We start from the raw sequence: 103,601 nt of genomic DNA on the forward strand, positions 1-103,601 counted from the left end.
GTGTTTAACTTCATCAGTCAAGGTTGCAAGGTCCAGATCATATGAGTTGAAACTTTATTGCTGGAACAGCGCAGCAGGTCAGGCAGCATCCAGGGAACAGGAGATTCGACGTTTCGGGCACAGGCCCTTCTTCAGGAATGAGTTTTCCAGATTACTGGTTTCCCAATGGCAAATGCCATAAAAATGAGTAACTGCTGCGAGGGGTTCAATTTCCAATTCCGTTAAGGATCAGATTGTGGAAGGCCAGTCAAAATACCAATGGATAGCGTGATAGTTTTAAATGAATTGCAAAATAGGGACCTGGAATCTGCGGTGCATTGAATTGTGTTGTTGCTTTTGTTGTATTTTGCGATTACAGCTTCAACTCACATGTTGAAGGTATTGTCCCTCTTTATTCCAATAACTGACTCCTTTATATATACTGCGACATTAGATTAGATTTTTAGATTAGATTACTTTACAGTGTGGAAACAGGCCCTTCGGCCCAACAAGTCCACACCGACCCGCCGAAGCGTAACCCACCCATAATAGGTCCATCAACTTTAAAACGTTGTCTGCCTCTTTCTCTAATGAGTATTTAGAGTATTGACATTTTTCTCGGTGATCTGTCGGCGGTGTGTTAGTGGAGGTCACATTTGCTTCTAAATCACAATGTCCATTGATTCAAGTCCCAGTCCGGGATTAGAAATTGAAAAGGAAAATGATTTCGGGCTCATGTTTCAGTGTAATAGTGGAGTAGCCCAAAACATAAACCGCACTCGCAAGAGGTAGGGAGTTACCCCCCACAGTACAGGCCCACAGTGTCCCCGCATCAACAATAAACCGTTGGCCGGTGATCCGGAAGCAGTCCCGCCGGAACCGGAGGTTGGCGGCATTTGAGCCAAGATGGCGACTATTTTGCGTAGTCTCCGTGCCGTTTCCAGGGGCAGATCGTTATTCCGGCTGTATCAGGTAAAGTTTGACTGGTTTTTCTTTTGCACACCCTCCTCTCAATCCCCGAAGTTTCTGTGATGGTGTTTCGTCAGTCAGGAAGCGGTCAGCACGTAGCGTCCTCGAGACCCTGCAGGAAAAGGAGAGTTTCGATTCTGTCGCGTGGATCGCTGAGCAGACCGTCAGAGACAAAACGTAGCTTGGTTGTTGGTGAGAAGGACACTGGCCGTACAATCTTTCATGGATGCTTGGCCTTTGTGCACCACTGCACGGTGTCCTCGATGTGACTGCACTGGTGAAGAAACTGTTACACATCTACTAAAATGTGCCTTTGCAAAGAATATCTGGCAAGACATGCAGTGATTTTTGTTGAGGTTCGCTCAGAGCAGTTCTGTGATTCAGTACTGTGTGCTCTACGGGGCTGTTTTCAGGGACTCGCACTGAGACAAGCATTGACTGTGCCTGGAAGACCACCAACTCGGTGAAAGACAGTCTTCATTCTGCCTGAACCTTGTTGATCTCCCAGGGTAAAGAGTTGACCGCAAGCAAATGTTGCAGTTTGGTATGTTCGAGGTCCAGCATTAAGTGCTGAAGGATGCATTAAAGCCAAGGTGCAGTGCGGAACGATCACCATCTAAGGTCCTTCTGCTGAAGTGTAAACTGAGTCTATTCAGTTACTGGATTAGTGGTGCGGAAAAAGCACAGCAGTTCAGGCAGCATCTGAAGAGCAGTAAAATTGACGCTTCAGGCAAAAGCCCTTCATCAGGAATACAGGCAGAGTGCCTGAAGGGTGGAGAGATAAATGAGAGGAGGATGGGGGTGGGGAGAAAGTAGCATAGTGTATAATAGGTGAGTGGGGGTGGGGATGAAGGTGATAGGTCAGGGAGGAGGGTGGGGGATAGTAGCAAAGACTACAATGGGTAGATGGGGGTAGGATGAAGGTGATAGGTCAGAGAGGAGGGTGGAGTGGATAGGTGGAAAAGAAGATAGGCAGGTAGGACAAGTCATGGGGACAGTGCTGAGCTGGAAGTTTGGAATTGGGTTGAGGTGGGAAAAGGGGAAATGAGGAAACTATTGAAGTCCACATTGATGCCCTGAGGTTGAAATGTTCCAAGGCGGAAGATGAGGCGATTTCCTCCAGGCGTCAGGTGGTGAGGGAGCAGCGGTGAAGGAGGCCCAGGACCTCCATGTCCTCGGCAAAGTGGGAGGGGGAGTTGAAATGTTGGGCCACAGGGCGGTGTGGTTGATTGATGCGGGTGTCCCAGAGATGTTCCCTAAAGCGCTCTGCTAGGAGGCGCCCAGTCTCCCCAATGTAGAGGAGACCTTATCGGGAGCAACGGATACAATAAACGATGTTGGTGGATGTGCAGGTAAAACCTTGATGGATGTGGAAGGCTCCTTCAGGGCCTTGGATGGAGGAGGTGTGGGCGCAGGTTTTGCAATTCCTGCGGTGGCAGGGGAAGATGCCAGGACGGGAGGGTGGGTTATTGGGGGGCGTGGACCTGACCAGGTAGTCACGGAGGGAACGGTCTGTGCGGAAGGCGGAATGGGGTGGGGAGGGAAATATATCCCTGGTGGTGGGGTCCGTTTGGAGGTGGCAGAAATGTCGGCGGATGATTTAGTTTATGTGAAGGTTGGTAGGGTGGAAGTTGAGCACCAGGGGGGTTCTGTTCTTGTTACGGTTGGAGGGGTGGGGTCTGAGGGTGGAGGTGCGGGATGTGGATGAGGTGCTATGGAGGGCATCTTTAACCACGTGGGAAGGGAAATAGCCTCCTTCTTTAGAGACTGCAATCTGGTGTGTTCTGTGGTGGAACTGGTCCTCCTGGGAGCAGATATGGCGGAGGTGGAGGAATTGGAAATATGGGATGGCATTTTCGCAAGAGGTAGGTTGGGAACAGGGACCCCACCCCTCCAACCATAACAGGGCTTCCCATGTGGTTAAAGATGCCCTCCAACACATATCATCCACATCCTGCACCTCCACCCTCAGACTCCACCCCTCCAACCATAACAAGGACAGAACCCCCTTGGTGCTCACCTTCCACCCTACCAACCTTCGCATAAACCAAATCATCCGCCGACATTTCCACCACCTCCAAATGAACCCCACCACCAGGGATATATTTCCCTCTCCACTCCTTTCCGCCTTCTGCAAAGACTGTTTCCTCTGTGATTACCTGGTCAGGTCCACGCCTCCCAACAACCCACGCTCCTGTCCTGGCACCTTCCCCTGCCACCGCAGGAATTGCAAAACCTGTGCCCACACCTCCTCCATCCAACGCCCTAAAGGAGCCTTCCACATCCATCAAAGTTTTACCTGCACATCCACCAACATTGTTTATTGTATCCGTTGCTCCCGATGCGGTCTCCCCTACATTGGGGAGGCTGAACGCCTCCTAGAGAACATCTCTGGGACACCCGCACCAGTCAACCACACCGCCCTGTGGCCCAACATTTCAACTCCCCCTCCCACTCTGCCGAGGACATGGAGGTCCTGGGCCTCCTTCACCGCCGCTTCTCACCACCCGACGCCTGGAGGAAGAACGCCTCATCTTCCGCCTCGGAACACTTCAACCCCAAGGCATCAATGTGGACTTCAACAGTTTTCTCATTTCTTCTTCCCCCACCTCAACCCAGTTCCAAAACTTCCAGCTCAGCACTGTCTCCATGACTTGTCCTACATGCCTATCTTCTTTTCCACCTATCCACTCCACCTTCCTCCCTGACCTATCACCTTCATCCCCACCCTCACTCACCTATTGTATTCTATGCTACTTTCTTCCCACCCCCACCCTCCTCTCATTTATCTCTCCACCCTTCAGGCACTCTGCCTGTATTCCTGATGAAGGGCTTTTGCCTGAAGCGTCGATTTTACTGCTCTTCGGATGCTTCCTGAACTCATGTGCTTTTCCAGCACCACTAATCCAGAATCTGGTTTCCAGCATCTGCAGTCATTGTTTTTACCTGGTCTATTCAATTAGCTGACCGTCGCGTTGTCACAATGTATGTAAATAGTATCCTGCATGAATAAGAAGTGCCTTTGTTTTTGCAACTGCAGGAAATGTCAAATTCCAATGTTTGTTTTATTTTGATATGCAATGACTGTACAAAACTACTTTCGTAGCTGTGAGCATACTTCATTCAGAAAAAAAATTTCTGTATGTTTTTCAAATTAAAAAATCATTATCGCTCTCCATAGTTTTAAACACTGCTGACCTTCTAACTATATTTATTGACCTCTGATTGACTGACAATTAGGAATTACACCACCTTCACAAACATAAAACAAAACTGTAGATGCTGGAGTTTTGAAGTGTAAACAGAAATTGCTGGCGAAACTCAGCAGGTTTGGCAGCGTGTGCAGGTAGAAAGCAGAGTTAACGTGTCCACTCTGAAGAAGTCACCAGACTCAATGCTAACTTTGCTTTCTCTCGACAAATGCTGCAGACTTGCTGAGTTTCACCAACAATTTCTGTTTTTGACATACACAAACATCTTCAAGCTGTTCATCTTCCATAAGAGCAGCAGAATAATACTCTTCTGCTATGTTTCCGGATTTCCATATTCATCAACAATATCCAGGTGCTATTGATTGGTGTCTGCTTCAATCAGTTCTTTGAGAATAAAATGTTCCACTTGAGCATTACACAATATAACTGTTTCGAGGATATTGAGTCATTGTGAAAATTAAATGGGGATATTTTCTGTAATTTATGCTATGAATTGGTCAGATTGTTCATTTTCATAACTATACCACTTCTTTTGCTGTTTGTTTTAAATCTCTGATGTTTCATCCTCTATCAGCAATCACTGGTCATCTAGTCTCCCCCTTCACTTTATAACTTTAAAACCGTTGATCTACGTAATCAATTCAGCTTTTGTGAAACAGCCAATATTTCTTTCCTATTTGTATTTTCTCTTAACATCCAAGTGAATTTGTAATGTATTGCACCCTCAATATCCTTCTTATAATGTGAAACCTAAAACTGTACATAGCATTCCAATTGTTATCTCACTAAGGTTTTCTATCTTTTCACCACTTTGATGATTGAAGCTGAAAATCACACAACACCAGGTTATAGTCCAACAGGTTTATTTGGAAGTACAAGCCTTCAGAGCACTGCTCCTTCGTCAGGCATCTCGTGTGGCACGATCATAGGACACATAAATTATAGTAAATCTCCAAGAAGATCGTGCATATTGACATGTTTACTATAAATTCCTGTACTATGATCTTGCCCCACTAGCTACCTGTTGAAGGAGCAGCGCTCTGAAAGCTTGTACTTCCAAATAAACCTGTTGGACTGTAACCTGGGGTTGTGTGACTTTTAACTTTGTCTACCCCAGTCCAATACCTGGCACCTCCACATCTTGATGTTTTAAATACTTATACCCCTTCTGTGGCCTTACTTGAATGTTGTTTTTAATGTACACTCCATGTTATTCAACATCTCCTTTGCTGTGCCCAAATCTACCACTTCATACTTACATTTGCTACTCTTTTGCCTATTCTACTATATTTGATTTGTAATTTTGATCTTAGAATTATTAAGATGCCTCTTAGTTCAGTGTGATCAAGAAATTTGGACACATTCCTAACTCTACACCTAGATATTTGGTTTACTCAGTTGACATAAGCAGCTCCAGAACAGAACTCTGGGAAGGTGCTACCTACCACCAAACACTGTTGGAACTGGATTTTGTTTTTTTTTGGTTGAGGTGAAAGAGGTCTGATCAATAGAGTGCCCACTGTTTCATCTTAGTGAATCAAACATCAGATTTCATTCATGGACATCCGATGAGAAGGCAGCCATGCAGTAGTGCAAAGGGGATGGATCTCCATGTGCTTTTGGAAATATAGGCTGGAATATCATGCAGCTGTGTTTTATCATAATTATGATTAGGTGAGGACGGGTAAAGACTCCCCTGTTAAGCCATTCCTTGTTTGACAGTAACAGGTGTTGGCTTTAGAATTTATAGAGGATGTATATTCTAATTCTTCTGTGTTTTGAGACAATGAAGACTTTACTCAGACAGGTTCCCTTCATCTAAACAAAGAACAAAGTAAGTTTATTAAAACTCTGTTCCCCAAGCTAAAAAAAGACGAGGTAATGCACACCATTCATATGATCACATGCATTTGCCTAAGCTTGCACACCTGCACAGAAGTAGAATTGGAAATCCATGAAAGTTAAAGCAAGGGAGCATACGTTTAGCTGGACCTCAACTGGTCTTGACAAATATTGACTAGCTGTTTCTAATTATTATCTCTTCATCTTGAGAAATGTATGTTTGAGCACACATTGAAAATTGACCAACTGAAGACTCCGAAGACTCCATTCCTTAGATCAATGCCAAATCTGTTTCCAAACTGTAAAAGATCAATTCCTGTACCTTCTGGCTGAAATCAGCTCTCAGACCACATAGATCCTCTTCACCCATTTCTGTCAATGTAGGTATGTGAAAAGATTCTGAAAAGTATCGTTCTCATTTTAAGTATGATTTGTGGCCTTGCCAAAGTGCTCTAAAGCAAATTTCTTTTCTTACATCCCAGCCTTTTCTCAGTTTGATTCCATCCACCTCCAAAACTTGCTCAATCCAATGCTCTAATCATACACATTATTATCACTGATAAGCTTAACCTTATTTAATGTTTCTGAAGAAGGGTCACTAGACTCAAACATTTACTCTGTTTTCTCTTCACATATACTGCCAGACCCGAGTTTCTCCAGCAATTTTTGTTTTTGTTTCAGATTTCCAGCTTCCACAATTCTTTGTTTTACATGTTTCTTGATGCCTGGCCAAACTGTACTCTTTGTAAGGTACACATTTATTCACATCAGTCTTCAACAAACTGTCTGATATCTAGAACCTAATCCTCTTTACTTCCAACATCAGTGGCTCGCCCTTCAGCCAGTTTGGTTTTGTCCTCTGGGACTTTTTTTGGAAACCACACCTCATTGCTTTCAAATTTCCAACACTTAATAGTGTTGATGCCGCTGAAAACATTTCTTACTGCTTAGTGTTCACCATTTCCTCTTTTCCTTTTATCATTCTCAAAAATATCTGTCGCCCTGGAAATGCCAATTATTAGAAGGCATCCAGTTGTTGTAACTGAATCTCCAAGGACTGTCTTTATTGAGGGAGGTAATGTAACATTGTTGAAGTGCTATTGTTTGAATAAAGTTCAGTTCTTTAGGAAGTTAAAAAACGTATATCTTATACTTCAGATTCTTTGATAAATGTATATGAATAACTTTTTAAAAGAATCGCTTTGACTTTCAGGCTAATCGAATTCCAGTTTTGAATTATGCCAGCCACAATATGATAACCGTACCCCTTTGGTAAGTTCATACCTTTCAGCTGACTTCAGAATAAGAAAGCTTTTCTAAAACAATATGAATAGAAACAAAGATAAAGAATTCTTTATTTCTTTATAAATAATTCTTTTATTTATGCAACACACATGATATTAGTATAGAGTATTTGGAGATCAAACCCAAATTCAGAGAGACACTGGAGATGGGAGTTTCAAGGTGGTTTACTCATTTTAAGGTTTTTTAAAATGTGTCTGTATGTTCAGTTGTCATTAGTGATATTATGACAACTGATTAGGTGGAGTCACTGTGGAAGAGTGTGATGCTGGAAAAGCACAGTCGGCAAGGCAGTAGCTGAGTAGCAGGAGGTTTGACGTTTCAGGCATATAAGCCCTTCATCACTCTGCTCAGGTTCTAAGAACACCTGGGTAAATATCAAGAATGAAATTTTCAGTAATGTCTTATGTTTATTATGTTTCTGCTGTTTGTAGTTAAACTTTCTCATACTCATATTGTCAAACAAATCAATAGAAATAAAATGTATAGTGTCATTGATTTTTAAGGGGGCACAGAGATGCCTGCTTTAAAATTTAAACATCGCCTGCCAGTTACCTAGCATTTTTCATGGCAATGTTCACTAGTTAGTCCACTTGCCAACCAATCAGTACTCCTCTCGTGCAATATAAATGTGTGTTTTCCCTTTGAAGTAATGCTGTTGTTAATTGGCTAGGTGAGTGTGAGATGAAAACCTTTGATAAAATATGTATTTTTCCCACCAGTACTCAGGTTCTGTACCAGATATCTGTTTGGAGTATCAAATGTTTATGCATTAAATAATAGCCATCTGACCTGTATTAATGGGTTGAAGAAGTTGTTGTCATAATGATATTGGTGTAGCAATTGAGAGACATAGGTTCAATTTACATACAGTTTAATAAAATCTGGAATTGAAAGCTAATACCAGTAATGATAACCATGGTAATTATTATCAATTGTCGTTTTTTTTTTAAAACTATCTAGTTCACTAATGCTCTTCAGGAAAGGAAATCTGCCATCCTTACCTGGTCTGAGCTCTGTCATTTCAGAGCCACAGCAATGTGGTTGACTCTTAACTTCTCTTTAACTTCTCTTAACTTCTCTGAGTGACTGGAAAGTCACTCAGTTCAAGGAAATTGGGGATAGGCAAAAAAGGCCTGTTAAAATACCAGTGATGCCTACATCCAATGAAAAAAATTTAAAATAGTATAATTATGTTAACAGTCTGTCCTAATGATGTTGGATGCATATAACCTATTAATATTGCTGGATACATAAAATGCAATGTGTGTAATAATCAGATTAGTTCTGATCGTTATTCACTAATTGTATTCATGAAATGTAAGCGTTTCTGCCTAAGTCCACAATATTTGCCCATCCCTATGGTGGTAAACTAACTTTTTGAATCACTGCAGTTTTTGGGATATAAGGACACCCACAGTGCTGCCCTTTTTGTAGCGGTTTGATACAACTGAATGGCTTGTTCAGCTATTTCAGAGGGGAGTTAAGAGTCTGGAGTCACATGTAGGCCAGACCATAGAAGGTAATCAGATTTCCTTCCCTAAAGAATATTAGCGGGCTTAATGAATTTTTGCAACAATTGGCTGTGACGTGGTCATTGATTTTAAAAGGGTCCCAGCGATGACCTGTCTGTTTTAAAATTTAAACATCGCCTGCCAGTTAACTATCAATTGGTGCATTTTCCATGGGAATGCTAGGCGAGCCTTGAATTCAAATTTCACCATCTACTATGATGGGATTCGAACATTGGTCTGGAATTTTTCTAATCCAGTGACATTATCATTTGTTCTCCCTATATTTATTCATTGTATCTCTAAGTTTGCTGGTCCACTTCTATTCAATCATGAACACCAGTATTTAATGATGGCCTAACATGACACTGGCAGTGCTTTGAATTCAAAGGAATCGAATTAGGCCTTTTCATCTTGAAGACTATTGTTTCTGAACAATGTGCTGTGTATATTTCCTATTTGTAAAGGCTGGATATTGCCCAATTCCTGCTAGGGGCTGTCTTGCTTCATTATTGGAGGAGTTGTGAATGAATACATGATGGCACAGGAATTTTTTTCTTATGTAAAAGTCCCTTTTCTGTCACCAACTCTCCTGTCATTCTAGATCAAGCAATATTAACTTGCATTTATATATTGCATTCAATGTACTGATCCAAGGCATGTAATCAGACAAAATTCGCAGAGCCATAGATGTAAGCTATTTGGACATGCGTTCAAAAATTCGAAAGTGGTAGGTTTTAAGGGCCAACTTAAAGGAGAGGAAGTCTCGACAGCTCTGGAACCAGTGGGGGAGCACAGGAAATCACAAGAGGCAGGTGGAGGATTGCATAGATTTGTGGCTTGTAGGGTAGGACAGGGTTACAGACTTGGGTAAAGCCGATAAAGAATTTGAGGATGATAATAAAATTATGGTTGCTTAACTGGGAACAAATAAAAGGCTCAAATGTGATGGGTAAACAGGAGTAAGAATACAGGCTTATGGAAGTTTGGAAGCCACAGAGAAACGTATTGAAAAATGAGTTGGGAGGCAATGCAAGCATGATTTCTTTGTTCGTAGTAGCAGATGAGCTGATATAGGGGCATAAACAAGTAATATTAATAGGCAGAAGTAAATTGAGAGAATATGGAATGGGAATATCACACTGGGCTCAGAGGTCACCAAGGTGGTGGTTTTAATTTTGTTCTATTCACTCATGGAATGCTGATGTTGCTGGCTGGGCCAGAATTTATTGCCCATCCCTAGTTGATCTTGAGAAGGTTTTGTTTTTGTTTCACTTTCTGTCCCTCAATATAAGTCTGCCCTGTCACACAACATTTATTAGGGGAAAATCACTATCCTTTTGGACTAACCTGGTATTGTGTGATATTTTAGTGTGCTACTAAATAATTTGCAAACATTCTTTGCAAAAATGTCCACATCTCATCATTACCTTTGATTTTACAATGTAATATTTCACTCAGTCAGTTGTCAACAAGTTCTTTTAACAGTCAAGAGTGTGGTGCTGGAAAAGCAGAGCAGGTCAGGCAGCATCTGAAGAACAGAGGAATCGACATTTCGGGCAAAAGCCCTTCATCAGGAAGGGCTTTTGCCCGAAGCGCCGATTCTCCTGCTCCTCAGATGCTGCTTGACCTGCTGTGCTTTTCCAGCACGAGACTCTCGACTCTAATCTCTAGCATCTGCGGTCCTTACTTTCGCCAAGTTCTTTTAGCATGCAATTTGCTTTAGGCACTGAGTTTAAAGCAGTACACAGCAAAATTCTGTGGGGCTCAAATCATTAACAGCAATGCTATTTGGTACACACTCTGCAATTTGAATTTCTGTACTAAAGCTAGTCTTAAGGTGAAGGTGCCTCTTATTGTTATTTCAGTCTCTCCTTAGTTTTCAATGTGACAGGCCTCTCCAGATATTAATAAATCTTGCTTTAAACTGCCCTTCCCACACTTTTGTTCATCTTTTGAACTGCTGCAATCCATTTGGTGTAGGTACGACCACTCTGTTGTTCAGAAAGGAGTTTTGAGATTTTGATGCAGCAGCACTGAAGAGATGGTAATATATTTTCGAGTCAGCAGACATTAGTTTAATGGTGTTACCTCTAGACTACTCCCCCCACCACCACACCCACTCCAGTTACAGGCTTCGCCCCCACTCCCAGCTCCACACCTACACCGGGTCCTAGCTCCCAGCCCTGCCGAGTTTTCACCATCCCCCCAGATCTTCCACTTACTGAGGACGAACAATCAGTCCTCAGCAAAGGCCTTACCTTTATCCCCCTCTGTCCACGCATCAATGAATTTAATACGCATCGTGACGTCGAACACTTCTTCCTCCGCCTCCGAGCTTACTTTTACAATCAGGACTCCCGCCCACCTTCTGAGGATCCCTTCACTCGCCTCCAACACATTCCATCCACCTGGACACCCCGCACTGGCCTATTACCTCCCCTCGACCTCTTCATTTCCAACTGCTGCCGAGACTTTTACCGCCTCAAACTGTCTACCCCCTCCCCCATTCCAAACTCTCACCTTCACAACACGCAGCCCTCCACTCCCTCTGCTCCAATCCCAACCTCACTATCAAACCAGCAGATAAAGGGGGTTGCAGTGGTAGTCTGGTGCACTGACCTCTACACCGCTGAAGCCAGACGCCAACTCGAAGACACCTCCTCTACCGCCCCTTCGACCGTAACCCCATCCCCCATCACCAAACCATCATCTCTCAGACCAGACAGAACCTCATCACCTCAGGAGCTCTCCCACCCACAGCTTCCAACCTCGTAGTCCGGGAACCCCACACCGCCCGATTCTGCCTCCTTCCCAAGATCCATGAGCCTGACCACTCTGGCCAACCCATTGTCTCAGCCTACTCCTGTCCCACCGAACTCTTCTCCACCTACCTCGTTACTATCCTATCCCCCCAGTCCAGGAACTCCCCACTTACATTCAAGACACCACCCATGCCCTCCACCTCCAAGACTTCCATTTCCCTTGCCCCCAATTGCCTCATCTTCACCATGGACATCCAATCCCTCAACACCTCTGGCACGGTGGCACAGTGGTTAGCACTGCTGCCTTGCAGCGCCAGAGACCCGGGTTCAATTCCCGCCTCAGGCGACTGACTGTGTGGAGTTTGTACGTTCTCCCCGTGTCTGCGTGGGTTTCCTCCGGGTGCTCCGGTTTCCTCCCACACTCCAAAGATGTGCAGGTCAGGTGAATTGGCCATGCTAAATTGCCCGTAGTGTTAGGTAAGGGGTAAATGTAGGGGCATGGGTGGGTTGCGCTTCGGCGGGGCGGTGTGGACTTGGGCCGAAGGGCCTGTTTCCACACTGTAAGTAATCTAATCTAATCTAATCTAATCTACCATGACCAGAGCCTCCAAGCCCTCCGTTTCTTCCTCTCCTGACGTCCCCAACAGTACCCTTCCACTGACACTCTCATTCGGTTGGCTGAACTGGTCCTTACCCTTAACAATTTCTCCTTCGAATCCTCCCACTTCCTCCAGACGAAAGGGGTAGCCATGGGCACCTGTATTGGCCCCAGCTATGCCTGTCTCTATGTCGGCTCCGTAGAACAGTCCATTTTTCATAGTTGCACCGGCACCTCTCCCCACCTCTTCCTCCGCTACATTAATGACTGCATTGGCGCCACCTCATGCTCCCGTGAGGAGGTTGAGCAGTTCATCAACTTCACCAACACATTCCTCTCTGACCTTAAATTTACCTGGACCATTTCTGACACCTCCCTCCCCTTCCTGGACCTCTACATCTCCATTAATGATGACCAACTTGACACTGACATTTTTTACAAACCCACCGACTCCCACAGCTACCTGGATTATACCTCTTCCCACCCTACCTCCTGCAAAAATGCCATCCCGTATTCCCAATTCCTCCGCCTCCACTATATCTGCTCCCAGGAGGACCAGTTCCACCACAGAACACACCAGATGGCCTCCTTCTTTAGAGATCACAATTTCCCTTCTCACGTGGCTGAAAATGCCCTCCAATGCATCTCATCCACATCCCACACCTCCGCCCTCAAACCCCACCACTCCAATCGTAACAAGGACAGAACCCCCCCCCCCCCCCCCCCCCCGGTCCTCACTTTCCACCCTACCAACATTCGCATTAACCGCCTCATATGCCGACATTTCCGCCACCTCCAAATGGACCCCATCACCAGAGATATACTTCCCTTCCCACCCCTTTCCGCTAAGACCGTTCCTCCATGACTACCTGGTCAGGTCCATGCCCCCTATCCAGCCACCCTCCCGTCCTGGCACCCTCCCCTGCCACCGCAGGAATTGCAAAACCTGCGGCCACACCACCTCCCTCACCACCATCCAAGGCCTCAAAGTAGCCTTCCACATCCAGAAATCAATGGCATTTATTGGATCCGTTGTTCCCGATATGGTCTCCTCTACATTGGGGAGACTGGACGCCTCCTCGCAGAGCGCTTCAGGGAACATCTCTGGGACACCCGCACCAATCAACCACACTGCCCTGTAGCCCAATATTTCAACTCCTCCTCCCACTCTGCTGAGGACATGCAGGTCCTGGGCTTCCTCCACCGCCATTCCCTCACTATCCGAGCCTGGAGGAAGAACACCTCATCTTCCGCCTCGGAACACTTCAACCGCATGGCATCAATGTGGATTTCACCAGTGTCCTCATTTTCACCCCCCCCCCCCCCACCTTACCCCAATTCCAACTTTCCAGCTCACCACTGTCCCCATGACCTGTCCTACCTGCCAATCTCCCTTCCCACCTTTCTGCTCCACCCTCCTTTCTAACCTATCACCTCCATCCCCACCCCCATTCCCTCTTTGCTACCTTCTCTCCAGCCTCCCGCCCCCATTTATCTCTCCATCCTGGAAGCTACCTGCCTCTATTCCTGATGAAGGGCTTTTGCCCGAAACGTTGATTTTCCTGCTCCTTGGATGCTGCCTGACCTGCTGTGCTTTTCCAGCACCACTCTGATCTAAACTCTTGCCCCAGAGACCTATGTAGTGTTGCGGGGACTAAAGGTTGACATTTGGCCTTTAGCATGGCCAATACACCTAACTTGCACATCTTTGGACTGGGAGGAAACTGGAGTACCACACAGACACAGGGAGGATTTGCAAGCTCCACACAGTCGCCTGAGGCTGGGATTGAACCTGGGTCCCTGGCACTGTGAGGCAGCAGTGCTAACGACTGAGCCATCATGCCACCCACTGAGCTGTGGGTGGCGCTGTGGGATTGTCCCACAGGCTGACAAGCAGGGAGCAGGCTGGGGAAGGGGCAGGGAAGGTGGATTCAAGTCCCAGCCCTGCTGCAATCCCAATTCATTAATACTGCAAGAGGATGGTGATTTTCCCCTAATAATGTTGTGTGACAGGGCAGACTTATATTGAAGGATAGGGAGTGAAACAAAAACAAAGCCCATGCCCACTTAACAAAACCAAATGAGTGCCTACTACTGGATTCCCTTCCATCCAGCACTCTTCAAACATTCCCCTACCCCAAAGAAAAAAATACATAGTTGGGAGGAAGTTGATCTGGAATCTTCAACTTGCACTTTGAACATTATGATGTCTTATGGCATTAGGTCAAATACAGGTGAGGAACCCTCCTATTGACTACGATGTATTTCCTTCCTTGGCTGATGAATCCATGTTGACCAATAGTTGGAAGAAGCACTGAAGGTGGCAAGGGTGCAGAATGTAATCAGGTTGGAGGATTTCAATGTCCATCACTGAGTGGTTCAGCAGCACGACTGATTGAGTTGGTTAAGTCCTAAAAACCACCAAGAGTAAGTGAGGGAACCAACAAGAATGATAAACATACTTGATCTCATCCTCAACAATCCCATGTTGCATCTGTCCATGACAGCATCAGTGAGAGTGACCAGCGCACAGTCCTTACAGAGACAAATTCCTTCCTTCACACTAATAACACCTTATGTTGTGTTGTGTGGCACTGTCATCATGCTAAATGGGACAGACATTGAACAAATCTAACAATTCAAGACTGGGCATCCATGAGGCATTGTGAGCCATCAGCAGTAGCAAATTCTTCTCCTGTGCAATCTGGGGGGCCCATCATATCCCCCACTCTACCATCACCATCAAGCCAGGGGATCAAACCTGGTTCAATGAACAGTGTAGGAGGGCATGCCAGGAGCAGCACCAGGCATTCCTAAAAATGAGGTACCAACCAATGCCAAATTGCGTAAGCAGAAAGTGATAAGACAGAACGAAGCAATCCTAGAACCAACTGATAAGATCTAGGCACTGCATTCCTGCCACATCCAATCATGAATGGTGTTAGACAATTTAAACAACTTTGGAAGAGGAGGCTCCACAAATATCCCCATCTTCAATGATGGCAGTGCCAAGCACATCAGTGCAAAAGGCAAGGCTGAAGAATTTGCAGTAATCTTAAGGCGGAATTGCTGAGAGGATGATCCATCTCTGCTTGTTCCAGTGGTGTCTCATGTCACAGATTCCAGACTTCAGCCAATTCAATTCATTCCAACTGATATCAAGAAACAGTTGGAGGCTCTGGATACTGCAGAAGTTATTGGATCTGACAAAATCTTCGAATAGAACTGAAGACTTGGGCTCCAGAACTTGCTGCATCCCTAGTCAAACTGTTCCAGTTTTGCCCTCAGTCAAATAGTTCAATACTTTTCTGGGTGATTTCTGACTTTTGGACATGCACTGTTTCAGCACCTGAGGAGATGCAGAAGGTGAACGTTGTGCAACTATAGATGAACATGCCCATTTCTGACGTAATGATGGAGGGATAGTCATTGATGTTTGGGCCTAGTACAATCCCCGATACACTCCTGAAGAGATATCTGAAAGTCTGAAAATTAAATGTATAGATCACACGAGTGGATAAATTATCTATGTTCGTTTTGATTTCAGTAATGATGATATGCTGTTGTCGGTAAAGCAATGATTGTTTTTCCCTTCTTCTGATCTGGTGAACCTGGATTTTTTTTATTAGGACATTTTCTTTTGAGTTTTCTTGGTTATTTTTGTCTTTCACTCACCAGTGGGAAGGCTAAGGACAGATATTTTCAGTGGAGGTTTCTGATCTCTCTGCACTAACATTTGAACAAACTGCAACTGGACTAATTCAAGTGCTGTTGTCAGGCAACATTTCCTCAGAAGTTGGCTCAGTGATGTATCAATCTCACTACTCGAACAGCAACAATGTCTTAGACAGCTAAAAATGTGCACCACTTAATATTTTGCAAAAAACACTCTTGGTATTCTAGCTATGTAGCAGCCCAACTTCTGTTTGATTTATAATCCAAAAAGAAAAATATGTGGACCTTTACTCTGCTGTTGTAACTTTAAGTATGGTTGAGTTTTTGTAAAGTTCAGATGTTGTGTGTACACAAAGTTAATAATTATATAATGCAATATCTTTATTTAACAGTGGTAAAAGACCAGCATTGATGCTGTCAACAGGAATCTATATGAGGTGTCCACATTATAGCACAGCTCCTCTGGTAAGATTTCTAGCAAGTTTTTGTAGTTGTGTTTGGTGCTTTACTTAATCTATAGAATCTGTCCTGTATAATTTTAATTAGAGTCTGTTGATGGGGAGAAAAAAAGACATACAGTCAGAGCTTTTGTCTTCCAGTCATCAGACAGATGCAGGAATGTCAAACTTCAAAGGGAGCAACAATTTATACTACATAAACGAAGGGTGATGATTGGTTGTTGAAATGTTGCCCTGGAAAATGTACCAAGAAACCTGTTCCCCAGACTTTTCCTAATTCCATTTTACAGTAGAAGACAGTTCCCTGTGTTTGTGTATCTCTAGCTCATTTGCAGGTGTAAGTGTGCCATATTGTACACAAGCTGAAAAATATGTTGCTGGAAAAGCACAGCAGGTCAGGCAGCATCCAAGGAGCAGGAGAATCGACTTTTTGGGCATAAGCCCTTCATTCCAAGAAGGGCTTATGCCCGAAACGTCGATTCTCCTGCTCCTTGGATGCTGCCTGACCTGCTGCGCTTTTCCAGCAACACATTTTTCAGCTCTGATCTCCAGTCCTCACTTTCTCCATATTGTACACAAGGCTGATAACCAATTCAAAATTATCAGTGTAATCTATGGCATATTCAGGATTATTCAGTCTGCACCCTTCTGTCCTGTCGTGTAAATTGTTCTTCATTTAGCAATTTGGCATTCTTGCATCTGTACTGATGAATATAAGAGGAAAAGCTTTGACAATGTTTTTTTTTCAAGCAGTATTCAAATTTTATGTTACCAAATAATTATTAGTTGATTGTCATGAAATCTAGACCTAAAGTTCAAATATAACATCAATCAAAATAGAATTTTTAAATTGTACATTCATCATACCCTATATATGAATTATTTTATGAGAAACAGAAATATGTGAGAACCTTTTCAGAAAATGCTGAGTTTGAGTAGAAATATGAATAATACCTCTGTATTTATAACAATGTATCTTGGGCATGTACATCTGTGGAAGTTACGACACAATCAGTTCAGTAAGTCCATCCCAAAGTTACCTTTGATGTGAAGAAATATCATACCACGTTTTCTCACCCTATTACCAAAACCTTCATCCAAACATGAAAAATCAGAGGGAATGTAGGTTCCAACCCTGCTTTGGAAAGCCATGTTTTGAATTTCTTCCTCTGGTGAGAAGCACAAAAACTACATGCACTACACTAATTAATATCCTTTTAAGGGTTTATATAGGCTCAGAATTTCCCCTCTGGTTTTGTATTCAATATTTCTAAAGACAAGTTTTGAGATTATTAGTTTGAAATACTGCCTTTAACACCTGTAACGCTATGTCTCCATTGGTCTGTCTTACCAATATTTCTTACCAACTTCCTAAATTGGTCTCATCTGCAAACGTCAAAACAAATATCTTTAAATCTTATATCCAAATCATTGATATTTACAGTGAATAGTCTTTAGACATAGATGGCAGAATAACTTTGATGACAATATTTTCAGTTTATTGAAAATCATTTTAGTTTGCAGTCATTCTGGCAAATGTACAAGTAAGAAATCTTTATTTGTTCAGTTTTCATTACCCGTCAATGCTTCAAAATCACCCATTTTGTCAGACTAAAACTTAACATAGTTGTGAAGCTGTTCTGCAGTGTTGATGGTGCAACTTTTAAATAAGTTAATATAAAATTCTGCTGATGCCTTACCTGCTTGTTTCAGGTTGGGATCACGATACTCAATTTTTTAAAGGAAGGGTAAAATGTTTCCGGTGTTTTGGTCAAAGTTAGTTTCTCAGTTAACATTACTAAAATAGATTGACTATTTTTTATTTGTTGGAATCATGGTATTTACAAATTAACTGTTGTCTTTACCTAAAAGACTCTGAATACATTTCAAAAGTAATTCATTTTCTGCAATACATTTTTGGAATATTCTGTGGTATGAAATGTGCAATATAAAGAAGAAGCTATGGATGATTAAAACATTTTCTAGTTGCCTCTGTTTACTTTGTACTTTATATATCGTGCAGATTTAAATCTGTCATGTTTTGAAATACTTGCTCCTTTGAAACTATGAGACTTTTCACTTTAAAGAAGTTGTCTTTGTAATTAATTATTTTGTTTGGATGCTTTATGAATTTGTTATTGCAGGTAGCAGTAACAGATGAGCCTGATGCCCTATATAGGAAGATTTCTGTGTTGGTAAAGGGCCATGATAAAGCTGTACTGGATAGCTATGAATATTTTGCTACACTTGCTGCTAAAGAGCTGAATATCACTGTTGATAAAGTGTAAGTACATTGTTGTTCTTACAAGCAGCATTTTGTATCTTTTAGAATTTAATTTGTCAAATGGATTCTTTTCAAAATTGCACTTGCTTTCCTTTCATTCAAAAACAGTACAATGACTCAGGCAATAAATCTTCACCCTCCAATTCTTGACTTTTCATGAGTGGGGAACATTTCGCCCTATTTTGTCTGTCCAGACATCTCATGATTTTGAATGCTCCATCAGACCTCCTCTCAGCCTTCTCTTCTCTAATCTATGTTCATAACTGAAATCACTCATCCCTGGAGCCATTCTTATAAACTACTTTTGCATTCTCTCCAGTGCCTTCACATCCTTTCTAAAGTACAAGGTACAGGATTACAATGAGAAGCCAGGAGAATGGCACACAGTGAGCTACTCGTTTGGACAGCTCACATAATCATTAGCTGAATGGCCTCCTCCTAAGCTCTAACAATTCTGTCATTCTGATTCTCTGATTTTTAAATATCTTACAAGCAATAAGTCTGTATTTTTTGATTTTGTGATTTTTTTCTTACCTCATCTCTTGATTTAGCTCTTTTGTCCAAGTTTGGATGAAGATGAATAAAGTTAGGAGCTGAGTTGCTCTCACTGTCCTCAAATGAAGCATCAGTGATAAGGCTAGATATTTTCTGATTAACCTGTTCAGAGATGTTATTACACATCTGTGACGCAGATGGACTTGAATCGTGTCTCCTGGCTCAGAGGTAGGGACACTACCAATGCACCACAAGAATCTCAATAGTGATCAGGTTACTGCTCTGTGATTATCACTTGACACCGGCCATCACAAGTGATGACAAGACTAAGAAGTTGGCAATTGCCCAATTAAAATTGTCAAGCACGACAAATCTGTCACATTGTTGGATAGGCACCAGTATAATTGATGTACTGGAACCTTGGCTAGGGTGTAGTTGGTTCTGGAGCAAATCGTCAAAGTTCATTGTGCTTTTGATATCATACCATTGTGCTGCTTTGAATTACTGCTCAACATACATGACTACTGATTTGCCAGCTGAAGGAACACAATTGGTGATAATTAGCAATGGTGTTTCAGAGTCTATGTTGAGGAGCCCCAGGGTGACTCCCTGTCAATTATATGCCACTATGCAGTCATCTCTGCAGGTTTGTCTTCACCAGTGGGACAGGACATACCCAGGGATGGTGATGGAGCATTGGATTAGGGTGCACATTAGGTTGACACAGTGGCTCAGTGGCTAGCACTGCTGCCTCACAGCGCCAGGGACTTGGGTTCAATTCCAGCTTCGGGTGACTGTCTGTGTGGAGTTTGCACATTCTCCCCATGTCTGTGTGGGTTTCCTCCGGGTGCTCCAGTTTCCTTCCACAATCCAAAGATGTGCAAGTTAGGTGAATTGGCTGTGCTAAATTGTCCACAGTATTCAGGGATGTGTAGGTTGAGTGCTTTAGTCAGGAGTAAAATGTAGAGGAATGGGTTTGGGTGGGTTACTCTTTGGAAGTTTGGTGTGGGACTTGTTGGGCTGAAGGGCCTGTTTCCACACTGTAGAGATTCTGTGGATCTAAGGTTCAATTTGGTGAATATAATGGAGTAAGACTGTTGGATGATTATTCTGTGGAACAGTGCTCCCAATTTTGGCTCAGACTAAATAAGGGGCACTTTGATGAGTTGATAGGACAGGATGTGCCATTGTAATTTCATCTGTATGTCCACACCAGCCTGTTCAGCATTATTCTTCCCGATTTTTTTCCGAGCAGTTAGTTATAATTGAATGACTGGGTAGACCATATCTCTGGGCAGTTAAGAAACAATCACAGGTCAGGCTGGCAAAAAATGTGTTTTTACAATCCAGTAGTTTCCTGGTGACTATCATACATACTAGCAGTATATCTTGTGTCTGCTTTGCCATTTTTGATACTTTATGTGCAGGTCTGGAACATTGATTTTCACTTTATTGATTTTACAAATGCAAAGTCTTTTTTGGGAAGTTGATTTGATTTTTTGAAATAAAACTTTTTTTTTTAGGTATGAACCTGTAAAGAAAATTGATAGAATGACACTTCTCAAATCTGTTCACATTTTCAAGAAACACAGAGTACAGTATGAGATGCGAACATACTACAGATGTATAGAGGCAAGTAAAAAGCAAAATATCAGTAAAATCTGCGATGTAGTAAAAATCCATAAAATTTCAGCTAAGACAGAAAACATTCCAAGTTCAAATAATTTTGAACCATTCCATGGAATGAAAGTGAATGTAATTTTTGTGATTATATCGAATTCTGTTTTTCTCTGGTCGTCTTTTCACTTACTTAGAGCAACATAATTGTTTGATCAGAATTTTCAATTCCCGGACAAGGCTGCATTTGGGGAAATTCTTGGCTAATAAACTCAAATCAGGAATGTCTCCTTTTGGGTTTGGGTCGGGAATCTGCAGAACATATTTGGGAATGAAATAGCATGCACTATTTCTCACAATGCAGTTTTTTCACAAATTTAAAGACCAGAATTTTTAACTTTTTCCATCGACTTAACAGTTCCCCGCTGTTCTAATGAGTTTATCTACTTGAGCATAACTGTATCTAATTTTAACAATCCCAAAAGGACACTGATAGGTTCAGGGAACCTATCTAAAAGGGTGCTTTACTGCTCCCAAAAATTCCACAAACTTCTCCTGGTAAGTGTAAAAGTGCACAAGATATGTTTTAGACATGCCAGTTAGCAGGAATTGGATCTGAGTGAAGACGACTGCATTTTAATTTGTTGCAGAAATTTAAAGTTTGGAACTTTCTTCTCCACTTATAAAATCTAGATCTACTGATCACTTTTAATTCTGACTTTGATAGTACCTTTGTTTTGTATCCCTTAGTTTTTTTGTTAATCAATGGTGGTTTATGAAGTTGGGACACAGATCAGTAATAATCTCATTAAATGGTGGAAAAGACTTGAGAAACTAAATGTTTATTCATGTTCCTGTATTCCAGTATGATATGGCTCCTTATACAGCTTGCTGATATGTTTTAATGCATGCCTGGAAATACTCTCAACCCAAGAATTAATAAAAATGTATCAGTGGCTAGGCCAGCATTTGTTACCCTATCCTAGTTGCCCTTGAAAAGGCGTGATGAACTGTTGTCTTGAACTGTGCAGTTTATGCGCTATAGATAAACCCACAATGCCATTAGGAAGAGATTTGCAGGAGTTTGACCCAGTGACACTGAAGGCACAGCAATATTTTCCAAGTCAGGATGGTGTGTGGCTTAGAAGGGAGCATGCATGCAGGTGGTGGTGTTACAATGTATCTACTGCCCTTGAAGATCCATTCATAACATGTAATTCTAAACTACAATCAGAGAAGGAACATCCACGGCAGAGATGTTCCTTATGTCCATGGTCATATTCCTTATCTTGGGTGGGAAACTGCCTTCATTATCAACAGCAATTGCTTTAATTGCAGAATCCAACCCATCATGTCTTTTATCCTATCGTGCTCATTAGATATTCTCGTTTACTCGTCAGCCTGCTTGAGTTGACTCTCATTCATATTTTTAATCATTCTTGTAGGCGAAAGAAAATGGACAAATTCAGTCATGTTTAGTGAATGGTAAATGACAATTGTGATTAATAGGCCCCAATAATTGCATCTCAACCTTTTCTCCCTTCCTTTACGGCAGTTTTACTCTGTTCTTCAAAGATAGTCAGTTCAGTCAACTTGCATGCTCAATTATCTCACGCACAAATTAGTTTGTTATAGTTAAAACAACAACCAGTACATTTAGTTCAGTCAGTGAGACATTTGCTATGTTTTAAAATATTTCTAAATGTATTTAGCCAATCTGTTCTCACATTCCATCATCGAACTACAGTGCCTAACTTTGAATGCTAACACATCTCACATTTTCCATTCATATCCTACCAAGCGTTTCATAAGAATTACACTTAATTATTAATAAAAATGTGCTGTGATTTCTGGCATAAACAGCTGGACAGGACATTCTAATAACAATCCAAATGTGAAATTTCTTGGTAGTTGATATGTGCAAAGGTAAACTTGCTGTCTGTTATAATGAGTTAAGATTATCTGCAGTTTGAGGTTCTAGCTGTGACAGCCTTGCCTTTTCAATATCAAGGAGACAATGTTTCATTTTCTGCAGATGTAATCTTTAATTTTTTATGCAACCCTTTTTCATTTTATAATGTCACATACCCACAGCTGACAAAAGAACAGGCAGCCTTACTTCTAAGCATTTTTAACTGTCAGTTTTAGCAGGCAGGAAAAAAAAAATCAATTTCTTCCCATTTAGGATAACTGCAAGTATGTGGTTGATTGACTTCTACCCATCACATAATGTTATGACTGGAAATTTAGTAAAGGTGTCCTTCTGTGATGTTACTTTACTATACTATGAGATTCACGCTCCAAAGTGCTGCTTCCAAATGCATGTTGTTCACCAGTCAGTTTCCTTACTTTTTGTCAACAGGTCTAATAATCAGAATTTGTTGTCTTTTGTTAATTAATTTTTATAGTTTTTCTTAGAGGAGCAGATCATACTGTTGATTAGTGAGGTGCCCTCAACTCCTTTTAAAAATTCTTCTTTTGGGGAAAAGTACTTTACTGGTGCCTAATACTTTATGTAAAACATAATTGAATTGAATGTATCACATGAGGGTGGTTTAGAAATCTTGCTTGCTGTAAGATTGAAGAATTTCAGCTTATTTTTAATGCTTTTTTTTTGCTAGATCAAACATTTAACTGGAAGCTCTGCCAATGTGTACTTGGAATATATCCAGCGCAATCTTCCAGAAGGTGTTGCAATGGAGGTGACCAAGGTCAGTCTTACATTGGTACTCATACAATTATGTTTTCTGTCATGTAAATCTTAAATTAAAGAAATTTCTTTTCCTTTTCAGACTTTGATAGAAAAGCTACCAGAACATATTAAGGAACCTATTTGGAGAATTCATTCTTCTGAAAATGAAGGCAAGCCAGATAGTTAAAGTCCATGAACATTCTCCTATAACTGTTCATTGTATCTATTTTAAAACATCTTACTAAATGAACTCTTGTCAAAGTTTTTCACTTTTGTGTTGGAATATCTGGTCTGTGTATCCTAAAATAAATTTTTTTTAAAAACTTTGCATTTCCCTAGACTTATAGGCAGCACCTGTTAGAGCTCCGAAAGCACAACAACTTGGTAATATATTGGAAAGTAATGAAATGTTTAGGCATTTGTCCAAGTAACCTGAATTAGAAATGACTAAAAATCAATAATTAGTTGTTTGCAACTAACGTTACCTAGACAATAGTTCAGAGGATGACTAGAGATTAATGTGGTGACGGGGGAAGGGAGGAATTAACTTGCTGGCTGCACTGTGTGGCACAGGTTGGTGCTATGCAAGTATAACTACAAGAATTTCTGTCTCATCTCCAATGTATTATTTATAATAATTAGGGTTTCATTGTTAATCACTTGGTATACTGACTTTGTTTTGGTCTGTAACTTCAGTGTACTTGTGGAAATTGCCCTTTTGACATAACTGATAATTGGAGGAACTAACTCATATTTAGCCACCATGGCTGATGTTAAATGCAACCTATGTGGAGACATGAGACAATATGTTTTCAGAGGCAAAGCAATAACTTGAAGTATACATTAAACAAGATGCTGGGTTGGTGTGGATTAGCAGGGACAGCTAAAGGCTCAAATATATAATTCCTTGAAGATGCATATAAAACAGGATAAAGCCCCAAATAGTCGATAGTATCTTCAATATTATAAATAGGAGCACAGTATCTAAACAGGAATTGATAAATTTGTGTAAGACAATGGCTAAGCCAAAGCTTCAGGATTCTATGTAAATTTGGATACACATAGAAAGAACATAATCAAATAACTGGTATCAACTGGGTGAATTTCTGTTTTGACCAGCTAGTCATATTACAGTATGTGCGTGACTATTGCCATCAAAAGGCAAGACAAGTAAGGACTGATGCAATGTATTGAAAAACGCAATAAAAAATTGATTAGGAAGGAGTCAATTTGGAAGTGATTAAGATTTTTTTTTTAAAAAATGGAGTATGGTTGGCTGCCTTTGCTATAGTAAATGGTTGAGGTAGAGGTCTTTATACTTTAAGTGAAAAACTGGATAATGTTTGAAGTAGGAGATAACAGCAAGACAATACAAATGTTCTTTAAATCGCTCTTAATAAAGAGCCAACAGATATGTACTCTAAATGGCTTCTGTGTTGTAAATCTTAAAATGTATCGCTGCTATGCCTGCAGTAGTATTTATTTTGCCAGTTGTCTTTTTTCATTCATTCTCAGGAAATGGTTATGATGTCAAGGCCAGCATTTTTTTTCGTACGATCTAATTGCCCTAAACGATTGCAATAGCTTGAGAAGGCTTAGATTAGATTACATTACATTACAGTGTGGAAACAGGCCCTTCGGCCCAACAAGTCCACACCGACCCGCCGAAGCGAAACCCACCCATACCCCTACATTTACTCCTTACCTAACACTACGGGCAATTTAGCATGGCCAATTCACCTGACCCTGCACATCTTTGGACTGTGGGAGGAAACCCACGCAGACACGGGGAGAACGTGCAAACTCCACACAGTCAGTCAGTCGCCTGAGGCGGGAATTGAACCCGGGTCTCTGGCGCTGTGAGGCAGCAGTGCTAACCACTGTGCCACTTACTATCAGTCAGTTTGACAAACTAGGCTCTGACAGAAGGCAGCTGAAAAACAATGAGTTTGGTGCGTGGTTGGAGACACGTGGTTGGTGCGTGGTTGGCCTTTTTGAAAAGTTTAGCCATCAGATTAGCTTTTTATTAAAATAATGAGGCTTTATGTTCACTCTTTACTGGTGGCTTTGTCTTCTTTGACATTTCTAGATTTTGATTTAACTGAATTGAACTGAAATAGATTTCGGGAGATGTGAGGGAGTTCTGAAGAAAGGTCACTGGACCAAAAACCATTAACACTGCTTTCTCTCCACCTATGCTGCCAGACTTGTGTTTTCTCAAAAATTTCTGTTTTTGTTTGTGACAAGGAACTTGTTTTTACACAGCAGAGTAGTATTGACCTACAAATCACTGCTTTTGTTAGTGGTAGGAGAGGCAATTAATAATTCCAAATGGAAATTAGATTGTCACCTGAAGGAAATCATCTCCATATCAGGGCTATGGAGATAAAGCAGGAGAATTTGACTTAAGGATTACTATACAGACAAGTGGCATGGACTAAATGTCATCCTTTAGTAAGATTATGATTCCCAATTCAGATTTCTCTCATGGCTACGATTTCTAGATTATTGTTTTGGCTCAAGGGTACCAGTCCAACAACATACCCATATGTAAATATCAAATTTCTCTTTTCCCTTTTCTAATGAATTTCATATTTTTGAATTAGAGTTGGAATGTAACTAATTTCAAAAATATAGACAGTTGATTTTCTAAACAGATTTTAATGCACATTTATATTAGCTGGGTGATAAACTGCCTGAGAAATACAATATGCTGCTATCTGAACTTTTCCACAATTTCCGATCTGGAATTAAATTTCAGGAAACAGCTTACAAAGATCATTATGCATCATGTTTCTCTTTATTTATATATAAAAAGTTTCTGCACTTATGTACTACTTTTAACATTGCAAAACTAGTTAATCGGACTAATGAAGTTAAAAGTAAATGTGAAATAATTGCTTTATGAATAAGGCCATTATTATTTAAGGAAAAAAAATCAGCTAGCAGCTTAAATTAGAAGAGTCTGCATATTTTAAATTGAGAATTATTTACTTCAGATGGCAGATGTTCATATCTTATTTCTACATCTTGAACATGTGCAATAAATTTTACGAGTACCTTTGAAATGGAAGTTGTGTGCACATAAATGGATATTTAACTAGATCCCTCAGTATTTCAATAATTTATGAAAATGTTTTTAAAATTTAGACAACAGTTTTGGTTAAAAACAGTACATTAAACTCCCTCCTTTCTTTGCTCAAAGTTGGTGATTAAATAAAATCAAAAAGAAATTCTCACATTTTGCTGAGATGATTTCTGATGGAGTGGGATGTATTTTATTATCTAAAAGAGAAGCTAATCTGTGTATTTAAGTGAGACAGAAGATGCCAGATTTCTGTATTTTGAATCCATAAAAGTAAATCCTTAAATTTTAAGATTTAAAGATTTGAAACTTTTGAAAATATTTCATGGGCTTCTATTTTTCCATTTGTGTTTGTAATTAAAGGAAGTTTTAAAAGATAGAAGAACATTACCAAAGTTTGAGCTAGTACTTGTATTACAAACAAACTTAAAACATTTCTAAGCCAGTTGTAGGCTAGCTGAGAATCTCATAGCTGAAAAGAAACAGTGAAGTTTCTTTTGCAACCTTAATTTAAATTCATATAATCCTACTCTACAATATGTCAAGTATTGAAAGCAGTACATTTTTACTGTGTTCAAAACTCTTGTTCACATTTAGTTTATATATTTAGATTCTCAGCATTCTTTCCGGTTTATTTGATTTCTTTGATTGGGCAAAAACTTGGCAGATAGGAAAATGTGAGGTTATGCACTTTGGTAGGAAGAACAAAGGAGGGTAATATTATTTAAATGCAGAAAGACTGCTGAAGTTTATGAAAGAAGGATTCGCAAGCCCTCATGCGTGAATCACAAAACACCGAGCATCCAAGTTCAATGGGTAACACGGAAAGCAAAATGGAATGTTGGCCTTTGTTTCAGAGGGAGTGGAGTATAAAAGTAGAAAACAGTTGCCAAAATTGAGGCACTAGTCAGACCAGTATGAAAGTTAAATAAGGGGGGCAAAAAAGGAAAGACATACTGGCATTGGAGGTAGTCCAGAGAAGGTTCACTAGGTTGGTATAAGATTTGGAACAACTGTCTTATTACAAGAGGTTGAGTAGGTTGGCCTTGTATTCAATAGAATTTAGATGAATGAGAGGTGACCTTATTGAAACATACTTGATTCTTAAGGGACTTGACAGGGTCAATGCAGAAAGTTTGTTTCCCCATGAGTAAGGACCAGAGGACATAATTTCAGAGAAAGGGGTCACACATTTAAGACAACGATGAAGAGGAATTTACTCAGTAGTGAATCTGTGAAACTCTTATCACATACGACTGCCAAGACTGAGACAGATAGATTAGTTAAGGAAATTGGGTTATGGAGGAGAAGAGGCAGAAAAATGGAATAGAGAGTTATCAGATTAGCTACGATCGCAGCCATGAACACCTTCCACTCCAATGAAGTATGGTTTTATGGACCTATTGTACACTAAATTGATATTCATTAATGTTTTCACTATATACCATTGTATGTTATTTCTCAAATAAATCTAATAGGAAATGTTTCCAGTGTACTAGTTGCTCAAGTATTGTAGTACACATTCAATTATTCCCTTATACCCATAAATGTGTAGTATTCTTCTGACCTTCTCAAAAGAGATGGGTACAGGCACTGTCACCCCTGTAGGACAAAATTTCAAGTGTTGAATAGCAAGCATTCATAAAGTTCAAAGTTTGTGCGAAGATTTGTAGCTCGGGTGCTCGTTGTTGTGGTTCTGTTCGCCGAGCTGGAAGATTTTGTTGCAAACGTTTCGTCCCCTGGCTAGGCGACATCATCAGTGCTTGGGAGCCTCCTGCGAAGCGCTTCTTTGATGTTTCCTCCGGTGTTTATAGTGGTCTGTCCCTGCCGCTTCCGGTTGTCAGTTTCAGCTGTCCGCTGTAGTGGTTGGTATATTGGGTCCAGGTTGATGTGTTTGTTGATGGAGTTTGTGGATGAATGCCATGCCTCTAGGAATTCCCTGGCTGTTCTGTCTGGCTTGCCCTATGATAGTAGTGTTGTCCCAGTCGAATTCATGTTGCTTGTTGTCTGCGTGTGTGGCTACTAAGGATAGCTGGTCGTGTCGTTTCGTGGCTGGTTGATGTTCATGTATGCGGATTGTTAGCTGTCTTCCTGTTTGTCCTATATAGTGTTTAGTGCAGTCCTTGCATGGTATTTTGTACACTACATTCGTCTTGCTCATGTTGGGTATCGGGTCCTTCATTCTGGTGAGTTGTTGTCTGAGCGTGGCTGTTGGTTTGTGTGCCGTTATGAGTCCTAGGGGTCGCAGTAGTCTGGCAGTCAGTTCCGAGATGCTCCTGATGTATGGTAGTGTGGCTAGTCCTTTTGGTTGTGTTATGTCCTCGTTCCATGGTCTTTCTCTTAGGCATCTCTTAGGACTAGCCACACTACCATACATCAGGAGCATCTCGGAACTGACTGCCAGACTACTGTGACCCCTAGGACTCATAACGGCACACAAACCAACAGCCACGCTCAGACAACAACTCACCAGAACGAAGGACCCGATACCCAACATGAGCAAGACGAATGTAGTGTACAAAATACCATGCAAGGACTGCACTAAACACCATATCGGACAAACAGGAAGACAGCTAACAATCCGCATACATGAACATCAACTAGCCACGAAACGACACAACCAGCTATCCTTAGTAGCCACACACGCAGACAACAAGCAACATGAATTCGACTGGGACAACACTACTATCATAGGGCAAGCCAGACAGAGAACAGCCAGGGAATTCCTAGAGGCATGGCATTCATCCACAAACTCCATCAACAAACACATCGACCTGGACCCAATATACCAACCACTACAGCGGACAGCTGAAACTGACAACCGGAAGCGGCAAGGACAGACCACTATAAACACCGGAGGAAACATCAAAGAAGCGCTTCGCAGGAGGCTCCCAAGCACTGATGATGTCGCCTAGCCAGGGGACGAAACGTTTGCAACAAAATCTTCCAGCTCGGCGAACAGAACCACAACATTCATAAAGTTCATGTGTCTCATCTTTATTTATGGTATGCACTATTGGAAAACTGTCAGAATTGATCTTTCTGGGGTTACTAATATTGTTGGCGCAACTTGTATCTGTACTAATGTGGAACCTTTCTAGCCCTCCACAACTAAGTGTTTTGCCATGTGGTTTATCTTTGGATGGGGTGAAAGTTGAAGACAGTGCAGTAAAAACCTATTTTACTTCTGATTATATGCAAGGAAGTATGATAATGAGCTGTAAGCAGTGTGGTAAACAGAAGACCACTTTATCTTTGTCTTGTAAGTCCAAGCAATATCTTCACAGATCCTGTGTTCCTGCCAAATTCTCACCATCGAAAATACTCAGATCAGAGACATGACTACTTCATTTAGAACCATCATAAACATTTGCTCATTCAAAAAAAAGATAACTTCAATTTTATTTATAAAAACTTGTTTGTAATAGCCAGGGGTACCCATATCAATAAAGACTGATGCAAGGAAATGTTACTATCTGAAAAATGTGTTGCTAGAAAAGCGCAGCAGGTCAGGCAGCATGTAAGGAGCAGGAGAATCGACGTTTCGGGCATAAGCCTTCTTCAGGAATCTGAAGCTTATGCCCGCAACATCGATTCTTCTGCTCCTTGGATGCTGCCTGACCTGCTGTGCTTTTCCAGCAACACATTTTTCAGCTCTGATCTCCAGCATCTGCAGTCCTCACTTTCTCCAATGTTACTATCTGGCTCCCTTTCACAACTTAAAACAGTGCAATTCTTCACAGATCTGTGAAGAAACAAGTTATTTATTCCTTTAAAAAAAAAGGAATTTACACCATCTCTTCAATAAATGTCAGATAATATACTTATTCCAACCAAATACACACAAAGCAAGAATAAACCACAAAACTGTCCTATTTACTTTATCCTTCCAAATAAGACAATTTATGGTAGATTCCACAATCACCAGTAACCTGCTTGCACAATACATACGTACTGAAGTGAAGGAGTGCTACTTGGTTCACATAGCTGCTGATTGCTCCAATATGGACTTCTCAATCTTCAAATGTTGATGCTTTACTTTAAAAAGTCCGAGCCCCAGAGGAAAGGCATTTCGTCAATTAACTGAATAAAATAGATTATCCAAACAAAATAATGCCTGCCTGTCTGTCTTGTTTGGATCGAGGTTCCCCTCTAAACAAAGTCAACTTAATGTAAAAAAACTAAATATAGCCCCTACAACAATGAATCTGCTTAGTAAACACGTCTAATTTAAAAAACGTTCTAAACGTACCTGTAACTTTTCAGTCTTTTATCCAAAAGTTGTTTACCAATTGAAAAAGACCAGCTTTCTTTGCCTTCAGCAGACTTCACCCAGTTGATGACAACTGCGGACAGAGGGTGGTGATATGAAACCTCCACCCATTTCGCAAAGACCCCACCCAACCTGTTAAAGGCCATATTAAAAAAAGTGATATGGCCATTCCACACAGTCAAGTGTTTTCTCTGCATCTAAGGAAATCACCAACCCCTGAATCTATCATTACGGACAAACTTGGACCTAATATTGGGGACCTACGACCCCTTAAAGCCTGTCTAGTCCTCTTCAACAATATGGGGCAACACCTTTTCCAATCTTAGTGCCAGGATCTTGGTCAGAATCTTGACATGTGAATTGAGTAGAGATGGACCTGTATGAGGCACAATCCTTAGGAACCTTCCCCTTCTTAAGAATTAAACTATTAGTTTCTCTCAAAAATGGTGGTAGGCATTAATGCATATAAGGAGTGACTGTACATCTCCAAAATTGGCCCTGACGGAATCCCTATAAACCACACCCAGGAGACCTTTAGGGCCAGGTGCTTTCCCACTCTGAAGTTGCTTAGTTGCCTCCTATATTTCACGAAGTGGGGATGGCAAAAAAAAAAACCCAGTATGCCTTGGCTGTTAGGCAGAACTGTCCACAGCAGTTTTACAGAATCACCACCATCTTGCTGAGTCCCCAGTGAATTATTTAATTATCCACCACCATTCACAACTGGATGTGGCAGGATTGCAGAGCTTAGATCTGATCTTTCGATTGTGGGATCGCTTCGGTTTGTCCATCAGTTGCTGCTTATGCTGTTTGGCATACATGTAGTCCTGTTTGATGGCTTCACCAGGTTGACACCTCATCTTCAGGTATGCCCAGTGCTGCTCTTGGCATGTATTGCTGCACATTCAAAGGGACCAGGATTGATTGCCTGGTTTGATGATCATGGTTGAGTTGAGAATATGCCAGGTCATGCAGTTACAGATTGTTCTGCTGCTGTTGATGGCCCTCAATGCCTTATGGATGCCCAGTCTTGAGCTGCTAGATCTTTTCATAGTCTGTCCCATTTAGTGCAGTAATAGTGCCACACAACACAATGGACATTATTCTCAATGTGAAGCAGGACTTAGTGTCCACAAGGACTGTGTGATGGTCACTTACTGATCCTGTCATGGACAAGTGCATCTGCCGCTGGCAGATTGAGAAGGATGATGTCAAGTACATTGTTCCTCGCCACCTGCCACAGACCCAGTCTAGGAACGGTGTCCTTTCGGACCTGACCTGCTCACAGTAGTACTGCTGCTGAGCCACCATTAGTAGACATTGAAATCCCCCACCCGGGGGCATTTTGTGCCTTTGCTATCCTCAGTGCTTCCTCTAAAGTGTTGTTCAACATTGAGAAATACCGATTCATCAGCTGATACAGGACAGTACATGGTAATCAGCAAGAGGTTTTGTTGCCCATGAGACCTCATGGGGTCTGAAGTTAATGTTGAGGAAGCCCAAAGCAACTCCCTCCCAACTGAACACCACTGCTGTCACTTCTACTGGGTCTGTCCTACTGGAGAGACAGGACAGTTGGTAAGATATGATTCCATGAGTGGAACTGTCAGCCTGCTACTTAGCTAGTCTGAGAGACAGTTCTCCCAATTTTGGCACTAACACCCAAAAGAAGAGAGATGGGCTTTGCAAGGTCAACAGGGCTGTTTCTGCTGTAGTCTTTTCAGGTGCCTAGGTCAGTGCTAGGTTATGCATCCAGTTTCACCTCAGACTTTATAGCAGTTGGTACAACTGAATGGCTTGCTAGGCCATTTTAGAGGGCAATTGAGAGTCCACCACATTGCTGATTCAAATTACATATAGGCCTGACCAGGTGAGGATGGTAGATTTCCTTCCCTGAAGGCTATTAGTGAACCGTTGCATTTTTCCAACAAACAATAGTTTCATGGTGATCAGTAGATTCTTAATTTCAGATTTTTAAATAGAATTCAAATTCCACCATCTGCTGTGGCAGGATTTGAACTCAGGTCCCCAGAAGTTCGGAGTTTCTGGATTAAAAATAATACAGCCAATGCCTAACCTATGTACTATTGAATTTGCAGATATAGTAAGTGACATTTTTTTTTTAAATGATAGTTGCCTGCCCACAGGATAAACAATGTTCAAATTCTCTTGATTTATGCAATATTGTAGGTGCAACATAATTTCAACTGAGACAGGCCTTGACCAAAAGCGACTGTGCTCAAAAGACTCTGGAATAAACATGCTGCAGAATCCAGACAGGCTGCAGCTATAGAAAAAAAAAGTGCAACTGACCCAGCTGCTGCTGACAATACAATGTACATTTGAATTAGAATTGAATAGAATTAAATCAGAAGCATCAAGTTGTTTATGAGACACAGGGGGCACCTCACACCCTGATTTGGAAAGGGCTGTCTGACCTACATGCACACATCTCCAGGAATGGAAGCTCAAGGACGACTCTGCCATCAACATGTCAACGTCTGGTTGGGTCTGATCGATCAGTCTGATGAGCCCCGAGTAATTTATTGGAAGATCCTCCCAAAAAGGGCACAAAGACACCTAAGTGTAAGAATCGCTGCAACACCATCCTCAGCAGTAACTCAAGACCAACCACAGAAGACCAGATGATCATCGCCACTTGGATCAAGGCCAAGATCTAGTGTGATGGAAATGATCAGAGTTACGTTAAAGCACAAGATAATGGATTAAGATTTATAGTGTAAATTGTTAGTTTTTAGAGTATTTTATTATATTGTTAAATAATTAACTAGATTTTAGTCAACTTGCAGTTTCTTTGCTGGGTATAAGAGTGTTAGTGTGGCAGGCACAACATGCATTAAAGATTGAGAAGATTTGTAGCTCAGGGTTTGGATGTAGGTTTGCTTGCTGAGCTGGAAGGTTCATTTCCAGACATTTCATTACCTTACTAGGTAACATCTTCAGTCGGCCTCAGGCAAAGCAATGTTGAAAATTCCAGCTTTCTATTTATATGTTTGGGTTGGTGATGTCATTTCCTGTGAAATCAGTTCTGGTTCCTTTTCTCAGGGGGTAGTAGATGAGTTTTGATGAAGCATAGCATTCCAACCAGAACTCAATTCTCATGATCATCTGTTTGGTTTGTTCTAGGATGGCTTTGTTGTCCCAGTCAAAGTGATGTCCTTCCTCATCTATATGTAAGGATATTAGAGAGAGTGGGTCATGTCATTTTGTAGCTAGTTGATGTTAGTGTATCCTGGTGGCTAGTTTTCTGCCTGTTTGTTCAATGTAGTGTTACAGTTCTTGCAAGGTATTTTGTAAGGATATTAGCTTTGCTGGTCTGTATAGGGTCTTTCAAGTTCATTAGCTGCTGTTTTAGTGTGCTGGTGGGCTACCATGATGCCAATGGGTCATAGTAGTCTGGCAGTCATTTCAGAGATGTCTTTGATGTAGGGAGAGTGGCTAAGGTTTCTGCTCATGTTTTGGCTGCTTGTTTGAGTTTGTTGCTCAGAGTCAGCCGATTGTGTTCATTGGGTACCTGTTCTTTTTGAATACACTGTATAGACGATTTTCCTCTGCTCTGCATAGTTCTGTGCTGCAGTGTGTGGTGGCTCATTGAAATGAGCTAATACAGCTTAATTTGTGGATTTTGGGATGATTGCTGCTGTACTTCTATGTGGTCCATGTGTTGTTTTCCTGTAGACACTGATTTGGAGCTCCCATTGGCTGTTCACTCTACTGCAACATAGAGGAATGGTAGTTTGTTCTACTTTTCCTGCTCTTTAGTGAATTTTATGCCAGTAAGGGTATTATTGATGGTCTTAAAGGTTTCCTCTAATTTGTTTCATTTCATGATGAAAAAAAAGAGTGTCATCCACATAGCAGACCCAAAGTTTGGGTTGGATCATTGGCAGAGCTGTTTGTTAGAGTCCCTGCATTACTGCCTCTGCTACGAACCCTGATAGAGATCCCATGGGTGTTCTGTTGAGATGGCTGTAGGTTTTGTTGTTGAAGGTGAAGTAGGTGCACTTGCTTGATGATACAGTCCTTGCTTTGGTTCTACAGTGTTTCCTTGGCCAGGTTGTTGATAACCAAATTTCTGAAAGTGAACCTTCCAGCTCAGCAAGCAAACTTACATCCAGAATTACAATTAGTTTCTAACTGGCTGTCAGATCTTTGTAGGTGTTACTTGCAAATTCTTTCAACAGAAAAGAATGGCATAATGTAACTAATATTTTGTTAACCCAAAGAAAAATCATTGTAAATATTAATGATTTAATTAACTGCAGTCTTTAAACCTGCAAAAGTAAATTGGACTGTCAGGATTCACAGTATACAATACAGCATAGAAGAGAGGCATATCTGAAGTCCTTAAAATAGAAAGATTACAAATGGGTGAGCGAGTTAAGAATGGTTAGTTTGAAGAGTGGCTTTCACAATAGCAAACTACCATTAATAATGACAGGTAGATGGCCAAAGTAATGGACTACAGTTGGAAGTGGAGCTCAAAAGCCACAATACCAAACTTTCTCCCCACTCAACAGAAGAGCCGTGAGCACTGTAGAAGTGCACGGAAATTATTCTAAAGGTTTACAGAACAAGTAAATTGACTTTAAAAGTGAAACTTTACAGAGCTCCTTCTGCACACGTCCTCCATTAACACGGGAGAAACTATCGTCAGGGTCGACCAAAGGAAATAACCAAATTCAGGGTCATACACAGTAATCTTGAATATCCAGCTTTAGGTTATTGACAACAATCTGTTTATATTTTAGAGTTGAAAAGATAGTTTCATATACACATCAGACTGCAGATTATACCAGGAATTCGTGATAAACTGTGGAATACAGTGGCAGCAAGGAGTCAGGATGAAGTCAACCTGGAGTGAGGGAAAAAAAGAGGGAGAACATACCTCATAACTACTGTCGTGATAAAAGGCAACTGAATGGAATAAAACGAGTTTGTTAAAGCACGGAAACCCCATTCCCCTCTCTCTACCTAAAGGCACGAGCGAAAAGGAATACTCTTTCAAATGGGTAATGTTCCACATTTCTAACGGATAACAACAAGACCTAATCAGTACTCTTCCACACTGAAAAGAGTGAAAGGTTTGTCTCCTTCAAGACCGAGGGGGAAGGTCAGTCAGGGAGATCCCGGCTCCCGATTGAGTTCGGGTTTCGGTCGTGGCTGTCGCCCCCCCACACCGCTCAGACAGCGACATAAAGGAAGGAACCCTCTGACACATACTTGCCTCCATTGTGTGGGAGAGATTAAAGGCAAACAGTGCGCTCTATATTTTTTATTAAAGTTCCCTCTCAGTCAAACCACACGCAGCTTAAAAATGGATTTTAGTTTCCCAAAAAAACCCCAGTGACGCAAACTGAAAGCAAAATAGCAAACTGCGCCGTCGTTCAAACAAACCTGAACACAGAACTCCTCTCTCGTTGGCATTTTAGTCACGATTCATTGCCGCCCTCCCCTTCAGCTGAAGCATTTATTGCACGGTGCCTGTGTCCGTCAAACCGCCCTGTAACTCGATTGGGCAGGGTTAGGTTTCAGGGAGGACGGCTGAGCCAATAGTGAGAGTCCGTGTTGGGATGTGGAACCGGGCTGGGCTTGGGAAAATGTCCAATCAGCTAGCAGCAGGCGCATGTGGGTTGAGCCAGTCAGCATCGCGTGCTGCGGGTGGAAATGGGAAAAAGAAAGAGACAACACCTGGGGAGTAATTTGACCAAGAAACAGAAAAATCATCTGCGGGAATTCGGGGAGCAACACCCCTTTCATGATGAGTGAGTCTACCTGCTTTAAAATCACATTGTTGACTTCCGCTTTCACTCTTGCACCGATGTTTCAGTCTCCTGTCTTCCTGAAGTGTGATGTTGGAATAATGTGAACTTATCGAAGGAAAGATATACAGTACTGACATTGGAGATAGTGCAGAGAAGGTTCATGAGCCTAATCCTGAATATGGAGGAGCTCTCTTATGAGTGGTTGTGTGGGTTTGGCCTGTACTCATCAGAGTTTGAAAGAATGAGAGGTAACCTTATTGATTCTTAGGGGACTTGACAGGGTGGGTATGGGCGAGTCTAGGACCGGAGGGTACAGTCTCAATGTGGGATCACATATCTAAGAACATGAGTTCAACACAAAAAAAGCGTAGGATCAAACAATTCAGCCCCTCAAGCCTGTTCCATTATTTAAATCATGGTTGATCTCAACTCGGCCTCAACTGCATTTTCCTGCCTGTTCCCCATAACTCTTTACCTGTTACTAATTCAGAAGCTGTACTATCACGTCCTTTACATTTATTCAGTGTCTTGGTGTCCATTAATTCCACGGATTCTTGATCCTTTGGGAGAAGTAATTCCCTCTTCATCTGTTTTAAATCTGTTGGCAAGAGGCTTTTGCCTTTCGGAGGCTAGTGAATCTTCATAATTCTTTACCACAGAAGGATGTAAGAGTAAAATCACTACTGTTTCAGAGAGCCATGAAACCTGAGGGTCACCACGCCTCAGGCAAGGTTGAGAAAGTGGGACCTTCATAGTAACCTCAGCTGGTGTGAGAATTGAACCTGCGCTGTTGAGCCAAAGAGACATATAGCACAGAAACAGATCCTTAGGTCAAACTTGTCTATGCCAACCAGATATCTCAACCTAATCTAGTTCTGTTTGCCAGCACGTGGCCCATATCCCTCTAAACCCTTCCTCTTCATGTACCCACCCAGATGCCTTTTAAATGTTGTAATTGTACCAGCCTCCACCACTTCCTCTGGCAGCTCATTCCATACACATATCACGCTTTGCATGAAAAAGGTGTCCCTTCGATCCCTTTTTAAAGTTTGCCCCTATCACCCTAAACCTATGCACTCTAGTTCTGGACTCCCCCACCCCAGGGAAAGGACTTTGTCTATTTTCCCCATCAAGTCACATTTTTTCACGAACCAGCTGTGATGTTAAGTATGTTCAAGGCTGAGATGGATTTCTAATTGGTGGAGGAATTGAGGATTGGATAGGGAAATTGCAGAAAAGTGGAGTTGAGGGTTATCAACTTCGTCATAGTCTCATTGGATGGTGAAGCAGACTTGATGGCCCGAATTGTCTGCTTCTGCTCTGATATCATATGGTGTTATTGTTTGTTCTGAAATTCTTTGTCCCTTGCATAACTATCAATACCTGTAGTCTCCTTGCATCCGCTTCACATCTTACTTTTATATCTATCATTGTGTCACCAACAAATTTGGCAACCTTGTCTTCCATTCCTTCAAATAGGTCAAATTGTGAAGCAATGAAAATTGTAAGCAATTGAAGTTCCAGTACTCATTCCTGTGACACACTATTACATCTCATCAACCTGAATAAGATCAATCAATGCCTACTGTCTGCTTCTAATCCACTAATCTGTCCATGCCAATATACTACACGATATACCATGAGCTTTTATTTTCAACAATGACACATGATTTGACAACTTCTGAAATGTGTTCTAAAAATCAAAATGCGTAAATCTGGATGAGCTGTGCTGGAAGGTTCATTTTCAGACGTTTCGTCACCATACTAGGTAACATCTTCCGTGAGCCTCTGGACGAGGCAATGCTGTTGTTTCCTGCTTTCTATTTATATGTTTGAGTTTCCTTGGTTTGGTGATGTAATTTCCTATGGTGATGTGTTCCCCCCCACCCAAAAGAGGGTGGTAAATGGGGTCCAAGTCAATGTGTTTGTTGATAGAGTGCCGGTCGGAATGCCATGCTTCTAGGAATTCTCGTACTTGTCTCTGTTTGACCTGTCGTAGGATGAGTTTGTGGGCTACCATGATGCTAAGGGGTCTGAGTAGTCTTCAGTCATTTCCAAGATGTCTTTGATGTGGGGGAGAGTGGCTAGGGTTTCTGGACCTGTTTTGTCAGCTTGTTTGGGTTTGTTGCTGAAAAATCGGGAACTTCAAGCTAGCGTCTACAGGAAAACAACACATAGAGTCATAGAGATGTACAGCATGGAAACAGACCCTTCGGTCCAATCCGTCCATGCCGACCAGATATCCCAACCCAATCTAGTCCCACATGCCAGCACCTGGCCCAGATCCCTCCTTACCCTTCCTATTCATATACCCATCCAAATGCCTCTTAAATGCTGCAATTGTACCAGCATCCACCACATCCTCTGGCAGCTCATTCCATACACGTACCACCCTCTGCGTGAAAAAGTTGCCCCTTAAGTCTCTTTTATATCTTTCCCCTCTCACCCTAAACCTATGCCCTCTAGTTCTGGACTCCCTGACCCCAGGGAAAAGACTTTGTCTATTTATCCTATCCATGCCCCTCATAATTTTGAAAACCTCTATAAAGTCACCCCTCAGCCTCTGATGCTCCAGGGAAAACAGCCCCAGCCTGTTCAGCCTCTCCCTGTAGCTCAGATCCGGACCAAATATTGAAGTACAGAAGCAATCATTGCAACATCCACAAATGAAGCTGCATCAGAACATTATTTCAACGAGCCAACTCACACTAGCACAGAGGCACTACGCAGAGCGGAGGAAAATCGCCTATACAGTGTATCCAAAAAGAACGGATACCCAATGAATATCATCGGCCAATTTCTCAGCAACAAACCCAAACAAGCACCAGCAATGCTTCGTCTGGAGGCTCACTGAAGATGTTACCTTGTACGGTCTGAAAATGAACCTTGCAGCTCAGCGAGCAAACCTACATCCAGAACCTTAACCTGAGCTAAAATCTTCTCAAAATTTGCTAATGCAGTAAATCTGCCAAGATCTCCTTTATCTGCAACACACAATTCTTCTTCAAAGAACTGCAATATTTAGATTGAAAATTAATATCTTGAAATTATGAGAGTGCCCTTTTAGCATGCCTTTTAACAAAAATTCTAACATTTTCCCTATGGCAGATGTTAAACCAATTGGCCTGTAGTTTTTTGCTTGTTGACTTCTCTTGTTGACTAAAGGAGATACATTTGCAATTTTCCAACCTGCCACAATTCAAGGTTGTTTTGAAAGAAAATTTAAAATCAACATATTGCCTATCTCACTTGGGAGTTCTTTTAAGAGCCTAGCATAAAGATGTTTGTCAGTTTCCAGTTCCAACAATTTACTCAGTAGTACTTTTGAGGTGATTGTAATTTTCCTGAGTTTCTCACTCCCTTTTATTTCTTGATTTATAGTTGCTTCTAGGATGTTACTTGTATCCATTATAAGGAAAATTGCAAAATACCTATTCATTTCATCTGCCAAGTCTTTATTTTTCATTAAGCTATCTTGCAATTCTGTGTAACGTTTAGATATTGTTTTGCAGGATTTTGGAAAAAGCAGCGCCAGCTCAGATTGTTGATCTGGTGAGTTTTGAATACTATATTTGTGGATTCTTTGTAGTATCTGGAGTAACTCTGAAAGACAGAACGCTTCATGTGCAAGTTAAAATTAATTAAATATTGAACAGCTAGAAATGAACATCTCTAGAAATGTCTGGATAAAGCACACAATCTTTGATATACTGAGAGTGCAAGTTGTTTGGTGTGACTGTTTGTTAAAACAATGGTGTAAAGCACTGATATTTATTTTAATGGTTTATTACATTTAAGGCTAGAAAAAACTAAGACATTTTCACAGAAATAATTTAAGTAAACAGTACACCAAGACAAAGACAACTGGTGTCAGACCAGGTTACCACAAATGATCAGAGTGCACTCAAAGGAGGTGGAGGGTATGTGAAAGAATTCCAGAGCATGGGAACACTGATAGTTAAAGAAACAACTAGTGTCAGTAGAGTGAAGAGAGTGGGAGAATGTCCAGAAATGCCGGAAGCAGACATTATGGGGAAAAGTTTAGGATCGGAGGCACTCAGTGCTAAGAAAGTGTAAAACCATCTGGGAATTGAACACTGGAATGAAAATTGAGATGGTGAGACAATTGGAATCATTGTATGCTTGCAAAGATAGGGATGATAATAGGTAAGGAGGAGTTAGTGTGGAACAGGATCTATAGCCAATAGACTTTTTAGATGGGTAAAAGATGTATGCATTGCGGAGGAAATTGAAATAGTGGAGTTTGGAGGTGAGAATGATGTCAAGGTTTTGCCGGCAGTTGGGCTAAGGTAACTGGCCGAAAACATCTTTACGATGGAGAGTATGAGAGTCAGAAACTCACTGAATTTTTGAATAAGATGCCAAAAATGTAAATAGTTAGCTTCAGTCTAAGACAGTGGCTCATGATGTTAGTGCAGTTCTGTTTTAAAGTGTTTGAAGATCATGGTGACTGCAGATATTCTTTTTTTTGTTCATTCTCAGGGTGAGGGCATTACTGGCTAGACCATCATTTATTGAACATCCCTAATTGTCGAGAGGGCAGTTAAGAGTCAACCACATTGCTGTGGATCAAGAGTCACATGTAGTTCAGACCTGCAAGGATGGCAGTTTCCTTCCATAAAGAACATTTGTGAACTAGATGTGTCTTGTCTGACAATGGGCAATGCTTTTGTTAAAATTTAATTCAAATTCAACCATCTGCCATGGTGCAATTCAGACCAGGGTCCCAGAACATCACCTGGGTCTCTGCATTAACAGTAAAGTGATAATACCACTTAGACTATTGTTTCCCTTTACCATTCTCACAATTATTTTTATCCGAACAATTTCAGGCCGACAGCTCCGAGCAGTCTGATTCAGGGAGCGATGTAGAATCTGGTATAGAACGGATGACTGCCTACCAACATCTGTGTTCCACCTTAAAAAATGTTGCAGAGGATCTGCACTCTGATTCTGATAGTGACAGTGAAAGTGAATTTGAAGAAGTGGTGAAGGAGACGACTCAAGATGATGATGATGAGGAGGAGGAGGCGGAAGAGTATGATGATAATGAAATTAGTGACAAAAATGACCCAGAAGAAAGAGGTATTTTCGTAGTTATTTCTATTTTTTGGGGTTTTTTTCTACTAGTTGTGGAATGTGGGCTACACTGGCTGGGCCAGAATTTATTGCCCGTCCCTTAGAAAGGTAGTGGTGAGCTGCTTTCTTGGACTTCTGCAGTCATATGCTGCATATTAAATAACTGGATGGGAAAGGACAATCTTACGGAAATAGCAAATCCATTTTTTATTTATTAGATCAAGATACATTAAAAAAATTATATTCTGATATTGAAAAATCTGTCATCATCATGACTGTTTTTCAATTTTCTATCTTGGTTGTTGCTCATTGTTAACAGATGCATTCAATAAAGCTGAAACGACAAGCTCTACTACAGGGGAAGAATTTGCCAAGAATGAGGTGGCACACAGTGATGAAATTGAAAACGACAATGACCTCGAAACTGATTTCACTGATGTGAAAAATGAAGCTAAATTCTGTTTAGAAAGTAATTTAATTGGAGATGAAAGTCAAGGTGAAAGTGAAGAAGTTGCTTATGTAAACAGTTTTGAAGGTAAGAATTTCCTGATTTCCATTTATATTTGCAATACACCCCCTTGGTTGAGTTCCATAGTCTGCCACTTGAAAACTTTAATTGAGATAGTTATATTCTACAAAGTTAATGAATGTGAATTGAGTAGGTCAATAAACATAAGATGACTGCGATGCATACATTGTAGCTTAGGTATTCAATATGAATTATAGTTTTTGTTTCCATTTTCAGAAAGTCATAATTTTTCTTTAAACCAATAGAACAGTCCAGCTGCCTTTGGACTAGCTGAATTCCAGTGTAATAACCTCGGGGCTTTCCTGAAATATGGAAGTTTAGTTATTGAACATTGTTATTCTCTAAGCTTGCTTAACACAACTTTGTTTTTTCATTCAGACCCATTTAAGCAACATATGGACACAGAGCTAGAGGAAGATGATGTGAAAACTATAACAAAGGTTCATAGTACAACACAGTCCAAGGTAATTGTCAACTAATTATTTAGCCTTTGAATTTTGATGAAGTTGAATTGCTTTAGTTTTCAGAATTTCAGTTTTCTAGAGCATGATTTATCATTAGTGTTTAAGGGTCAATTGGCTAAGGACATTTGATATATTCTCATTGAGGAAAGTAGGTTAGTATAAATACTACACTTGTGCAGAGTTAATGTTAAGGAGGCCATTATGCTCCAGCTCTTGACTGGCAAAACCCATCCGTAGCTATTGGTAGTGCTCTCTTACTATTCTGTGCCCATTATTTGCTGCAAAAATATATTTAGATTGTTTTGAAGATTTGGTCAAATTCTTAGTTCTGAGCAATTGGGATTACAGACAGTATGTAAACTCTGACATCCTTTGACATTAACAGAAGCTTAATACTAGTTTTGCACAAATAAATTACTAGTGTTCACTGATCGTGTAGTTTTTTCAAAATATAAAATGCAAGTTTATTTCAGTATTTGATGGTTAAGCATTTTTTAATGTAATTTGAATTGCAGGCTTTAAGTAGGCTCTGTACAAAATTATTTAAGAATTTAAATTCTTGCTCGTAGGTGAACAGAAATTTGATTCTAAATCCTCATTTAATAATTTTATGTTTTGATAATTAAAAGGCACAGTATTTCAAAAGGCTTTTTCCAAGCCAATATCTTTTTTTTTGTCTTTTTACAAGTGGACTACCCTTGGGCAGTTAGTATGGTCCAGTCGCTTACCAAAATATTCTCTTATTAAAGAGTTGTCAGATGACAGTTCAAAAAATCTCCATCTCCATAAACCCCTGGAAACAACATGGCCTACGGTCAATGCTCAATTCCTTTCAACAGAGGATCAACTGAATCAACAAGAATTTTTCATGCCACTTCAACAAGGACTCTTCCGAATAATGAATAATTACAGAGACATATATTATCCAGAAAGGACTGCTATTGGAAATGGAGAGCAAATTCGCCGTGTCTATTGTTTACATGTGATGAATCATGTGTTGAAAGCAAATTCACAGGTGCTGAGCAATAATGCAAAGTACCAAGAACAAAAGGCAGAAATTGATGATGGCCTAAGGGATCAGGGACTTACAAGACCTAAGGTAATGATTTTCTTAATATGAGTACAAAAAGTGCTAGTAACACCACATGGGGGTCATTTTCACACAATTCTGTCAATAGATAAAACATTGGTATGTAATTTGAAACATTTCTAAAGAGAGAAATTGGTGAACCAGTTTTCATGGTATAATGTCACAGGTGACTAATAATATGAAACTGTGGCACTTACAGCAAGGCTGCCTTTCTGATCTGGAGGCCAATGACCTACATTAACTGCAATTAGTAATGGAAATGTATGTAGAAACGTTTAGCATGCTAGGAGACTGTGTTCAAAGCTCGTAATTATGAAGGAAGAATTAGTGGTAAAATGATTAAAAATATTCAGCAAAAGTGCATTTATGAAAAGAACTAAAACTCAATGATAAAGGTAACTATTGCATTAGATTAAAATTACTAGGGGAATAAGAAGTCAAAGGAAATTACTCTTAAGGTTGTACTGGAAAAATTAATTAAAATTAAAATTGATAAGTTCCTGGGACTTGATGGTATACATGCAGAATATTGAAGGAAGGGCTGTAGATGTCATTAATAATCATTTTCCAGAATGTTGTAGATACTGGAATGGCTTCTGCAGATTGGAAGCTAGCAAATGTGACCCCACCTTTTTAAGGAGGGAATAAGAGAGAAAACAGAGAACTACAGACTTGTCAGCTTACATAGATTCTAGTATTTTCCCTAGAAACTATTATAAAGGAGGGGATAAATGAACACTTGAATAATAATGATGATTGGACATAGCATGGATTTGCGAATAAGGACTCGTGGACAAACTTGAAGTATTTTGAGGAGATTCCTAGCAAAATTGAAGGGGAGACAATAGATAAAATAAACTTGAATTTTCAGAGGGTATTGGTAAGGTTGCCTACAGGGAATTGTTAGCAAGATTGAAACACGTGGGATGGAAAGTCATGTACTGATATGGATTAAGGATTTGTTAACAGACAGAAAACAAGAATGGGAATAAATGGGTTATTCTCACTTTAACAGGCTGTAGGATACCACAGGGATTATTACTCGAGTACCAGCCATTCAAAGTATATACCACTGTTTTGGATGTGGGAACCAAATTTAATATTTCCAAATTTGTGAATAAATCAAAGCTAAGGAGGATTTTGGTTTGGGAGGAAATTGTAATGTTACTTTAGGAGGTCTTGGACAGGTTTGATGAGTGGACAAGAACAGGACAGGTGGAATATAATATGGAGAAAAGGTATGGTAAGTTGAAAGGAGGAATGAAAGTGCAGAGTGTCTTGTTAAGTGGTAAGAAATTGTTAAGTGTAGATGTACAAAGAGACTGGTGTCCCTGTCAATAAATCACTGAAGGCTACATGTCGGTTGCAGAAAACTATTAGGCCAAGGAAATGTTAGCTTTCATTGTAGGGTGATTTGAGTAGCAGATAGTGAAGACTTGCTTCATTTCTGCAGAAGCCTGGTTACATTGCAGCTAGGGTAATGCGTGCAATTTTAGTCTCGTTTTCTTGGGAAGGGAAGTGCAGCAAATGTTCACCAGACTTCTTGTCAAAGGAGTGGGACTGTATTGTCAAAAGAGATTGGGCTAACTGTTTCGAAGAATGAAAGGTGATTTCATTGAAACCTAATATTAAAAGGGATAGACAGGGTAAATAAAGATAAGATGCTTTCCTAGTTAAGGAGTCTTTATGGAAGAATGCAATTTAAAATAAGGGAGTGCCACTTAGGACTGAAATAAGGAAAAATTATTTTAGTTGCATTCTGAGACTTGAGAATTTTCTACCCAAGAGGACCGTGGAAGCTCAGTTTTTGACTATGTTTAAGGTAGAGTTTGATAGATTTCTGATTACCAATGGCGTCAAGAGTTATGGAATAATGTGGGTCAAAGCACTGAAGTGTTTGGTCAGCTATGTTAATCACCACTTGAAGGACCACAAGGATGGCAGCGGCCAAGAATGTACTATGGGTGGAACTTCAATATTTTAATAACAAAACAGATAGGAGTGAACATCAAACAAGCTAAATGGACACAAACTCCTGCCTCCACATCGAGGATGTCCTCTATCATGTGTGGCACAACCACCATCTGAATAGAATAGATTATTAATAGATATAACAACTCGAGACATCCCTGAGATGCTGTAAGCCGTCAGCAGCAATTTGTTGTCCCCCTTGACCTGCATATTCCTACACTACACCACCAAGCCACAGTAGCAATGATTCACTGAAGAGTACAGGAGTAGCACTCCGTGCATCTAAAAATGAGGTGCCAACCTGGCGAAGATACAGTGCAAGACTAGTTTGCCAACCAGTGGATTAGATCTAAGCCCTGCAACATCAGAAGTGCCAGATGGGTAATCCATCTCAGCCTCCACCTGAGGTCCCCAGCATTGCAAGTACCAGTCTTCAACAAGTAAGATTCACTCCACATGATTTAAGAAATACCTGAAGGCAATGTATACTGAAAAGCTTATAAATTTTCACAACGTTCCTCTATAGTATTGAACATTTATAGTCTAGAACTAGCCATAGCCCTAGTCGAGCTGTTCCAATGCAGATGTAACATTGGCATCTACCCAGTAATATGGAAATTTGTCCAGGTATTTCCTGTCCATAGCAAGTTGGATAAACCCAGCCTGTCTAGTTACCATCCCATCAGTCTTCTCTCAATCATTAGCAATTCGCTGGAGTTCCAACAACACTCGAAGCTCAACATCATCCAGGACAAAGTAGCTCACTTTATTGGTACCCAATCTAATACACATGCAATGTTGACTCTCTCCACCATCAATGCAGAGTCATCTACAGTATGCACTTAACGGCATCTTCCAAATCCACAGCCATTACCAACTAGAAAGACAGCGTAATCTAGACAAGGGAAGCCATTCCTGCAAGTTTCCCACAAACTACACATTATTCTAAATTGACTTGAAATGTCTAAAGGGAAAATTAGTCCTTGATTTCCTGAAATCACCTTACAATTTTTTTCTCCTGATCGAGACTCTGCATAATTTTCAGAAAGTAGGTGAAAAGAAAATTACTGATATACAAAACATTTTTTGTAATCTTTTCTCGATCCAAATAAATATCCATATGTTAGTATTCCTTAATCACTTTTCTCAGCTATTCAGAAACTGATTAGGGCAAAAGAAGAGGTGGACAGGAGAAAATCAATCCACGTTTTTTAAATGTTTCTTTTTCTAGTGTTGGAGCAGATTTACTTGGTTTCTTGGAACAGTTTTTATAAGTTTTGCATTGTTTTTGGAACTTTAAAACAAAAATCAGAGAAACAATACTTTGAAGAGGAGAACAGAAGGGAGAGGGCAAGAGTCAGAGTCTTAGGAGAGTGACCATGTGGCAAGGTCAGAGACTCTGCTCTAGACATCAACAAGCAAACATTAAGCTGTGCATTTTTACAGCTCGCTAACCATGAAATTGCACAAGTTTCCTGGAGATTAGTCAAAAAAAAACAAAGTGCAGTTTCACAGCTGACCTTAGGAGACCTAATATCAGAATTGCATACTGCAGCTGGAAGAGATCAGCGGTGATTTTAGATTTTGATCAGAGTTTGATTTTGAGACTTATAATCTTAATTTTTTTTGGAAAATCTATAATAGTGAGTAGGGTGAGTTTTTTTTTGTCTTACTTGATTGAATTTTAATATAAAAGATGTTATCCTAGAGCAGTAAGACTGTGCTAACGCTAAGTTTTAGAGCAGTGTGTATTTTTGTTCTTAAGTATTTTTTGGGTCTGTAGATTGTTAAAGGGGCAGAGGATGCTTTTAGTACAGTGATATGCTCTTTCAGTTGGATATGGGAGATCCGAGAGCATTTCAGTGTTCCTCGCGGCTATGTCTGCAGGAAGTGTGTTTGGTTGCAAATCCAATTGGAGCACAAGTTGAGGCAGTGAGGAGTTCGCAAAAGCAGGGGGTGAAATGGATGACCGTTTTAGGAGAATGAAAAAACTGGCAGTTTTAGTCACACAGATGGGTTACCGCTAGGAAAGGAAGGAGAGGTAGACAGGTAGTGCAGGAGCCTGTTGTGGTTATCCCCCATCTCAAACAAGTATACTGTTTTGCATACTGTGGGGCGATTGCTTCTTGGGAATATAGCACTGGCAACCAGGTTTCTGGCACCATGATTGGCTGTACTGTAATGAAGAGTATATCAGGTTCCAAGTGATTTGATTGTGATAGGAGTCCTTCTAATCAGCAGCTGTCAGAAAAACATCAGAATGGCATGTTGCATCCCTCATTCCAGCGTCAAGGATGTCTCTGAGCAGGTACAGAATACACTGAAAGGGGAGAGTAAGCAGCAGAAAGTCATTGTTCAAGGATTGTGTAAAGATTTGTAGCTCGGGTGCCATTGTCGTGGTTGTTGGTGTGATTGTGTTGGCTGAGCTGGGAAGTTGATTTGCAGACGTTTTGTCCCCTGTCTAGGTGACATCTTCAGTGCTTTGGAGCTTCTGGAATTTATTTGGTTCTGTTTCTGCTGCTTTCTGTTGCCAGTTCTGGTTGTTGGTTGTAGTGGCTGGTTTATTGGGTCTAGGTTTATGTGCTTGTTGATGGAGTCCACGGTTGAGTGACATGTTTCTAGAAATTCTCTGGCTGTCCAATGTTTAGCTTGTCCTATGATTTTTGTGATCCAATCGAATTTGTGGTCCTTGTCATCTATGTGTACGGCAAAGACTGCAGAAAACACTCTCTATAAGGCAAACAAGCTCACAACCAGCAATCCACATCCACGAACACCAATTAGCCACTAAATGTCACAATCAGCTGTCCCTCGTGGCCGTACACACAGATGACGACTACAAATTTGACTGGTACAACATAATGATCATAGAACAAGCTAAACAGGGCAATCAAAGAATTTCTAGAAGCATGACACTCAGTCAAGGACTCCATCAACAAGCACATTGACCTAGATCCAATAGATGGTCACTACAATGAACAACGAGAAGCAGCAGAAACAGAACCAGATAAATTCCAGAAGAGAGGGTACAGCAGCGCTTCACAGGAGGCTTCAAAGCACTGAAGATGTCACCTAGGTGGGACAAAATGCCTGCAAATCAACTTGCCAGCTCGGCGAACAGACCCAGAAAGTCATTGTATATGTTGCTACCAACAACATAGGTAGATAAAGGGATAAGGTTCTGCAGAAAATATATAGGAAATTAGGCAGAAGGTGAAAACTTAGCACCTTGAGGGCCTTGTTGATCTTTTAGGGGCCCTATTATCTCCTTTGTTACACTTGTCCTTAATGTATTTGTAGAATCACTTTGATTCTCCTGAATCTTATTTGCCAAAGCTATCTCATGACCCCTTCTTTCACCTCTTGCTTTCCCTCAAGTATATTTCTACTGCTGTTATGCTCCTCTAGGGATTCACTTGATCCCAGCTGTCTATTCCGTACATGTGCCTCATTTTACTTGACCAGAGCCTCGGGTTTTCAAGTCATCCAGCATTCCCTACACCTATCAGGCCTGCCCTTCACACGAACAGGAACATACTGTCTCTGAATTCTAGTTATCTCATTTTTAAAGGCCTCCCACTTTCCAATTGTCCATTTACCTGCGATAAGCCTCTTCCAATCAATGTTTGAAAGTCCTTGCCTAATAACTGTCAAAATTGGCCTTACTCCAATTTAGAACTTCAACTTTTAGGTCCTATCTATCCTTTTCCTGAACTATTTTAAAACTAATAGAATTATAATCACTGGTCCCAAAGTGCTCTCCCACTCAGTCACTTGCCCTGCCTTATTTCGCAAGTGAAAGTCAAGTTTTGCTCCATCTCTAGTTGATACATCTACATACGTAATAAGAAATTTTTCTTGTACATACTTAACAAATTCCTCTCCATCCGAGCCCTTAACATTATGGCAGTCCCAGTCTATGTTTGGAAAGTTAAATTTATATTAGATTCCCTACAGATTAGATTCCCTACAGTGTGGAGATAGGCCCTTTGGCCCAACCAGTCCACACTGACCCTCCGAAGAGTAACTCACCCAGACCCATTTCCCTCTGACTAATGCACCTAACACTATGGGCAATTTAGCATGGCCAATTCACCTGATCTGCACATTTTTGGACTGTGGGAGGAAACCAGAGCACCCTGAGGAAACCCATGCAGACACAGTGAGAATGTGCAAACAGACAGACAGACAGTCACCCAAGGCTGGAATCGAACCTGGGATCCTGGTGCTATGAGGCTGCATACTAACCACTGAGCCACCATGCCGCCCACATCTTTCCCAAGAAATTCTCTTGGGAAATTCCTCTACCATTACAACCCTATCTGAGATCTCATTAAAATTTTGCTTTTCAATTTCCTGGGGTCCTATAGAACAATCACAGTAAGGTGGTCATCCCTTTCTTATTTCTTAGTATAACTTAGTATAACTGATATAACTTCATTGGATGTTCTCCCAAGAACTTCCTGCCCAAGTACAGCCATAATGTTATCCCTAACCAAAAATACCACTTCCCCCTTCTCTCTTGCCCCCAACTCCCCCAATTCCTATCCTTTCGATAGCATGTATACCCCAAAACTTAAACTGCCAGTCCTGCCCTTCCCTGAGCCACATTTCTGTAATAGCTATGATATTCCAATGCCATGTTTCCAACCATGCCCTAAATTTGTCTACGTTACTTATTAGGCCTCTTGCATCTAAATAAATGCAGTTTAATTAATCAGTCTTAACTTGTTCTCTGACTTGATCTTGCCTGTGCTTATTATTTGACTCGCTTTTATTCCCAACTGTACCAGCCTCAAAGTTGTCCCCATTGTCACTATATCTTTGGGTGGCGGAAACCCCACTGTGGCACCAGTTTAAAGCCTCCCAAGTGGCACTCGTAAATTTCCCAACTAGGATATCGGTACCCTTTCAAATCAGGTGGAACCTGCCTTTCTGATACAGGCCACTTCTACCCTCGATCTGGTCAGTGCTGATGAGTTGGACTGAAGGGTCTGTTTCCATGCTGCATGACTGTAGTTCACTAAATCCTATTACTGCTTGTATTGTCTTGCATATAGAGATTTTGGGCAGAGTTTAATAACTCCTGAGGTGAACCAGTTTGCTAATTGGAGAGCCAGTGGGTACCTCAGTGGCTGTTTCAGGCTCCTCCAACCTGGTTCAATGTCAGTTGGATACTTTAACTGTTGACACTTGAGTCTTTGACATCTTCAGGCAAATGTCACACCTGCGAGAATGAAAGCCAATCTGAATTCAACGGTTGGTGTTATTGGTACTAGACAATGAGAGAGATGACCACCTCCCAGTGGGAAGGCCCTTTATACCCCTCTCCCAGGCTGGAGAGATCTTGCGAAAGAGAAAATGCTGGAAAATCTCAGCAGGTCTGGCAGCATCTGTAAGGAGAGAAAAGAATTGACGTTTTGAGTCTAACTGACCCTTTGTCAAAGCTAAATACCTCTCTATTTCTCCCTTTTTTTTTTGCTTTGACAAAGGGTCAGTTAGACTTGAAACGTCAGCTCTTTTCTCTCCTTACAGATGCAGCCAGACCTGCTGAGATTTTCCAGCATTTTCTCTTTTGGTTTCAGATTCCAGCATTCGCAGTAATTTGCTTTTATGAAGAGATATAGCTCTGTGTTATCTGTTAGACTTTTACAGATGTACTCTATGTGCATTGTTTAAAAAGATTTTCTTTTCCTCTATGACCACTAAAGCTAATACATGATGTTATTTCATTGCCATACTTATCCTGCTGAGTTTTATTCTGTGTGAACACAATACTTGGTTAAACAAATAGTCTGAGTCGCTCTGCAAAAAATGAGTAACAATTTATTGTTTGAAACAGACTGTTTTACTTAGTAGCACATGAAAATTCTTAAATGTTTTATGCTTTGACAATCATTCATCTGAAAACGTAGACTGAATTGCTACTACTTAAATAAAGCTTGGTTGAGAACCTATTCATTGCAGTTTAAAACATTAATGAAGTCCATAAAAAATTAGTATCAACAGTACAGTGAATATAAATGTAAAGAAACTGTTTGCAAGTTTCAAGCAATGTTGTTGATCCAAAGTTGAAATTGACTATTGAGCATTACAGTTGGCACCCAGTAGTTTTAATTGTGCAGAAAGTATTCAGTGTTCCACCTCTTTTCACATTGAGAAGCTATGGAACTTTGACATTTTTAAGAACAAAGTGTACTGAAATGTTTGCATGCTTTAAAAGTGATAAATTTCTGATTGAAATAGGAGAATGAGATGTGTTGAGTGAGAAGCCAATGTACATTATATTTTAAAATGTTGGAAAACAAAAATACTTGGTGTGGATGTGAACACTCCTGACGTTTCTGCTTTGTATAATTATTTGTGCCATTGATATGGTTCTGAGTAAAACTGATGCAATTAACTTAAAGAATTATATACTTATGGATGAATGCTTACTGCTTTTGTCTGGAAATTTGACAAATTATTAACCTATTCACATTAAATAGGTCAAGACCACTACAATAAGCAAGGAATTTCAGTTACAGGTATTAAATGTTTAAGAACATTAACCAATGTAACTGTAAAGTCTTGGTGGTTTCCTGAATTGACAGTAGGTTTGATGGGAGCCTGACCATAAAGAAGCACAGACTTTCACAATGCTCTCATATCTGGGTGCCACTCTCTTAATGGGAAAGTGAAGACTGTTGATTAAATTTTTTTATCTGTTAATTGCTGCTGGCAAATAATGTTCTTATTCACTTATCCTGTGAATTAAATCAAAAGTCATAATTTTTAAAAAGAAAATGTTTTTTTCTCCCAGGTACTTATTGTAGTGCCATTTAGAGAGTCGGCTTTAAGAGTGGTGCAAATCTTGATTAGTCTTCTTGATGTGAAAGACAAGCTGGAAGTGAGCAACAAGAAAAGATTTAAGGATGAATATGGCTCTAGTCCAGAAGATAAACCGCCAAATCTAAAACGACCTGAAGATTATGAAGCTATTTTTGCTGGCAATATTGATGATCACTTTCGAATAGGTAATTAGAGTTCATTGTTTGGCTATGTTTCTTGGAACAGATTGCTGGAGGTTTTAGCCTGAAGGTGCCACTCCACATGAAGCATGGCTAACCAAGACACTTCCCTACTCTTATGGTATGGATGTATTGGAAGGATTTACAGGCCAATAATCAATCTGTTTGGCATACTATGAAAGCACCTTTTGTGCCCATCAAGTCCTGGAGTGGGTTTGAACCTAAAAACTGGGTCAGAGGAATGCTGGGCCATGCAACACCTCCACCTACCTCAACTCTAAAACTGAATTTATTGACCTTGACATTGAACATCGCTAGTGATATTCTGAACTTTCAGTTTATTTTGCTCCAGATTTTATAGTAATAGGCCAGCTTTTTGTTCTTTTTGATCATTGCAAGCCAAATTATTCCTCCCTTTATCCTTTTAATCTAATTTTTTAAATGATGGCCCTTTACCCATCATTCTTTATTGATGAATTGAATTATATGCTTTCATCGCGATTTGGCTGAGAGAACTGAGATCATTTATAACATTCTAACTGCAATTGTCCAACTTTGCAATTGATGTGGCTCCTCCTGGGATTTCAGGGTAGGCACAATAAACACGTTTGCTATGTTTTGTTGTTGAGGCAGAAGTAGTGACAATATGCTTATTATTCATAAATTTGTGTGTACATGTTTCTCTTAATCAGGTGTGGCCATTCTTCGTAGGAGTATGCGATTGTATGCACCGTTTTATTCTAGTGATATCATCATTGCTTCTCCCCTGGGCTTGCGGACAATAATCAAAGCTGAGGGTGACAAGACCAGGGATTTTGATTTCCTCTCTTCCATTGAAATACTAATTATTGACCAAGCTGATATCTATCTTATGCAAAATTGGGAGCATATCGTGGTAAGAAATGTGACTCATTGGCTTTTTTTGGTGGATTATCTGGGGGAAGAAAATGTTTTTTATTTAGAATATGGATATTTATTTTAAGTTAGTTTAACAAACTGATTGTCAAAATGGTGAAGGTATACAGGGGAACCTTGATTATCGGAACGAGATGAATGGGCACTATTTCGTTTAGATAATTGATTATTTGGTTGATCGATTCAGAGCCTTTTCCTCTGGGCTCGGAGTTTTCGATGCTCCCCGTTCAGGAGATTAGCAGCAGCACAGCACCCGAGCCCTCGCCTGCCCCACCCCCCCGAAAAAAAAACCCTGTCCAGCATCGCCCACCGCCTGTCCCCCAACCCCATCCAACATCACCCACCGCTTGCCCTCCAAACCCCATCCGACACCGCCTAATGCCCATCCCTAAACCCTGTTCAACACTGCCCCCTGCCTGCCTCCCAACACTGCCCACCCCCACATCCCACATGACCCCCATCCACCCCCCGCCCCCACCCCCTCTCTGGGGCAGCCGGACCAACTCCAGCAAGACTGCTGCTGCTGCTACTGCCTTTTGGGAGGTGAGTCTCCAAATAGTGCGCGTGTACACACACACACACTTTTTCCTGTAACTTTTTGACAGGCTCCACCTTTGTCCTGTACAGGACAATGTTAGGGAGATTATCTGGGGAAGCAGGGGGTTTAGGGTACACGTCTGTGTAGACCTCCAGGCCAAGTGTGAGAAGAGAGATGGGTGGGAGGTCAGTCCTTTAGAGACAGTGTCTGTGCTCCCATCAGTCCAGGACTGTTCTCAGCAGCACTTTTAATCACTATAAACAAAAGACGTGATCAGTGTTGGACACATATCTTTGATGTAACGTTTCTGTCGGGACCTCTAGATCTCCTTCGGATAATCCAATTTTCAGATAATTAGTTTTCGGATAATCGAGGTTTATTCAGTTTATTTCTCAGCTTGTTTTAGTACTTCTACATTGAAATGGAAATTAAAGTTGAAGGAGCTCTAATTTTATTACTTAATGAAAAATAGTTTAGTTTAAACCAAACAGCCACTGCAGTCTTTTTATCAAGCATGTCTGTATGAAGACAGTGAAGAAGATTTTGACATCTTTGCCAAAGCTTCCTAAGATTTTATTTGGCTGCTTCTAAATTCTACAGGCAAATAGATTACAAAAATATGCTAAGTGGGGGAATGGACTAATAAGGAGCCAAAAGGGGGATTTATGCAGAGGCAGGAAGTATGGCTGAAGTTTTGAATGGCATTTGCCCATGCCAAGATAGATGATGTTGCATAGATTCTGATTAGATTAGATTAGATTACATTACAGTGTGGAACCAGGCCCTTCAGCCCAACAAGTCCACACCGACCCGCCGAAGCACAACCCACCCATACCCCTACATTTGCCCCTTACCTAACACTACGGGCAATTTAGCATGGCTAATTCATCTGACCTGCACATCTTTTGGACAGTGGGAGGAAACCGGAGCACCCGGAGGAAACCCACGCAGACACGGGGAGAACATGCAAACTCCACACAGTCAGTCGCCTGAGGCGGGAACTGAACCCGGGTCTCAGGCGCTGTGAGGCAGCAGTGCTAACCACTGTGCCACCGCGCTGCTCACGGTGGAGGAGTCAATTTACATTCTGTTCTGAAGAAGGTTTTGTTCAGTTATTTGGTGGAGGGGGATGGAGACAAAGTGAAGCTGTTCACATTTGTGCAAGGATTGAGAACTAAAAGGCACAGATTTAAGAAGTTGGCAAACCAAGCGATAACAGCAAGCCCATTATGCGAATTTTTTTAAATTAACCAGTGGAATGTGGGCTTTGCTGGCTGAGTTAGCATTTATTGCTCATCCCAAGATGCCCTTGAGAGTGTTAGTGAGCTGCCTTCTTAAACTGCTACAGTCCATTTTGTGCAGAAAGACCAAGAATGCAGTTAGAGAGTGAGTTCCAGGATTTTGACCTAGTGACGCTGAAGGAATGATAATATATTTCCAAGCCATGATGGTGAGTGGCATTGAGGGGAACTTGCAAATGGTGATGTTCCCATGTATTTGGTGCTCATGGAGTCTTGATGGTGCTGACTATAAATCCTTGGTGAATTTCTGCAGTGCAATCTGTAGTTGGCAAGCACTCAGTACTACTGTGCATCAGTGGTAGAACAAATGAACATTTGTAGATGTGGTGTCAGTCCATAAGCTTGTGTTGTTCTGAATGGTGTCAAGCTTTGAGTGTTATTGGATCTGCGATTATCCAGGCAAGTGCACATTATTCCGTCACACTTTGACTTGTGACTTGTAGATGGTCAACAGACTTTGGGGAGTCATGAGATGAGTTACTCATTACAGCATTCCTAGCCTCTGACATGATTTTTTGGCCACAGTATTTACCGTATATACTTGTGTAAAAAGTCGATTTTACGTAAAGGCTTAACCCCTTATTTTGGCTAAAAAATCTTGTATTTTCTACATATCTTGTGTAAAAGTCGACCCTACAATATCACATTATAAACCTCTTACAAAGGAAACTGCATGTTCCCATTAACCCACTTAAGCAAAATCGCATTCATTCATTCATACCAGTAATTCTCCACATCGCTCTTTGTTTATTTTATTGCGATTCTATTCATTCATTCATCACTCTACTTAGCCCACTTGGTTACTACAGCACTATTCAGACTAGTACTCTGTCAGTTGGTTAATATCGCACTTTGTTCACTATATATCCACGAGTTAATATTGTTAAAAAGTTAATCATTTTAATTGTGCCATCATATCTGAATAAAAGTGAGATAGATGAGCTATATATATCTTTAATTCTTTTGACAAATTTGTTAATTTTGCTGAGGTTTATATTATACAAGAGTAAATGGGAGGGAAATGGAAGAATTTGGCAGCAAAGTTCAAGATGCTTCCGCATTCAGAATTTAATAAATGTTTCATTTTAATTGTGCCATTATACCAGGCCGTGACAATGTTAACAATGTGATTTTGCATTATTTCACTGGAACTTCGACATGTTAAATTTTCATACCAGTATGTATAAATATAATTTACTACCAGTAATTCATTCTTGTTTCTCTTGCTTTTATCAGGTAATTACCTTTACAGCAATTCATTGCGTTTTTCTTCTTTACCCAGGATTAGTTGTGCAAACAAGTTGACTTCTGTTAATTATATGGTATTTCAAACTGCAACATGAATTTCAGCTCCTCAAAACTAGTACCCGTGTATTAGTCGACCATATAAATTGAACCTTTAAAACTAGTCTAAAATATTCAACTATTACACAAGGATAATACGGTACAGTATGAGTCCAGTTCAGTTTCTGGTCAATGATAACCCCAAAATCATTGTGGCTCACTCAGAAGACAAGCATGAAGGGGAAACTGGCTACCTGCATTGTAACCATGCTCTGATTCAATTTAGAACAGCTTCTATCACTAAGGTTTCTTTGTCTAATGTGAATGGGGGCGACATGGTACTGGATCAGTACTGCAGAGGCTAAAAGGTTTGAAAGAAATCTTGGCATATCTCTGTGTCAATCACTTTTAATACACCATGGTCACGCTATCTAATTTCTCTTCCTTTACCTTGTTACCTTCCTTTACCCATATCCCAAGAACAGATCCGTATTCAGAAAGCATTGTATAATTTTTCAAATGATTCCTGTACACAAGCCTTAATATGGTATAAGTTCAGCCATTTTCAGTGCCATATTCTCACTTGTTGCAGCACCTACTGAAACATCTTAATCAGCAACCCCATGAGCCACATGGAGTGAATTTTTCCCGAGTGCGGATGTGGAGTCTGAATAATTGGTCCAAGTATTACAGACAGACTTTGATTTTCAGCGCATTTCAGGATCCACAGATTAACGCTATTCACAGTAAACACTGTTTCAATTACAGAGGACAGGTTTGTTCACTTTTAATTTTTTTGTTATTGGCTATTGTGGATTTTGGGGAATACTATTCAATCTGACTTGTAAAAGCAAAATCCAGGGCTATGGGAAGAAAGACAACAGGAGGTCTTAGCGATCTTACACAGACACGTTATTTAGATTGTCCTCCGGTATTGTAACCAAATTGTAATTCTAACCAAATGCTTCTTACTCATTCTGTCTTAGGTCTGAGCTGGGCTCTGTTTAGATTGTTTCTTCAGGGTCACTTTTTTTTACAATCTAAGTGTCAGATTAAACTGTAGAATAAGTGATCGTTTTCCTGTCATTGTTTCCTGGATGATGAGGTAAATTCCTAAACAATGTCCAGGTATCCAACATCATACTTAATACATTCCATGTGAAGTCACCAGATAATTTTCAGTGTACATTTTGTTCCATTTTGGGGAAAGGTTTTACTTCAAAGAAATGAGAGAGCATAGGTTTAAGGTGAGGGGGGGAACATTTAAAAGGAACTGGAGAGGCAACTTTTTCACAAAGAGGGAGCTGCCAGAGGAACTGGTGCAGATGGGTACAATTAAAGCATTTAAAAGACATTTTAAAAGTCTCAGATACAGTCACACATAGATGGGTTAACTCCAGGAAAGGTAAGAGAGGTAGGCAGTTAGTACAGGAGTCTTCTGTGGCTATACCCATTTCAAACAAGTATGTTGATTTGGAAAATGTAGGGGTGATGATTCTCAGGGGAACATAGTACGACCAGGCAAGTTTCTGGCATTGAGACTGGCTATAATGCAAGAGGGGTGCGTCGGGTTCCAAGAGATCAATTGTGTTGGGGGATTCTCGAGTCCAAGGTACAGACAGATGTTTCTGTGGCCAGCAGCGAAAAATCGGAATGGTATGTTGCTTCCCTGATGCCAGGATCAAGAATGTCTCAGAGAGGGTGCAGAATGTTCTCAAGGGGGAGAGGGGCCAGCAAGAGGTCATTGTCCACATTGGAACCAACGACATAGGAAGGGAAAAGGTTGAGATTCTGAAGGGAGATTACAGAGAGTTAGGCAGGAATTTAAAAAGGATGTCCTTGAGGGTAGTAATATCTGGATTACTCCCAGTGCTACGAGCTAGTGAGGGCAGGAATAGCAAGATAGAGCAGAGGAATGCATGGCTGAGGAGCTGGTGTATGGGAGAAGGATTCAAATTTTTGGATCATTGGAATCTCTTTTGGGGTAGAAGTGACCCTTACGAGAAGGACGGATTGCACCTAAATTGGAAGGGGACTAATGTACTGGCAGGGAGATTTGCTAGAGCTGCTCAGGAGGATTTAAACTAGCAAGGTGGGGGGGATCCAGGGAGATAGTGAGAAAAGAGATCAATCCGAGACTGGTACAGTTGAGAACTGAAGCAAGTCAAACAGTCAGGGCAGGCAGGGACAAGGTAGGACTAATAAATTAAACTGCATTTATTTCAATGCAAGGAGCCTAACAGGGAAAGCAGATGAACTCGAGATGGTTAGGAATATGGGACTGCACTATCATAGCAATTACAGAAACATGGCTTAGGGATGGGCAGGACTGGCAGCTTAATGTCCAAGGATACAAATGCTACAGGAAGGATAGAAAGGGAGGCAAGAGAGGGGAGGGAGTGGCGTTTTTGATAAGGGATAGCATTACAGCTGTGCTGAGGGTGGATATTCCTGTAAATACATCCAGGGAAGTTATTTGGGTGGAACTGAGAAATAAGAAAGGGATGATCACCTTATTAGGATTGTATTATAGACCCCCTAATAGTCAGAAGGAAATTGAGAAACAAACTTGTAAGGAGATCTCAGCTATCGAAGAATAATAGGATGGTTATGGTAGGGGATTTTAACTTTCCAAACATAGACTGGGACTGCCATAGTGTTAAGGATTTAGATGGAGAGGAATTTGTTAAGTGTGTACAAGAAAATATTCTGATTCAGTATGTGAATACCTACTAGAGAAGGTGCAAAACTTGACTTACTCTTAGGAAATAAAGCAGGGCAGGTGACTGAGGTGTCAGTGGGGGAGCACTTTGGGGCCAGTGACCATAATTCTATTAGATTTAAAATAGTGATGGAAAAGGATAGACCAGATCTAAAAGTTGAAGTTCTATATTGGAGAAAGGCCAATTTTGACAGTATTAGGCAAGAACTTTTTGGGGGGAGATGTTTGCAGATAAAGGGATGGCTGGAAATTGGGAAGCCTTCAAAAATGAGATAACAAGAATCCAGAGAAAGTATATTCCTGTTAGGGTGAAAGGAAAGGCTGATAGGTATAGGGATTGCTGGATGACTTAAGAAATTGAGGGTTTGGTTAAGAAAAAGAAGGAAGCATATGTCGGGTATAGACAAGATAGATCGAATGAATTCTTAGAAGAATATGAAGGCAGTAGAAGTATACTGAAGAGGGAAATCAGGAGGGCAAAAAGGGACATGAGATAGCTTTGGCAAATACATTTAAGGAGAATCCAAAGGGTTTTTACAAATATATTAAGGACAAAAGGGTAACTAGGGAAAGAATAAGGCCCTCTGAGATCAGCAAGGCCGCCTTTGTGTGGAGCTGCAGAAAATGGGGAGATACTAAATGGGTACTTTGCATCAGTATTTACTATGGATATGGAAGATATAGACTGTAGGGAAATAGATGGTGACACCTTGCAAAATGTCCATATTACAGAAGAGTAAGTGCTGGATAAACCCCAGGACCTGATCAGGTGTACCCTAGAACTCTGTGGGAAGCGAGAGAAGTGATTGTTGAGCCTCTTGCTGAGATATTTGGTTCATCGTTAGTCACAGGTGAGGTGCCAGAAGACTGGAGGTTGGCGAACGTGGTGCCACTGTTTAAGAAGGGCGGTAAGGACAAACCAGGGAACTATAGACCAGTGAGCCTGATGTCAGTGGTGGACAAGTTGTTGGAGGGAATCCTGAGGGACAGGATGTACATGTATTTGGAAAGACAGGGACTGATTAGAGATAGTCAACATTGGCTTTGTGCGTGGGAAATCATGTCTAACAAACTTGATTGAGTATTTTGAAGAAGTAACAAAGAGGATTGATGAGGGCAGAGCAGTAGATGTGACTGTATGGACTTCAGTAAGTCGTTCGACAAGGTTCCCCATGGGAGACTGGTCAGCAAGGTTAGATCTCACGGAAAAAAGGGAGAACTAGCCATTTGGATACAGAACTGGCTCAAAGTAGAAGACCGAGGGTGGTGGTGGAGGGTTGTTTTTCAAACTGGAGGCCTGTGACCAGTGGAGTGCCACAAGGATCTGTGCTGGGCCCTCTACTTGTTGCCATTTACATAAATGATTTGGATGCGAGCGTAAGAGATACAGTTAGTAAGTTTGCAGATGACACCAAAATTGGAGGTGAAGTGGACAGTGAAGAAGGTTACCTTGAATTACAACAGGATCTTGACCAGATGGGCCAATGGGCTGAGAAGTGGCAGATGGAGTTTAATTCGAATAAAGGCGAGGTGATGCATTTTGGGAAAGCAAATCTTAACAGGGCTTATACACTTAATGGTAAGGTCCTAGGGAGTGTTGCTGAACAAAGAGACCTTGGAGTGCAGATTCATAGCTCCTTGAAAGTGGAGTCGCAGGTAGATAGAATAGTGCAGAAGGCGTTTGGTATGCTTTCTTTTATTGGTCAGAGTATTGAGTACAGGAGTTGGGAGGTCATGTTGCGGCTGAACAGGACGTTGCTTAGGCCACTGTTGGAATATTGCATGCAATTCTGGTCTCCTTCCTATCGGAAAGATGTTGTGAAACTTGAAAGGGTTCAGAAAAGGTTTACAAGGATGTTGCCAGGGTTGGAGGATTTGAGTTATAGGGAGAGGCTGGGTATTTTTTCCCTGCAGCTTTGGAGGACCTTACAAGAGGTTTACAAAATTATGAGGGGAATGGATCGGATAAATAGACAAAGTCTTTTCCCTGGGGTCGTGGAGTCCAGAACTAGAGGGCATAGATTTATGGTGAGGGTGGGCAACATTTTCACACAGAGTGTGGTACGTGTATGGAATGATCTGCCAGAGGAAGTGGCAGAGGCTGGTCCAATTTAAGAGGTATTTGGATGGGTATATGAATATGAAGGATATCGGCTGGGTGCTGGCAGGTGGGACTAGATTGGGTTGGGTTATCTGGTCGGCATGTACGGGTTGGACCGAAGGGTCTGTTTCCATGCTGTACATCTCTATGACTATTTGGACAGGTAAATGGATGGGAAAGGTTGAGAAGGATATGGGCTAAAAGCAGGCAAATGGAATTAGTTTAGGTTAGGAAACATGGTTGGCATGGATATATTGGGCCAAAGGGCCTGTTTCTGTGCTTTGTGACTCTATGAACTTATATTTCACCTTGATAAAGTAGCACATTTTCAATAGTAATTTTCAAATTTCCAATCAACCTTGTCTGCCATGGCTGTTTGGTTATGATGCCAAGGAAAACTGAATTGGGTCTTTATCTCTCTTTTCCATTCCACAAAAAGAAGTTTCTCCTTCAACAGATAGTTAGTTTCTATCTAGTAACTTATCCACTGTATAGCTATGATCATGAGTGTGTCGCCTAGGGAACTTGTATTATTTATATGTTGCTATGTTTGGTATACAGCCTATAGGTGCACTAGTGCACTGCTTTGCCATATTCTCAACCGGACAAAATTGGAGATTTTGTTTTTGTCTTTTAGGTGACTGTAAGTAACCTACCTAAAACTGGTTCAATCTGCCATGTTGTTATGCAGTTGCCACACGTTTTCCAACGACTAGATGTCTCCAGCTTCACAGATCTGCCTGATGCAAGGTAATTATTAAATTCAGGGATTCTCTTCCAGTTCGAAGTGCACTGAATGGGGTTTGAATTATATTCACAGAATCCCTACAATGTGGAAACAGGCCCAATCTTCTGTATTATCGAGGGTTTGATGTGGAATGGTCTTTGACAAATTATGCACTTTACCATTTCAGCTACCTTTACTCAGTGTTCCAAAGTCAAACAGCACAAATAGTTGCATCATAAAAGTTCACCTATTAAAGGCTTCAATATCAAACTTGGAAGAAAACCTGTTTGATTTTTCCAGTTCTCACAAGAGTTATAATTTTGTTGTCTGAATATGTTGGTAATTTGTGGAAGGTTACAAAATTCTTTGTACATTTGGGACTGACTGAGTTCATAGAATCCCTACAGTGTGGAAGCTGGCCATTTGGCCCATCGAATGCATACCAATTCTCAAAGAGCATTCCACCCAGACCCACCCTGTCGTTATAACCTTGCAATTCCCATGGTCAATCCACCTAACCTGTACATCTTTGAACTGTGGGAGGAAACTGGAGAAAACCCACGCAGACATTGGGAGAATGTATAAATCCACACAAGATAGTCGCCCAAGGTTGGAATTGAATCCAGGTCTCTAGTGCTTGAAGTAGCAGTGCTAACCACTGAGCCACCATGCCACCCTAAGTTCATTGCAGAAAACTTGTCTATCTCAACCTTGAATATATTTAATTGCAAGTTCCCATAACCCCCTTGGGTGGATAATTTGAAGATTCATGACCCTCCAAGAAAATAAATTAATCCTATTTCTGTCTTAATTGAGGCATCCTCTTCTGAAATTACACTTCCCCATTCTAGATTATAGCAAAGTTAAAGTTTTACTGTGTGATAAAAGGCCCTTCAGCCTGTCATGCCCCCAGCAATCTATTCTAATCTCATTTTCTAGCATTTGGTCTGTAACCTTAAATACTATGGTGTTTCAAGTGTTCATTTAAATACTACTGAAGTGTTATGAGGTTAATATTGATTACCTTCCAGTCCTCTGGCACCCTTCCTGTGGCCTGAGAGGATTTGAAAGTGAATACAGATGCAAAGTATTCGTTAAAAACCTTATATCTTCCAAATGAACAGTTTGCCACTTAGTTTGAATAGACCCTACTCTTTCCTTGGTAATACTCTTAGCCCTAATATTCTGTTTGGAAAATTCTTTATTTTACCCAGCAGTGCTTTTACATGCCTCCTTTTTTGTTTTCCTAATTTCTTTTTTTAAAAACTCCTTGCACCTTTTCGAGGGATTCTGCTGTTTTGAGCCTGCTTATCTACCATAAGCTTCCTCCTCTTTATTCAATCCTGTACATCCACTGACACATGCCCCTCACAGCGCCAGGGACCAGTGTTCAATTCCACCCTAGGGTGACTGTCTGTGTGGAGTTTGCATGTTTTCCCCATGTCTGTGAGAGTTTTCTCCGGGTGCTCCAGTCTCCTCCCACATTCCAAAGGTTAGGGTGGATTGGCCATGCTAAATTGTCCATGATATCCAGGGATGTGCAGGCTAGGTGGGTTAGCCATGGGGAATACAGGGTTACGGGGGTATGGTAGGGGTGTGTGTCTGGGAGGCATGATCTTCGGAGGGTTGGTGTGGACTCAAAAGGCCAAATGACCTGTTTGCACATTGTAGAGATTCTATCCAGTGTGTTCTCAACTTCTTATCACTATCCTTTATCTTTATCCGGAACATGTTGGCCCTGTACTCTCACTATTTTGTTTTGGAATGGCACTAGCTGTTCTGATGGATGCTTTCCTGCAAGTTGCTGCTCCCAGTCCACTTTGTCCAGATCCTGACTTATAATGTTAAAATCAGGTCCCCCAATTCTGAATCATTTACTCCTGATCCATCTTTGTCCTTTTCAGTGACTACCTTGAATTGAACTGTGTAATGGTCACTATCATTGAAGTGTACACCACTCCCAGGAATCAACCTAAAAAGCTGCTGTGAACTACCACTGTGCACTTCCTGCAGTATAATCGCCCTTGAGAAGTCCACATAATCAATGTACAAAGACACGCTAAGTAATAGAAATATAATTCAGGGTGGGTAGATTATTTACATAGACTTTCATAGTTTATTTACAGCATAAATCACATAAATAATAAGACAACTTTGCATTAAATAAAACTTCGCAATAGAGAGTCTTCACACTCTCACTCTCAACTGACTCCTCTGATGTCGCAGAGAACATAATAATATAGTAAACTTCCTGTACAAATTTTTGCCACTTTATCGAGAGTTCTGGATGTAGATTTGCTTGCTGAGCTGGAAGGTTCATTTCCAGACGTTTCATCACCCAACGAGGTAACATCTTCAGTGGGCCTCTGTGCAAAGCATTGCCAATGATTCCTGCTTTCTATTTGTACGTTTAGGTTTCTTTGGGTTGGTGATGTCATTTCCTGTTCTTTTTCGCAGGGGGTGGTAGATGGTGTCTAACTCGATGTGTTTGTTAATACAGTTCCGGTTGGAATGCCATGCTTCTAGGAATTCTTGTGCGTGTTTCTGTTTGACTTGTCCTAGGATGGATGTGTTGTCCCAGTCGAAGTGGTGTCCTTCCTTATCTATATGTAAGAATACTAGTGAGAGAGGGTCATGTTTTGTGGCTAGTTGATGTTCATGTATCCTGGTGGCTAGTTTTCTGCCTGTCCAATGTAGTGTTTGTTACAACTCTTGCACGGTATTTTGTAAATGACATTAGTTTTGCTTGTTGTCTATATGGGGTCTTTCAAGTTCATTAGCTGCTGTTTTAGTGTGTTGGTGGGTTTGTGGACTACTATGATGCTAAAATACACTGGGCTCCTTCACCCAAGTCATTAATATAGATTGCAAATAATTGAGACCCTAACATCCAATCGTGTGATGTCCCATTAGGTAGTTTTCCTGAAAGTGACCCATTTCACTTTACTACTTTCTGCTTGGTAAGCAATTCTCTTTCTACCCGAAAATATTGGCCCCATCGTGGGCTGTTGTGCAGTAATCTTTTTAATGGCATCTTATCAAATGCTTACTGGAAATCCAAATACACAATATGCACAGGTTCCTCTTTATCCACTCTGCTCTTTACATCCTTTATTGAAGAGATCTGGTAAAGATATGTTTACTCTATTTGATTGTATTATGATTTTCAAAATATCCTACTACCTGAATTATGGATTTCAGTAGTCTTCCAGTTACAGATGGTACACCATTTAGCTTATAATTTCCTGCTTTGTGGCTTTTTCTTGAATGGCATATCATTTTTATGGTTTTACAACCCATTTGGATTTTTGAAGAATCTAGGGAAATTTTAAAGATTACAGCTAATGCATTCCTCAATCTCTGTGGCACTTCTTTTAATACTCAAATATACATGCCATTAAGACCAAGGGACTTGTCAGTCTTTAGTTGCATTAGTTTGCCTAGTACTTTGCTTGCAATAATTGTTTTAGATGTCTCCCTTCCCTTTGTCCCGATTAGTTATTAGTAAACTTTTAATGTCATCTACCATGGAGACAGATATAAAATATTTGTTCAAAGTCTTTCCCATTTCCTTGCTTTTCAGTAGTAATCTCCCAAATCATTCTCTTTAGAGGATCAATATTTACTTTAGCTGTTCTACTCTTTCTGTACATATAAAGGCTCTTGTAGCAGTTTCTATATTTCTTGCTAATTTTTAAATGTCTGCTACTCCTTATCTACCATCTTACCTTGTAATCTATTTTCTAAATCCACTTTAGCCAACTCCTATCTTCATCCTGTTGCAAGAGCCTTTTGATTAATATTGTAGTTTCAGACCCAGGTTTCTCATTGTGAAACTGAATGTGATGTTTGTCATTTTGTGATCATTGTACTCTGAAGGATCTATTACTGTGAGCTGATAGGTTAAGCCTGTCTCATTACCCATTGTCAGATCTAAGCTTGTTCTCATCACTGGTAGTTCTTGATTCAGTCATGGATACGGATATAGTGGGCTAGGACAACAATTATTGTCCATTCCAAACTGGCCTTGAGAATGTGTTGACAAAGTGGCTTCTTGAACTGCTGCAGTCCACATGGTGAAGATACACCCAGAGTACTAATAGGGGGGATTTTGACCTATTGACAGTTAACATGTACTGTAGGGCACAGAAGTGATCAAGAAATATCCAGGGCTTGTAAGAAAAACACTGCTATAATGGTGGGCAACTTTAGTCTTAATGTAGACTGGACAATTAGACAGGATAAGTATATTTGATTCTAGTGTTTAATATCCTATCTTCTAGTTTTTCTAATGATTTGGGTTTTTTTTGTTTTCTCTAAAGGTTTGAATTCTTTATCAAGAGTATTTTGCCTCAATACAGAGAAGCAGTTATGTCCCACACCTTAATTTACATACCGATATATTTCGATTATGTGCGACTGAGAAACTACTTGATCCGTGAAGAAGTAAATTTTTCTCATATTTGTGAATACAGCAAAAAATCCACTATTAATCGAGCCAGATATCATTTCCTGAAAGGGGAGAAACCTTTCCTCTTATTCACTGAACGTTTCCATTTCTACAAAAGGTAAGATTCCTGTAATTCAATAAAGCTCATACAGTTTTGCACAGTTCCATTATTTGCCCAAGCTCTCAGTAAAAATTGAATGCCTTTTTTTAATATCTGTGATATTCACAGTATAGACAATTTTCAGTCTTGCAAGGGTAAGCAGACTTATGTCAAAGAATGGATTTATACCAACTGGATGTACTATACTATTGTGTTGATCCCAGTGCCAGAATTAAAGGTCAATTGGCAAATTTATTTAGGTTAATTAAAATGAGGCATTTTGTATTTCCTTTGAACCTATTTCTAATCAGAAGTTGAGAATCAGTTGCAAATAATGGCCAACACTTGTGGTTTTGCCACATTATCTACAGCCAAAATTTTTATAATTAATCAAAATGAGTCCTCTTACCGAATTCAATGGAATTTCTCTTCAAGTTGAGGATGTTTGGTTTGGAACAGCTTTTAAAAGCGGTTTTAAATGTATAAAGCTACCATTTGTTTTTCAACAACTGTCCTGTTGGTAATTCTAGCTAATTAGTGTTGCTATCTTACAAAGTAATCCTGCATTGTCAAGCAATCAACACACAAAAGTGTACATTCATTACTTTCTGAATTTGGGAACAGTTTAATGTGATTTGATAAGTCTATTGTGTGTTTCCCTTTTGAATAATTCTAAATCTTTCTTAATATAGGTACGCAATTAAGGGCATCAGACATCTTATTTTCTATGAGCTTCCTACATATCCGCATTTCTATAGTGACATTTGCAACATGCTAAACCCAGAAAATAGAGGTGATGAAGCAACGTGGACTTGCACTGTTTTATATTCCAAGTATGATGCTCAGAAGCTGACCCGAGTGGTGGGAGCAGAACGTGCTGCGCAAATGATTCAGTCTAAGAAATCAGTGCATTTGTTTGTAACTGGAGAAGACTCTTAACAAATTGAGGACTAGCAATATCCAGCAATTTTGTAATCACTGAAATCATGAAATTTGAAATGAAAACAAAATGCTGCAGGTGAAGCAGCATCAATGGAGAGAAGCAAAGTTAATGTTTCAGTTCGCTGATAACACATTATTTTCTATTCACAAATGCTCCCTGACCTGCTGAGTATTTATACTTTGGCCTTATTCTACATTGTTTGCCTTTTTAACTCCAAGGATTTAATACTCAGTTGATCTTTCTACCTCCATTAATGTAAAAATGGCACATTATGACTTTTAATTTAACTTGTGTTTTCTCACAAATCCGTAAGTGTAAGACTATATTCTGGAAACATCCTGAGATTAGATTAATAGAAATAAACAGCAAACAGAAAATTCTAGTGCTTTCAAATAAACTGCAGTTTTGTTTATAATTTTCTGTAATTGTCAATTGTACAACTTTTATGAAAACTTTTTAAATAGTTCTCAATTTAATTTTATATTCTCTGAAATCTTTTGGAAAACCTTAGTTGTGAAAGATGCTCTATAAATGCAAGTTAGTCCCTTTCTGATGTTTCTACAGTAGGGAGGAACTATGTGGGGAGAGCAGGCATCAGTCAGCTATCATGTTCTAAAATTTGAAGGTCTCAAATCTCAGACAGCCATCTTGACAGCTGCTGTCAAAAGGTAAATGTGATGTAAGAGTACTAAGATAGTAAGCCACATTATCTACAGACAGTAAACAAAAGGCTCAGGTAAATGATGGAATGCATGGGTTTGTGCACATGTAGGGCAGGAATGTCTGGTCTGGAGTGGGAGAAAGGGTGATCAGGTCCGAGGCATAAAGTGTTGTTGTCAGTCCCTAGTGGGGGGAAGGGTGTCGGGTCATGGTTGGGAGGTGTAGTTGAGGGTGTAAGAGGTAAATTCTGTTCAGTAGCTGCTAAAGAGTTAGCCTAGGAATTTAATTGTCTAACTTTTCATGAGTAACTAATTGACTTTAGCAGAGCCCTCTGAATTCTACTATTTTAATGAATACTTTCAGAAGCTTTCAGACATGGAGGTGTTGCTCAGGGAAGGCCTGTGACTAGTGCTATGCCACAGGGGTCAGTGCTGGAGCTTTTGTTATTTGTTATTTTCATAAATGATCTGGATGTGAATGTACAAGGCATGATCAGTAAGTTTGCGGATGATACAAAATTAGAAGGTATCGTTGATGGTGAGGAAAGTTATTAAAAATTACAGAGGAATCTTGATCAGATGGGGAAGTGGACTGAGGATTGACAAATACAATTCAATACAAATACGTGTGAGGTGTTACACTTTCGAAAGTCAAAACAAGGTAGGACTTGGTAAATGGTAAAGTCCTGAGGAGTATTGTGGAACAGTGGGACCTAGGACTACAAGTACATAGAATGTTGAAAGCAGCATCACAAATAGATAGGGTGGTGAAGAAGGTATTTAGCATGCTACCTTCATCAATCGAGGATGTTTTTGTTATAGTTGTGAGGCCACAGTTGGAGTATTGCGTACAGTTTTAGTCACCCTGTTATAGAAAGGCATAGTGAAACGAGAAAGCGTGCAAAAAAAATTTACAAGCATGTTGCTAGTATCAATAGGCCTGAGTTATAGGGAAAGGTTGGCCAGGATAAGACTTTATATAGAAGAATGAAGGGTGACATTATTGAGGTGTATAAAATCATGAGGGGCATAGATAGGATGAATGTGTATAGTCTTTTTCCCAGGGATGTGGAGTTGAAAACTAGAAGGCATAGGTTTAAGGTAAGAGGGGAAAGATTTAAGAAGGACCTGAGGGGCAATTTCTTCATGCAGAAAGTGATGCGTATATGGAATGGCCTGCCGGAGAAAGTGTTTGAGGCAGGTGCAATAGCAACATTTTAAAAAAAATTTGGATAGGTACATGGATGAGAAGGGTTTAGAGGGATATGGACAAAATATGGGCAGTTGAAACTAGCTGAGTGGGCACCGTGGTCAGTATGGACCCGTTTGGCCCAAAGGGCCTGTTTCTATGCTGTATTACTCAATATACCTGAGGAGAATTCCACAGGGTTCCCTTGTGCAACTCTGATCTACAATTCAGAAACTGTCCATTGGAAAATCTGTGCTTGTGTTTATAATGTTTAAGCTTCATCTCAGATGGTTCATAATGTAGTATTTATTGTTGGAAAACAGTTTACTTGTCAAAATTTATTGGTTGCATTTTATGCTCCCAATGGGAACCTGCAATTGTCTAATCTTTTTATCTTAATTGACCCTTCTCCACTTAACCTTCAAAGTTTTGCATCTTGTTGGGATTTTGTTCCATGCTGCCAACGATTTCATTACTATCCAAGAGGCAATTTTGCATGCAAGACCTTAAACTGAGGCTCATAAGTCAACTGAACATAAGAGGATTTTGTGGTTGAATACAAATTTACATTCACACTTGGATAGTGAAAACCTTTGAATATTTTAACTTCTTCCAACCAAAAATCAGCGAAACAAAGTACATCACTGCAGATAATATCTAGGTTAATCCACAAAGTGGATATTAACACAATTTGGACTCTGTGATTTATTCTATGTTTGAGAAGATTTATAGCTCAAGTTGTAAGTTTGTTCGCTGAGCTGGCAAGTTTTCAGAGGTTTCCTCACCATGCTAGGTAACATCGTCTGTGAGCCTCCATTGAAGTGCTGGTGTTCTGTCCTGCTTTCTACTTGTGTGTCTTGGTCTGTTAAGGTGGGTGATATCATTTCCTGTTCTTCTCAGAGGTTGGTAAATGGGGTACAAATCGATGTGTTTATTGAAGAAGTTCTGGTTTGAATGCCAGGCCTCTAGGAATTCCTGCGCATGTCTCTGTTTAGCCTGTTCTATGATATTTGTGTTGTCCCAGTCGAAGTGGTGTCCTCCTTCATCTGTGTGTAAGGATACTTATATTAGCTGGTCATGTCTTTTGGTGGCTAGTTGGTGCTCGTTTATCTTGGTGGCTAGTTTTCTGCCTGTCTGTCCAATGTAGTGTTTGTTACAGTCCTTGTATTTTGTAAATGACATTTGATTTGCTGGTTGTTGGTACACGGTCCTTTAGGTTCATCAGTAGCTGTTTCAGTGTGTTGGTAGGTTTGAGCTATCCTAATGCCAAGAGGTTGGCGTAGTCTGATAGTCATCTCAAAGATGTCTTTGATGTATGGTGGTGTACATCTTAGTGTAAATCTGCAAGCAAATTTACCAAAATTAAACAGATTCTAATAGAATTCATAAATCTTCATGCTTTTAGAATCACCTTGTTGCCCAAAATGAATTGAGTGGCATGTGTAATGTTCTTCCTTTTGCCCTTTCAAATCTTTACTGATAATTCTTCCAAACTTTAATGTAGTATTACTTTTCAGCTGTATAGACACTAAGACACAGGCTAGAATGAAAGTAGAATGAACTTAGTTTCGTGCTTGATGACAAAACTGGAGCATTTAGCAAAGCAATTCTTAATCCGCATTTAGTTTTCCAAATGAATACATTACAGTAAGTATGTAATTTTGGAGAAAAGGTCTTGTGGCACAGTGGTGATGTCCCTGCCTCTGGGCCAGAAGGCGTGGGATCAAGCTCTGATGAATCATCTTGACTCAAAATGTTAGCTTGCTCTCCATGGATGTCTGACCCGCTGTGATCTCCATCATTTGTTGTTTTCAGTTCGAGTTCAAGTCCTGTCTGCAATAGAGTTGTCATAACAAGTCTGAATTGGTTGATTAACTGTAAAATGGGAGGAAACAACAAGTAACCTAACATTTGTGCACATATTTTGAACTCTGAATAATGATAAATTAATGGGTTGCACAACTCTTGATGCTGCATGAGGAAGTGAACCAGGAGTGTAATTCCTCCACCATGGCAGGTATGATCCACAACGTCATTATCAGCACTGTAAGTGGGGCAAGGAATGCTCCATCTGGAACAGGATTAAACACACTCTATTGGCACCCACTGTTCATATAAGTTCTCCATCTAACTAAACAACTAATGTCAAACAGTCCATGTGTGTCCCTACTCTAGTGAATTTGTTTCCACCTTGAATAATAATCAACTCCATTCGCATCTTCCAGAAAACATTTTGTTCCTATGGGAACCTACATTTGAGAAAATTTGAGGAGGATGATTTTGGTGGAAAAGTGAAGGTAGAAACATTGGAAATAGGATGGATGTAGTCAAGAATTTGGACAATTGTGGTTGAGGGAAACTTTTTAGTGAGGCAAAAAGGATAAACCCGTGTGAAGAGTATAATCATGAATGGATACAATGGCACTAGGAAAACTCAGATAAAGGAATGGAGTCCTTACAAGAAATGGGAATGTAGCCAAAGTAATTGTGGGACTGTTAGGTTGTAAAGGATATGGTATCCTAGGACCAAGCAGCTGTTGCATTAATGATCTTCCCTCCATCATCAGTTCAGAAGATGGATGTTCACTGATGACTGCACAGTATTTTGAGCCATCGCCAATGCTGAATTTCTTAATATCGAAATGTCAATGTTACCATTGATTAGAAATTAAACAAAACCAGTTGTATAAATAATATGGCTACATGAGTTCAGAGTTTAAGTATTCTGCAGCAAATAACTCAATTTTTGAACATCCAAAACTTGTTCACATTATATGTCAGATGTATGGTAAAATACTCACTATTTTTCTGGATAAGTGCAGTGCCAACATCAGACAAGAGACTTGGTGACATCCAGAACAAAGCAAATCTTTTGACCCAACACCAGGACAAGGACTGGTCATGGCATTAATCAATGCCAGCCTCCCCACTACTCTTGACCGACTCCAATTTGCCTATGGGACCAACAGATCCACATCAGATGCCATATCACTTGCCCTTCACTCATCCCCAGAACATTTGACACCACGAACAGCTACATAAGAATCCTACTCATTGACTACAGTTCAGCCTTCAACACTATTATCCCCTCAAGACTGATTACTAAACTTAGTGATCTTGGACCAAGGTCTACTCTCTGCTACTGGATCCTCAGTTTCCTGATTCACAGGCCACAATCAGGGGAGATTGGGGACAATATTTCATCTTCACGAACACTCAACACTGGAGTGACCCAGGGGTGTGTACTCAACCCCCTACTGTACTCACTGTATACCCATGACTGCGTTGCCAAATACCAGACTAATGCCACTTACTAGTTCGCAGATGACGCCACCGTAGTCAGTCGAAACTCAGATGGCAACGAAACAAGACTACAGATGGGAGGTGGAAGACCTGGAAAAACGGTGCACTGAGAACAACCTGGCTCTCAATGCCAGCAAAACTAAGGAACTCATTATTGACCAAGGGCAGGATGTAACTCATGCCCCCCTATACATTAATAGCACAGCAGGGGAAGTGAGTGGAGAGTGTCAAGCTCCTGGGAGTAGTCATCCACAACAAACTGTCTTAGACTCTTAATGTAGATGCATTGGTTCCAAAGGCCCAACAAAGTCTCTTCTTCCTCAGGCAGCTGAGGAAATTCGGCATGACGGAGAACACGTTTGCCAACTTTTATAGGTGTGCCATCGAGAACATTCTGTCTGAATGTATCACTACCTCGTATGGCAACTGTACCATTAAAGATCGGAGACAGTTACAGAGAGTGGTGAACTCGGCCTGGTCGATCACAAAGGCCAACCTCTCATCTATAGAATCCATCTACCAGGCCTGCTGTCAAGGAAAGGCCACCAACATTCACAAAGATCCATCCCACCCTGCTAATGTTTTTCTACAACCTCTACCATTGGGGAGAAGATACAGAAGCCTGAAAACACATACCAGCCGGTTTTGAAACAATTTCTACCCTACTGTTGTTAGAATACTGAATGGATTCTCAAACTCTTAACATTTGCCTGTACCTGTGTTTTTGTTTTTGCCGCTGTTTACCTATTATTTACTTACCTCTGCTACTTAACTCTGTGATCTGCCTGTATTGCTCGCAAAGCTTTTCATTGTGCCTCAGTACATGTGACAATAAATTCAATTCAAATTCAAATTCAAGTGGCACCTGGGAGTAATATCTACAAGATGGTTGGCTGCAACTTGACAAGACTTCTCTGAAAGCATCCTCCAAATCTGTGACTGTTACCATCTAGAATTATAGGGGCAACAGATGTATGGGAACACCACAACCTGTAAGTTCCCCTTCTAAGACCCAAATTTCTGACTTTGAATGATATTGTTATTCCTCCACTATTGCTGGTTTAAAAATCTGGAACTTTCAATGGTGCTTTAGATGTACAAAGACCACATGGATTGCAGTGATACATGAAGTTAGAACATAGAATACCACAGCACAAGACAGGAACAGGCCCTTTAGAATGCTGGTATTTGCTGCACATGGTCTGTATCAATAGAATGCGTTTGGCCCATATCGACTCTCCAAAAAGCATCCCACTCCCCTTACCCTATATTTCCCATGGCTAATCCACCTAGCTTGTACAGCCTGGGACACTATGGGCAATTTAGCATAGCCAATCCACGTAATCTGCACATCTTTGGACTGTGGGAGGAAACCCACGAGACACAGGGAGAATGTGCAAACTCCACAAAGCCATCCAGGGGTGAAATCAAGCCCAAGGCCTGAGGTGCTGTGAGGCAGCAGTGCTAACCATGTACCACCCCTTTTCTCTGCCTGTTCATGTGTCTGTCTAAATGCCCCTTAAATGTTGCTTCTATCACGTTCCCTGGCAGTGTATAAAAAAGTTGCCTCACACATCTCCTTTAAACAGTCCCCATTTCTCATTAAACCTATGCCCCTTAGTATTTGACGTTTCCTGTCTGGGAGAAAAGAGTTCAACTGTCCATCCTATCCTTGCCTCTCATCATTTTATATGCTTCTATCAGGTCGCCCCTCAGCCTCCAACACTCTAGCAAAAACAATCCAAGTTTGTCCAACCTTTCCTTAATGTTAATACATTCCAATCCAGACAACATTCCAGTAAACCTCTTTTATACCATCTCCAAAACCTCAGAGCTGCACACAATACTCCAAATGTGACCTAAATAAAGTTTTATCCAGCTGCAATATGATTTGCCAACCTTTATGCTTGATACCCTGGCTGATGAAGGCAAACATGCTATACGCTTGTGCTATATGTTTTAATCACTTTATTCACATGTGTTGGCACTTTCAGGGAGATATGGACCGGCACCCCAAGATTCCTCTGTATATCAATGCTCCTAATGTTTCTGCTATGTACTGTGTACTCTCCTATTACGTTTAACCTCCCAAAATGCATCACCAACGTAAGTTCAACTAGGGACATGTTGTGTTAACTAGGCCAGTGATGCTCACATTCCACAATGTGATTTTTTAAAAATTATGGGTAAAACACTCTTAGCCAAATAACAAAAAAATCTCTGAATTGAAGAATCCAAGGTGAGGCAAATAGTGGGTGGAAATTGGAAGCATAGTCAAATACTAAAGGTCAAGGTTGCAACAGAAAGCAGCAGTAACACTGTCTTCAGTGAAACGAAGAAAGAGTTTGAGAAGCGAATCTAATTAATATGATACGTTGAGTGGTTTATTAAGAAAATTAAAAGATTAGCTTTATGCACTCTGTACAGGTAGAAACAATGTGAAGAAATGTGTTCAAACAGATCAATTTTTGGAGAGGCAATGGCCTATTAGTATCGCTGGACTGTTAAGCCTTGGTACCATAAAAGCCATTGAGTCATAGAGATGTTCGGCACAGAAACAGATGCTTTGGTCCAACCCATCCACACCGACCAGACATCCCAACCCAATCTAGTCCCACCTGCCAGCACCTGGCCCATATCCCTCCAAATTCTTCCTATTCATATACCCCCATCCAGATGCCTTTTTTTGAAAAGGAGAAAAATATTTTTGAGTTTTTTGTTACAAAATAACAAAATTAGTACAAAATAGTGTATCCACTTTGCAGTATAATAACAATACCAACATAAAAATAAGAAAACGAACTACTAATCTACACTACAAACTACTGAAACACAAAATAAGATATAAGAAAGAAAACTCTATATATAAAAAAAGACCACAGTGTCATACATTACTGACAACAAAAAAGGTAAATAAATAAATACACATTCAAAATAAAATTATATCAAGTCAGTACAAAACCCGTATTTGTACGGAATTCTTCCTCCCAGGGGCCTCCAAACCGACAAACATCATCCTCACGGCTAAGCAAAGGCCCTAGACAGTATGGCTGATACATCTGCATCGGTGTAGTTCAAGAAGGGCCACCTTGTTCTGTAAAATAATTCAGTTTTTTGGTGTACCATATTCGTAAGGAAGTCCATGGGAATATACTCCATAACTATCCTATGCCAATTTGTAAATCCCGGGGGACTTTCCGATACCCAACTTACTAAAATATTTTTCCTCGCACAAAAGGAAAGGATAGTAAATAGTTTCTTCCCGTATGCATCTAGAGAAGGAAAATTTGGAATGCCCAAAAGGAGACACACAGGGTCCAACCCAATCTCCGTTCCCCAAATCCTTGCCAAGGCATTCGCTACGCTATCCCAATAGCTATGAATCTTATGGCATATCCACAGACAATGAGTGAAAGTACCAACTTCTTTTGACATTTGGGGCACATTGGGGATGCTACTACCTTGAACTTTGCAAGCCTCTTGGGTGCCATATGAGCCATATAAAGTATCTTCAATTGAGTTCTATTATAGATAGAGATCCGCCTAGCATTTTCCCAGATATCCTCCCACATCTCTAAGGAGATTTCCATCCCTAATTCTGGATTCAAGGTTTTATATAACCGTTCCATGTCCTTCGATACCTTATTTCCTAGTGGTAGAGAGCACTAACCGTGGATGCATCCATCGGCTGAAGCACTGTCCTTTCCATATCTGATTTATATGGATTAGTCATCAGTGTGTTTTTTTTGTATGAAATCTCACACTTGAAAATATCGAAAAAGGTCTTTGCTAGGCAACCCGAACTTCTGACGCAAGTGTTCGAAGGACATCATGACCTCCCCATCAAACAGATCTCCCAAACAGGAGATGCCTCTGGACTCCCAAATTTTAAATCCAGCGGCAGCCTGGCTGAAATCCCAATGTTCCCACTATAGTAGAAGGGGAGGTTTTTTGTGAATTACCCTCATCCTATCACATCATCCTCCAAGCTTTGATTGTATTTAATACAATTGGGTTTTTACAATGATCCATAATAACTCTCATCTTATCCATAAATAACAGATTGATGAGGGGACATTTTGCTTGGGAAGCCTCAATATCCAACCAAATTGATTGTGGGTCACAAGAAAATCTAGACCTCCCCTTACTTGTGGAGCTGCAACTTATCTAATTTAATAAGGGGGCGTCTATGATTCCAAATTAAGGAGCCAAGCCAATCATAATGCTTACGCAGCGCCTGTCTCAGCAACATCAAAGGAAGCATTCACATGGGGTATAATAGGTGAGGGAGAATATTCATCTTGACCAAAGCTATTCTTCCCAACCAGGATATCGGGAGATCTTCCCAGCGTTGGATGTCCTGCCTTATTTTCTCTAATAAAGCATATAATTAGCTTTATATAGCTGACCAAATACCGGGGTAATAAAAATATCTAAATGGAGAAACCCTCCCAGTGACCACCCAAAAGGGGAAACGGGATCTATCCGGAAAGTTGGATATGCTGGTAAGACCTCCTAGTGGAATGGCCTCTGATTTCCTAAAGTTAATTTTGTAACCTGAGAACATACCAAATAAGTTAACCACTTGAATTAAGTGGGGCACAGATATTGATGGGTCATTTACGAAAAGGAGGACGTCATCCACATAAAGAGTGATTTTGTGCTTACCCGATCCTACCTCCGGGACCGTTATATTAGGGTTAGTTCGGATAGCTTCCGCCAGAGGCTCAATCACGAGTGTAAATAGTAATGGTGAGAGAGGGCATCCTTGACGACAACTTCTGCCAACACTAAAGCTATCCAATCTTATGCCGTTGGTAATTACTGCTGCTTTAGGGTCATTATATAGTACTGCGACCCACTTGGTAAAGATTTCTCCAATGCCAAACCGTTCCATAGTATAAAAAATATATGGCCATTGAGAGTGGGAGTAGGCAGCGCAGGATGGATGGTGGTGAGAGTGGGAGTCGGCAGCCCGAGGTGGATGGTGTTGAGAGTGGGAGTAGGCAGTGTGGGGTGGATGGCGGTGAGAGTGGGAGTAGGCAGCCAGGGTGAATGGCGGTGAGAGTGGGAGTAGGCAGCCTGGGATGGATGGTGGTGAGAGTGGGATTATGGCAATATTGGTGGATGGCGGTGAGTGTGAGAGTAGGCAGTGTGGGTGGATGGCGGTGAGAGTGGAAGTCGGGAGCCCGGAGTGGATGGTGTTGTAGAGTGGGAGTAGGCAGTGCGGGGTAGATGGTGGTGAGAGTGGGAGTAGGCAGTGTGGGGTGGATGGTGGTGAGGGTGGGTGTAGAAATCCTGGGATGGATGGTTGTGAGAGTGTGAGTAGGCAGCCCGGGGTGGATGGTGGTGAGAGTGGGAGTAGGCAGCCAGAGGTGGATGGTGGTGAGAGTGGGAGTTGGCAGCCCGGGGTGGATGGTGGTGCAAGTGGGAGCAGGCAGCCCGGGGTGCAGATTGAATGCCTTCTCTGCATCTCTGGAGATGACTAATCCTGGTATTGCTCCCTGCTGGCAGACTTGTACCATATTTAACACTCTTCTGATATTATTAGTAGATCTGCAACCCTTAATAAACCCCGTCTGATTCTCTTTTATAATAAATGGTAACACCGTCTCCAGTCTTAATGCCAGCATTTTTGAGAGAATTTTAAAATCCACATTCAATAAGGATATAGGTCTATACAAAGTACAGTCATCTGGGGCTTTTCCTTTCTTAAGAATGAAAAAGATATTTGCTTCTCTCAGGGAGGGCAGGAGGCTACCTTGACTATACGAATAGTTATACATATCTATAAGTGGTCTGGCCAATTTGTCTATAACTTCTTTATAGAACTCAGCTTGAAATCCATCTGGTCCAGGCGCTTTACCACTCTGGAGCTGCCTCATCGCCTCCTGACTTCCTGGGTTGTCGGGGGCATTCAAAAGTGACACCTGCTCCAAGGTTAAGTCCGAGAGGGCCAGATTTTTTTAAAAAAAGACTCCATCGTCCTCGCTCTATCCTCACAGCCCTCTGACGTATACAACTCAAAGTAGAATGTTCTAAAGGCTGCATTGATCTTTTTTAGGACCACAAGTCAAGGTACCAGCACTTTCCCTAATAGACGTAATGGATTGGGGAGCCTTTTTCTTTCTGGCAAGGTATGCTAGATACCTGCTCGGCTTATCACCGTGCTCAAATAATCTCTGCTTTGCAAACAGTATCTCCCTCTTTGCTGTTTGAGTAAGTATGGTATTCAAAGTAGCCCCGAGGGCTGTAATCCGCTGTAATTTAGTAATGGACGGCCTGTCAACATACGCTATCTCAGCTGCCTTAAGGCGACCCTTAAGCAGACGCTGTTGTTCTCCCTTTTGTCTTTTCCAGGTTGCAGAATATGAGATAACCAAGCCACACGCATATGCCTTAGCAGTCTCCCACATCACTGATGGGTTGCTGGCCATACCTGAATTCATACCCCAGAACTTTTTGAATTCCTGCAAGAAATATTCTATGAACTTACTATCCTTCAATACGAAAGGGTCCATAGGCCAATGTTGGAACCCATCTTGTCATCACTAGTCTTGACCTCCATATACACTGCTGTGTGATCGGAAGTAGTTATTTCCCTATTTTACAAGACAATATCGAATTCAGGAAGGTCTAGGGGACAAAAAAGATGTCGATTCTGATATGACACTTGTGTGGGCTAGAATAAAATGTAAAATCTCTACCCTTAGGGTGAAGACACCTCCACACATCTGCCAGTCCCAGCCAACTGCCTAGATCTCAGAGATATACCCACAGAGCTCCTAGGTATCCTGTCCACCTTGGAATCGATAATACAATTAAAATTTCCCCTATAATTATGTGACACACCCCGAGCGCCATCAGCTTTGACAGCGCATCTGTTAGGAATTTAAAAGGATGTGCTGGTGGGGGGGGCAATATACTTTCAAAATCCCGTACTCTTCTCCATATATTAGAGCTTTAAGTAGTATATACCATCCGGACTCATCTTTTATCTGGCTTAGCATTTGAAATGGAAGATTCTTTCAGATAAGAATGGCCACTCCCCTACTTTTTGAATTGAAAGATGAAAAGAACACCTGACCAAATCTTTCCTGCTGCAGCTTCGAATGCACCTTATCAATTAGATGTGTCTCCTGTAAAAGGGTTGCATCAACCCTCGCTTTTTTAAGACTTGATAGTATCTTTTTCCTTTTAATTGGCGAGTGGCTCCTCTTGACATTCCAGGTGCACCATTTAAGTGAAAGACTAGCCATGATCATTCAAGAAAATCTGAGACCCCCTGGAAGAAGAACCCCACTCAAAAAGCATTGAGTAGAGAACATAAACAATTCACATAAATTTAAAAATACAACCTTTAAAACAACTAAATCAAAACAACTAAGAACTACTCCTAAAAAAACATAAGACATAATTCAAAAGAGACTTTCCCCCTTGTCTATAGAGGGCACTTCCACCTTCCAGTAATCCCACCATAGTACCTCCCAGCTAGAGCCATGCCCTTGGCCCAGACATTATGAAGTCAAATAAACAAATGCCAATGTCTTATAATACAAAAGTTAGAAGAGAACAACCAACCTGCCCCTTCATATTATTACCTAGGCAGTCTGAACAAGACAGCAACATAAAATAGAATATAAAAAATTACGATCCCAGCAAATATTGAGGAAAAAAAAGACCCAGAAACATTTCTCAACAACTGGATAAACCAAACAAATTCAGATAAGAGTTAAAAGAAAGAACGAACCCCCTCAAGGAAGGATGGAAAAGAGAAAGGGGGAGTGAGGAGGTGAAAAAATAGGGAGTAAAATAAAGTCATTGTTCATATAGTTCAAGTCCATCAGTCCATTTGAGAGCATCCAAAGATTCTTTTACTTTTTCCGGCGATCTGAAGTTATGCACAGACCCTCCATGAATATTTAAGTCCCTCAGACGCTGCTTTACCTTGTCAAATGCCTTCCTCTTGCATACAACAATCAGAGAAAAGTCCTGAAACAGCGTTATTTTGGATCACTTGTATACCATGGCTTAGAGATCCTTCCCCAAACTCTGGAGGCCTCCAGCAACATTTGGTTTTCCCTGTAGTGCTGGAGTCACACTAGAACCGGGCAGGGGCACTGGTCTGACTGGGGCCTGAGAACAGCAATCCGGTGGGCCCACTCAACCTACACCCGGCCTAATTCAGACTCCAGCTTCAGTAGGTTTTGGGAGCCATTTCTCCAAAAAGTCATCAAGCTGGTCTTCCTCCTCCTGTTTGAGAAGGCCCAGCAACTGAATATTTTTCCATCGACCTCGATTTTCGAGGTCGTTGATATGCTTTTCTAAGGCCCGGACTCGATGTTCCAGAGCCCAGATCTGACCCACAGATGACTCGGCAGCAATCTCGGAGGCCGTGGCTCATTGCTCCGCCCCCCCAACACACTGCATATTCCTGGAAATACATCCAGGGAAGTTATTTGGGTGTAACTGAGAAATAAGAAAGGGATGATCACCTATTGGAATTGTATTATAGACCTCCTAACAGTCAGAGGGAAATTGAGAAACAAACTTGTAAGGAGATCTCAGCTATCTGTAAGAATAATAGGGTGGTTATGGTAGGGGATTTATACTTTCCAAACATAGACTGGAACTGCCACAGTGTTAAGGGTTTAGATGGAGAGGAATTTGTTAAGTGTGTACCAGAAAATTTTCTGATTCAGTATGTGGATGTACCTATGAGGGAAGGTGCAAAACTTGACCTACTCTTGGGAAATAAAGTGACTGAGATGTCAGTGGGGGACCACTTTGGGGCCAGCGACCATAATTCTGTCAGGTATAGACAGGATAGATCGAGTGAATCCTTAGAAGAGTATAAAGGCAGTAGGAGTATACTTAAGAGGGAAATCAGGAGGGCAAAAAAGGGACATGATGTAGCTTTGGCAAATAGAATTAAGGAGAATCCAAAGGGTTTTTACAAATACATTAAGGACAAAAGGGTAACTAGGGAGAGAATAGGACCCTCAAAGATCAGCAAGGCGGCCTTTGTGTGGAGCCACAGAAAATGGGGAAGATACTAAATGAGTATTTTGCATCAGTGGAAAAGGATATGGAAGATGTAGACTGGGAAATAGATGGTGACACCTTGCAAAATGTCCATATTACAGAGGAGGGAGTGCTGGATGTCTTGAAAAGCATAAAGGTGGATAAATCCCCAGGACCTGATCAGGTGTACCCTAGAACTCTGTGGGACACTACAGAGGTGATTGCTGGGCCTCTGCTGAGAATTTGTATCATCAATAGTAACACTTGAGGTACCGGAAGATAGGAGGTTGGCTAACGTGGTGCCACTGTTTAAGAAGGGTGGTAAGGACAAGCCAGGGAACTATAGACCAGTGAACCTGACATCGGGGGTGGGCAAGTTGTTGGAGGGAATCCTGAGGGACAGGATGTAAATGTATTTGGAAAGGCAAGGACTGATTAGAGATAGTCAACGTGGCTTTGTGCATGGGAAATCATGTCTCACAAACTTGATTGAATTTTTTGAAGATGTAACAAAGGGGATTGATGAGGGCAGAGCTGTAGATGTGATCTATATGGGTTTCAGTAAGGCGTTCATCAAGGTTCCCCATGAGAGACTGATTAGCAAGGTTAGATCTCATGGAATACAGGGAGAACTAGCCATTTGGATACAGAACTGACTCAAAGGTAGAAGACAGAGTGTGGTGATGGAGGATTGTTTTTCAGACTGGAGGCCTGTGACCAGTGGAGTGCCTCAAGGATCAGTGCTGGGTCCACTATTTTTAGTCATTTATATAAATGATTTGGATGTGAGCATAAGAGGTTTCAGCTGGCTTCGAATCCCGCCATGGAAGAGGGTGGAGTTTGAATTCTTTAATAAATCTGCACTTAGGAGTCTAATAATGACTATGAATCCATTGTCGATTGTTGGAAAACCCTATCTAGCTTACTAATGCCTTTTATGGAAGCAAATTGTCATCCTTACCTGATCTGGCCTACATGTGACTCTAAACCCACAGTAATATGGTTGCTTCTTTAGTAATTATTCCAATTATGGATGGACAATGAATGCTGGCCTTGTCAGCAATGGTCTCATCCATGAATGAATAATAAAAAAAAAAAATCCTGTTCAGTTCTACTTTCTTCCTCAGATAGCATGGTCAGGATTTCACAAATTACCTTGCAATGTGTGAACACAAGGGAAAGAACAGTTCACGGATCCTTTAGTGACAGTAATGCCATTGCATCAGGTCAGTCTGTCTTGATGTTAGCAATGAAGAAAAATGCGGACATTGGGGGTCAGTTTTTAATGATTTTGTTTTAAAAAGTGAGGTTAAATTGTCGAACAAAACAATGAGATATTTATTGTGATCTGAGATATTTGTGGACTGGAGAGACAGCTGCAATGGACTTACATTGTTCTAAATGTTTACATTCAAAAATAAAGTAACCTCTATCGGATAAATGAACAGGTGGGTTGGAATGAGTTATGAATTGTAACACTATCTCCTAGTTCAAATGACAATCCACTTAAGTTTTGGCATTATGTCATCCAACTCCCTTGATTATATTACAATTTTATTTTGTGCTTCAATCTAGCATTTGCCTTGTACTTCCTGAGATTTCTTTATATTGGCAGAAAATACTTTTATTGCAATGCCCAATTCAAACAGTGAAAATAAACATATTAGTAACTAACTGCTTCAGGAACTTTTATCCAAATGAAGCATCATAAATATAAATGGCCCAGAAACTTGCAGCAAAGAGAATGATTGCATTATGATTCCATAGAATCATTAAAACTATACCATGTTCAAATTTCATGTGGCACAGAGAAACAGAATTAGTCATTACATTGTAATCGCGCTGTATCTCTATTACGTTTATATTCATGTGGCAAATTTCAGTTATTAGTTTTGAGCTGGTAAATTGTAAAAAATAGTCGAAATAACTCACTTAAAAATACAGTTTGTTGAGATCACATTTGATTAGATTAGATTAGATTAGATTAGATTTTTTTAGATTAGATTAGATTAGATTTTTAGATTTTAGATTAGATTAGATTAGATTAGATTAGATTACATTACAGTGTGGAAACAGGCCATTCGGCCCAACAAGTCCACACCGACCCGCCGAAGCGAAACCCACCCATACCCCTACATTTACCCCTTACCTAACACTACGGGCAATTTAGCATGGCCAATTCACCTGGCCTGCACATTTTTGGATTGTGGGAGGAAACCGGAGCACCCGGAGGAAACCCACGCAGACACGGGGAGAACGTGCAAACTCCACACAGTCAGTCGCCAGAGGTGGGAATTGAACCCGGGTCTCTGGCGCTGTGAGGCAGCAGTGCTAACCACTGTACCACCGTGCCGCCCACATCTGAAGTAATGTGTACAACATTGCTCTCCTTATTTAAAGAAGGATGTAAATATGTTGGAAACAATTCAGAAAATGTTTACTCGATTAATACCTGGAATGGAGAATGTGAGGACTGCAGATGCTGGAGATCAAAGTTAAGAGTGTGGTGCTGGAAAAGAACAGCAGGTCAGGCAGCATCAAAGGAGCAGGAGAATTAACGTTTTGGGCATCAGGAATGAGGCTTCTGAGCCTACCCCATTAGCTTACAAGCCTCATTCCTGATGAAGAGCTTATGCCCGAGACATTGATTCTCCTGCTCCTTTCATGCTGCATGACCTGCTGTGCTTTTCCAGCACCACACTCTCGACACTAATACCTGGAATGGGCAGGTTGTCTTACGAGGAATGATTGGAAAGGTTAAGCTTGTATCCACTGGACTTTAGAAGTGTAAGAGATGATTTGATTGAAATATATAATATTTTGATGGGGTGGATATGGAAAGGATGATTTCTCTTGCGGGAGAAGGGCAGCATGATGGCACAGTGGTTAGCATTGCTGCCTCAGTGCCAGGGACACAGGTTCAATTTAAGCCTGGGGTGACTGTGTGGAATTTGCATGCTCTCCCCATGTCTGCATCGGTTTCTGCCAGATACTCTGGTTTCATTCAACTGTCAGGTTAGGTGGAGTAGCCATAGTAAATGCTGCATTACAGGGATAGGGTAGGGGAGTGGGTCTGTACAGTGGCTCTTTTGGGGGTCGGTGAAGAAGTGACGGGCCAAATGACCTGTTTCTGCACTGTGCGTTTCTATGATTCTATGAATATAGAACTAAGAATCCCTGTTTAAAAATAAGGGGTCACTTGTTTAAGACATAAGAAATATTCCCTCACTGAGGGTCATTATTGATTTGAACTGAATGATTTATTGTCACTTGTATTTTATAGTGAGTAAAGTACAGTGAAAAGCTTCACTGTGGCCATAGGTTAGGTGGGTTGGCCATACTAACTTGCCCAGAGTGTCCAGGGATGTGCAGGCTCGGTGGGTTAGACATGGGAAATACAGGGTTACAGTAAAAGGGTAGTGAGGTGAGTCTGGAGAGGATGCTGTTCGGAGGGTAGGTGTGAACTCGATGGGTCAACTGGCCTGCTTCCACATTGTAGGGATTCTAAAAATGGCGAATCTGGCAACATTTTGAATAGTTTAAGAATTAAAAAAAGTAAAAGGATATAACTAAAAGAGAGTCTATATTCATTCCGCTGTCTACACCATGAGTCCAGAGTTAGCCCCACCGCCTCCGACCCCACTACTGCTACACCACCACTTCTCCTCCACCACCTTCCCCCCTTCATCTGCTCTGGACCCACCAAGATGACAGCTGCCACTCTCTTTAGGCACCATCTCTTTGCTGGTAGGCCCATCACCGAGTCCCACGCTGTACCTATACTCGCTCTGAAACCAGGAGTTCCCAGCTCTGCTGCTGCCTCTGACGCCAGGAAACCCCACTCTGGGTATACCATGCTGCTGCCACTGTAGCTGCCGCCTCACCAATGCCAAGAGTCCCTGCTCTGGGCTTACTGCGACCAGGATATTTAGAACTTCCATCTTCATGAGGCAGCGGAAGTGAGTCTTTAACAATTTTTAAGGGAGAGATAGATAGAATCTTGATAATCAAGGTGGATGGGGTAGGTAAAAGCAATCAGATGAGTCCCGAATTTGTTGAATAACAGACCAGACTTGAGGAGCCTATTCCAACTCTTCATTTGTATACTTAGACATGCATATGCTTGTATTAAGTAATGTTTCCTAAGGTTGTAGTGCAGCAATGATTAGTTAGCCATCATAATTGAATTTCTTTTATGTCATAAACATATTAGACAGCAAATCACTTTTTTACAATGCAGAAAAGGCCCAATAAAGTTCAAAGGCTCCCATTTCTGGAAATTTGACAAATTAATATATATCAAAACATACAGTAGTTTAACAACATCTGCTAGGAGATATATCCTTCTGAAAGCAGAAAAGTTAATATGTATGCTGATGACATTTTTCTTCTCACCTGCACCTCTCTTGTCTACTCCACTGTCATTGGATTAAGATTGTTTATCTGACATTTAATACTCATTATCAGAAACTTCCTCCAACTAAATATTAGGATGACCAAAACCATTTGTTTTAATATTTGCTTCAAATTCTGTTCCCTTGTAAGAGGCACTATCCCCTTCTCTGACAGTAGTCTGAAATTAAAGCAGTCAGTTCACAACTTTAGTATCATATGCATTCCAGAGAGCTGCTTTTGATCATGTATTTGTTCCCTTACTAGACGATGTATTTATACATCCACATCATCAGGCATCACTTACTTCATCTACTGCTGAAATTTGATGGGGAGGCTAGAAACCGCATTTCAGAACAGCAGAGTAATAGATGTCAGCACTGCTGCCTCACATTGCCAGGGACCCAGGTTCAATTCCACCCTTGAGTTACTGTGTAGAGTTTGCACATTCTCTCTGTGTGAGTTTTCTCTGAGTGCTCTAGTTTCCTCCCAAAGTCCAAAGATGTGCAGCTTAAGTGGATAGTCCATAGTGTGTGGGCTCGGGGCTGTTAGCCATGGTAGATATAGACAGGGTCTGTGTGAGATGCCCTTCAGATGATTGGTGTGGATTTGATGGGCCAAATGGCCTGTGTCCTCACTGTAGGGATTCTATGACTAAGAGTTTGGAACATTGCACAATTTATCCTTTTGTCTTCAAGAATAATCAGTTTACTTTTCAAAAAGACAATCTCTGCAGAAAAATCTGTATTGTTCTCTTCTTGTGAAGTATGTGTATTTTATGGATATTTAGACGGATGACCTTTATACTTAGATACTACTGATATGTTAACCAACTGTTGCATTTTTATTGAATAAGTTTTGTTTTGGTAATAAAGCCATGATTGTATTTATTAAGAAAACTGCTTTATTGATCTTGTTTAAATGCAAAATAGATAAGGTATTTGATTGGTCATCTTGGTAATTGGGAAAAGTATTTTTATTTTATATTGTGATCCATGGAGTAGTGGGAAAAGAGCAACAGAGCAATAGTCCAATCTGTCAAAGCATTATATGTGCAAATGGTGGTCCAAGTGCAAGAGGAAGCCAGCTTCTGTAATCATTTTCACAAATGTACAAACTATGTAACTACAATGGTTGGTAAGGGAGGTTTGTTGAACATCATAACATAAATGAAGTTATGATAGATAATGATTTTTAAATGTTTTACAATTTTAAATGTTACACTGCAGCCATTCAGCATCACGCCCCCCCTCCATGTGCTTTTAGTGAATTTTAATGGGGCCAAATTAGAATCCATTGGAAGAATCTAACATTAGTTTTTTTCACCATGTATTTATGAACATTTTGCACTTTATTAATTGCATTGTTGGTGCTGTTGGCCTGGTTACACTTCCAATCATACACAAAATCTATTTTTAACAAGGCTTTTGGTGGAAATTCTAGCCAACCTCATTTATTTATTTAAATGATTACTGGCGATTACTAACCATTGCCGAATGTGTGGAGGTTGATATCCATGCAAACATCAGCTACATGTTTTAAGCTATTATCTGTGACAGATTAGTGACATGACCTGATGTTTTCAATTTTCTAAGTTGCATTGCCGAAGGTTGCAACTGAATAAATTATACAATGAAAGCAAGATCTAGTTTGTATCTGCATTTAAAGTAGACAGACTGATTTTTCAATCATTTCACTGGTAGAAAACTATAAAGATACATTTTTTACAATGTGGTTTACTGATGCAGTAATTTCCCTACATATAGGGCATAATACAATGATATTCGAGTGGCATACAGGTAACGCAATTGTAAACATAGACTTGTTTAGATTGATTAGCAAAGTGGATCTGGTTCAATTAAATATACTACTACTGGTTGCAGCTTAATGAGGCTTCTGTATAAAAACATATAATTTGGATAATGCATGGTCAGAATAGAAATCAATCTTAACATTGTTACCATAGCAATGGCAAGGTTTATTCAATACAAAACCATGGAGTTTTTGTGCCCTTTTATTCTGAAACATTGTCGTGAGGAAGCATAGAAAAAAATGCACCATTGCATCTCTCTGTCACAGTTTAGGGACAGTAGTAAAGTGTGGTTTGCAATTACATAATACCTTTCACATATTCAGGAAGCCCCAAAGTACTTCACAGTTTTTTTTTCAAGTGGAACTATTATTTTTTATAGGCAAACACTACAGCTAATTTATACAGAATAAGGTCCCACAAACAACAATAACCATCTATTTTATTTTTGAGGTATTAATTGAGGAGAACATTCCAACCTGGACACTTGATAATCAGTGGATTTTTTTTTAATTGTGATTTTGATTGATGGATAAATATTAGCCATGACACTTGGGAGGATTTTCTACACTGCTTCAAATAGTACTGTGGGATCTTTTATATCCAACTGAACAGGTAAGACCATAACACCATAAGACATAGGAGCGGAAGTAAGGCCATTCAGCCCATCGAGTCCACTCCGCCATTCAATCACGGCTGATGGGCATTTCAACTCCACTTACCCGCATTCTCCCCGTAGCCCTTAATTCCTTGTGACATCAAGAATTTATCAATTTCTGCCTTGAAGACATTTAGCGTCCCAGCCTCCACTGCACTCTGTGGCAATGAATTCCACAGGCCCGCCACTCTCTGGCTGAAGAAATGTCTCCGCATTTCTGTTCTGAATTTACCCCCTCTAATTCTAAGGCTGTGTCCACGGGTCCTAGTCTCCTCACCTAACGGAAACAATTTCCTAGTGTCCACCCTTTCCAAGCCATGTATTATCTTGTAAGTTTCTATTAGATCTCCCATTAATCTTCTTAACTCCAATGAATACAATCCCAGGATCCTCAGCCATTCCTCGTATGTTAGACCTACCATTCCAGGGATCATCCGTGTGAATCTCCGCTGGACACGCTCCAGTGCCAGTATGTCCTTCCTGAGGTGTGGGGACCAAAACTGGACACAGTACTCCAAATGGGGCCTAACAGGAGCTTTATAAAGTCTCAGTAGCACAACAGTGCTTTTATATTCCAACCCCCTTGAAATAATTGACAACATTGCATTCGCTTTCTTAATCACGGACTCAACCTGCAAACTGGGGGTTTGGTTTATAACCTCCCTAATATTGCACAAGGTTAAGTGCTCAAATCTCTAGATTGGTTTTGAATCCACAGTCTCCAGAGGTGAGAGTGCTTCCACTGAGCCAAGGATCAGTTGATAGTCCCTTTAATAAATTAACAACTATAAGAGGAAGTGAGCATTGTATTATAGGAGCAGGATCATTTAATGTGTCTCTTGGCATTATTTGAGAACAAATCTTGAAGGAGTGGGGAACTCTATGCCCTGTAGGAGAACTGGCCAACAAGGCATGGTTTATATAATGTACAATGAAACACAGCTCAGGAACAGGCCCTCCAGTCAACAAAGCCTGTACCAACTCCTAATCCTTATTTAGATCCACTACTTACTTAATTTTCTATCACTCTGTTTGTCTCCTGTTCATGTGTCTATCAAGATACACTCTAAACGTTGCTAAATGTGCCTGCTTCCACCTCACCCACCGGCAGTGTGTTCCAGGCATGAATCACCCTCTGCGTGAAAAGTTTTCCCAACACCTTTTGCCTAAACTTATCCCCTCTCCTCTTGAAACTGTGCCCTCTTGTAGTTGACCTTTCCACCCTTGGAAAAAGCCTCTGACTAGCCACCCTATTTATGCCTCTCATAATTTTGTAGACCTCTATCAGCTTCAGTCATTCGAGTGAAAACAATCCAAGTATATCTAACCTCCCCTCATAACTAAAACCTTCCAGACCAGGCAGCATCCTGGTAAACTGTCTCTGCACCCTCTCAGAAGCCTCCATGTCCTTCTAGTATTTGGTCACCAAATTGCACTCAATATTCCAAATGTGGCCTAACTAAAGTTTTGCACAGCTGTAACATAACTTACCAATGTTTATATTTAATGCCCCGGCTAATGAAATTAAACATGCTGTATGCCTTCTTGACCATCTTATCCACCTGTGTTGCCACTTTCAGAGAACTATGGACCTGTACACCCGAATCCTTATGTATGTCAATGCTCCTAAGGTTTGGCCATTTATTGTATAATTTGCACCTGAATGTGATCTTCCAAAATTAAACTCCATCTACCATTTCTCTGCCAAGATTTGTAATCTATTTATATCCCACTGTGTCCCTTGACAATCCTCCTCACTATCTGTAACTCTGCCAATTTTATTGACATCCACAAACTTAATAACTGACCACCTACACTTTCCTCCTGATATTGCAAAAACAAAGGTCCCAGCACGAATCCCTGTGGAACACCACTAGTTACTGATCTCCATTCCCAAAAAGCACTTTTCCGCCTCTACTCTCAGTTTAGTAAAGCTTAACTTTTGTTTGTTGAGTTTTTAAATAATATTTTGAAATTCTAGAAGGAACATGGGGGGACACCCTTGGTCACAGAAAACTATCAGTTCAATATTGATGATTTTTAAGGGGTGTTGTGGCTTTTCTATGCTCCTTACTATGGTTATGTGACACATTAATATGTAGACACCCAAAGTTAGTACATTGAATCTTAAACACTTTTATGATTATCAAATATTGGATATCCATGAGATATTAATGGATGGCTGTTTATCCTTTACTATTTAAGAAAGATGCAGTTGTCCAGATTGGCAGTGCCTTTGATTGACAACTTCTGTCATCGAGTCATTGATAGGCCTCCATTTGTTTGGAGATGGTCATTGCCTGGAACCTGTGTGGCACAATGGTTACTTTCCATTTGCCAGACCAAGTCTAGATATTGTTCAGGTCTTACTGCATTTGGACATGAAATATAATAACATTCACCAGCTTGCTTTTCAAGCATTTTCTCACACCATGTTAGCACCTAGATTAGGTAGAAAGATATGTTAATGATGCATAGTTACAGAGGGGAAGGACAAAGATTTAAAAACACTCACCATGTAAGATTCAGTGTTCGAATTATAAAGAAAATGGAAGTGCATTTGGATTTTGTGCAGAATTCATTTATAAGAGCATATTTTGTAGCAGGAAAGAAGAGATCCTATAATTAAGGGATCCTGAGTGAGGCTGGGATAATGATCGCAATTGAGCAGAATTGCAAATTTGGTTTGAGGGAGAGCAATTGGAGTCTCAAACTAGTGTCCTCAACTTAAATATGGGCAATTACAATAGTGTGAGAAAAGAGTTATCTAATGCACGCTGGAAAAACAGAATAAGGGGAGGTCAATAGATGTGTAGCAGCAGACACTTAAGCAGGTATTTATTTGATAATGCTCAGCAAAAATGTATTCCAGTCAAAAAAAGCACAATGTGAAGTATAAACCAATAGTGATTAACAAAGGCAGTCAAGGAAAATATCCAATCAAAAAAGAAGACATACCATGTGGTAAAAATTAGAGGATTTGGGACTTTTCTTTTAGGAACTAGCAGCAGAAGACTAAAATGTTAATACAAAAGGAAAAAATGATCGAAGGTATATTGGCAAAAAATATAAGAATTAACAGTAAGAGATTCTAACAGCAAATAAAAAGAGTAGCTGAAGTGTGTGTGGAATATTTGGAAAATGCAACTTAGGAATTGATGGTTGTAACAGGGAAATGGCAATAATTTCAACTAAAATTTTGTATCAATCTTCATGGTTGAGGACACTATAAACATCCCAAAGTCATCAGATAAGCAACATGCAAATGTGTGGCAAAGTCTTGTCCAAGCTATGTCACAAGGGACATAGTATTGGACAGTCAAGTCACTAGGACCTGATGGCCCACATCCAAGGGTTTTAAAGGAACTGGCTGCAGAGATTGTAAAGGCATTGGTCAAAATATTCCAGAACTCACTGGATTTTGGGAGGATTCCAATAGAATGGGAAAACTACTATTATGAAACCCAGTTCAAGAAAGGATGGAGACAGAAAGCAGGAATCTGTAGGCCAATTAGCCCAACAACTGTCATTGGGGAAAATGCTAGAGTTCTTATTAACTCAATTGGATTCACTCAATTCAATCCAACAGTCAGCATGGTTTTGTGAAAAAGAAATTAAATCATATCTAACAAATTTGCTAGAGTTCTTTGAGGAGATAACAAGCTGAATTGATAAAGGTGAACTGATAGATGATGTGTATTTGGATTTCAAAAAGGCATTTGATAAAGTATCACATAAAGGTAGGAGTTCACTGCATTGGGGATATCATCAACATAGAGTCATAGAGTCGTAGAGATGTACAGCACGGAAACAGACCCTTCGGTCCAACTCGTCCATGCCGACCAGATATCCCAACTAAATCTAGTCTCACCTGCCAGCACTTGGCCATCTCCCTCTAAATCCTTCCTATTCATATACCCATCCAGATGCCTTTCAAATGTTGCAACTGTACTAGCCTCCATCACTTCCTCTAGCAGCTCATTCCATACACATACCACCCTCCGTATGAAAAGGTTGCCCCTCAGGTTTCTTTTATATCTTTCCTCTCTCACCCTAAACCTATGTCCTCTAGCTCTGGACTTCCCCCACCCCAGGGAAAAGACTTTGTCCATTTATCCTATCCATGCCCCTCATGATTTTATAAACCTCTATAACAGGGGTGGGCAATTAATTCTCCCAAGGGGCCACATGAGAAACCTGAGTTGTGCTGGAGTGCCGAATCAACAATAAGTTGAACATAATTCTGCTCAGTATTAATTTTCTCCCATTGTAAGAACTACTAAATTATATAGTTTTGCACTGAAACTTATAATCAAAAGAATAAGGATATTCTGTTACAATAAAGATATGAAATTGTGGAGCAGGTCAAATATAGAAGAAATAAACAGTAAAAACAATAATTTCAGTATTTCGTTTTATTTTTAACATGTTAATCTCACAAACCAATAATGAAAAGTTGTTTCATTATTGTTCAGTTTTGCAAACAACAAACAACTCTATACAAAAAGCAATAAGTGCTTTTGATGTTTTTCAGTTCATTTTACTTGTTTAGTGAGAAAAATCCAGTTTGTTTTGGGCTTGAACAAGTGCACTGAAACCTGGTTGAATGTCTGAGGTGGATATGCGAAGGACAGCTGAGAGGCGATCATCAGTGATAGAGGATCTGTATTTGGATTTGTTGAACTTCATCACTGAGAATGTCTGATCGCATATGTAGGTAGGTCCAAAGAGAACTAGAATCTTCTGAGCATGCCTCCTCACGTGTGGAAAGTTCTCCTCTTTGAGGGAAGAGTAAAAATCAAGCAGTGAGACTGACCTAAAGTACTCTGCCAGAAGTATGTCAGACTGCATGTCAATGAGTTTAAGCTGAACATCACTAGGTACGTTCTCCACATTGCACGTAAATGGGGGGAAAAATCATGTGCATTTCATTCTCAACCGTTTTAAAGTCTTGAAATTGCCTTGAAAATTCATTATGCACTATATAGATGAGTACCTGTGGAGGTGATCAGCTGAAGGTGCAGCTTCCTTCAGTGTTGGTAAGTGGATGAGAATGTTGTCCTCCATTTGGCTTGAGAGAAGCTGCAACTTTCTCATAAAAGCCTTCACCAAGTTGTACATTTCATGCACAAAAAGGCCCTTGCACTGCAGTTTCACATTTAGTTCATTCCTAAGTGCAGTCGCATCAACAGCAAAACCAAGGTCTGCAATCCAGTCTGCATCTGAAAGCTGTGGAATGCCATTCCCTTTCTTCACACAGAAATCTTTAATCTCTTCTCTCAGGTCCCATACACTTTTCAGCATTTTGCCCAGGCTGAGCCACCTGACAGGTGTGTGGAAGCCTATGTCATGATGTTCAGTCTCATTTTCCTCCAAAAGTGCAACAAACTGCCTCTGATTCAAAGCTCTTGTCCTGATGAAGTTAACTATTTTAGTTACAACATCAATCACATGGTTAATTTTTAACACTGAGAGAAGAGATTAAAGATTTTCTCCCATTGTAAGAACTACTAAATTATATAGTTTTGCACTGAAACTTATAATCAAAAGAATAAGGATATTCTGTTACAATAAAGATATGAAATTGTGGAGCAGGTCAAATATAGAAGAAATAAACAGTAAAAACAATAATTTCAGTATTTCGTTTTATTTTTAACATGTTAATCTCACAAACCAATAATGAAAAGTTGTTTCATTATTGTTCAGTTTTGCAAACAACAAACAACTCTATACAAAAAGCAATAAGTGCTTTTGATGTTTTTCAGTTCATTTTATTTGTTTAGTGAGAAAAATCCAGTTTGTTTTGGGCTTGAACAAGTGCACTGAAACCTGGTTGAATGTCTGAGGTGGATATGCGAAGGACAGCTGAGAGGCGATCATCAGTGATAGAGGATCTGTATTTGGATTTGTTGAACTTCATCACTGAGAATGTCTGATCGCATATGTAGGTAGGTCCAAAGAGAACTAGAATCTTCTGAGCATGCCTCCTCACGTGTGGAAAGTTCTCCTCTTTGAGGGAAGAGTAAAAATCAAGCAGTGAGACTGACCTAAAGTACTCTGCCAGAAGTATGTCAGACTGCATGTCAATGAGTTCAAGCTGAACATCACTAGGTACGTTCTCCACATTGCACGTAAATGGGGGGAAAAATCATGTGCATTTCATTCTCAACCGTTTTAAAGTCTTGAAATTGCCTTGAAAATTCATTATGCACTATATAGATGAGTACCTGTGGAGGTGATCAGCTGAAGGTGCAGCTTCCTTCAGTGTTGGTAAGTGGATGAGAATGTTGTCCTCCATTTGGCTTGAGAGAAGCTGCAACTTTCTCATAAAAGCCTTCACCAAGTTGTACATTTCATGCACAAAAAGGCCCTTGCACTGCAGTTTCACATTTAGTTCATTCCTAAGTGCAGTCACATCAACAGCAAAACCAAGGTCTGCAATCCAGTCTGCATCTGAAAGCTGTGGAATGCCATTCCCTTTCTTCACACAGAAATCTTTAATCTCTTCTCTCAGGTCCCATACACTTTTCAGCATTTTGCCCAGGCTGAGCCACCTGACAGCTGTGTGGAAGCCTATGTCATGATGTTCAGTCTCATTTTCCTCCAAAAGTGCAACAAACTGCCTCTGATTCAAAGCTCTTGTCCTGATGAAGTTAACTATTTTAGTTACAACATCAATCACATGGTTAATTTTTAACACTGACTTACACAGCACTTCCTGATGTATAATACAATGCAAAAATACCAATTTCTGTTCACAGTCAATTTCTGTCACTTTATCCTGCATTCCCTTTAAGAGTCCAATTATTTTCCCGTTAGATTTGGACAACCATCCGTTGTCACACCCGCCAGCTTGTCCCGTTTTAGTTCCAACGTGTCCAAACATGCATTTACCTCTGTGAACAAATCATTACCAGTTGTTGTTCCTTTCATTGGCTGCATGGCTGCCAGTTCCTCCATGATTTTAAAGTTTGTAGTTATCCCACATACGAAGATGAGTAGCGGGACTGTGTCACGTACGTCGCAGCCCTCATCCAAAGCCAAGGAAAAAAAGTCAAAGTTGACCACTCTGTGCTGCAGCCGAAGCTCCAGATTTCTCGTGGTGTCCCCAATCCTTCTCATTAAAGTGTGTCGGGAGAGGGGCACATTCTCAAATGCCTCCTTTTTCTCAGGGCATATTAGTTCTGCAGAGTCCAACAGGCACTCTTTAATAAACTCTCCATCAGAAAACGGTTTACTGTTTCTGGCGATTTTGTGGGATATGACATAACTTGTCTTTGCGTGAGCTGACATTTTGAGGGCTAGCCAGCAAGCATCACTTTTAGCTGTTCACACATGCACGCACACATGCACATACACGTGCATGTGCATCCATACGTAAATAAAAAAAGCATCCTTTTCAAAACAAAAGCAACACAGTTGCATTGCGTGCATGGTTTAAATACATTTTCGTTTATGTTCTAATTTAAGGTTGACTTCATGCAGGCCGGACAGGAACGACCAAATGGCCGGATACGGCTCAGGGGCCATAAAATGCCCAGGTCTGCTCTATAAGGTCACCCTCAGCCTTCAACGCTCCAGGGAAAACAGTCCCAGCTGTTTCAACCTCTCCCTATAGCTCAAATCCTCCAACTTGGCAACATCCTTGTAAATCTTTTCTGAACCCTTTCAAGTTTCACAACATCTTTCCGAGAGGAAGGAGACCAGAATTGCATGCAATATTCCAAAAGTGTCCTAACTAATGTCCTTTACAGCTTCAACATGACCTCCCAACTCCTGTACTCAATACTCTGACCAATAAAGGAAAGCATACCAAACACCTTCTTCATTGATTGAAGAAAGCTTAACACACAGAAGACAGAGAATTGGAATAACTAGTCGTTCTGGTATAATGCGTATTTTGTTAACACAAATTGGTTATAAAGTGATTTACGAATTATGGATGCTGTTTGGATAACGCAAATTTTCTACTGAATGGATCTAGCGATTTTCTATCGCGATCTTCTACAGTGTGATTTTCTACAGCGGTTTTGCAAAGCATGATTTTCTAAGCACAAGGTCGCACAGGAATGCAGCTGTCATGATATAGAAGAACAACCTGTTCTGGTTCTGGTTAGAAAGCCGTAACTAATGGAATGCCACACGGATCAGTTCTAGAGCCTCAATTATTTACTAACTTTATTATTGACTTGAAGGAGGCAAATTGTAATCCCAAATTTTCTGATGATACAAAAATAGGTGAGAGGGCATATTGTGATGAAGACGTAAGGAATCTGCAAAGGGATATAGACAGGTTAAGTAAATGGGGAAAAACTTGGCAGATGGAGTTTAATGTAGGAAAATGTGAGGTCATGCACTTTGGTCCAAAAACTCAAAATGCAGACTCCAAAAATGTTCAGTGCAGAGGGATCTGGGTGTTCTTGTAAATGAAACTCAAAATGTTAATGTGCAAGTTCAGCAATTAATTAAGAAAGCAAATGCAGTTTTTGCCTTTAATGCAATGTAGTTGGAGTATAAAAGTAAAGAAATCTCAGTAGAAATTTGCAGACTGTTGGTGAGACCACATCAGGAGCAGTTATATGGTTTTGGTTCCCATATTTAAAAAAGAATATACTAATGTTGGAGACAGCACAAGTTGAAATGACGGGCGTTACTTAACAATAATGACCAAACAAGGTAGGAGTTTACTTTGAACACTCCACTCTGAGCTTGCCATCTTTGACTGTTCCACTTGAGCTTGTCCTCTCTGATCTTTGCTCTCTCTATATTGCCCCTTTTGACAATTCCACTGAGTTTTACTCTGTTTTACTGTTCCATGCTGAACTTGTCCACGCTAAACTTGCCTTCTCTGGCTGCTTCACTTTGAGCTTTGCCCTCTTTGACCAATGCACTCTGTGCTTTACCACCACTGATTGTTCCTCAATGAGATTTCCCTCTTTGACCACTTCCCTGAGCTTGCCCTCTCTGACTGAGCTTCACCCTGTATGGCTGTTCCACTCTGAGCTTTGATCTTAGCGACTGCTTCACTCAATACAATGCTCTCTTTCACAATTTTCTGTTTTTACGTATGAATATAGATTACTCATTGTTTTGTCCTCTCCACTGCCAATGGATAACATTTAATTTCATTTGGTTTGAGGGACCGACTTATTTTATGCAAGAACACATGAATTAAAAATTTCAGATCCAGCAAATAATTTAACAGCTCTGATCCAACTTTGCAACAGAAGCCTGACATTTATCATTTAGTCAGCAGGCCAACTGCAATCTGTTCCATAAAATGCAGATATTGTGAATGATACAAGTTGGCAAGCCTGCAAAGATTAGCTTCATCTGGAAGAGTAGGTGCTGGTTATCTTTGTCAGGGATGATATCGAGCATCATTATTGACACAGATGGACACAATTTATCCCAGTGATTTATTGAGGCTGTAAACAAATTATTGATATGCCAAAGACACTTAACATGAAAAAAAACACATTTTATGTAGTTTGTGGTTCCAACATACTTGTTAACATAAGGTGTACACTTAAATCCAAAGTATGTATTAATTTAGCAACAGTTTCTATCTCGTTCTATATTGGCTACAAATCAAGGGCATAATGAACTGATGCTGGGGCCAATTTCCAAACTCATTAATAATTCTATCACTACATGGAAAAGAATAGTAAACATTTATCAATTTTTAACAGAAAGACTTACAGAAGATGGCCTCAAAATCTGTCAACAAGCTGCAGATACAATTTAACAATTTTTTTTAATTAAAGCAATGCTTCAGGATATGAGTCCATAATGTTACTACCCTCAACCACTTGTTAAAAATAGATCCTGTATTGAGTTAAAATGTATATATATTTGAAAATAATATACCAATATGGGTGTTGGTATCAAATGGAAGGCAGTTTGGATAGAACATAAATATTGGCGTAGATTGAATTGGCCAAATGAAGTGTTTGAATATGTAAATTTTAATTAAAATTTTGAAATAATGTCCTCATGTAATTGTTGTTTTTCCAATATAAACTTTATGACTTTGTGCACATTCAAAGTTAAATACATAGAGTTATATAGATGTACAATATGGAAACAGACCCTTCGGTCCAACTTGTCCATGCCCACCAGACATCCCAACCCAATCTAGTCCCACCTGCCACATGCTTCACTGCTCAGCTTTGATCATTCAGTTGACTTTCAGTAGAACAGTGCAGCATCTAGGCTTCTAGGAGCAGTGGTTAAGTAAAAGGAGGTCCTGCCAAATCTTGGAAGGGCTGAGGAGGGAGTCTATTGGGAAACTGTTTACTTATCCATTAATATTTCATTAATACATTTATTTTAAAATTAGGGTTCATAAGTACTGCTAATAACTGTGTTTCCAATCCAGTATGAATAGAACCAGAAAATGTTCTGTAATAATCCTCACGAAGGGTCGACCCTTTAGAATTATAGAATTCTTACAGTGTGGAAACAGGCCATTTGGTCCATTGAGTCCACAGCGAACCTCTGAAGTGCATCCCACACAGACCCACCACCCTACCCCCTCATTCCTGTGGCAGTGAGAAGCTATGTCTTTTAGAAAGAATTCTAAAATGAGGCCCTCAGGATTTCTTTTGACTCTTTTGTCCTCAGTTTCCCAATTATATAGATGAGGAACACCAAAGAAAACCTTTACTGCAAAATTTCTCCTCTTAGTTTGCTGAAGAATTTAAATTTTTTGATAAGAGGTAAAACTGGCCTACACCAGCCAATTAGCACAGGCCTGACATAGTTATTTAATGAGGTGGGAGAAAGTGAGACTATATTGTAAGAAAAGTTATAGCTGTGTTATGGATACCAAGCTCCCACATATAGCATCATGATAATGATTACATAATCTATTTTAGTGATGTTACTGGAGGAAAATCGCCTGGATAATTGGGACACAGCTCTGCTATTTTTCTAAAATAGTGCGATGATATCTTTTATGTCTACTTGTTGACCAGGCAGGACCTTGGTTTAATGTTGAGATGGAAGGCAGCATCTCTGACAGTGCAGATTCCCTAAGCACCCCACAGGACCGTGATCCTAGATTTTTGTGCTCAAGTTTTCTGGAGAGGGAGGTAAATTTGCAATCTTCTCACTCACTGCGCCAATTGAATTATGATTGTATCAAGTACAATTGGATGCCCTGAGAGTGGGCATGGGACAGGTTTCATTAAAGTGAAGGTGAATTGCTCTGCTAGATTGCCAACCTGATGGTGGGGATGTCAAACATTTACCCCAAGATCTCAGATCATTCTTGCATTCTGTGGAATAGCATATGGGGTTGATAATACAACAGTGTGTAGTCAGAATCTATGCCGCATTTCTCATCGGATATATGAGCACCTGTAAAATACCTGACATGCCTATCTCATTCCAAAATGCCTACTGAAGTACAGAAAGACTTTGCATAATCCTCTGCAAGATTCATCAAAGCCCAAAAGTTATTAGGGATTGTTCCAACTCAAAAAATAAGAAAGAAACAGCCTTGTCACTTGTGGCTTCACCCATCTGCCTTTTCTTCATCTTCATCCTAACAAAATTCTGCTGATTCTAAATGTGCAACTATTGACTATTAATACCCACAATTTTGTACTGCAATAAGCACTGCAAAATAAATGTGTTGCCAAAATAAAATGTAATGAGCTGAATTTGCATTATTGAATGGGATCAACTCATTCCTCCACAGCTGCATGTGTGTCAGCACTGTTCATGAAACTTTATATTTTCAGCAATAGAGGAGGGTGGTTATCTCAATTGACTAGTTGACTGGTTAGCAATGCAGGGTGACACCAACAGTACAGATTTAGTTCCAGTACTGACTGAGGTCATTATGAAGGCTCCGTCTTCTTCACCTTGTTCGTCGTATCAGGTGTATGGCCCTCAGGTTAAACCACCACTGACTGTCTCTCTCTGATAGAAGAGCACCCCCATGGTGAGCTTACCTGTTTTTAGAGCAAAATAATGAAACAAAATGACATAAATGAAAGCAATGGGGTAGACTCTTTATACAACAATAATGCAACTGGATAAAACACATTGATATTATATTTTCTTGATAGAAATTATTTAAGAGACCCTCAAATCTCAAGAGACTAGACATATTCCAACAGATGTGGCACCTCACTATATAATTAATTACCTATTTTTATAACTGATCTAACAGTGCAGGTGTGCTATATCTCCTGGGGCCACAATGCATGTTAATAATGCATTCTGCCTCACCATCCTTGGAAATAAATACACTTAAGTACATAAAAATACATAATTTCTAATGATGTGCCTTTTTATTCCCAGATTGTTAACGTTTCCTATGGTATTGGTGAAATACCACACCTACTGTCTTCTTTCTGGTATCCTATTAAGTAATATTTCATGGTTGGGCATTTTTCATTTCCTATTGATGCGTTTGCTGAACAGAGGGATCTGAAAATCCAGTGACGCCCATTAGGTAGACTCATCAGGAAAGCTGATCCCAGGATGGGCCATGGAGAATTATGCATCATGGATGCTGATTTGTGTGAGGTCAGAAAGAGCATTAATGCTTCTGTTAACCTCCATAATATCATCTTAAAATTTATCTTTGTATTTTTAAATAACCTCCCAGTGTATATTTTATGAAAAACTGGATTAGAACATTCAATGCCAAGTAATTTAAGCGCAGCATGTGTGGTGTACATATTGCCCACTGGCATTTCAAATCCTTAAGACAGCATTGAACCAATTTCTACAGGCTAATAGAGGCTTTCCTGTTTCTGATGGGTTGATTTGTATGATTCCAATCAAAATTGCAGTGACCCACATGCCAGATTAAATAGGATGGGAAATATCCTCCAGTGATTTCATCAATATTATGGAAGAAATATTTATGAATGACACAAAAATATCAACAAAGATTAATACTATTGAAAATAGGAACAAAATAGACTTTTGACATGCAATTTTGAAAATTGTCCAAATACTGTCTAACCTGCTTCCAAAATGAAAATAGAAATTCTGCCTTAGAATTAGAGGGGGTAAATTCAGAACAGAAATGCAGAGACATTTCTTCAGCCAGAGAGTGGTGGGCCTGTGGAATTCATTGCCGCGGAGTGCAGTGGAGGCCGGGACGCTAAATGTCTTCAAGGCTGAGATTGATAAATTCTTGATGTCACAAGGAATTAAGGGCTACGGGGAGAATGCAGGCAAGTGGAGTTGAAATGCCCATCAGCCATGATTGAATGGTGGAGTGAACTCGATGGGCTGAATGGCCTTACTTCCACTCCTATGTCTTATGGTCTTATCTCTGAAAACATGTCATTTATTATAGTTTTGTATAAAATCTTGCACTTTGGGCATAGAAAATAACCAAATGGGCTAAAGCATTGAAAGAAAAGTATGATCAAAAATTAATCAGGAATGACGTCCATATAAAAATTACATGAATCTTAAGACAATGGACTAGATTTTACATGCTAATGCTGGACATTTTTTCAGTGAGGGGAGATGGGGTGGCATGTAAAACAGGTCAGGTAGTGATGAGTCTATGATTGTCCTGCTCACTTGAGCTCACCCACATAAAACATAGGTAGGTGGGCACCAAAATTGAGTTCCTGCACACCATATTTAAATAAAAAATAAAGCTCAATTCAGAGTGTTTAACAGGTCTATTGACCCACAAAATATCCTGTCAATGCCATTATATGGCTGGGTTGGGCAGCTGGGTGGGAATGGATTCATTTTAAAAAGTCTACGGAACAATTACACAGAGAAAGGAAGGGAGAACATTCATGCAGGTGATCGCTCTGAATGCATTGAGGGCATCCACCAAGATACTACCTACTCTTGCCTGCTGTATCATCTGTTCAACAGAGCCTCTCTTCCACCAATCTCTCTCACCCTCCCTGCATTGGCTAGGTCCCTTCCTTCCCTAAAGCCCTGATACTCACCTCCTCAGGAAATCATGATATTCCTAAGGTCACTTCTTGCAGCTACCACTGAACTCTGAAGAATCACCATGGCCAGCAGCTCCTACAGAATGGATCCCCCCTAAATGAGGGGTGTAAGTCCCACTATTAGTCAATTAAGCACCTGTAGCTTTTTTATAGCTTTAGGGTGGGCTTGTAAGGACAAGGTCAGCTTCCAGCTGATTTTCCATCCTTCTGCCCTCTCCATAAAGTCCAACGCATAAAATCTGTTTAATTGCTATCAGCCTGCAGGCCCCCTGTGGTATCTGGACCCCAATAGATGCATAGAGCAAACTCCCAGCAGTCATAGAGATGTACAGCATGGAAACAGATCCTTTGGTCCAACTTGTCCATGCTGACCAGCTATCCTGAATTAATCTAGTCCCATTTGCCAGCATTTGGCCTATATCGCTTTAAACGCTATCTATTCATGTACCCATCCAGATGCCTTTTAAATGTTGTAATTATACCAGCCTCCACCACTTCTTTGGGCAGCTTTTTCCTTACATGCACCAACCTTTGTGTGAAAAAGTTGCCCCTTAGGTCCCTTTAAAATCTTGCTCCTTTCAGTTTAAACCTATGCCCTCTAGTTTTGGACTCCCCCACCCCAGATAAAAGACCTTGTCTATTTAGCCTATCCATGCTCATGATCTTATAAATCTCTATAAGGTCACCCCTCAGCCTCCAATGCTCCAAGGAAAATAACCCCAGCCTATTCAGCCTCTCCCTATAGCTCAAACCCTCCAACCCTCTCTGGGGTCAATGTCTCAGGGTTAATTTGAGACATTGCCCACTCCACAATGTCATACCTACT

At 40.6% G+C, this 103,601-nt stretch overlaps 2 protein-coding genes and 1 long non-coding RNA gene across 4 annotated transcripts; 2 read left to right on the plus strand and 1 right to left on the minus strand.

Moving 5' to 3' along the window:
• The first annotated feature begins 852 nt into the window (after positions 1-852).
• Positions 853-27,970, plus strand: mrps10 (mitochondrial ribosomal protein S10). Its single transcript, XM_087991301.1, has 7 exons — positions 853-951; positions 7,216-7,274; positions 16,246-16,318; positions 18,456-18,595; positions 20,614-20,722; positions 23,329-23,418; positions 23,500-27,970. The coding sequence occupies exons 1-7, from the start codon at positions 886-888 to the stop codon at positions 23,584-23,586; spliced, it is 624 nt and encodes a 207-aa protein (XP_087847427.1). The 5' UTR covers positions 853-885; the 3' UTR covers positions 23,587-27,970.
• Positions 27,971-30,153: 2,183 nt separating this feature from the next.
• Positions 30,154-36,210, minus strand: LOC122552792 (uncharacterized). The gene is made up of 3 exons (XR_015758429.1): positions 36,176-36,210; positions 35,575-35,633; positions 30,154-33,434 (listed from the first exon to the last, which is right to left on the minus strand). It is a non-coding gene; the product is annotated as an uncharacterized LOC122552792 (long non-coding RNA).
• A 215-nt stretch (positions 36,211-36,425) lies between these two features.
• On the plus strand, positions 36,426-68,165 carry utp25 (UTP25 small subunit processor component). 2 transcript variants are annotated; one of them, XM_043695730.2, is made up of 12 exons: positions 36,426-36,543; positions 40,056-40,095; positions 41,397-41,649; positions 41,963-42,178; positions 42,551-42,636; positions 43,325-43,735; positions 52,500-52,713; positions 53,400-53,602; positions 57,338-57,520; positions 62,206-62,318; positions 66,618-66,863; positions 67,538-68,165. In XM_043695730.2, exons 1-12 carry the CDS (start codon positions 36,446-36,448, stop codon positions 67,782-67,784), a joined length of 2,310 nt encoding a protein of 769 aa, XP_043551665.2. In that variant the 5' UTR covers positions 36,426-36,445; the 3' UTR covers positions 67,785-68,165. The 2 variants fall into 2 exon arrangements, with proteins under 2 accessions (XP_043551665.2, XP_087847428.1); XM_087991302.1 differs by lacking the exon at positions 43,325-43,735.
• Positions 68,166-103,601: the final 35,436 nt, after the last annotated feature.

This window comes from Chiloscyllium plagiosum, unplaced genomic scaffold (assembly GCF_037043375.1).
Source record: "Chiloscyllium plagiosum isolate Xiang-an unplaced genomic scaffold, Cpla_swu_hap1 HiC_scaffold_10, whole genome shotgun sequence".
Lineage (NCBI taxonomy): Eukaryota > Metazoa > Chordata > Chondrichthyes > Orectolobiformes > Hemiscylliidae > Chiloscyllium > Chiloscyllium plagiosum.

Coding starts and splice junctions, on each gene's coding strand:
- mrps10 (XM_087991301.1), top strand. CDS start 886: ATGGCGACTATTTTGCGTAGTCTCCGTGCCGTTTCCAGGGGCAGATCG. Junction 7,275..16,245: donor ATGATAACCGTACCCCTTTG/GTAAGTTCATAC, acceptor TTTATTTAACAG/TGGTAAAAGACCAGCATTGA. Junction 23,419..23,499: donor TTGCAATGGAGGTGACCAAG/GTCAGTCTTACA, acceptor TTTCCTTTTCAG/ACTTTGATAGAAAAGCTACC.
- utp25 (XM_043695730.2), top strand. CDS start 36,446: ATGGGAAAAAGAAAGAGACAACACCTGGGGAGTAATTTGACCAAGAAA. Junction 57,521..62,205: donor GTTTCAATTACAGAGGACAG/GTTTGTTCACTT, acceptor TTTGTCTTTTAG/GTGACTGTAAGTAACCTACC. Junction 62,319..66,617: donor ACAGATCTGCCTGATGCAAG/GTAATTATTAAA, acceptor TTTTCTCTAAAG/GTTTGAATTCTTTATCAAGA.